At 42.4% G+C, this 110152-nt stretch overlaps 1 protein-coding gene across 2 annotated transcripts; it reads right to left on the bottom strand.

The window, feature by feature from the left end:
• Positions 1-814: 814 nt before the first annotated feature.
• On the bottom strand, positions 815-81164 carry tle5 (TLE family member 5, transcriptional modulator). Of its 2 annotated transcripts, none has more exons than XM_060941482.1 (7): positions 80741-81164; positions 37194-37282; positions 35668-35731; positions 32654-32698; positions 17616-17678; positions 14538-14612; positions 815-4759 (listed from the first exon to the last, which is right to left on the bottom strand). In XM_060941482.1, exons 1-7 carry the CDS (start codon positions 80765-80767, stop codon positions 4526-4528), a joined length of 597 nt encoding a protein of 198 aa, XP_060797465.1. In that variant the 5' UTR covers positions 80768-81164; the 3' UTR covers positions 815-4525. The 2 variants fall into 2 exon arrangements, with proteins under 2 accessions (XP_060797465.1, XP_060797466.1); XM_060941483.1 differs by having other exon boundaries at positions 815-4756; positions 80741-81161.
• Positions 81165-110152: the final 28988 nt, after the last annotated feature.

Here is a 110152-nt window from a genome sequence, read left to right as displayed (position 1 = left end):
CTTTGAAGATCTTTGTAGATCTTGGCAAGAAGTTAAAAGATCTTGCCAAGAATTTTGTAAATCCTTTGTAAATCCTTGAAGATCTTGCCAAGAATTTTAGAGATCCTTGAACATCTTTTGAGGATCTTTGTTGAGATCCTCAAAAGGGTCCTCAAAGACCCTCACAAAGAACTTTACGGATCCTTGAAGATGTTTGAAAGATTTTCACCAAGGTATACAAATTCCATAACTATATTAGAATGAATACGATAATAAAAACCTGTGAGTTGCCTTGCATCCTGATCTCGTGTTTGAGCCACGCTGCTTCCACGCTTTCTGAACCATCAGCACCGGAGTTCATCTGTCTTGTTAACTTATTATCCAGTATGGCTTTACATCATTATTCACTGATTCTCTCTGCATTTTGTGTCAGGACAGATTTTTTTTCTCATCTCTTCTTGGCCAGCTCTGTATATTCTACATCCACGGCATCTGACGACAGTATATAATTGTATTTGATGTGTGTAGTCAGTTTGAAGGAATCCTGATGCTGCTGCGAGTGTGTAGTTTTTTTGTTTTGTTTTTTTTCCTGGAGGTGTAGTTTTGCACATTGATGGTGTACACCCAAAACACTATTAGCACTTTATGTATTCATATGTACTGAGCTGCTGCAGTGTGTTGGATTTTTTTTTTAAGAAACACTTTCATCTCAACATACTATATATATATGGATCACATGATAATTAAAAATAAACATAACTCAAATGTTGAAATAGTACACTACTCTCGGGGAAAAAAACCCTTAATTCACTCAGACAAAACAGACACATCAGCATTTCCCATTTCCTCCACTGATCTGATTTTATTTGTAAGGCACCAGCAGCATTTCCTTACTGCAGAAATATCCATTTATATAAAGTAAAATGTTACCTTGTGTGTGTTTGTTAACATTTCATCCTCAGACTACTGTATAACACTGTTAATTTTGCACTTTAGATTGTACTATAATCAGAAAATAAAAGGTAAACATTTTTACAAAGCACAAAATGCTTACAGTGCATTATGGAAATAAATGCAAATGGTCAAGCCGAGAGCAATCAATGATAGAAGAAGAAAAGGGTGTGAGGTGAGAGGAGCTTACAGGGGCTCATAATGTCTTTTCTAAAACAGAGTCACTCAAGATCAGTAATACAGATGGATCAGTGGACACATAAAGCTCTAGTTCCATGTAGAACAGGACTACCGTCCCTGACTGCCTCTGTGAGACGAACACCAACATTTAATTAGTCAGGAGAAGAAATCAACATGTCTGACAACAGATCCACACAGGGGTGTGGCATTATAGAGAGGAAGAGAGAGAGAGAGAGAGAAACAGCTACAGAAATAAAGTATCTGATAAAGCAAGGCATCCTCAAGCATGTTGGTGGTTATACAATCTGGCACTTTTACACCAGCACAAGTAGATTCCATTAAAGAGACACTTCCTGTTTTGCTTCATATCAAACCACTTTTTGTCACAACAGTCAGTCCTGCTGCTGTTATATCCTCTTGAGACCTGAACTACGTTATGCATTTTCATTTCTTTTTATTATTTACTAGCTTGCGATGTACGTACAAACAGAAATTCATTTGAGACAAAGAAAGGGATGTCCTTGTACAACACAGTGGGGTCTCATGAGGATATAAACACAAAATGGTGCCGTGTCCCATTGCTAAAACATTTCAATACGTATAAAGTAACAATTAGTTTGAAGAGTAAAACAACATTCAATAGGTTGAGAATGGGGATTATTTCTACGTGTTGTTGGCAGTGGCAGATTAAAAGAACAATTTATATCGATATTTAAAGTGGATCTAAAGCACACATCTGCTTACAACAAATATATAAAATGGCAGAATTAATACCTAAAAAGTACCTAAAACATCTGCATCATTAAAAAAAGTATACATTTGTACTGCCATGTACACTGCAACACACATATACAAGCATATAAACAGTTGTGCACAGGACATGAAATGTGGATTGAGTTCCAATACTTAAAACTTAGGATTTTTTTTTTTCTGTCAGGAATGAAACAAGCTGCACTGAAAAGAAAAACTCACAGTGACGTCCTGTACACAGACTCCTCAGGAGAAAGGCGAGGCTTTCTACTTCAGGTTGCTTGTGTAAAGGAATCTAATAACAACAAAAAAAAGATCCTAATGCAGGTTATCAGTCAAATAAATTGAATTAATACACAAATTATTTCTGTTTGTTTAATAAGCAGCTCACTCACAGCTGACTGGATAAATATTCACTTCATTTAAATGCATCACTAATCTCATTCTGCAAAAAAGAAAGGGACTTTTGTGTAAAGGTTAAAAAGGTTTTAAAAAAACAATAATCTGAGATCGTGATCATGGCTAGAACAGAACATGCTGAAAGCTTACTGCCCCCTATTGATGGAAAGAAAGAATTTCATCCTGGACGAATGGCACAACAGAAGACTGTGCATTAGTTCTGAAAGAGAAAAAGAAAAAGGGGGGAAAAAGTAAAGCCTTACTCAGAAGACTTTATAAAAATGTTACTTGGTTTTCTTAAAGAAAACACAATGTGCTCTGTTTTAGTTCTACAATACGAGGATCCTTGGGCCTCATATTATTCATGTGCTTTAGCACCTGACCTTTTTTAAAATTTATTTTTAAATGTATTTTAATTTTTTTTTTAATCACTTGCATGCATCTAACGGGATATCTGCTGAGAGAAAGTGCTTCTCGTTTCTCATAATAAAAATTTCCATCATATTATTTCTCCACATATTTCTAGGAAAAACAACACAAAAACACAATTTTCTTTTACCAAATTGACAGTAACAGATAATAGCATTAAAAAAGATTAGAATTTTTTTTCCAAACAGTTTACCCCTTCACTTGGTGAGAGGGTTAGCTGTTCTGATTAATGATGCTAAATGCTCTCTGTCTACGACAGTGAGAAAAAAAACAAGCACACTTTCAGAATCCACACACATTAAACAGTAATATATATATATATATATATATATATATATATATATATATATATATATAAAAAATAAAAAACAGGGGCCAGACAAGTTGTAGATCATTTTAAATCTAGCGAATATCATCACTAATCCACAATCTCTCAGTGTTGCACTGCAGTGACCTCGAACAGTTTAAAGGAATATTTTGAGAATAAAGTAGATTAAATGTAAAAATAAAAAAAATGTTCCCTTCGTTTAAATGTTGTGTCTTTCACCCAAAATATATGCTGGAATTACATAACCATATATTTGCCTCAAAACCACATTTCGTAGATGTGATTTGATGTGGTTACAAATATTTGCACTGGAGACTCCTTCCATATATATTAAATAAACAAAGATTCAACATAATAATGATTATACATTTTCTGTTAAGTAACAATACAACACTTTTATTATTAGGCACTAATGTTAAGACAAAACTCGTATTGCCCTAATATCTAAAAACAAATCCGGCATGCACGCTGAAACACAGACACATACTATGAGGAACTGTATCAGAAACCTGGAAGTCAGTTTGTAAATATGGACTGTCCTTCCACTGTTAATTAACACTGTTAATTAACAAAGGACCACACTGCTTAGTGATATTGTTTAGGGCAAATATGTGAATATTTACCTCTGCCAACTTTGATGAAGGAGGTTATGTTTTCACCTCTGTTTCTTTGTCTTCCCACTGTAACTCAAAAAGTAGTGAACTGATTTTGATTAAATTTCGAGAAAAGGTGAACCACGGGCCAAGGATTTTGACGCAAATCCGAATATGTGATTTGGTAAAGGTATGCACGCTACCAAGTGCCCTTCTAGTTGAGAATGTGTTTAAGCAAAAGATTTTGGGTGAGAGAGACTTCCATTACTTTTTTTTTTAAAGTTATATTAACATATTAGCTAATGTCCAGTGCAAAACTAAGGAAATAAATGATAGGCTGAACCTTTCTCATGAATGAAAATTCTTTTGTTAAAATATTCCTTTAAAAAGTCAGCTTTATCATAACTCACTGTAAGCCATTTAGCTGCTATTTATAGAGTTAAACTACACCCATAGCAAAAAATCTGCAGAAAATACAGCATGCATTCTGCAATTCAGATACTACTGCTGACCTTCATTATATTCGTTTCTTTTTCTCTTCATTCTGTCAGAGTTAAAAGGTGACGTGTAAAAGCAAAGTTGGGGGAGATAAAACTGTGCTCAAAGAAACACTGGTGGTGCCTCAGTGGAGCTGGATGGCCATGCTGAGACGAAGCAGAATATGGAACACAGTACATAAAAGGTATATACATATACACTCAGAGAGATGCCAGAAAAATAACTAAATATATAGTAAAAATATAAAAAAAAGTGGACTGCTGAATATAAAGCTAGTGGAATAATCAAGAACAGATGATCAAGATCGCAATAGCAATTTACAGCAATGAGGACAAAGAAAGAGAGAGACAATGCGCTTGTGCTGTAAGCGAGCACTGCAGGATGAGGTTACAGCCAACAGCAGGCAGAGGAGCGGTGTTCAGTCGGATTTGTCAGCGTCCTCGTCACGGTGGCTGTCCGAGGCATCTCTGGCGCTCTTGTCCTCCTTGGCAAGCTGGGCCTGTGATGCCAGGATGCTGGAGAGGGAGAAGAGGGCGGAGCTGGAGGTCACGGTGGGCAGGCCGCTTGGCTGACTCAGGCCCAGAGGGAGAGGGGTCACAGGTAGAGCCAACCCCTGCAGCTGGGAGAGCTGGTGTGCTTGAAGCTGCTGCTGCTTGGAGAAAAGAAGACAAATAAGTCTTCACTTAAAGACTTGAAGGTCTCCGTTCTGTTTAGCAAGCTGACTCCTTCACTATTTGTTGTCTATAAACATCACCACACTGTGACTACCTCCACATCATTAAACCAAAAAAGAAAAAGAAAAAAAAAGGTCGTCACATTTTTACATCTACACCTGCATAAAACTGCTGCAGATAACAGGCTTTCAACAAATCACAGCAATTCTTCATTTTTCTTAGCATGTTTCATGCTTACCTTTTCTGTTTTCTTAAAAAAAAAACGGGGCTGCATTCACATTACAAGCTTCTTTGCACAATTCCGATGTTTTTGCTCAATTCAGGTTTGTCTCTCTTGATGGTTCACATTTATATCTGCAGAAGACCCATATACCTGTCTTTAATAAGAAACGTACTGATCCCAAAATGCCCTGCATGTATGCTTTGATTTCAAACACTATACAGTGTTGGTAGGTTCTTCCAGTTTTGCTTGAATCGATTCAAGTAAATCACCAATTTCTCTATCCTTCCACTGAACATGATCCCTGCTGTAGGTGTCCTTCATTGCTGTTTTGCCACGACGCAGACACCAGATGATAGCAATGGGAATTATATGTGGATGCATCTTAGGGAAAAGTTATACGAATTCCGATTTAATCCAGGACCACAAATGAAAGCATCTCAGGTCTACTTTGAAAAGATCTGATTTTTGTGTCCACACAGTCCTGAAAATAATCTGATCTGTGCCATATTAAGCAGAACAGCAGATTTGTATCACTTAATCCTGGTAATGTGAACCTAACCAATGTGCTCTTCGGGGTGTTTATTTCTTCTACCGAGACAATACAAGGAGTATCTCCACACATAATCTAAGGCATGAAGGATTCATCTAGCACAAACACGATTTAATTTGTTTGAATATAATATAATCAGTTTCAGTAGTGTGCAAAATTTTTATTTTAAACATTAAAGAACCAAACCTCCATTACTGTGACTGACAGGCATAGAAGCCATGCCTACTTATTGGGACTCATAGGCACAAATTCCATGGCTCCTTAATTGGGAGTGGCAGGCACAGAGGTAACGCCTCCTTAATAAGGACTGGCAAGCACATAAGCCACGCCTCTTTCATTGGGACTAGTAGGCACAGATGTCACTACTTCACAATTGGGACTGACAAGAAGAGATGCCAGGCCCCCTTAATTGGGACTGACATGGATAGAAGCCACGCCTCTTTGAGACTAATATGCATAGATGCCATGCCTTTTTAATTGGGACTGACAAGCATACATGCCACGCCTCCTTAATTGAGACTGATAGGCACATAAGCCACGCCTCTTTAATTGAGACTAGTAGGCACAGATGTAATGCCTCTTTAATTGGGCTTGACAGGCACAGAAACCATGCCTCCTTAATTGGGACTGACAGGCACACAAGACATGCCTCCTTAACTGGGATTAGTAGGCACAGATGCCATGGCTCATTAATTGGGACTCACAATGCACAGATTCCATGCCTCCTTAATTTGGACTTGTAGGCACAGAAGCCACGCCTCCTTAATTGGGACTGACAGGTACAGAAGCCACACCTCCTTAATTGGGACACATAGACACAGACGCCATGTCACTTAACCAGGCCTCAATAAACAGAGTCCTACACTACCACTAGTACTCAGACAGGAGGGGAGGGGAGACAAGAAATGCACAATAACAAAGAAAATTTCACAGATAGTTAATAAATAGTCTTTCTAAAGAATAGTACGAACCCCATTTCCAAAAAAGTTGGGATATTTTTTCCAAAATGCAATAAAAACTAGAAAAGCACTTGGAGAGCGCAGACCTCCGCCAAGAATCCTTTAAAAAAATCCGGGATCCAGAAGGTGATCTGGATCACCGCCAAAATTTAATGGATTGTTATTTGTGCCCAGTCACACCTCTGGAAAAAATTTCAGAGCAATCCGTTCATTACTTTTTCCGTAATGTTGCTGACAGACAAACCAACCAACCAACCAAACAAACAAACCATCGCTACCGAAAACATAACCTCCTTGGCAGAGGTAACAAAAATCTGTGATTTGTTCATTCACGTGAACCTTTACTTAACTGACAATGGTACAAAGAAAAAAATTTATAGTTTTCCTGACCAACATAATTGAATTTTCTAAATATAAATGAAGTTAGAATTTGTTGCCTGCAACACACTCAAAAAAAAAGTTAGGACAGGCAAAATAAGACTGAACAGTTTATAGGATATTCAAGTAACATCATTTTGGAAGATTCCACAATAAGCAGGTTAATTGGTAAGATGTGGTGGCATCATGATTGGGTATAAAAGGAGCATGCATCAAAGGCTCAGGCTTTGCAAGCAAGGATGGGTTGTGGTTTACCCCTTTGTGCCAAAATTTGTGAGAGAATTGTTCATCAATTCAAAAAGAACATTTCTCAATGCAAGATTGCAGAGAATTTAGGTTTTTCAAAATGTACAGTACATAATATTATGAAAAGATTCAGGGAATTCAGAGACATCTCAGCATCTAAAGGGTAAAGTCAGAAACCACTGTTGAATGTGCGTGACCCTCGAGCCCTTGGGTGGCACTGCTTAAGAAACCGTCATACTAATGTGACAAATATAGCCACATGGGCTCAGGAGTACTTTAGAAAATCAATATCACTTAACACAGTCCGCTGCTGCATCCAGAAATGCAACCTGAAACTGTATTATGCAAGGAGGAAGCCATTCATCAATTCTATGCAGAAACGCCGCTGATTTCTCCAGGTCCGGACTCATCTCAGATGGACCAAAAGACAGTGGAAACGTGCTGTGGTCAGATGAGTCCACATTTCAGCTTGTTTTCAGGAAAACCGGATGTTGAGTTCTCAGTACCAAAGGTGAACATGACCATCCAGTTTGCTATCAGAGAAAGATGCAAAAGTCAGCAGCTGTGATGGTATGGGGGTGTATCAGTGTCCACAACATGGGTGAGTTGAATGTGTGTGAAGGTACTAATGACGCAGAGGCGTATATTGGGATTTTAGAGAGACATATGTTGCCATCAAGACAACGTCTCTTCTCGGGAAGTCCATGCTTATTTGAGCAGGACAATGCCAGGCTTCATTCTGCAGGGCTACAACAGCGTGGTGTCGTGGACACAGAGTGTGTGTGTGTTTAACTGGCCTGCTGTCAGTCCAGATCTATCTCCTATTGAGTATGTATGGTGCATCATGAAGAGGAGAATCAGACAATAATGACCAAGGACTGTTGAGCAGCTGAAGTCTTGTATCAAGCAATAATGAACAAAAATTTCCATTGCAAAACCGCAACAATCTGTAAATGTTATTACAAGGAAATGTGATATAACACAATGGTAATAATGCAAGTGTCCCAACTTTTTTTGAGTGTGTTGCAGGCATCAAATTCTAACTTCATTATATTTACAAAATACAATTAAGTTGGTCAATAAAACTATTGAAAATTTTTTCTTTATACTTTTGCCAGTTAAATAAATGTTGATATGAATTAAGAAATTACAGATTTTTGTTTTAATTGCATTTTGGAAAATATCCCAACTTTTCTGGAAAAGGGGTTTGTACACTAGTAAGAAAACAAAAAGGACTGTACCTTTACCAATACAGATACATCTATAGCAATTCACTCCTCCTTGAATCGCCACCTTAACATGGTGGAGGGGTTTGGGTGCCTCAGTGATTCCTGGAGCTATGTTGTTGGGGGCATTTGCCCCTGGTAGGGTCTCTCAAGGCAAACAGGTCCTAGATGAGAGGTCAGACGAGCAGTTCTGAAGACCCTTATGAGAGAAAAAGTAAGGATCCAAGTGCCCTCGCCTGGAGGAGGGGCTCGTTGGTGAGCGCCTGGTGGCTGGGCCTATGTCCGTGGGGCTTATGTCCGTGGGGCCCGGCCGGGCCCAGCCCGAATAAGCAACACGGAACCACTCTCTTGTGGACCCACCACCCGCAGGAGGTGCCGAAAGGGTCCGGTGCATTATGGATTGGGTGGCAGCCTAAGGCAGAGGCCCTGGCATACTGATCCCCGACTGACAAAACTGGCTTTTGGGACATGGTCATCTCTCTGGTGGGGAAGGAGCCTGAGCTTGTGCTTAAGATTGAGAGGTACCGACTAGATATATTTGGACTCACCTCAATGCATAGCTTGGGCTCTGAAACCAATTTCCTGGAGAGGGGTTGGACTCTCTTCCATCCTGGAGTTGCCAAGGGTGAGCGGCGCTGGGCAAGGGTGGGGCTATTGGTAGTCCCCCAGTTTGGCACGCTAACATCGGAGTTTTCCCCAGTAAACAAGAGGGTTGTTTCCCTGCACCTTTGGGTCAGGGAACAGTCTCTGTCATTTGCGCTTATGCACTAAATGGTAGTTCAGAGTACCCAGCCTTCTTGGAGTCCTTGAGTGGGATACTAAACAGTGCACCACGAGGGGACTCCATTGTTTTACTGGGGGACTTCAACGTTCACATGGGCAATGATGGTAAGACCTGGAGGGGTGTGATTGGGAGGAATGGCCTGCCCGATCTGAACCCAAGCAGTGTTCTGCTGTTGGACTTCTGTGCCATGCACGGTTTGGCCATAACGAACACCATGTTCGAGCATAAGGGTGTCCATAAGTGCACATGGCATAAGGACATCCTAGGCCATAGATCGATGATTGACTTTGTAGTCGTTTCATCTGATCTGCGACCGTATGTCTTGGACACTTGGGTGAAGGGAGGAGCAGAGCTGTCAACTGATCACTACCTGGTGGTGAGCTGGATCAGATAGCAGGGGAGGAGGCCAGACAGACCTGGTAGGCCCAAATGTGTAGTGAGGGTATGCTGGGAACGTCTGGTGGAGGCTCCCGTCCATCGGATCTTCAACTGCCACCTCCGGTAGAGCTTCAACTACATACCGGGGGAGGATGGGGACATTGAGTCAGAGTGGACCATGTTCCATACTGCCATTGCTGAGGCGGCCGTGCAGAGCTGCGGCTGCAAGGTTATTGGTGCCTGTCATGGCGGTAATCCCCGAACCCGGTGGTGGACACCTGTGGTGAGGGGAGCTGTCAAGCTGAAGAAGGAGTCCTATTGGGCTTGTTTAGCCTGTGGGTCTCCAGAGGCAGCTGACAGATACCGATGAGCCAAGCGGAACGCAGTTCTGGTGGTCACTGAAGCAAAAACTCGGGTGTGGGAGGAGTTAAGTGAGGCCATGGAAAGTGACTTTCAGTCAGCCTCAAAAAGATTCTGGCAAACCATCCGGCGGCTCAGGAATGGGAAGCAGTGTTCTGTCCTGACTGTTTACAGTGGGGATGGAGTGCTGTTGACCTCAACTGGGGACACTGTCATTGAGGATCTCCTCAATCCCACCTTCATGTCGTCCAAGGAGAACGCAGAGTCTGAGGGTGCTTGAGAGGACTCGCCCATCACAGGGGCTGAGGTTGCCGAAGTGGTTAAAAAACTTCTCGGTGGCCGGGCTCCGGGGGTGAATGAGATTCATCCTGAGTTCCTGAAGGCGCTGGATGTTGTTGGGCTGTCTTGGCTGACACGCCTCTTCAACATTGCGTGGAGGTTGGGGACAGTGCATCTGGATTGGCAGACTGGGGTGATGATCCCCCTTTTTAAAAAGGGGGAGCGAAGAGTGTGTTTCAGCCACACTTCTCAGCCTCCCCAGGAAAGCCTATGCTGGGGTGCTGGAGAGGAGAGTCTGGTCGACAGTCGAACCTCGGATTCAGGAGGAACAATGCAGTTTTCGTCCTGGTCATGGAACACTAGACCAGTTCTTTACCCTTGTAAGGGTACTGGAGGGTGCATAGGAGCTTGCCCAAGCGGTCTACATGCGTTTTGTGGACCTGGAGAATGCTTACGACCGTGTCCCTCGGGGTGCCCTGTGGGGGGTGCTTCAGGAGTATGGGGTTCGGGGCCCACTGCTGTGGGCCATTCAGACCCTGTATGACTGGAGCAGGAGTTTGGTTTGCATTGCTGGCAGCAAGTCGGACTTGTTCCCAGTGCATGTGGGACTCCGCCAGGGCTGCCCTTTGTCACTGGTTCTGTTCATAATTTTTATGGACAGAATTTCTAGGTGCAGCCAAGGGGCGGAGGGTGTCCGGTTTGGTGGCATCAGGATGGTGTCTCTGTTTTTTTGCGGATGATGTGGTCCTGTTGGCTTCATCAATCTGTGACCTACAGCATGCGCTGGGATGGTTTGCAGCCAAGTGTAAAGTGGCTGGGATGAGGATCAGCACCTCCAAGTCCGTGGCCATGGCGATCAGTCGGAAACAGGTGGAGTGCCTACTTCAGGTCAGGAGGGAGTTGCTACCTCAAGTGGAGGAGTTTAAATATCTCAGGGCCTTGTTCACGAGTGAGGATAGGGGGGAGCGGGAGTTGGACAGACGGATCAGGGTGGTGTCAGCAGTGATGCGGATGCTAAACCGGTCTGTTGTGGTAAAGAGAGAGTTGAGCCAAAAGGCAAAGCTCTCAATTTACTGGTCCATCTACGTTCCCACTCTCACCTATGGTCATGAGCTGTGGGTAGTGACCGAAAGAATGAGATCGCGGATACAAGTGGTCGAAATGGGTTTTCTCCACAGGGTGGCTGGGCTCTCCCTTAGAGACAGGGTGAGAAGCTTGGTCATTCGGGAGAGACTCCGAGTAGAACTGCTGCTGCTCCACATCGAAAGAAGTCAGCTGAGGTGGTTTGGGCACCTTGTTAGGATGCCCCCTGGATGCCTCCCAGGGGAGGTTCTCTGGGTATGCCCCACCAGGAGAAGACCCTGGGGCAGACCCAGGACACGTTGGAGAGATTACATCTTTCAGCTGGCCTGGGAACGCCTCGGTATTCCCCCGGAAGAGCTGGTGGAGGTAGCCGGGAAGAGAAAAGTCTGGGCTGCTCTGCTTAGACTGCTACCCCCGCAACCTGGACCTGGATAAGTGGCAGAAGCTGGATGGAGGGGGTGTCGTGGCTCAGGTGGATAAGGCGCCATACCATAAACCCGGGGACCCGGGTTCAATTCCGACCCGAGGCCATTTCCCAATCCCTCCCCGTCTCTCTCTCCCGTTCATTTCCTGTCTCTACACTGTCCTATCCAATAAAGGTGTAAAAAGCCCAAAAAAAGAAGATGGATGGACTATAGCGATTCACTTGCAATCACCTCAAAAGTCAAAATGGTTTGGATTTAAGTGAATTTGCATCCATGATGAATGGTGAAATCTCATGGTGAAAATTTTGTGACTTGAAAAACAAGTTTCCCCTCACCACTTCTGCTAATCAGCAAAAGTAAAGTCATTACATCTACTAGAACCAGCACACCCTCATAAACACGTTTATAAACGTTAGGTTAGGTTAATATGGGATGACCTTGGGCTGAGGTGCCCTTGAGCGAGGCACCTAACTCCCAACTGCTCCCCGGGCGCTGTTAGCATGGCTGCCCACTGCTCTGGGTATGTGTGTGTGCTCATTGCTCACGTGTGTGTGCATGTGTGCGTTCACTGCTTCAGATGGGTTAAATGCAGAGAGGAATTTCACAAGTGTGTGATGAATAAAGTTGTGCTTTCTTTCTTTCTAAAATTCCCACATCTCTTGCTTTTTGCAAAACCTCTGACTCTCAGAAAGTCTCCAAGGACTTGACGTAGCTCTGAACTCTGCTTTCTGCTCCTTGTCTTAGCCTGGCCGAGAGAAAACTAATTAACTAGCTTTTGTAAATGTCTGTTTCAGCTCAAAAGGGCAATAAGAACCAGAAACCATTGTAGTGAAGCAGTTAGCTATATCTTCTTCAAAATAATAGACATGAGTGTCTCTTGCTTTATAAAAGTTATACAAAATTATTTCCTCACTGCTCACAGAAAGGGCATGAGCATACTCTCAAACAAGCTTACTAGCATACAATATACACATCATAGGATAACAGCATAGTATCTTGGATACGTTTACACTAACAATACTAACATACACTTACACTAGCATAATACCATACTACAACCCCGATTCCAAAAAAGTTGGGACAAAGTACAAATTGTAAATAAAAACGGAATGCAATGATGTGGAAGTTTCAAAATTCCATATTTTATTCAGAATAGAACATAGATGACATATCAAATGTTTAAACTAAGAAAATGTATCATTTAAAGAGAAAAATTAAGTGATTTTAAATTTTATGACAACACCACATCTCAAAAAAGTTGGGACAAGGCCATGTTTACCACTGTGAGACATCCCCTTTTCTCTTTACAACAGTCTGTAAACGTCTGGGGACTGAGGAGACAAGTTGCTCAAGTTTAGGGATAGGAATGTTAACCCATTCTTGTCTAATGTAGGATTCTAGTTGCTCAACTGTCTTAGGTCTTTTTTGTTGTATCTTCCGTTTTATGATGCGCCAAATGTTTTCTATGGATGAAAGATCTGGACTGCAGGCTGGCCAGTTCAGTACCCGGACCCTTCTTCTACGCAGCCATGATGCTGTAATTGATGCAGTATGTGGTTTGGCATTGTCATGTTGATAAATGCAAGGTCTTCCCTGAAAGAGACGTCGTCTGGATGGGAGCATATGTTGCTCTAGAACCTGGATATACCTTTCAGCATTGATGGTGTCTTTCCAGATGTGTAAGCTGCCCATGCCACACACACTAATGCCACCCCATACCATCAGAGATGCAGGCTTCTGAACTGAGCGCCAATAACAACTTGGGTCGTCCTTCTCCTCTTTAGTCCGAATGACACGGCGTCCCTGATTTCCATAAAGAACTTCAAATTTTGATTCGTCTGACCACAGAACAGTTTCCACTTTGCCACAGTCCATTTTAAATGAGCCTTGGCCCAGAGAAGACGTCTGCGCTTCTGGATCATGTTTAGATACGGCTTCTTCTTTGAACTATAGAGTTTTAGCTGGCAATGGCGGATGGCACGGTGAATTGTGTTCACAGATAATGTTCTCTGGAAATATTCCTGAGCCCATTTTGTGATTTCCAATACAGAAGCATGCCTGTATGTGATGCAGTGCCGTCTATGGGCCTGAAGATCACGGGCACCCAGTATGGTTTTCCGGCCTTGACCCTTACGCACAGAGATTCTTCCAGATTCTCTGAATCTTTTGATGATATTATGCACTGTAGATGATGATATGTTCAAACTCTTTGCAATTTTACACTGTCGAACTCCTTTCTGATATTGCTCCACTATTTGTCGGCGCAGAATTAGGGGGATTGGTGATCCTCTTCCCATCTTTACTTCTGAGAGCCGCTGCCACTCCAAGATGCTCTTTTTATACCCAGTCATGTTAATGACCTATTGCCAATTGACCTAATGAGTTGCAATTTGGTCCTCCAGCTGTTCATTTTTTGTACCTTGAACTTTTCCAGCCTCTTATTGCCCCTGTCCCAACTTTTTTGAGATGTGTTGCTGTCATGAAATTTCAAATGAGCCAATATTTGGCATGAAATTTCAAAATGTCTCAGTTTCGACATTTGATATGTTGTCTATGTTCTATTGTGAATACAATATCAGTTTTTGAGATTTGTAAATTATTGCATTCCGTTTTTATTTACAATTTGTACTTTGTCCCAACTTTTTTGGAATCGGGGTTGTATTTCAATTTTATACTAACATACTGCCTAGCATACTAGCACACTGGTGTGCTAGTCAGTGGCCTTTGCAGTTTTACTCACCAGTGATAAATATGTTTTAATCTCTACCAGTTTAAAAATAACTATCATTTATGCTGGTCCACCATCCGCTACTACAACGAACATAAATAAATAGACACAGACCCTCCACCCGCCTCCATCCTTACCCGGATAATGGAGTTCATCTCTGGTGGTGTGACCTGCTTGGCTCTCTCTATAGCTCCCAGGACCTGCTGCTGGTGCTGTAACACAGTAACACACCATGGACGTCATATCACAGACCACATGTGTTCTGTATATCTGCTGTGTCTATTCATCCATCCCACCACATATATAAATTCATCCATCCATTCACCACACACACACTTGTTGTTAGAGATTTACATGCACAGATATGAATATCATCATGGACACAAAAGTTATGGCAATATTGTGCTTTCAACAATTTCTTTGAACCGTTTATTTTTTCTGTGGCAGAATGTTTGTACAACATACATCTTTAATAGAAAAAAACAAGAATTTGGTGCACAAGCTTGAATTTATTTTGGGTTTTCTGAAATCAACACGGGGTCAAAATTATACATACAGGGTCAGAAAATGACATATGCCTACTTAGATTATTAATTAAGTGATGCTGAAAGTTTCAAAATGTCTTTTTTACTTGCCAAGGCCTCTTAATTTTGTTAGTAATCATGGTTGTAGCTTCTCTGTGCCAACCTAAAAAGGGTTTGTTTGACAGCACTCATTGGATTAACCAACAGAGTACAATGGCAAAATCCAAAGAGCTCAGTGCAGATCTGAAAAAGAGGATCATAGATTTACACAACTCAGGAATGTCTCTTGAAGCCATTTCTAAACAACTGCAGATTCCAAGATCATCAGTTCAAACAACTGTATATAAGTTATTGGGAGGTGGAGCCACTTTGGCAAGTCACTTTGCAAGAAGAAGACCCAGAGGAACACTACTAAATGTTAAGCATGGTGGTGGTAGTATTATGCTCTGGGGCTGTTTGGCTGCTAATGGAACTTGTGCATTGCACAAAGTGGATGGAATAACGAAGGAGGACTACCTCAGAATTCTTCAGCATAACCTTAAATCAGAAGACACAGACACAATTGGGTGATCCAGCAGGACAAGGACACCAAATCAAAGCTCATTGTGAAATGGATAAAGCAGGCTAACATTAAGTTTAAAACAAGTCTTGATCTCAACTTCATCCAAAATATGTGGACCGTGCTTAAAAAGTCGGGTCTGTGACAGGAAACACAGACATTTAATTGTCTCTACCAATTCTGCCAAGAAGAATGACCAAATATCCAACCAGAATTTTGCCAGAAACTTGTTGATGGCTACCAAAAGTGTCTGGCCAAGGTGAAATTTGCTAAGGGACATTTGATCAAATATTAGGCATGCTGTATGTGTGTATTTTTACCCTGTATGTATAATTTTAACCCTCTATTGATTTCAGAAACCCCAAAATAAAATTTGTTCCTCGAATTCTTTTTTTTTTGTTCTATTAAAAATGTACGCTGTACAATCATTGTCACAGAAAAAGAACAGTTCAAAGAAATCACAGTCTAATATTGCCATGACATTCATGTCCAAGTATGTAAACTTGTGACTGCAACTGTATCCATCCATCCATCCATCCATCCATCCATCCATCCCCCACACATATTCATCCTTCCCACCATACATATCCATTCATCTATCTATTTATCAAACACCTATTCATTTATCCCATCACATCCATCCATTCAACCAACCAACCACACAGCCATTCATCCAACCCCATACAATTTCCTTCCATTTATCCCTCCATACATACCACTACACCATTCATCCCTCCACACATATCTATCCATCCAACCCTCCATAATATCCATCCAGCATTTCTCAGGAAAATAGCATTAATTTTACAGCATGGATAGTGATAACGACAGTCTTCACAGTGAAAGCAAGTTTTACGCCCCTGAGGAAAAAGAAATAAAACATTTCAGGAGAAAGCTAAAAACTGTAATTTGCTAACACCGAGCAAAAACATGGCTGAATCCTGAATGACTCCTATTTGTATAAATAGGGGACTACATAGGCGGCAAAATTTAGTTTTTTTCCTGCCATGGAAGTGCACTTGTATACTGAGGGGAAAGCAATGTGTGTTACAGCCGTGAATGAGGATTCAAAATAGCGGCTCGGCTCGGTTTTCCCTTTTGGGCGCTCTTGTTTTCTGTTAGAATTTGGTAAAGAAAAAAATAAATATATTATTTACCAGCTTAAGGTCGGTCCATATGGTAAAATACCGTGACCTTGAATACTGATCTCGGCCCAGAGGGCCTCGCTCAGTACTTTCAAGACCTCGGTCACAGTATTTCACGATACGGACCTCCCAGCTGGTAAATAACATCCATGTATTCTATTCCCTTTTAGTGGGTTTCATTCGTTTGGTTTGATAGCATGCAATATTGTTAGCATATCGCTTATATATGCTAACAATATAACCACTGGGTAGAGAATGAGCGTTGAATATGGTTTGTGATATTGCATGGTTGTCAAGACAACATGACGTCACATGTCGGAGACGTAAATCTTCCGCACTAGTGAGCGACTGTGACAATTTGTAAACAAAGATGGCCGCGAGGTTTGCTTTGTTAAACATGGAAGATTTTGAGAGAATTCTGAAAGAGAAAGAGGTGTTGAATACCTGAAAGGAATGTATAATAATAATAATACTAATAAATATTGGCTGGCTTTTTTTGTGGTCTATCAGATATATTCCATTCAGCTAGCATGATACTGAACTCATCTTTGACTCATTCAATATCATGCTAGCTGAATGGAATATATCTGATACGCCACAAAAAAAGCCAGCCACTATTATTTAAATATGCCCATCCCACCACACACATCCACACGTACATATCTATCCACCCATCCATTCTACAACACATCCATCCATTCAACCACAAACATCCATCTAGACATCCATCCATATATCCACCCATCCACACATATCCATCCCATTACATACAGCCATCAATCCATACTCACCCATGCTCAGATCAACACAGCACTCAATATTTACAGGGTGGCAAGAAAAAAAAAATCAATGCATTCCTTGCTGTGAGTTTCACAGGAACTGAAGTGCTTATAAAACTTCAGTATAAGAAAAATAAAATTAAGAGTGCTAACAGATGATGCTGTGTGTGGTTAAATGGGTTGTGTATGTGCAGCCATCATTCCGTACCTCTTGAGACAGGTAAGGCAGGACTTGAGCACAGATTGCATTTAATCTCTTCACTATCTCTGCCTGCAGGGGGAACACACACACACACACACACACACACACACACACACACATGCTTAAGTGTGATGTGGAATAAGGCTCGTTTTATTTTTAGCATACAGCTAAGCTAAAACAGCTAAGCATAAATTTTCTTTCTGTCAGTCAAAGGCTTATAGTATATATTTGGATCAATAGTACATCAATAGTACACCTCAGATGAGTATTAGATGATATCCAAGGTTTCACTACTGGTACTGAAAAACTGGTATTGTCAAGTCAAGTTTATTTGTATAGCGCTTTTAACAATAGACATTGTCGCAAAGCAGCTTTACAGAATTTGAACGACTTTAAAATGAGCTAATTTTATCCCTAATCTATCCCCAATGAGCAAGCCTGCGGCGACGGTGGCAAGGAAAAGCTCCCTCAGACGACATGAGGAAGAAACCTTGAGAGGAACCAGACTCAAAAGGGAACCCATCCTCATTTGGGCAACAACAGACAACATGACTAGAACATTAACAGTTTTAACATGAAGTCAGTTTCGTTGATGTTATAAACTCTTCACTGATGGAAACTTGAGTGCAAAACTGTTCATGACAACTGCAGTCCTAAAGTTAGCAAGTCAACTGTAGTCCTCAGCCATAAAAGCATTACTGTACAGTGGCATGCAAAAGTTTGGGCACCCTTGCTGAAAATGTCTGTTACTGTGAATAGTTAAGTGAGCAGAAGATGAACTGATCACCAAAAAGCATAAAGGTAAAGACGGCACATTTCTTTTCAGCGTTTTCTGCAAGATTTGTGTATTATTTTTGTTTTGTACAATTGGAGAGTGAAAAAAAGAAAAGGAACACCATGCGAAAGTTTGGGCACCCCAATACATTTGAGTTCTCAGGTAACTTTTACCAAGGTTCCAGACCTTAATTAGCTTATTGAGCTGTGGCTTGTTCAAATTCTTCATTAGGAAAGGTCAGATGATGCAGATTTCAAAGCTGTATAAATTCTCTGACTCCTCAAACTTGTCCCTAAAATCAACAACCATGGGCTCCTCTAAGCAACTCCCTCACATTCTGAATAATAAAATAATTGATGCTCACAAAGCAGGAGAAGGTAACTAGAATGTAGCAAAGTGTTTTCAGGTAGCTGTTTCCTCAGATTGTAATGTTATTAAGAAATGGCAGTTAACAGAAACAGTGGAGATCAAGGTGAGGTCTGGAAGATGAAGAAAACTTTCTGAAAGAACTGCTCATTGGATTGCTAGAAAGGCAAATAAAAACCCCTGTTTGACTGCAAAAGACCTTCAGAAAGATTTAGCAGACCCTGGAGTGGTGGTGCACTGTTCTACTATGCAGCGACACCTGAACAAATATGACCTTCATGAGAGGGTCATCAGAAGAAAACCTTTCCTGTGTCCTAGCCACAAAATTCAGTATCTGAAGTTTGCAAATGAACATCTAAGCAAGCCTCATGCATTTTGGAAACAAGTCCTGTGGACTGATGAAATCAAAAATAGAACTTTTTGGCCACAATGTGCAAAGGTATGTTTGGAGAAAAAAGGGTGCCAAATTCCAGGAAAAGAACACCTCTCCAACTCTGAAGCATGGGTGTGGATCGATCATGCTTTGGGGTCGAGGGAAGCATGGATTCGAATAAATACCAGCAAATTATGGAAGCAAACATCACACCATCTTTAAAAAAGTTGAAGTTAAAAAGAGGATGGGTCCTACAATAAGACGATGATCCAAAACACACCTCAAAATCTACAATGGAATACCTCAAGAGGCACAAGCTGAAGGTTTTGCCCTGGCCCTCACAGTCCCCTGACCTAAACATCATTGAAAATCTGTGGATAGATCTCAAAAGAGCAGTGCATGCAAGACAGCCCAAGAAACTTGTAGAACTGGAAGCTTTTTGCAAGGACGTCTGTGTGAAAATCCCCCAGGTAAGAACTGAAAGATTATTAGCTGGCTACAAAAAGTGTTTACAAGCTGTGATACTTGCCAAAGGGGGTGTTACTAGGTACTAACCATGTCAGGTGCCCAAACTTTTGCTTCAGATCCTTTTCATTTTTTGGTATTTTACGCCTGTAAATGATGGAAATAAAATTGTAATCTTGCGGAAAATATTAAAGAAATGTCGTCTTTATCCTTATGCCTTTTGGTGATCAGTTCATCTTCTGCCCGCTTAACTATTCACAGTAACAGACATTTTCAGCAAGGGTGCCCAAACTTTTGCATGCCACTGAAAGTGTCCAGAGCGTCCTCCAGGTGTGACTTTCAACTGTCCACATGGGGCTGTCCTCCACAGGAGTGATGCGATGAGACTCCAACCAGACACAGGGCACCAGGATGGATCAGGCAGGTTCGAGGAGCAGAAGAGGTCAGCATCTCGATCTCGGGACCGACCGACATGCAACTCAGAGGGACAGATTTTTTTTTGGGGGGGGGGTGAGAGAGAGAGAGAGAGAGAGAGAGAGAGAGAGAGAAAGAGAGAGAAAACACAGGTTGTTAGGTATGCCCAATGTCACCTGAATAAGTAGGAACAGTATACATATTGCACTGAGTACAAGCAGGGACTCCAGCAACTAACTATGACAGCATAACTAAAAGGGGAGAGCCAGAAGGTAACACAGGCATGAGGGAGCCCCGGGACATAAAGCAGCAGCCACTACACCGTCAACAAACTCGAGTGAGCAAGCGAGTGGGGGACTGACAGCATCCATACATCCCAGTTTACCAAAACACTCTATATCTGAGGACCCTCCAGATCTACACCTTTACCTCATAAACACCATTAACACACGGCTTGACTAAACAGATATGTTTTCAGCCTAGACTTCAACACTGAGACTGTGTCTGATCCCCGAACATTACTTGGAAGGCTGTTCCATAACTGTGGGGCTTTGTAAGAAAAGGCTCTTCACTATACGAGGTACCAGCAGATAGCCTGCACCTTTTGATCTAAGTAGGCGTGGCGGGTCATAGAGGACCAGAAGTTCACTCAGGTACTGTGGTGCGAGACCATTCAGTGCTTTAAAGGTCAACAGTAGTATTTTATAATCAATACAAAATTTGATTGGGAGCCAATGCAGTGTGGATAAGACAGGCGTGATGTGGTCATATTTTCTAATTCTAGTAAGGACTCTTGCTGCTGCATTTTGAACTAACTGGAGCTTGTTTATGCACTTATTGGAACATCCAGACAGTAAGGCGTTACAATAATCCAACCTGGAGTTAACGAAAGCATGAACTAGTTTTTCCACGTCATGTAGTGACATTAAATTTCTTATCTTAGCAATATTTGTGAGATGAAAGAAAGCTATCCGGGTAATGTTATCAATGTGAGTTTCGAATGAAAGACTGGGGTCAATAATCATGCCGAGGTCTTTTACTGCTGCACGTGAAGAAACAGAAAGGCCATCCAGAGTTACTGTGTAATCAGAAAACTTACTTCTAGCTGCATGTGGTCCTAGTACAAGTACTTCAGTCTTGTCAGAGTTAAGCAGAAGGAAATTAATAAGCATCCAGTGTCTAATGTCCTTCACACATTCCTCAATTCTATTAAGCTGCTGTCTCTCATCAGGTTTTGCAGAAACATATAACTGTGTGTCATCAGCATAATAGTGGAAACTAATACAATGTTTACGAATAATATCACCCAGAGGTAACATATATAGAGAAAAAAGCAGTGGACCCAAGACAGAACCTTGTGGAACACCAAACTTTACTTCAGTACATCTAGAAATATCACCATTTATATCAACATATTGATAACGATCAGTTAAATAAGAGCTGAGCCAGGAGAGGGCTGTTCCCTTAACTCCCACAACATTTTCTAGTCTATCCAGAAGAATGGAATGATCAATGGTATCAAATGCTGCACTAAGGTCAAGCAACACAAGCAGCGAGACACAGCCCTGATCAGACGCCAACAGTAGGTCATTTACTACTTTAACCAGAGCCGTCTCTGTGCTATGATGAGGTCTAAATCCTGACTGATACATTTCATGGATGTTATTCCTATGTAAATATGAGCATAACTGCTGTGCCACAGCTTTTTCAAGGATCTTGGAGATAAAGGGGAGGTTTGATATTGGCTGATAATTGGACAGCTGACAGGGATCAAGGTCAGGTTTTTTAATCAGGGGTTTGATAACTGCTAGTTTAAAGGATTTGGGTACATAGCCAATCGTAAGAGAAGAATTTATTATTTTTAGAAGTGGTTCAATTACTTCAGGTATTATCTAGTACACAAGTTGAGGCTTTTGATGCCAAGATTAATGAAAGTAATTCAGTTTCTCTAAGGCGAGTAAAACATTCTAATTGCTGATCTGATACAGTTATATTGTTAACTACAAGGTCACTTACATTGTCTGACCTTGAATAATATTTTGAATTTTTTGTCGGATATTCTCAATTTTGTCATTAAAAAAAATTCATGAAGTCGTTGCTACTACATACTACAGGTGTGCATGTGTCTATAGTGGACTTATTCCTGGTTAATTTTGCTACAGTATTAAATAGGAATCTAGGATTATTTTTGTTATCTTCTATTAGGGAGGAGAGATATGTTGATCTAGCAGCACTAAGAGCTTTTCTATACTTCAGGAAGCTCTCCTTCCACGCTAATTTGAACGCTACCAATTTTGTTTGATGCCATTTACGTTCCAATTTTCGAGTGGTCTGTTTTAAAGTGCGAGTGTCATCATTATACCAGGGTGCTAATTTTTTGTCTCTGACCATTTTCTATTTAAGAGGAGCTACATTATCTAAAGTATGGCGGAACGCTGACTCTAAGCATTCAGTTGCCTGATCAAGTTCTGCAGGGGCTGACAGTGACCTGATCAAAGTTGATAACTCTGGGAGATCATTTATAAAGCTCTGTGCAGTAGTTGACATGAATGTACATTTAATACAGTAGCGTGGTGAGGTGCATATATTATTACTCAGACATATTTTGAATGAGATGAGATAATGATCTGAGATAACTTCAGACTGTGGAAGTATGACTATATTTTCTACGTTTAACCCAAATATTAGTATTAGATCGAGGGTGTGACCACCATTATGGGTCGGTCTTATGACATTCTGATTAATCCCTACTGAATCTAAAATGGACACAAACGCTGTTTTCAAAGGGTCTTCTAGGTTATCGAAGTGAATATTAAAATCTCCGACAACTAAAGCTTTGTCTAAGGAAATAACCAGATCTGAGATAAAATCTGCAAATTCAGAAAGAAACTCAGAATATGGCCCCGGGGACCTGTAAAAAATAAGTAACGGAATTAACTGGATAGACCTATTTTTCAAGGCTACATACATTATATGAGTATGAAGAATTTCAAATGTATTACATTTATAACCAGGTTTTTGTGTTACACCTAGATAATCATTATAAATAACCGCGACGCCTCCTCCTCTCCCAGTTTGATGAGGCTGGTGAATATAACTATCCAGTAGGACTAGCTTCATTTAATGCTATATATTCATTTGGCTTAATCCATGTTTCAGTTAAACAAAGTACATTAAACTCCTGATCAGTAATGAGTTCATTAACCATTAGCGCTTTAGATGTAAGAGATCTAATATTTAATAGCTCCACCTTTTGATCAAAGGTGCTGGCAGTGGCTGTATAGTCAGTATGATCTAATTTTATATTGATTAGGTTACTGGAACAAACTCTCTGAATATTTCTACTTTTTTGTTGAGCTCGGGGAACAAACACAGTCTAGATGGAGTGGACCCTGAGTGATGACTCTGTGCAGCTAGCAGACAGTCAGTTTAGCCTGTTTGTCTGCTCCCTGGCCTTGGCTCTGGACTGTCAGAAATTAACTAGGCCTGTCCTGAGACTATGACCTATGCTGCAGGAAATGAGAGCAGCACCTTCCCGAGTAGGATGGATACCGTCCCGCCCTAACAGGCCAGCAGTGCTCTCAAAATTAGCCCAATTATCTATAAAGCCCACACTGTTTTCAGAGCACCACCTGGACAACCAGCAGTTCAACGACCATAACCTGCTGTAAGCTACATCGCCACGCCGCATTGGGATGGGGCCAGAGCATACTACAGCATCAGACATCACCTTCACTAATTTAAACACCTCTACAAAGTTACTCTTAGTAACCTCAGACTGACAAAGGCATATATCATTAGCTCCTGCATGGATAACTATCTTTGAGAACCTGTGCTTGCCTAGGACCCTAAGATTATCTGCTATGTCCGCAGTGGAGTAGCCAGGATTTTTTACATGGGGTGGCCAAAGGGGGGGCCAAGGATATACGGTACAAGGGGTGGCCATGCTGTGACTAAATAAGGGGGGGGGGGGGGGGGGGGGGGGGGGTTCTGGGGGTCCTCCCCCGGGAAATTTTGAATTAGCTAGATTTGATTTCCTGTATTCTGATTTATCTGGTGGCATATCTGGTGCCTAACTCATGAACAAAATCCATGTGAGCCAAGAGGTCAGAAATTAATGTATTAATTTATTTATGTAACATAAAGCATCTGCAAAACAAAGAAACCATCCAACTTGTTTACTCCAGTTAAGCATCAGGATTTTAACGATCACTACTAAAATGCAAAAGTAAAAACTAAAAGATCAGCTGTCCCAGGCACCTGGGAAGTAGTAAGGATATTAGTCAGGCTTGAATAAAGAGTGCTTTGCTCAGGAAAAGGTAAATACTTGTATACTTAACTCATACATACAACATATGTAAACACTTACGACATGTGATATTGTCCATTGTAAGTACTGTACAAACTAAATGTGTTGAGTTACAAAATGTGTTTGTGTGTGTGTCCGCATGCGTGTGTGTGAGTGAAAGTGCTACACTGATGTAACACATGACATAGATGAGGTGTAGTGCATGAGTGGTGTGTGTGTGTGAGAGAGAGAAGGGGAAAGTATGTGCACTGCATGTAGATATAGACCCTTTTCACGTGACGTCACGACAAACGCGGCCGCCATTTTGGACATGAACTACCAGTAGTCTACCACAGCCAACAACGAGGAACGACGGCGAAGCATCGAAAGGAATATAGCCATCAAAGAAAGTTTTTACTTTCAGCAAGACTTCCATCATGCCATTATATTGTTGTGCACCTGGATGTAGTAACCATCAACACACAAGGCAAGGGTTATCATTTTATCGGATCCCGACAGATGCTGACCGACGGAGAAGATGGATGGTCTCTAAAATATTGGCAAAATGATGTTTATTGACATAGCAATCGTGTGTAACGGGAAGCATTTGCATATCCGAAGTGTTGTGTTTACATCAAAGATAAAATAAACCGATATGACAACGACTGCTGCTGCCAGGTTGGGGACACAAACTAGTAGAAAGGAAGTGTGCCAACAGACTTCCTTTGTGGTCGATTCTGCTTTAAGGTAAGATGCATTTAATTATTCGTCTGCTATGGGTTTGGAATCGGTAGCCTGACCGATTCGTTCATGTTTGTGGTGCCATTTGTTTGTTGACGCGTGTTGAAATGGAAGATTGGTTGTTGACATGATTTCCAGTGATGCTTTGGTGCTGCTGTGGATCAGATGTGTTGAGTAGCCTGACTGTTTTTTTTTTTTCTTGCGTGTGGTATCATTGTTGACGCGAGGTTGTTTTTTGAACATGCCAATGCGGACACGATTTCCCCTGATGAGTTATGACTTCAGATGCGATGCGTGTGTGGAGTCCACGTGATACAGTATGTGCGTAAGATAGGCTTCTCATGTGTTTGGAGAGCCACGCTCTGAGACAAGCGCAAGCACACACACACCCCAAGGGAAAAAAAGGGACCCCCCGAAAATATCGGCATAGTTTGAACACTGGGTTGGAGAAAGTAATGGCAAATAGTGAGTGCACAAACCATAGAAGGTAAACTGTACACAGCGCCAGGGCAGTGTGATGGTATGTCTACTTTTAGATTGTGTTAGCTTATCAATGAACACACTCGTCACTCGACGAGTTTCACGTCTTTACGACGGATACTTAAATGTGTGTTAGATATTATTGTTGCAGTCTAAGCAGTCATTGTAGCAGCTAGATGAGCGAGAACCGAAAGGGTCTGTGCCATAAACCGTTATTTCTTCATGTCCAAAATGGCGGTCGCGTTTACGAAGGTCAGGTGAGTGAAAAGGGTCTATAGATGAGTTGTAGTATACGAATTGTGTGTGAAGATATGTTACATGTAAATACAAAAATGAAGTGCATAAGTTGTGTGTGTGAGAGAGAGAGAGAGAGTGTATGTTCAGAGTGCATGAGTGTTGTGTGTGTTATATGTGAATATAGAAATGTAGTGCGTGGGTGAGTGTGTGTTCAGAGTGCATGAGTGTTGTGTGTGTTATATGTGAATATAGAAATGTAGTGCATGGGTGGTGTGTGGGTGAGTGTGTGTTCAGAGTGCATGAGTGGTATGTGTGTTGAGAGTGCACGAGTGTTGTGTATACCAGTGAGTGTGTTACATGTAAATATAGAAATGTAGTGCATCATGCATGAGTGGTGTGTGTGTGTGTAAGAGAGGGTGTGTGTTGAGAGTGCATGAGTTGTATTTTACAGTGAGTGAGAGAAAGACATAGTGTGTGTTAAGAGAGTGAAGTATGTGTTCATATATGAGTGTGAGAGAGAGAGTGTTAAGACAGTGCATGAGTGTTACATTTAAATATAAAAATTTAGTGCATGAGTTGTGTGTCTGTGTTGAGAGTGTATGAATGTTACATGTAAATATAGAAATGTAGAGCACAAATTGTGTGCGTGTGTGAGAGTGAGATAGTGTATTAAGAGAGTGCATAAGTGTTGTGTATGAGTGAGTGTGTTACATGTAAATATAGAAATGTGGTGCATGAGAGGGGTAGGGGGAGAGTGTGTGTGTTGAGAGAATGCATGAGTGTTGTGTATGTATGAGTGTGACAATTATTAATCAACGTGTACTCCCACCAGTAACACACAACATCTCTATATTTTCATGTAACAGACAAACATTAACTTTAAAAGATGTATTCTGCAGTTAGAGTGAGCAAAGTGATTCACAGACAGCTAACTCGCCAACGTAATTTCCTCTTTTGAGTCATACAATCGAAAACCACCAACGTTTTGCTTTCTATCTATCTAGTATCTATCTATGTGTGCACACAGCACAAATCCCACTGTAGCCGGATATCTATAAAGACGCATGTTTATCTATACGGTTGCATTTACATGTAAACGAAGGTTTCAGTCACTGAAAACGGATACTTTCGAAAACCCCAGGCAAAGTGGAGATTTCTGGAAACTCGGGAGATTTCTGGAAACTCTGAATTGTCTGAGGACAGAATTGTAACTGTATGTCTACAAAGTGAGAAAACTTGAAGAGAGTATAAGAGATGAATAACTTACATCCCAAATTAATCGCACGTTCACGTAGTTCGTAGGTTGTTGGGTTGTCGGACTAGAGCATGACTATCTGATACCACCTGCTGCTTGAACGCGCGAAATGTTTATGTACTACGGTAATATGCATCCCCGCAGAAACCAAATAGGCGGAACAAAAATCCAGCGGGCGTAACTAACATTTTGTGGGACATATCGGTTTTATAAATTTTATTGTCCGGCCCTGGGGTGGCCAGGGCGGGGCCAAGGCGTGCCCTAGGGTGGCCACGCCCCCCGGCCACCCCTTAGCTCCGCCCCTGTATGTCCGGCACCCTGGCTCCCGGTATACACCTGACTAAAGCTGCTGGTGCCCCTAAAGGCTGAGATAATTTCACGTGCCGTATGATAGAGTTCCCTATAACCAGAGCTCTTTCAGGTTTCTCAGTGGGTGCATCACTAAGGAGAGCAAACCTGTTCGACACGTGACACGGAGAGGAGTGGTGCTCCCGTGGGCGAGCCTCAGCAGTAGCTTTGGCTCTACACTTATGCCGCCGAGTCGTCACCCATTCACCCCGCTGTAAGGGCTCTAATGCCGAAGTTAGGGGATTACTAACTCCACCTAGGGCATCCAGACTTTCCCCTACAGAAACTACACTGTTCTCATTCTCACTGACCTTCTCTAAAGCCTGGATACGCGCTTCTAACACTATTATCTTCTCCGTCAAGGAGCTAACTAATCTGCATTTATCACAAACAAAGCTATCACTAGCGACGGAGGAAGAATGACTAAATATCCTGCACTCAGCACACCGAACAGGCTGAAGGTGTGCCATGATGAAAGGATTCACGTACCTTAATTGAAGATCTGTTGATATTAAAGCAGATCCGATGTGGATGGCCTCCGCTTATGGTCTTTACGCAGGAGGAGGAAAAAAGAAAGCTTCCGGTCTCGGCGTTCTTCCGAAAAGAGAGAAAAAAACGGAAAAAGGAAAGGAAAGTGGAAAGTACAAAAAGGAAAGCAAAAGTACAATAAAAAAATGAAGAGGATGTTGTGCTATCTCTACTTTCATGTACATCCAAAGCACATACAGACATCCTGTAAGAAAAGGGTGATATGGTTGCTGTGCATGCCAGGAGAATGTAATCTACAACTGCTAGAAGTGGCAAGAGGACAGGGTGTGGAGGAAGAAAAAGCAAAGAAACACCAAGAACCCTGTTTCAGTACAGTCCTGGCACAATGCCCTGTCACACTGACACACTACACAGCATGAAAGAGGAACAGCAGGAGAGAGAGAAAGAGAGCGCGAGGGACAGAAAAGGGAAGGAGTCAGAGAGGGTGATAAAGGAATTGGCTGAATACAAAACACCAGGCTCTTCTTTGCATTCATTTCTGGACTCATCTTCACCTTTCTCTCACTCCCTACTACAGCCATTCTACGCACACACACACTGCTGACTGCATGCCTTCCCTCCCATATTTTTCCCTGTCCCCCAGTGAGCCTGATGAATTGTGCTGGAGGCGGATGCAGTGTGGGACTGGATTCCTGACAGCATGTTCAGGAAGGATGAAGAGCCTGTCACTGTAAAGCATTGTAAATCTCTGTACGCTGTCCCACAAGGGCACAGTCAATGATAAAACAGCACAAGGTGCATTGGACATCATCTTCTAGGCTAAAGCTTACATGCATTCACTGAATAAAAATTATCATAGCTTCTCATCTACAGTACCAGTCAATAGTTTGGACACATCTTCTGATTCAGTGGTTTTTCCTTTATTTATATTAATTAAAAGACGCTTCATTTCTTAAAGTAATAATGGATGTCGTTTCTCTTTACTTAGGTGAGCGCTTCTTGACATAATATGGATTACTATAGTGGAACAGGGCTATTTACTGTCTTTTTATTGTTTACTGTTTGATCTCAAACGCATTAAGAAGGTAAGAAATTGCACTAATTAACTTTTGACGAGGCACACTTGTTAACTGAAAAGCATTCCAGGTGACTACCTCATGAAGCTGGTTAAGATAATGCCAATAGTGTGCAAAGCGTCAAGATAAATGCTGGCTACTTTGAAGAATCTAAAATACGAAACGTTTTTTTAAAACACTTGTTTGTTTACCACATAATTCCATACATGTTCCATCTCTTATTTCATACTTTTGATGTCTTCAGTATTGTTCTACAATGTAGAAAATAGTCACAATACAGAAAAACCTATGAATGGGTAGGTGTGTCCAAACTTTTGACTGGCGCCGTAAATCAAAATAAATGCTAACAATGTGTGTCTGCAGTGCGGCCCATCAATAATAATAATTTTTGTTTTTTTGCAGCTCTGCCCTACCACAATGGATTTGGCCCAAATTGTTTGTCCAATAAATTCCAATAAATATTACCTGGCATTTGGTAGAAATCAAACAATGAAGCATTGAACAATGAAGCATACTACAGGAAAACCACATAAATGAATGTCACTATTTTAAGCAACCAAACACACTGTAGAGACATGCTTTTGTGTGTGTGAAACTAGTGATCTTAAAGACTGAGTGTTCATGTTATTTACTTGTTTATACATATATATATATATATATATATATATATATATATATATATATATATATATATACAACAAAATGAAGAGAGAAAATACTTCAATTTGTACGCATGATGATATTGCGCACGACAAGCCTGTTTCGAGAGCGACTTGCTCTCTCATCAGGTGCAGCAAGAATATCAGTGCACGGCTACTTTTATAGGCTAGTTCATTATGCTTGTTTAGCATGCCTAGGTTTAGGCACGATAGTAGGTTTATTTTAGCAAACATCTTTTGAGTATAAAAGTAGCCGTGCACTGATATTCTTGCTGCACCTGATGAGAGAGCAAGTCGCTCTCGAAACAGGCTTGTCGTGCGCAATAAAATCATGCGTACAAATTCAAGTATTTTCTCTCTTTATTTTGTTGTATTATTGCTCCTAGTTTGAGCACTCTTGTGTCTAAGGATTACCCTATTCTTTATATATATATATATATATATATATATATATATATATATATATATATATATTAGGACTGTAACGATACACCCAACTCACGATTCGATTCGTATCACGATTTTTGACCCACGATTCGATACACCCACGATTTTTTTTAAATATGTTTTTTTAAAGTAGTAAATTTGACTTATTAACATTTACTTACTTACATTAACTATTTAATAACAAATAATTCAGACCACTGCAGAGAATGAGTAATATGTATGCAAAAATGAACAAATGTATATCCAAAGATTGTTTTATTTCTCAAAATAATACTGTTGAGCCGGAAGCTCTGTTTTTTTCGGTTCTGAAAAAGTCATTTTTCCAAATCGTGTAAATCCGTTAAGATTTTTTTGGGGGGGGGGGGGGGGGGGTATAGGGGTGGCTCTCTCACTGTCTCACTCTCATAGAGCCAATGATTTTCTGTGATCGCGGAAAACAGATGGAAATTACGGAATTTTTATAGTGAAACATTGTTCGCGTGTCAAAGTGTAACTGGCGCAGAAGGCTTCTGCGTAACTGCCACTAACGCCCAAGCAGACATGCCTTCAGTGTTGCCAGATACTGCTGACGTTTTCCACCCCAAAATATGTTCAAAACCCGCCAAAAAGCACCTAAAACCGCCCAATCTGGCAACACTGCATGCCTTTCGGGTCAAGGCAGCTTTGTCGGTGATTGTGATTGGCTTGTGGAACACCTAGCCAGCCAATGAGCTGCTTGTTTACAGATTCGCTCCCCGCGTCGCAACCAGAATGGCAACCGCTTAAAAGAAACGAATGCTCTGGTGGCCAAGGACGCCATATGGTTGCCAGTGGCGAGTGTGGACGTTGCGTGACTCGCAGAAGATTGTCGCAGGTCGGCGAAAAAACGACTTACTAATAGATATAAAAAATAAAAGTAATTTAAGTAAGTTTAAAATGTAATTTAAATAAAAAGTAAAGTATTCATAAATTGAAGTTTGGAAGCACCTCTGTTTTTGGGCTGAGGAGAAGTTTGAAAGGGTATACCGTGATTCTGCCTTCTTGTATCTCGATACGGATCGTGGCTCTGCATATCGCGATTTTGATACGCATATTGTTACAGCCCTAATATATATATATATATATATATATATATATATATATATATATATATATATATATATATAGGCAGTGCCTAAAAGTGGAGCTGCTGATGAGTGTATGAGCAAAATATTTGCAAGGGCACAAAATCAACCTGAATAAAGTGATTAATATTATAGCACATGAACCATCGAATTGTGTAGTGGAGTGCATTTCACATCAATAAACTGCTGCATTGTCTTCTGACAGTGATACCAATAATGAGATACGCATCACAGTTATGAGTACATGTTTATTCCTTTCTTTGACACCGCATGCCATGCACCAGAAACAACACCATGACATTTATTATGGTGTGACTCTGCTGGGTGCCTGGTGGACAGCAGTGAACCAGCACTTTCACTTTTCATCATTACTATATAGTTACAATTGAATACTAATGGGCACAAGATCTAATCGATATCTATACACGATACTTTCAGATGATCTAAAGCTAAAGAAAGATGTTCATAATTGCCACTGAACCATACAATAATTATGTTTACACGAGTATGCAGAGTAAGAATTCTTTCAGCTAAAAAATGCATACAATGCAAAGATATGTTGCTGCTATGAAAAAAACAGTAGGAGGTAAACCTTTGGGGAAAAAAAAACATACCGGAAAACATCCTCCTCAATCGAATGCAGTGTATGAGCTCCGAGGGTTAGAGCTGCAAACTTGATATATCAAACAGCCGTCTGATTACAACTGTCAATTGTCCAACAAGCTAGTGGACTAAAAAACTGTTTTAATAAGCTTTATATGAAACTGTCATGAATATTTTCCATAAAATGTTTCAGTAAATAATCCCACGTTTTTTTTTAGAAAGCAAATTAAAAATAAGCACTTTATAAAAACCCATCTATCTTATGTAAATAAAGATACAAATTTTATTGTCCAGTGGTCAAGTGTTTCTGAGATCTGTTGTCTTGCACTTACGATTGGGTGGTACATGTACCTTGTTCGTTCGTATGGACGTAGTATGGTTGAAAAAGCCATCAAAAATCAGGTCAATACATTACCATATTCTCTTAAGTATGGAGCTTCACTCCACTATAAAGAACTGCTGCTCACTGAATAGGGTTTTTTTTTTTTTGCACCATTCTGTATCAACTGCAGAGTCTGTTGTGCATGAAAATGTCACATGATCAGCAGCTTCTAAAATAACTTGCATGAATGAGCAGTTGTACAGGTGTTCTTAACAAGAGTGCTCTGAGAGCACAATATCTCCCGCTGGCAACTATGGCATAACTCTGGTAAAATGCAACTGAATTGAACAAAACTGCAATATGCGTACTACTGACATATAACAAAGAACCCTGTCCAGTTTCGTGAAATTCCTCCAAAAATTGTGAGAGGAGTTGATTTCAGAAGGTGAGTACCCTTCTTGGGACGGACAGACAGACATCGCCACGACATAATCCCCCTTCGGGCCTTTCGGCCAGCAGGGGATAATAAAGGAGCCGGACACTGCACACATTAAACATTTTATTACTCATAAAAATCCATTTATAGGAGGTGAAAGCACTTACTTGCTTGTGCATTTCAATGTTCAATCCGTACGACATCTCATAGTACTGTAAAGAGATGGAGAGGAATTAGAGAAATATGAACTACATTTTTACACATACAAAACATAATTGAAACTGGCTTGATTCTTTGACAGAAGGCATGTGTGAGAATATCCATGTTTCACATGAACAGTCCTTTAGTGTCCTTTACACACACACACACACACACACACACACACACACACACACACACACACACACACACACAAAATTCTGTCATAGCTTGGACCAGGGAAGGGCACAGGAACTCGATAGGCTATTAGAAGGAGGAGGGGAGAGCCGGATGATGGCATGAGAGCAATACTGAACAGATTAGATCAGATTAAACTGCTGGGTGGTTCAATTAGAGGAGCAATATCAGAGAGCAACATGGAGCTCAGGCCAGCAAAAATGAGATTAGAGAGCAGAGACAGAGGAAAGGAGCAGAGTGCAGAAAGAAATGGAAAGAGAGAGTGTGGAGAAAGAAAAAAATAGCAAGCAAAAGAGAGAAATGAGAAGAAGGGAAGAGAAGAGATAAAGGCAGAAAGGAAATGTAAGAGAGAAAGCGATAAGGTGAAACCAGGAGGCTAGGGAATAGGTCAGTGGGTAGAAGGCTGGAGCTGTTTGTATGTGAAAGGGCAACCAGCCTGGGGCTAAGTAACACCCCTGCCTCAGATCTTCTCCATGTTTTTGGCCTTGTCTCTGCTCCAGTTCTTGCTTTCCACTTTCTATTCCTACACCTGATCCAGTGCAAATCCATATACCTGCCCCACTTATTAGACCTCGCTCTGTCCCACTCCCGACACCTTCCCCAAAAACACTCCTTATATGCTCCCCAGCACCATACAAAACCCAGCAGGACTTCCTCTTCCTGCCAAAGAGCACCTCACTATACATGCCCCTGAACCACACTCAACACCTGAGGCCCCAGAACCGCTCCCTATAACTGCCCCAAATACACTTTATACCTGCCCCAGAACCACTCCCTATAACTGCCCCAAATACACTTCTTATACCTGCCCCAGCCCCACACATTATACTTGCCCCAGAACCACCCCCTATAAAAAAAACCAGCACCATTCCCTCTACCTGCTCCAGAACCATTCCCTATATCCGCTCCAGAAAAGCTCCCTACACCCACTTCAGTCATTCCCTATACCTGCTCCAGATAAACTCACTACCACCCTCCAGAATCATTCCCTGCTCCAGAAAACTCCCTATAGACCCTTTTCAGTCACGTGACCTTCGTAAACGCGACCGCCATTTTGGACATGTAGTGGACTTCGGCTCGAATCGGTTTGAATGCGAGGAAGGCGACAAACATAAAAGAAAAAGGAGCGAGATGCAGAAAACTGTATTTACTAGTTTACTGTAATTATGATCTGGCAGCTATTTACACCAGATCCAGTGTAAATAGCTGCCGGAGCCAACGTCCGAGCTTGCCGGGGCGCGCTCCGGAACCTCGGACGTTGGCTCCGGCAGCTATTTACACTGGATCCGGTGTAAATAGCTGCCAGATCATAATTACAGTAAACTAGAATGGAATGTTAACAGCAATGTAATGCCTTTTCTGGCTAATTTTATTCGTTTTACCTCCAACAAAGTGGTCACTACACAAGCGTTGGTATGCCGCTATCCATCTTCTCCGTCGGTCAGCATCTACCGGGATCCGATAAAATGATAACCCTTGCCTTGTTTGTTGATGGTTACTACATCCAGGTGCACAACAATATAGTGGCATGATGGAAGTCTTGCTGAAAATAAACACTTTCTTTGCTGCCGTTCCTCAGCGTTGGCTGTGGTAAACTACTGGTAGTACATGTCCAAAATGGCGGCCGCGTTTGTCGTGACGTCACGTGAAAAGGGTCCATACCCTCTCCAGAAGCACTGCCTATACCATCTCCAGAACCATTCCCTATACCTGTTCCAGAAGCACTGCCTATACCATCTCCAGAACCATTCCCTATACCTGTTCCAGAAGCACTGCCTATACCATCTCCAGAACCATTCCCTATACCTGTTCCAGAAGCACTCCCTATACCCGCTCCAGAAGCCTATACCCGCTCCAGAAGCACTCCCTATACCCCCTCCAAAACCATTCCCTATACCTGCTCCAGAAGCACTCCCTATACCCCCTCCAAAACCATTCCCTATACCTGCTCCAGAAGCACTCCCTATACCCCCTCCAAAACCATTCCCTATACCTGCTCCAGAAGCACTCCCTATACCCACTCCAGAACCACTTCCTATACCCACTCCAGAACCACTCCCTATACCTGCTCCAGAAGCACTCCCTATACCCGCTCCAGAAGCCTATACCCGCTCCAGAACCACTCCCTATACCCCCTCCAGAACCATTCCCTATACCTGCTCCAGAAGCACTCCCTATACCCCCTCCAAAACCATTCCCTATACCTGCTCCAGAAGCACTCCCTATACCCCCTCCAGAACCATTCCCTATACCTGCTCCAGAAGCACTCCCTATACCCCCTCCAGAACCATTCCCTATACCTGCTCCAGAAGCACTCCCTATACCCCCTCCAAAACCATTCCCTATACCTGCTCCAGAAGCACTCCCTATACCCCCTCCAAAACCATTCCCTATACCTGCTCCAGAAGCACTCCCTTATACCCCCTCCAGAACCATTCCCTATACCTGCTCCAGAAGCACTCCCTATACCTGCTCCAGAACCATTCCCTATACCCCCTCCAGAACCATTCCCTCTACCTTCTCCAGAAGCACTCCCAGTGCCTGTCCCAGAACCATTCCCACATCGTGCACAGCTCCACACCTTATATCTGCCCAGGAACTGCTCCCTATACATACTCCAGCACCACCACCTAAAAAAGGCTCCAGAAGCACTCCCTACAGCTGCCCTAAAACCACCCCTTGTACATGCCCATGGTCCTCATCCTAACCCAGCTTCAGCTCCTCTCTCTTCTTCAGGCTTGCTTCAGCTTTAGCTCTGGAAACAGACTGCAGCAGTTGCACTTACCATGATGTAATGACGCTGCATCTCTGACTTCTCACTGGCCAGTTTGTCACATTCTAGCTTTAGACTGTAGAGAACAAGAGTTTGATTATTTCAAAAAAGCACAAAGCATAGGGAGTTATGTTTTTCTCTTTCACGCTGGAAAGTGAAACATTCCCAGTCTGAATCACACACAAAACAAAGCTAAAAAAGAAACAAAATAAAAATCGATAAATCATGAACACATGATGATGTTTACAAGCTCAACATCCAGTTCAATATAATAAAATCACTTGAGCAGTCAACCACAGTCAACAATAACAGTATAACAATACTTTGCAAAAAGAAAGATTTTTATATTTGTCAGTCCTACTTCCCGATTTTTCCTTAAAAAAAATTCAAACACTGCAGGCATAACAATAGTGGTTTTTGGTATATAATAGACAAAGTGATCTCAGTTCACACTCAAAAATATCATTTAGGTGAGTAACAGACTAACATGGAGCACTAAAATTTGTACCTGCTTTTTTTTCCTAGCCCTGAAATGAAAGGTGGCCTCGCTCCCTACTCCCTCCTCACATAATGGTTATCTATCTACCTACTTATTTAAAAAAAAAAAACACCAAAAACAAACAAACAAAAAAAATCACCCCAACATGCACTGGTTGTCATAGTGACCATCCTCCATGCTGCCAGGCTACCTGTGATTGGCCATGGCAGCCCCTGATTGGCTGTGGCTGCTAGATGCTTTCGAGGACGCTGCTGGGGGTAAAAAGCCAGAAAAAAAAAACCTACACTGATGTAGTTTTATTGCCGTTTCTTTCTTCCTCCAAATCGCTTCTGCTGTCATCCTTATTTTGATTAATGTATTCCCTGATCTATTTATGCACATGCATGGGGGGAGCGATGGCCCATTTGGGCTCTGGAGACGACCCGCAGTACATTTTCTTTAAAAGGCTGTACACAACACACAGGTGAGAGAGAAAGGAAGGAAGAGAGAAGGGGGGAGAGAGAGAGAGAGAGAGAGAGACAGAGAGAGAGAGAGAGATATGCCTCGCATCTCGGGTCTCAGCTAAAGTCAATGGCAGGAGCATGAAAGTCTGAATAGGCACAGGAAGTGTGGGGCCCTGTTCTTCTAAACCGCTCACATGTAAAAGGGGGTTAAACACCAGAGTCCTTGTTGTCATGGGAATAAAGAACAGGAAGAACAGTTGCCTTTAAAAAGAAGATAGTGAAACACGTAAGTCATGCTTTTTATGATGCACTGAGTTTTCGGTCCTCTGTCTCTCAGAAGTCAAAGCATTTGACAAGATCCAGTTCATAATCTAACATACAGTGGTGCTTGAAAGTTTGTGAACCCTTTAGAATTTTCTATATTTCTGCATAAATATGACCTAAAACATCATCAGATTTTCACACAAGTCCTAAAAGTAGATAAAGAGAACCCAGTTAAACAAATGAGACAAAAATATTATACTTGGTCATTTATTTATTGAGGAAAACGATCCAATATTAGGATATGAGAAGAGAAATAGAGAGATGAGAAGCACCTGTGATATTGTGCTTGGAGGAACTGGAACTCATCTTTAATGCGGTCACAAGAGTCTGATGTCGTGAACTTCAGCTGCTGTGATGAAGCCTGCAATCAAAGCATTAACATTCAGTCAGTCAGACGCCTTCACCCCCACTGCTCCAGTGTATGCGCCCACGCACACACACAGGCCCTGTTTTCTAACACACATTAGCCTGGTTAATGGCACGCCATTCAAAATGGCATTAAGAACTTGCATCACTTCCACAATTTCCACGAGGCTTGTGAAGAATATTACATTCCAAAACATAGATCATGAAGGAATTCTCCTGCGGTAGGACTGCTGCCTCCACTTCACCATAAATCTGCCAATGCCTTTTCCAAGATATGAAAATTGAAAAATAAAAATAAAATTAATCCCTGTCAATCAACTGTCAGTCAAAATAGACAAATCGCTAAATTTCAGCTGTATTACATGTGAGGCACTTACAGCAGATATTATTTCCCTTGTTTCTGCAAAAAAATTCCAGCAGGAGAAAGAGGACAGATTATGATTGGAGAAAGCTGACTTCTTCTGTCATGGATGCTCAAGAACACCAGGTGCCATGCTGGCAGCACTCCCATAAAGTAAACAGGAGGCCCCTCGTATGTTTTTGACAGATTTTTATGAATACACACTGCTCCGATTTCAGGAGAAGACAACCTTGTGAAAATCAGAGTCACCTCTTCCATATAGTGCTTTAACACTGTGGGACATTAACCATCAAGTCAGTTTGAACCAAAAAGCTAATGAGGTAGAGTTTAAGCACACAGGCAATCAAATTCAAGTCAAGTGCCTCTGCTCTCATTAACAGTTGAGCATCCCGAGGGCCATGTTATCTACTGTACTGCCCAAGGGTAACAAATCACCTTATTTTTACATCTCATTTCCTTCTGTAATCATCCGTTTATCTCAACTTTGGACTTTAAAGGGCAAAAGAGAGTGAACGTAGGGGTGGGCAAAATTATTATAATTGGCATCACAATACTTTCAATATATTTTCAATAATGCTACATAATCACAGTATACACATTTCTACACACTAACTAAAAATCCCTTGATGTAAACTTAATGTTACTGGTTCACTTAAACTGCAAGTACATTGCATTGTATCTGCACATGTATGCATATACGTACAGTATATATTATCCTGCATTTTTTAATGTATGTGTATATTCAACACACACACACACACGTATACTTTGTGTAACTATATGTATGTATACATCTATCTATGTATCTATCTACCGATTACATATTCATATTACAGTAGGCCTGTTAACATTTACATGCATTGCACTTTTATGCTAATTGGCAATTCTGGTTAGATGACAACTGCATTTCATTGTTTAAGTACTTGTACTTGTTCAGTGACAATGAAGTTGAATCTCATTTAATTTATGAAAGGTGTCACACAATGTTTTTATTTATTTGAACAGTCTTGTAAACTGCAATAAAACAGAACAAATTTATTTAAAAAAAAAAATGCTGCCTGTTCTACACCGAAATCTGAATTTGGTAGATCCACCACCACTCTGTTTTACAACATTTTGAATGAATATGATTCCTGATTTATGACTGACTGATAAATGCTTGATTCTGATTGGTTAGAAGGTGCTGATTCATTTTCTATTGCATCATGGCTCTGACAATAAGCGAATTGCGAATCTCAGCCCGCGCAGTGCATTATGGGATCGCTAATTTTTTTGGCTACTAAACAGCACTTCAAAATGGCGGAAAGCAGTATTGACAACTACGATTTAGATCAGTTTAAACTTTGGAAAGTTGACGATTTGAAACGGTTTTGCAGTCATCGTGGACTGCCTGTGACAACCAAGACCACGACTGGCAATAGGGCAAAACGTAAAGAAGAACTGGTTGCCCTTGCCTATGCAGCATCAGTCCAGAACTTACCATGCGTTTTATCTTAGGCCTACATTGTCTAGACTATACACACATACATGTATACATATGAATACATCTACTGTTAATTATATAAAGTAATCTAAGCCTGCTTTAATCTGTAGGCCTCCTGACTATAATCTATATGGCCCTTATTATGGGACACGAAGGTGGGCGATATTACAGTAAGATGGAAAGATGTAGTAAACCTGTAGGCCTTTTCTGCATAATAACTATGTAATATTTTGTTAGAATTGCCAAAAATAAATGACAAACTAAATATCTGAACAAACTTACAACTTTTTGCCATCTTTTACATCCTTCTGGGTCTTTTTTTTCGGTTGGAAATGTAATCAAAACAAACAGAGGTTCACATTTACATGACCTGTCTTCAGATGTAGGCCCAGTACAATTGTGCGTTTCTTCCACCGCTTAAGTTTATAACTTCCGTTAGTACATTGGTAAAAAGCACAGTGTGCATCTGTCATAGTTTTACAATTCACTTAAGGCTTAAGGTCTTTAAGCCAACCGCTATAAAGCTTTAAAGGAACAGTCCACCGTATTTCCATAATGAAATATGCTCTTATCTGAATTGAAATGAGCTGCTCCGTACCTATCCGAGCTTTGCGCGACCTCCCAGTCAGTCAGACGCGCTGTCACTCCTGTTAGCAATGTAGCTAGGCTCAGTATGGCCAACGGTATTTTTTGGGGCTGTAGTTAGATGCGACCAAACTCTTCCACGTTTTTCCTGTTTACATAGGTTTATATGACCAGTGATATGAAACAAGTTCAGTTACACAAATTGAAACGTAGCGATTTTCTATGCTATGGAAAGTCCGCACTATAATGACAGGCGTACTAACACCTTCTGCGCGCTTCGGCAGCGCATTGATATCTGAGCTCCGTATTAATGCGCTGCCGAAGCGCGCAGAAGGTGTTAGTACACCTGTCATTCTAGTGCGAACTTTCCATAGCATAGAAAATCGCTACGTTTCAATTTGTGTAACTTGTTTCATATCACTGGTCATATAAACCTATGTAAACAGGAAAAACGCGGAAGAGTTTGGTCGCATCTAACTACAGCCCCAAAAAATACCGTTGGCCATGCTGAGCCTAGCTACATTGCTAACAGGAGTGACAGCGCGTCTGACTGTGTGTGACTGACTGGGAGGTCGCGCAAAGCTCGGATAGGTATGGAGCAGCTTGTCTCAATTCAGATAAGAGCATATTTCATTATGGAAATACGGTGGACTGTTCCTTTAAAGTTCACGGTCCGCTACCTGTCTTCCTATAGTAACTTCAGCGCCTCGGTACTTCGTTTGGTAGCCGAAATAGTTGATCTAGAAAAGCCGCGCATGCATACAAGCGTTGCACACTTCGCTTATTATTCTGTGTGCAATGCAAATCACAGGGTTATATTGGTCCTCTCATTCTAATGCGCAACAACTTCCACAGGGACTCTCCATATACATGGATTTAAAAACAAAAAAAACACAAACACGTGTACTGTTAGGTAAGGAAGTGCTGCTGGAAGGAGACACAGGTTAAGCTTTAATATAACTGTTCTCTGACCCAGGAAAGTCTTCAGGATGGAGGGTTTTTTTTTCCCCCACTTTGCGGTTTCATTTTTCATGAGAGGAAAAAAATAGTCAGGCGGGTGAGGGAATGACTGTTTACAGCTGTTATGCAAGTGATAATAACCTTGTTTCATGGAAATTACACAACAGTGAACACATCTGTAAATGGATAAGATGTACAGTGTTGTGTTCTTTAATAAATAAAAAATAATAATTTTTGGCAAAATTGATGCAATTGTTGGCAAAATTCTTTTCTTTCCTTAGAAAATTACTGTGGTGTAAGCGGAATAAAATACAAGAGGGTGTGGTGTTATGGGGAAAAAAAACAACTTTGGCGTGATAATGGTAGCTTTGCATTGCACCACGCCAGATCAGAACACCCTGTCTTTGATTATTTTCTTATAACAGCATGCCTTCTTATGTTTTCTTCCTTGCTTTGGTTGATGTTCATCAAACACTCAACACAAACAGTAAAAACCAGCCTTAAATAATTCAGAACACCCACTCTGGTTATATATATGAACAGTTTTGCAACAAGTAGGAACATTTCTACCAGTTGGCAAAGTTCTACCAATGTTTTGTTCGGCCACAGGGGAAAGTGTAATAATAACAGCTAGAGGCTAAAGACAGACCAAGGGTCATATAGCTTAACATGAGCTCCATATGCAGAGTAGAGCACAGCACTCATGTGCCTCTGAACTGAGAACATACTTCACTCTCAGCCAACCAGCAGCTCCATGACTGAGGCGGTCCAGGAAACTTAATTTCCTGAGGAACTGTGGGGTATGGAACCAGCGTGAATTCTCAGACATCTACTCGAGTGGAGTATTGAGTGGTGGAAAGCTGCAGGTTGTTCCACCCACACAATAGTGGCCTTCAATAGCTGCTCTCTGTCCTGGCAGTTTTGGTAAACGAAACTCTGGATCAGAGCAATTCAAGGCTAGGTGCTACATAGAAAACAAGTTAACGGAAACGCCAGAAATCAGGCCGTGAACTAGGGCTGCTCGATATTGGAAAAAATCAATATCACGATTTTTTCAGTAAATATCGATATCGCGATTTTTAAAACGATATTTATACACCTTTTTTTAAAGCCCTGATCATCAACACCTGAGGCACCGGGCCACATTTTTATAGTACAGGCCTCATAGGCTACCTGTCAACCCTTCCCGTTGTACCCTGAAACGCCTTTTACTTAAACTATTTACTGTGCAAGCGCGTACTTTGCATAGGTCCTATAGCCTGCACAAGGCTCACGTTCTCCTCACTCAACATTTCCGATCACAGAGGATGGAGCCAGCGCTGGTATTACCAGTGATTACTGCGTAACGTCCACACTGGCTCGTAGCCAGCCAAGGATAAAATCTCTCTCTCACACACACACACACTACAATGTAAGCTTGTGTGTTGTTAAGACACCAACATTAAACACGCACAATATAGAGACAAGTCCTTAAGAATTAACATACATGAAAATAGGCTTCTCTTCCTTCATCTTCCAAATGTGGACTCCGCTATCTTTTTGGCATGTCAGCATTGAAATACCATTTGCAGAGATATTTCACTCGCCATTAAGAAAAGTAAAAGCAACACATGATTAGGGCTACATGATTAGCAGGGGGACACCGTTTTAAGCGCACGGAATTTTAAAAACAATGTAATTACATCTGAGTCCGTCTACATCGCGCAATAAACCCGTCCTTAGCAGAACCTACTTCAAAGCATGATGCTAGCTGCAGATGCACAAGTCAAAATCAAATGAACCCAACATGCCGCGGCGGGCAACATTAATAACCAAATTGCCTTACCTTAAAACGCTGCCTTGACCACAGGACGACTCGCAATTATTCCACTTAAATCCACACGGTTTAACACATCTAACACAGCTAGCAAGCTGGATATGTGCTAATATTGTTGTGCTTGTTTTCTTCCGTAGATGCCATTTTTACATTACCCAGTCCCACATCCAAAAATATGACGTAAATATATGTTAATTGTATTATTATAACTATTAGCAAGCAAATCAAACAACATATTAAGAAATCAATATATCAAATCACCCGACACGTATGAAAACAGAAGAACTGATTTTTTACTGTTGCGGAGATATCGCGGGAGTAGAATGGATGACGTATGCAAGGCTACGGTGTGCCTTAGGGGACAGAAGGGTTCGTTTTACCTTACTGTCACGTCAATGTTATTGTTGTTTTATTGCCATTGTAGAAATATTGTGCACGTCCCTTTCGACAAATGACAAAAAATCGTTTCATATCGATATTATGAATTTTGATATCGTTTGACACCAATATCGATATCGTGATAAAAATACTATATATTGCACAGCTCTACCGTGAACGAAGGCAAAACTGTGGCCTAAATGACAACATTCCAGGCCTCTACAAGAAAACCATTTCATGTGAAGATGAAGAAACTAATACCTTGTCCACACTAGGGATTTTGTACCGATACGATACTACTTTCATACCGCAACACCTGTCCACACTAGCAACTATACCGGTACTGTATCGGTATAACTGTATCGGTACGAAACCCACAAATGTATGGGTTTCGTACCGGTACAGTATCAGTACTGTAGCGCTTCGCTGTAGTGTGGACAGATGAAGCGGTTCTGTATCGATACAAATATAATGCGCATGCGCAAAGTCACACACCTCAATCGATGTCTTCGCTGAATAAAATAGTGAAGAACGGAGATTGGTTTTCTTTGTTTCTTTCTCAACTGCCTCGCGCGTTTTATACGATTCGACTGAATAAATGGCCACCAGAAATACAGACTGTACATTGACAACAAAAAGCACACACACGTTGTTTCATCCGCCATATTCTTGGAAGGAAGTTACTCGGTAACCACGGAAACATTTCGTGCACGTGCATTTCAACTACCGTGAAAGAAAACCGCAAACATTTCTTGCTAGTGTGGACAGATGCACTAAACTGTACCGGTATACTTTGTATCGATACAGTTATACCACTTTCGTACCGGTATATATGTGAACACAGCTATAATCAAAGTGACTTCAACTTTTACTTCTTTCTCTCTCAAACACACCACAAAAATAAAAAAACAAAAAGGGACAACCCCCTAACTTGATTCTTGCTATTGTGCTCGGTTCCTCTGAGATGCAATTAAAGAATTTAAAGGTTTTATGTGCTGCTGGGGCAAACTGAGAATCTACAGCAGCAGCTAAATGAGATTCATCATTCCAGAAACTTACTGTCAGCCCCTGACCCTCATCACTTAACAGAAACAAGAGTACTCTGAGAGCACAATGTCCCCCGCTGGCAACTCTGCCATAACTCTGGTAAAATGTGACTGAATTGAACGAAATTGCAGTATGCGTATTACCGACATATAACAAAGAATCCTGTCAAGTTTTGTGAAATTCCTCCAAAAATTGTGAGAGGAGTTGATTTCAGAAGGTGAGCACCCTTCCTGGGCCGGCCGGCCGGACATCGGCATGACATAATCCCCTTTTGGGCCTTTCGGCCAGCGGGGGATAAAAATTGTGAGGGAAGTTGCTTTCAGAAAGCAAGCACACCTGGATGAAATTGCCAAAGTACAAGTTTGTTAATAATCAAGGGCATAACTCTGGTAAAATTTGCCCAAATTAAACGAAATTTCAATACGTGTATAACTGTCATATAGCAAAGCCTTCTGCCAAGTTTGGTGAAATTCCTCCACAGATTGTGAGAGGAGTTGATTTCAGAAGAACGTACACCCTCCTGAAATTGTCAAGGTACAAGTTATTTAATCAAGGGTCAAAACTGTGGTAAAATTTTTACAAACAAAATTAAATCGCAATATGCGTATTAGCGTCATATAACAAGGCCTTTTGCCAAGCTTCGAGAAATTCGTCCAAAAATTGTGAGAGGAGTTGATGTCAGAAGGCAAGCACACCTTCATGAAATTATGAAAGTACAAGGTTGTTAATCAAGGGCCACAACTCTGGTAAAATGCAACCGAATTGAACAAAATAACAAATGTGCATACTACCGACATATAACAATGCCTTTTGTCAAGTTTGGTGAAATTCCTCCACAAATTGTGAGAGGAGTTGATTTCAGAAGGAAAACACACTCTCATAAAATTGTCAAATTATAATTTTGTTAATCAACGGCTGTAACTCTGGTAAAATGTGACTGAATTTAACGAAATCACAATATACGTATTACCAACATAAAGAATCCTGCCAAGTTTCGTGAAATTCCTCCAAAAATTGTGAGAGGAGTTGATTTCGGAAGGTGAGCACCCTTCCCGGGACGGACGGATAGACGGACACCACCACGATATAATCCCCCTTCGGGCCTTTCAATCAGCGGGGGATAAAAAAAACCTAATAAATGATTTTAAAAAAATTCCTTTAAACCTTTGAACAAACCTGGATTGAAAAATAAAAATCTGTGTTTACAGCAGTGCTGTGTCCAAAGACACATGAGATTAATGTGACGGGAGATAGCAATTCCTTGGACGACTGAGAGCACAATTTGTCAGCGAAACCATTCATATTCTTGCGCTCCCCCAACGTATTTCACCCAAAGACAAAGCACAAGAGTACTACAGTTAATCTCACCTCTGTTCCTGTTCTGACACGTGCATTTCACCAGGTTTGTGCTGTGTTTAAGTGTGAACAGGAATGACCAGAGAAGTGGATCTGCTTCTGTGTTTTGAAGAGATCCCAGAACTTCTTACCTCAGTGGATATCATCACTGAATATATACTTGTGAACTGGCAAATACAACAGAAATAATATAAATCAGAACTGTCACTTTTTATATCAACTAACTGTCTTTTGTAGCACTTTAATACCTGTTCAAGCAAAAAAAGAAGACGTGATGTGCCTGTCAGTGTACTGTTTCCTATAAATCTACACTCCAAAGCAGATAACTGTTCATGCCCTGAAATCAAGATGTATGCCATTTATGACAACGTTCGCATATCTAGGTCAATTTTATCCCCCCTGTAAAAAAAATAAATCAATAAAAATATGGCACTTTGTTTACCAAAGCAAACACCTATGACAAATAAATAGCTTACAATATAAAATCAGAGCATAGACTCAGACTGGAGGCTTCCTGAGCTGCTGCACGGGACGGCTCTGTAATCCAGTTGAGGGGTGGAAAGCTAATCCTGTTGGGCATGAATCTGATTTGGATGATTATCTCCATGGTCATGGACCTGGCACACACAGTCTCACATGTGCTAAAAGATGGCATTATCCCACTTTACCACACTGAGCCATTCTGGTTTCTTTAAGATGCTTTAAATGCACACCTCAGGTTGCTAGCATCATGTCACCTCATTCACCTGTGTGTTTTTTAATTGTGCACCACCAGAGTTTAGTTTTTAACAATCTGCCAATACTGAAACAAAGCACATAAAAATGGCAAAAGAAGGTGTTTCAAAGTTCAATTAAATTCACATGTAGGACTTCTAGTGTCTTGCTATGATTTGCATGAAATAAATCAATTTTTTTAATCAACAGTAAATGAATTTATCATCATCACTGGGACTGTTGCCACCCCAGTCACTGAAAATGTTTTACTGAAAAAGACTGGAAATGTGCTAGCTTTTTGGCCCAGAAGCATTTTCTTTTCTTTTTCCTTCCATGGGATCCGAGAGCACACTTCTACTCTAACATATAGCCCAATGTATTTGGTATCTGATACTATTTAATGCCTGCTGAAATATCTACACTTACGTACTTTTTGAACTACAGTGCTACAGTATTTCTGTTGAAAAAGAATTGTTTTTTGATGAGGGATTTTTTTCTCTGAATAAATTTATTTTAATTAAAGGTTGGGTTTTTCTCTCTTTTTTTTCAGTGTGCGATGAAGCTACTTCACCAAAACGTGGATTTTTTGTAAACATTTTTACTAATATCTTTACAAGGGGTGCCAACAATCATGGAGGTTTTGTAATTTGTAACACAATCTGTGCTTATTATTTTGTTATTGCCAATAAATCGGTTTGAGGTTTACACAATAATAGTATATCAATTGTATATGGTATAAAATGGGGACGGCACGGTGGTGTAGTGGTTAGTGTTGTCGCCTCACAGCAAGAAGGTCCGGGTTCGAGCCCCGTGGCCGGCGAGGGCCTTTCTGTGCGGAGTTTGCATGTTCTCCCCGTGTCTGCGTGGGTTTCCTCCGGGTGCTCCGGTTTCCCCCACAGTCAAAAGACATGCAGGTTAGGTTAATTGATGGCTCTAAATTGACCGTAGGTGTGAATGGTTGTTTGTCTCTGTGTGTTGGCCCTGCGATGACCTGGCGACTTGTCTGTGGTGTGCCCATGGTCAGCTGGGGTGGGCTCCAGATTGCCTGCGACCCTGTACAGCAGGGGTCTTCAATCCTATCCGCAAAGGGCCGGTGTAGCTGCAGGCTTTCATTACAGCCAAATTGGAGGCTCACTTGATTGTTGACTGGAGACGAGGGTGAAATGATTAAACAAGTGAAATCAGGTGTAGCTCCTGCTTGGTTGGAATGAAAGCCTGCAGCCACACTGGCCCTTTGTGGATAGGATTGAAGACCCCTGCTGTACAGGATAAGCAGCTACAGATAATGGATGGATGGTATAAAATGGTGTCAGGACATTAGCAAGCTGGGATATTTAAAAACAGGTCAAAACACTATTTAAAAAAAACACTTGCATAAAAGTCTGTAACATTCAAATGACTCAAAAAAGACCATCACCATTACTATAAAGGCTTGGTTGTCTGTCATTCCCTCCAATAACAGACAACAAAAAAAATGCATATCATCTTTCATGAGGGTGGCACGGTGGTGTAGTGGTTAGCGCTGTCGCCTCACAGCAAGAAGGTCCGGGTTCGAGCCCCGTGGCCGGCGAGGGCCTTTCTGTGTGGAGTTTGCATGTTCTCCCCGTGTCCGCGTGGGTTTCCTCCGGGTGCTCCGGTTTCCCCCACAGTCCAAAGACATGCAGGTTAGGTTAACTGGTGACTCTAAATTGACCGTAGGTGTGAATGTGAGTGTGAATGGTTGTCTGTGTCTATGTGTCAGCCCTGTGATGACCTGGCAACTTGTCCAGGGTGTACCCCGCCTTTCGCCTGTAGTCAGCTGGGATAGGCTCCAGCTTGCCTGCGACCCTGTAGAGCAGGATAAAGCGGAGATAAGATGAGATCTTTCATGAGATTCTTACAGGATTTGTTATAAACGTCATATATTGTAGCTCAGTGCATATGGTTCTGCACTAGAGCAAGGAGTGGCGAGAGTTCAAATCCCAAGACTATTAGAAAAGCCCTTGTTGGACCTTTGAGCAAAACCCTTATCCCTTCAGCTCTATGCTTGGAGAGATAAAAGAGACAAATTAAGATATTAAAGAAAACTTGCAATGATAAAATCTGGTACAGTTTTTGCACCATATATTTCCAAATGCTGCCACTGCAAGTTAGCAAAACCCATAATAATAACCTGTCCAAAGCTTATTTAATAAAACATCAGGGGGACAACAGAACACACAATAACCTGAGAGTAATTGTTCAGCTCTATACTTCAATAGGCTTCCATCTAAACAGGCTGAAATAAAATTAGGCATGTCTGTTTAAACTTAACACACTTCACAGGATGTGATGAATAGTACATGCTTCAGAATCCTGCTGAACTTCACACAGCAGCTCAGATTACAACCCCACTGATGGTTAGCTTGTGTGTTATTGGGGTTTTTTCCTCTGCTTATAATTTACCATTTAAATTAATTGTGGTAAACAATTTAAATCAGCCAAAACTGCTAGTCAAAAAAGACAGGAAAATAAGCACTGCTACGGGCGGCACGGTGGTGTAGTGGTTAGCGCTGTTGCCTCACAGCAAGAAGGTCCGGGTTCGAGCCCCGGGGCTGGCGAGGGCCTTTCTGTGTGGAGTTTGCATGTTCTCCCCGTGTCCGCGTGGGTTTCCTCCGGGTGCTCCGGTTTCCCCCACAGTCCAAAGACATGCAGGTTAGGTTAACTGGTGACTCTAAATTGACCGTAGGTGTGAATGTGAGTGTGAATGGTTGTCTGTGTCTATGTGTCAGCCCTGTGATGACCTGGCGACTTGTCCAGGGTGTACCCCGCCTTTCGCCCGTAGTCAGCTGGGATAGGCTCCAGCTTGCCTGCGACCCTGTAGAACAGGATAAAGCGGCTAGAGATGATGAGATGAGATGAGATAAGCACTGCTACTATTTCAAGTTTATGGAGAGTTGGGGAAGGTGTAATATTATTACCGGCTGTGCGGTCAGGAACTGCTTGCTGGCAGAGGCAATTACAAAAACTCAGCTGGATGTTGGATTTTTAGGTGATCCTGAAGTAAAGTTTCACAAACATTTTCAAGAAATTTGTGTACCTGAAATAAATAAATAATTTCTACTTGATAACATAATCAGTATGTAAATTGATATTAACTAATGAATTATGATTTGGAACCAATCAATTGAGGTTTACATTAATGAGTCTTCTGATATGTACATTTACATGAACCCAGGCGCTCTCACATTATACTCGCATTGAAACTGATTTTTTTTTAATGAATCCAAACATTTTATAAATATCCTGTATAAATACACCAGCAACAGATTCCTGAATACATTCATTAGTTTCCAGTTTGATAATTGAGACCCAATATATTTTACATCTGATGACAGGATAGAACATCAGATCTCGGCCGAAATGTTCGTTGACTTGTCAAGGTCGCAAAAAAAAAATCCTTTGTTTTTTCATACTTGCTAACAGTTTTTTTATATAAGTATTTTTGTGAGGCATACGCCAGCCAGAATAACCAACAGGCTAAACTAATCTGGATGGTATTTACAAATAAGAAAGAAAAGTTATTATCGCAAGCAAAATTCTGGTAACAATGTGCTACATTGAAACTATGTTTCACAAAGAGAACAGAAATCATAAACTTGTTTGTTTCCCTTAAGCTGGGCATACACTGTGCGATTTTTGGCCCGATTTTAACACGATTTTCACTCGTGCGACTATTTTGGAGATCGGGCCGAGTTTTGGCTCAATCATGCGTCTCGGATTGTGTAGTATACACGGGGTAACGACAAGCGATTAACACCTCACGACCTCCTCCCGATCGATCGGATGAAAATCAAACCTGTTTGAAATCCTGGTCGCCCATCGTGAGGCTATCGCACTGCTGAAGCAGTGTCACGAGCCGATTTACCTCAACCTGTCACACTACACATACGCGAACACAGATACGGAAGAGAAAACAGAGACTTCCGGTTTCCTCCTCTTCTTCTTTTTCACGTTGCAGTTCCGGATACAAGAATCTGACGAGTCGTGTATGGAAGTACAGTGTGAGCAGTCAGATCGCATCCGAGCATCTGATTGTATAGTGTGAGAACAGGAATCGTAAGCTGCGTGCTGTTTACCCCTGCGATTCACTCGTACAGTGTGAGCAGCAGCTGAATACCGCGATTGAAAAAAATCGCACACTGTATGCCCAGCTTTAGTCTGTATAAATGAATTTACCTAACAAACTAGCTCGCCATATACACGTTATTTACCAGCTGGGAGGTCCGTATCGTGAAATACCGTGGCCGAGGTCAGTATTCAAGGCCGAGGTCACGGTATTTCACCATACGGACCGACCTTAAAGGAATAATCTGGAGTGAAATGCTTTCTAGGTCTATTTTCGCATTATTGGGAGTGCATACGTTGAGTTGCTACCACAATCACGTCAATCGGTTGTGTTTTGAGACAGTTCGTTTTTTGATTTCAACCAGAAAGCGCTAACACGGCAGTGCCCGGGGCATGTCTTTTTGCCGATACAAAACGCTAGTTTTAAAACCATTGCAAAGCTCAAAACAACATGACAGTTCTGTGGAAGTGAGTAGAGGGTTCCTACAAACAAAACAAAGTGTCCCTGGCTCTGCAAGTGCACGGACAGAGTGTGCAAAAGAGTAAATACAAAGCCAGTACCTTAAGCCTAGGTCACAACCGGCCGTACGTGCTCCTACGGCCGGTCTATGTGCAAAAAAACCGCAAGAAACGCACGGAGGGCGCGCGTGTGACATGCTGATTTTCAAGCCGTAGACTGGCCGCAGACCGGCTGCAGAGGTTCTTTGTCATGCCAAACAAACTCTACCGGCGCTTAAGTTTTTTCAGGTTGCAAGACAAACTTACGGCCAACGTGCGTCTTTCTCCATGAACAAAAAAAAACGCAGCGATTTGGGAAACGCCAAAAATCGCACAGCCAAAAAAATCGTACGTCCGGTTGTGACCTAGGCTTACCTGAAGTTGTTCTACTTTCCCCTGAAGATGGCGTCTGGAGAAGAACAACTTCAGGTAAGGTACTGGCTTTGTATTTACTCTTCTACACACTATCCGTGCACTTGCAGAGCCAGGGACACTTCGTTTTGTTTGTAGGAACCCTCTACTCGCTTCCACAGAACTGTCATGTTGTTTTGAGCTTTGCAATGGTTTTAAAACTAGCGTTTCGTATCGGCAAAAAGACATGCCCCGGGCACTGCCGTGTTAGCGCTTTCCGGTTGAAATCGCAAAAAACGAATTCTCAAAACACAACCGATTGACGTGATTGTGGTAGCAACTCAACGTATGCATTCCCAATAATGCGAAAATAGACCTAGAAAGCATTTCACTCCGGAGTATTCCTTTAAGCTGGTAAATAATATATTTATTTTTTTCTTTACCAAATTCTAACAGAAAACGAGAGCACCCGAAAGGGAAAACCGAGCCGAGCCGCCATTTTGAATCCTCATTCACGGCTGTAATGCAAATTGCTTTCTCCTCAGTATACAAGTGCACTTCCATGGCAGGAAAACAACTACATTTTGCTGCCTATGTAGTCCCCTATTTATACAAATAGGAGTCATTCAGGATTCAGCCATGTTTTTGCTCGGTGTTAGCAAGTTACAGGTTTTTAGCTTTCTTCTGAAATGTTTTATTTTATTTCTTCTTCCTCAGGGTAGTAAAACTCGCTTTCGCTGTGAACACTGTCGTCATCGCTATCCATGCTGTAAAATTAATGCTATTCTCCTGAGAAATGCTGGCAAAAATTTATAAGATTTTTTGATAATCTTATAAATAAATCTTATAAAAAAAAAGATAAATGTTGACAAAAAATTCTACTATGTTGTTTGTTGTTGTGAACGAGCGAGTCGCCAGAGATCCATAACCGGGGTCCGTATTGTAGGATACAGACCCACTCGCCAGCCAATCAGAGCGCAGGATTTGGACCGCGAAAAAAATAAATTACTGCAGGGGTTTTCAAAGTGTGGGAGAGTCAGCCCCCCCCTCAGAGAGCAAATAAACAACAGCGCCCCCCCTTTACAATTGTTGTTGTTGCTATACTTAATGTTCCATTCGTATTTAAAAAAATGGTTGTTGTACACATTTTTTTTCTTTTACACATTTTAAACATCTGTGCTTTTTCAAAACATCTTTTTTACACATTTAAAACATGAGTTTTATTAAAACATCTTTTTTTACACATTTTAAACATCTGTGCTTTTTTAAAACCTCTTTTTTTACACATTTTAAACATCTGCGCTTTTTTTTTTTTAAACATCTTGTTTTACACATTTTAAACATCTCATAGCATCGTTAGCTAGCACCTCTTGGCAGACAACACACTGTGGCAGTGGAGCATCTTCAGATCCAGTCCATGAAAATCTCATCTCATCTCATTATCTCTAGCCGCTTTATCCTGTTCTACAGGGTCGCAGGCAAGCTGGAGCCTATCCCAGCTGACTACGGGCGAAAGGCGGGGTACACCCTGGACAAGTCGCCAGGTCATCACAGGGCTGACACATAGACACAGACAACCATTCACACCCACATTCACACCTACGGTCAATTTAGAGTCACCAGTTAACCTAACCTGCATGTCTTTGGACTGTGGGGGAAACCGGAGCACCCGGAGGAAACCCACGCGGACACGGGGAGAACATGCAAACTCCACACAGAAAGGCCCTCGCCGGCCACGGGGCTCGAACCCGGACCTTCTTGCTGTGAGGCGACAGCGCTAACCACTACACCACCGTGCCGCCCCCCATGAAAATCCAAACTTTAAGTAATCGTGGTCAGACTTCCTTCTTTTTTTGCTTGGCCCAGACTCTGTCTCCTCACTCACTGTAACTTTAGGTACTAAAAATTGATCCATTTTGTCTCTGGCAAAGACTAGCTGAAGTTCGCTAAATGTCCGCAATAGTAACTTATTCTGGGTGGCATGGTGGTGTAGTGGTTAGCGCTGTCGCCTCACAGCAAGAAGGTCCGGGTTCAAGCCCCGTGGCCGGTGAGGGCCTTTCTGTGCGGAGTTTGCATGTTCTCCCCGTGTCTGCGTGGGTTTCCTCCGGGTGCTCCGGTTTCCCCCACAGTCCAAAGACATGCAGGTTAGGTTAACTGGTGACTCTAAATTGACCGTAGGTGTGAATGTGAGTGTGAATGGTTGTCTGTGTCTATGTGTCAGCCCTGTGATGACCTGGCGACTTGTCCAGGGTGTACCCCGCCTTTCGCCCGTAGTCAGCTGGGATAGGCTCCAGCTTGCCTGCGACCCTGTAGAAGGATAAAGCGGCTAGAGATAATGAGATGAGATGAGTAACTTATTCTGGTTTATTTTTCCTGACGTTGCACCCCCCCCTGAAAAACTCTGGCGCCCCCTAGGGGAGGCGCGCCCCACACTTTGAAAAGCCCTGAATTACTGTATTATGTTAGCAACCATTTTTAACCTGTGAGTTTCCAGGCAACCAAAACATGAGATTGGGCAACACAGAATTTTTTCTTGAATGTGCAATTTGTTCACTGCTGATAGTATATAAGTTGCTTTGTGAAAAAACTTCCATATAAATAAATGTAAATGTAATTAATCTGTTTACATACTGAAAATTTTCACTGCTCTTGCATTTTTGCTATATTTTTATTAATACTGTTACAATTCACCTCATAAGTGCTTTGAAAATAATGCAAATAAACCTGCTGTGTCACCAAAGCACATTATACTGAACCTGAGCTTCACAGGAATACAAGGCAAGACTATGTTATGTGCTATGTGTCATCAACTCACAGGTTTCGAGGGTAGACACTGAGAGCAGACGCCTGACTTGGTGTGATTTATTAGATTACTGACCGAGAGCCTTTGATTGTGACTGATGTTGTTTTGGTTTAAAAAAAAAAAAAAAAAGAAATCCTCAGGTCACAACCTCAAGATTACGAAACAAATAAATCAGCAGTGAGACTCAGAGCTTGAAGCTGAAATAATGTGTACAATCACACCTCTGAAAGCCACTGCCAGGCAGAATGCAGATAAAGTCAAACAAAGAACAGATATTCATAGCTAAACACTGCATTAGCATCCTACACGGCAACCTCCTCCTCTGGGATTTGCCTGTACGCAGCAGCAGGCTGTTGATCAGCTCCAGGTGGTGCTCAAGTAAGTGCCTATGTTTCCTTACCTAAACAAGGATTACAAAGCAGCATGATCGTTTAGAACTTAGGAAGAACAAGGCCTGGAAGTGGGTTTAACACTAGGGACGTGCATCTCCATCAGTAAGGCTGATGCACTACACACCTTGATGCATTGCCAACGATCCAATAGGTTAAAGATGCCTACGAGGCAACTGATTCACCCCTATTGCGATGCAGTGTGATTAGACACGATTTGATTCAACACAATGCGATTCAACACGATATGACGTAATGCAATAGAATATGATGCAATTCACTATGGTGGCTTTTCTCCTCCATGATAATCCTTCATGTGACTCAAGGAAGGTCTGGCGCGTGAAGGGACTTTTATTGTGAAATCCTGTTGGAGCCACAACTGAGTCTCCCATTCTCATGCCATATACTCTTGTGACTTACATGGACATGCCTCCAACTCGCGCAAGACCTGGCCAAGAGACTTGACAAGAATTGGCCACTGACAGCAGTGGAGATAAGAGAGCATGCTTGAGAAACAGATTAGAGAGGAGGAATCAATCTGAATGTAAAATTATTGCTCACGTTTCTAAATAAAAAAGCCATAGGGCCTCTACGAATAATTACATAATTTTTCCCCAAAGCGTTTTAGCGTATCGGGCCCGATACGCTTGCGCTGCCTGCCGATACACTTAGTCGCTTTAGTTAAGCCGGTATCTCACTGGGCTGTGACAGCTTGCGACAAATTGCGAACGTCATTCGCGAGAGTTTCAAAAGTGTCTTGAAACATTCGCGGGGCTTCTCAATTCCCTCGCACGAGTCGCAAAGAGTCGCTCCTTCGTCGCTGAAATTTTGAACATGTTCAAAAAATTAGTGCGACAAAATTTCTCTCAAAACAGCCGCAAATGCGTCGCTGGTGTCGCAAAGCCGCCGCGAACCCTTCTCAAGTCGGTTTCCGTGAGACAGGAAGTGCAAGTGTATCTCACTGGGCTGCGACAGCCTGCGACTAGTTGGAGACACAACAATTGCGATAAAACATGTGAATATCCAAGTGGTTCCAAGTGAAAATTGTTGCTAATTTGCATATTTTATCACAATTGTTGTGTCTCTAACTAGTCGCAGGCTGTCGCAGCCCAGTGAGATACTACCCTTAAAATCCGATACGCTTAGATTTATACCGATACGTTAAATTTCCAACCCACAAGCAGTGATGGGAATAACGGCGTTAGAAATAAACGGCGTTACTAACGGTGTTATTTTTTTTAGTAACGAGTAATCTAACGAATCACTTTTTACATCGTTATAACGCCGTTCCCGTTACTTACAATAAAATGCTATGCGTTACTTTATTAAAGCTGTTTTCATCTGGCACGCTGCTCGTTCAGCCTTTCTTTACTCTGCTAGATGGCCCTTTTCCACTACCCTTTTTCAGCTCACTTCAGCTCGCTTCAGCTCACTTCAGCTCGCTTCAGCTCACTTCAGCCCGACACGGCTCGCGTTTCGACTACCAAAAAACAGCACGACTCAGCTCGCTTCAGCCCTGCTTAGCACCCAAAACTTGCACGGTTTTGGAGTGGGGCTGAAGCGAGCCAAACCGAGCCGAGTGAGGCTGGGGGCGTGATCAGACACTCCCCTGTGCACTGATTGGTGAGGAGGAGTGTCCTCACATGCCCACACACGCCCCGCGAGCACGCTGGGATCTGTAAACACCGCAAACCCGGAAGAAGAAGAATTACGAATTACGAGAATTTCTGAAGCCTTATGCGCCTCGCCTCATCTATACGCTCTTGCCAGTATCTGTCCGCGTTGTCGGTGACAACAAGCCACAGCACCAAGACCAGCAACACTAACGACTCCATGTCCTCCATGTTTATTGTTTACTATTCGGGTCGTGAGACTACCGCTTAAAAGATCACTGATGTCACTGTTTGCGCTGCTTAACGACATCACGTGACGTCCACCCACTTTCGCTAACTCCACCCAATGTGTCCACCCACTTCCAGCCAGCACGGTTCAGCGCGGTTGTAGTCGAAATGCAACTCCAACAGCCCCGCTCAGCTCGACTCAGCACGGCACGGCTCAGCCCGACTCAGCCGCGTTTGTAGTGGAAAAGCGGCATTAGTGTGGGGCAGGGAGATGCGAGACAACGGCATAGTAAGCCAATCAGAGTAGATTTGGACAACATACGTAGGTAGGCTACGTCTACTGCACTACTGCGCACACTTTGAATCAGAAGACACAGCGATGGCGAGCGGTCAGCCCAGCACTGCGTTTTCAAATTGGAAATACAGCCATTACTTTTCATTACTTGAAATAAAAGGCAAAAATGTCTACGTGCAATGCACATTATGACGAGGAACAAACCGTTTGTCCTCGTCAGTGGCCATCTCACATTGTCCCACAAAAATATTAATATAGTGTAGATAACGTTACTGATTAGTTCTGTTAAGTGCCCATTTCAGTCATTAAACAAATTTAACATTCACTTTTATTATGATTAATTGAATTTGATTTTTTTTTTTGGGGGGGGGACACAAAATGTAACGGAATAATTACTTTCCCTGGTAATTAGTTACTTTTTGGGAAAAGTAACTAGTAACTATAACTAATTACTTTTTGAAAGTAACGTGCCCAACACTGCCCACAAGTAACCAGACACACAGGAGAGCAAATAACAGATCCATTTACATATTGATTGATATTTGTGTTAAACAAGCGGTCTTTTTTTTCCAATGTTTGTGTTGATTCTGTCAAAGTAATATGTTCGCATGGTATGACGTAAACAAACTGTAATCTGTTGGCTATGTCAAGATCACGTGTTCAAACCGTCCAATAAAAAACATCGAAAGAAAACGTCAGACATCCCGGAATTTTCCAATTCATTATAAGCGATCTCGTTGACTGCTGATGACGTCCCCCACCAGATGGACAAAGCCGACTGATTTTAATCACAAAAGTTTGACCTAGTCTATTATCATTATGGTTTCGATCAAAGATTGGTTGACTAAACGTCAACAAACCCACGTGAGTGATGGCGCACAAAACCAGACAACGGTCACAACAACGAAAACGGCGTCAATTTTGATCACAGCGACTGGTTCAAAAAGCACTCACTGGATAATGTGATCCACATCAGCATGGATGACAGCGAGATGGACTATGAGAGGGCTGCCCAACATTGGGCCAAGCAAAAGCCAAGGAGAATTAATCTGCTTTAAAGGAGTAGAAAACTTTAATTCATTAGTTTGGGTTTGCAGAAAGATTATGTACTTATAAACACTCTCACGAAGTGAAGCTGTCCAAATGTGTCAAGTATAGCAGAATGCCAAATAATAATCATAAGCATTTTTGGCAGTGTGATGTCACTGGGATCCATCCACTGGGCGGCACGGTGGTGTAGTGGTTAGCACGGTCGCCTCACAGCAAGAAGGTTCCGGGTACGAACCCAGCGGCCTTTCTGTGTGGAGTTTGCATGTTCTCCTCGTGTCTGCGTGGGTTTCCTCCGGGTGCTCCAGTTTCCCCCACAGTCCAAAGACATGCAGTTAGGCTGACGTGGGGCGGCCTTGGGCTGAAGTGCCCTTGAGCAAGGTACTTAACCCCCAACTGCTCCCCAGGCGCTGTTAGCATGGCTGCCCACTGCTCTGGGTGTGTGTGTGTGTGTGTTCACTGCTTCAGATGGGTTAAATGCAGAGGATGAATTTCACTGTGCTTGAAGTGTGTATGTGACAAATAAAGGTTTCTTCTTCTTCATTTAACAAAAGAAGGCTCCGGATTATTCTTTTGTTAAAGGGTCACAGTCAGGGCAGGAATTTCACAAGGGCCACAGCCCTCGTGCCCTCTCAATTTGGCCTTGTGCCCTTGGAAAATAATATCTGCTCTAAGGCCACAGTGGCCTTGATGCCCTGCGGTTTTGTAGTCTGCCTCGTGACTGCCAATAGGCTTTAACATCACCTGCGTCTATTGAGAAAAAAATACGTCTTTTGATGACATTCTGGATTCTTATTGGGCAACTCATCAGTGGTGGATCGGACTCGAGCCTGGCATGAACCGCTCTGACGTGCTATAATGACACCAATCTATCACCAGCCAACCAGGAGACTTAATCAAACGCATCCCCCGCCCACTTGTGTCCGCGTCTGAGACGTTGAATTTTCACAGAAGGAGGGAAGAAGTTGACTGAGGTAAGACTGTGTGATAAATTAACAAACGAATAAGAGAGGAATTTCAACATATAGGGCTTAAGTTTGTTACCGTTAAATAAGCATTGCTTGTACAGTAACGTTATGTCGTTACAACGTTGACCCACTTTTAATGTGCCGAGTACCGACTGTAGCCGGTAACAAATGCTAATTAGCTTGCTGTCAAGTTTTTCCTTTGTCGAGCTTTAAGCGTAAGGTCATGGATGTTACTACTGCTTGTTCCTGCCGTAATATGATACGTGATATGTGCTGTTGTCTGTTCATAGCCACTTTTTTAATCTATGCAGTTAGCATTGTTTTGTTTAGGGATGGCGAAAACTAAAAAAAATCTTGACCGACCACCGAGCCTCATTAGCCGGTTAAAGTCGGTTAACCTATGAGTTTAAAATTCTAGAATTGGAATTATTAGAATCTATTCTAAATCTAACCGCGAGCATCCGCACATTCAGTCCCAGTCGCTGCCCTCCACTCACATTACCTTTTCTACAGCGCGAAACATTTAGTCAAATGCGGCACTGATGTCGAGGGGTTTGTATTGGAGCGGAGGACAAATGGCTCCAGCTTATGCCGCTTTTCCACTACAAACGCGGCTGAGCCGTGCAGTGCTGAGTTGGGCTGAGTCGAGCTGAGCAGGGCTGTTGGAGTTGCATTTCGACTATAACCGCGCTGAACCGTGCTGGCTGGAAGTGGGTGGACACATTGGGTGGAGTTAGCGAAAGTGGGTGGACGTCAGGTGATGTCGTTAAGCGGCGCAAACAGTGACATCAGTGATCTTTTAAGCGGTAGTCTCACAACCCAAATAGTAAACAATAAACATGGAGGAGATGGAGTCGTTAGTGTTGCTGGTCTTGGTGCTGTGGCTTGTTGTCACCGACAACGCGAACAGATACTGGCAAGAGCGTATAGATGAGGCGAGGCGCATAAGGCTTCAGAAATTCTCGTAATTCGTAATTATTCTTCTTCCGGGTTTACGGTGTTTACAGATCCCAGCGTGCTCGCGGGGCGTGTGTGGGCATGTGAGGACACTCCTCCTCACCAATCAGTGCACAGGGGAGTGTCTGCTCACGCCCCCAGCCTCACTCGGCTCGCTTTGGCTCGCTTCAGCCCCACTCCAAAACGGTGCGAGTTTTAGGGGCTAAGCAGGGCTGAAGCGAGCCGAGTCGTGCTGTTTTTTGGTAGTCGAAACGCGAGCCGTGTCGGGCTGAAGTGAGCTGAAAAAGGGTAGTGGAAAAGGGCCATTAGAGACAGTTTCAGTTGGCCATGAAAATAAAGTCAAGTGCTAGAAGAAGTACATAACATTCAGTGATGGGAATAACGGCGTTAAAATAAAGGCTGTTATAATGCCGGGTAATCTAATTAATTAGCTACAATCGTTATAACGCCGTAACCAATATCAACACGCCATTACTGCATGGTATTGAAGTTGCTCTGAAGCCGTCACCGACTTGGCTCACAGACATAAAAGCTGCGTTTGTCACTCCCCCTCCAGACACCGCTGTCACTTCATTCTCTCCCCTTCCCTCCAAAAGTCGGCATCTGTGCCTTTAGTTTGTGTGGAGAGAGATGATCTGCAACATGCATTGTTGGCTACAGACCGAAACATACTTTCAGAATGCACTGGCCAAGGCAGGACTAAACTCGAGGTGCCTTCTAATAATAATTTAAAAAAAAACAGAACGGCGCGCCTTTTGGAGGATGCTGCCTTTTTCACGGCTGAATCGCGCAGATCCGATTTTTTTTTTAGGGGGGACGTTGGAGTGTCTGATTATAATTTCATCAAAGTAAATTCTGTATATAAGCAAATGCCGTTACAGTCCATGAAACATAGGAAGTATAAGTATGAGAAGAAAACAGTAAATCAGAAAGCTGCGCACGTTTGTGCAGCTTTCGCGCAAACATGCACAGCTTTCTGATTTACTGTTTTCTTCTCATACTTATACTTCCTATGTTTCATGGACTGTAACGGCATTTGCTAATTTAGTAATTTTAATACAGAATTTACTTTGAAATTATAATCAGACACTCCAACGCCCCCCCTAAAAAAAAATCGGATCTGCGCGATTCAGCCGTGAAAAAGGCGGCATCCGCCAAAAGGCGCGCCGTTTGCATCCCTGAAATAGTAATTTGTAAGCTAAAAAGCCTGTGTCTACACTTTTCTTTCGCCGAGTGGCAGCTGTCTTCAACTGGGGCGGGAGGGTGGGACATGACTGAATGGGTGTTTCTGATTTGTCAGCTGTCATCCTTACACCGCATGGCATGCCCCAAGCGTTTACAACACAGAATTCCAGGTTCTCCGCTTCAAAATCGGCAGCTTCAAAACGATTGATGTTTTTTTAACCGACAACCAAAAAAAAATTAACCGGTTGACGTTGATTCGGTCAACCATCGGTCAAACGGTCATCGGTTAACATCCCTAGTTTTGTTACTAGTATTGTATGTTTCTTTTGAACTTTCGGGTTTACAGTGTAATAGTGTTGCAGTGTTCTGCAAATTTGCAATTTAATATTTCAGATCTTGAGACATGAAAGTGCTATTTTAAAAAAATAAAAGGTCAGAAATGTTTTCTTTGTCGTCTATTTAGTTCATTTTATTTCCTCAATAATTTTCCTTGATTGAGAAATCGGTCTGGGCTCTTATGGGTTAATCAGTAGCCTGCATGCTAGTATATGTTCCATTTACAGTCAAACATTTTGATGTACTCCAGGATAAATTTTGAATAATCAAAAATCTGCGTAGTAGTCTGAAGATGCTCTTGCACATTCGGTGTCAATTGAACAAAAATTATGGGAGGATATAGGTTTAATAAATTTTACAATTTTTGAAGTGAGTGATGGATTGATAAGTTTAGATGTGTTCAATATTTTCTTATCTTCAGACATAATAGTGTAGGAGATGTTTCTTTACCTGCTTGATAGTTTCGACTGAGACTCCAATCTTCCTCAGAAGAGTCATTAGTCCTTAAATTAAATTCATTATAGACGTGAACCTAAAATCATTGTTTTATTTTATGGCCTTGGTGCCCTCAAAAAAATTGACAGCACAAAAGGCCAAGTGGCCTTGCCCCTAAAATGATGAAATTCCAGGCCTGGTCACAGTGATATCACACTGCCAAATATGCTTATCATCTCATCTCATTATCTCTAGCCGCTTTATCCTGTTCTACAGGGTCGCAGGCAAGCTGGAGCCTATCCCAGCTGACTACGGGCGAAAGGCGGGGTACACCCTGGACAAGTCGCCAGGTCATCACAGGGCTGACACATAGACACAGACAACCATTCACACTCACATTCACACCTACGGTCAATTTAGAGTCACCAGTTAACCTAACCTGCATGTCTTTGGACTGTGGGGGAAACCGGAGCACCCGGAGGAAACCCACGCGGACACGGGGAGAACATGCAAACTCCGCACAGAAAGGCCCTCGCCGGCCACGGGGCTCGAACCCAGGACCTTCTTGCTGTGAGGCGACAGCGCTAACCACTACACCACCGTGCCGCCCATGCTTATCATTATTATTTGAAATTATGCTACATTTGACACTTATTAACAAATTCTCTTCATGAATGTGTTTATAAGTACATAATCTTTCTGCAAACTTAAATGTATGAATTAAGTTTTCTTTTCCTTTAAATATGTTTTAATCTTAATCTAGTCCATTTAATAAAGAGCCAAAATTTAAACTTTATATAATATGCAGTTGCCTTACTTTTCTTTTCAGTGTATCTTAGTTATACATATATTATAGTAATTGCATCAGAAACATTCTAAATCATTACAGTTATAGTAATACAGCAACTTATTTTAAGGTGGCAGGTCTTAGGTTCAGATCCCTTTGTGATCAACAGGAGGTCATGATGATTGATTCTCTTCATTGGATTGCATAAGACGGAGCAAACCGCTGTTCGTAGTTTCATGCACATTTTTGTTACAACACTACTTGATCATAGATAATTAAGGAATCCTCGTAGATTTTCAATCGATCGTATACCTCAGTAACCTATAACAAAACAGTTTAACTTGCATGTTGAACTTTAAGGTGAAATTTCAAACGTGTATACTGTATATTAATACTATTTAGGTCAGAAATCATTGAAACACTGGTAAAATCTATCCTATAATCATGTATCTAAAACCTCTCAGAGACCCTGAAAATGCACCTGAGAGCATCTATTTTCAAAAAATTTTCCAAGGGGCATGCCCCTGGACCCCCCTAGTTTCGCTTCGCTCCTTCAGCACTTGCTTTCGCGCCATTGGCACTCAATCGTCTGTGTATTATCATGCCAGAATTTAGGGCTTTAATTTTTTTTCTGGGGAAAACAGTGGATTAGATATTCATAAATCGTATTTTACCAATGCAAAGATGTTAGAAATGATGCATCCTAATTTCATCCCAAAATGTATCTAGTGCACACTTTTTTTAATCTTGGTAATCACATCGTTAACTTTTAACTCCATGCACCGATGCAAATCGGTAAATCTTATCATCTCTATTAAGCACACTAAAACTGCTGAATAGCATTCCCAATTATGGACGTGACCTAAAAAACTCAGTGTGTCCTTCAAACTGAAGAGAAAATCAACTGTCCATGTCCTTAAAACACATTATATAAGAATGTTCACCTTCATCTAATGAGCCAAAGGAGGACACTCATGTTTTATATACGTTGTCAATGAAAGAGTAGTACAGAGACTAGGGTGGATAAATCCGTAGCCTGACTGCTCGGGACAAAAGGAATACAAGTCAGGGAAATTAATTGTTCATAGTTGTCCACAGCAGGACAAGCAGGCTCAGTAGGCTAGCAGTCACCAGTCTTCAACAACCGGAGAAAGGAAAAGCCTTATTCGCTCTTCGCATTCACAAAACCAAAGTTTTATTCGGTATGCATATGTGGCAGTGGGGGCGTGGTCAAGCACCACCTGTGTGCAGAGAGGAGGCAGGTAGAACCAGCAGGTAACACATGAGGACTTTCACCTGTGTCAGATTTCCCACAGTTTATTTATGTGTGTCCCTTTGTGTGTATTGGCAGAGAGAAGCCGGCAACCAGTAAGAAAGAGAGAGAGAGCTGAACGGCCCTACCCCACATCACTCTTGGCCAACCAGCAGGAGCAGTTTGCTTATTGCTGCTCCTGCCAGGGGAAGCCCAGCTCACAGCCACCAGCCTGCTAGAATATCCGGACCTGAAGCGGGCTATTATGCAAAGGATCGGCTGCACCCCGGAACAGCATTGCCAGCATGTACACGCTTGGCTGCTCGTTTGGCAGCTCTGAATCACCTGTCAACCATGGCTGCTAGCAGAAGAGTGTGACACCAATGACATCATCGACTGAGTGGTACTGGAGAAGTTTGTCATTCGGCTGCCAGAAGGAGTGGTGGCGTGGGTCCAGTGCCACCATCCGGCATCGCTGGAAGAGCTGGTCCGGCTGGCAGAAGATCATCTGGCGGCATTTCCAGGAGCAGGCACAACCATCCCTTCTCCCCCTCCCTCCCTCCCTCCCTCCCTATGTATTCCCGCCCTCCCCTTATCCCTACTTCCCCACACCCTCTTGTGCCTCCAATGCCAAGGCTGCAACTAACTCCATCTCTTTCTCTGTCCACAGATGGGACAGTCTGTGCCTACCAGGAGTCTGCAAGCATGGTGGGAAGGCCAACCAAGCATTTCCAGAATCAGCATCCTCTTAAGGAAGCGGGGATTCTGATCTGTGCTCCTGATGCATCTCAGGCCTCCCCCAATTGAGCAAGAACGTACCAAGTAGCAGTGAGTATTCAAGGAAGAACATATTAGGCCTTGGTGAACTCAAGGTGTAATCAGACCACAGTTAATCAAAGCCTGATTCAATGTGGGGTATTGGGAAATGCACAATCAGTGAAGGTGAGGTGTGTACACAGGGATGTTCATGAGTGATAGTACAGTGGTTCGTCCTTGTTTCACCCATCAACTAATTTTTGGAACAAATTGGCCAAGGTTTCAGGCATTGGTAAAGCACCTATTTGTGGATGGGTCCCACCGTAGTGAGACTTGGGGTGATTCCAGTGCTGCATTAGCTGGCAAGGCAGCCCCAGGGCCATCTGCGTCAGCTCTGCATCAAAGGGACACGGAATGTAGGGAGGGCTCCTCCACCAGGATTTCCCTTGGGATTTGCCACTGGAGCAACTGCGCGACCCTGAGACACGTTTTTGATCAAGTAAGAGTAACTGATGGTCAAAACCTCCAGCGTAAACCTCCAACCTTCAACTGGAGCCAGCTGTGTCCCCAAATTAATAAGACCTCAGCAACTGTGACCTGCTCGAAACCCAAGACCATAAAGGGGGCAAGACAGTTCCTGGGGCTGACTAGCTATTACAGAAGGTTTGTACCTAATTTTTCAGATGTCACAAGCCCACTGACCCCTGAAAAAGCGGGCACCAGATCTGGTCCAGTGGACAGAACCATGTGAACGGGCTTTTGCCCATGTAAAACCGGTTTTGTGTGGGGGGCCTTCTGTTGCACTCACCTGACTTTTCTCTCCCTTTTGTTCTGCAGACTGATACATCAGAGGGTTGGGGACTGTTTTGTCCCAGGTGGTGGAAGGGGGAACGCCCTGTACTGTACATCAGCCACAAGGTCTCGGTATGAGAGATTAAATACAGTATGATGGAGGAGTAGCTGGCCATCAAGTGGGCAGTCCTCACTCTCTGATACTACCTGCTGGGATGCCCTTTCACTCTGTGTTCTGATCATGCCCCGCTCCAATGGCACCATCGTATGAAGGATGCTAAAATACGGATCACTTGTTGGTATCTGGTGCTTCAGCCATTTAAGTTTGAGGTGGTCCACAGACCGGGGGCACAGATGGTGGTGGCGGATTACCTCTTCCACAGGGGGGAGTGTCGACTGCAAACTGGATGGCTCCCTGGCCTGAGTCAGGTGGTGGGGGTATGTGGCACCGGGGACGTGGTCAAGCAACAGCTGTGGATGGAGGAGCCAGGTAGAACCAGCCAGTAATATGAGCCTCATCTATCAGATTGCCAACAGTTTATTTACGTATCCTTTTGTGTGTGTTGGCAGAGATAACCTGGCAACCAGAGAGAGAGCTGAACAGCCCAGTCCTGTGTGTGTTTGCCCACGTGTGTGTGCTTAAGAGTGCAGAGAGTGGAATAAAGTCACTAAACAGCAAACCTAAGCGAAATAAAATGCACCTTGAGTTGTCATAAGCCTGTCTCCCATTTTCTCATTTTCCTGAACTACAAAATTGTTACAGTATATTAAACAAAATGTGCATCATGCTCCTTGATGCTGTAATAATATCACGTTTCACATTCTGAATACCACTACACACTGTGCACGACACACATCGGCTTTAAAGGGGAACTGAAGGCAAATTTTTTATCATCAAAATTCTATTTATCTCATTTTATAAAATGTAGGAACGCATTTCTGACAGCTATTTTGTCATTGCTATAGCAAGTTATGAGTGTTTGAAATATGCTCTGTAATATATCAGTCTATATGTCAAAGCGATGGCCGTAAACGAGATTTGCTGAGACCTGTGTGAGACATCGTAGGACGAAAGTAAAACGTACAGTGGAAATCAAAGTGACCAACATCTGCCAACGTCGTCAAAAGACGCACGCACCCTCCTTCGAATGCTAACATAATCAAGCCGGAAGTTTTCCCTGTGTCCAAAATCGCTCCCTACTCACTATATAGGGCACTATATAGTGTGGACGCCATTTTGTGGTGCTGTCCGAAACCTTAGTGAGGATTATGTGGGAAATACGCTCAGTATAATACGGATTTATCACAAAAATACAAGCATGTATTTATTATTTTGAAAATCCACCAGCCGCCTGATCTGGCACCTTTTAATTGTGTGACAGTAATGATGTAAATACCAGCGCGACGGACTCGTCCTTATCCTGTTGTCTTTCCAACTCTTCTCTACTCCACGTTGGTTCGAAGTCGTATGGAATAATCTCCATGTCATGTATGCGAGGGAGGCGGATGTATGTGCAGAAGTATACAGTTTAATAAAGTGCAGAATATACATACAGCGAGACTATATATATATATATATATATATATATATATATATACACACACACACACAGGCAAACAATCCAAAATGGCAGGCTAGATCAAAAACGAGAATACAAGCAAAAGGGTCGGTCGAGGCGCAAACAGTACATCAAAGGCTAAGCGAGGACAAGAACGAGAAACAGGCACAAGGATCGTGAAACAGGAAATCAAGACAGCAGGTAGAAAGGCTCAGTAATGCATACATGCGTATCGTAATACTTCGTGATGCAAATGCATCAGCACAGTCCTTAAATAGGCAAACACATCGTTCCTTAATTGAGCTCAGGTGCGTCTTGGTCATGGCACGTGCAGCCTGAGGCGCACCTTCAGGTGCCCACGCCACAGCGCGCAGGACTGATAATCCATCACTGATGAAGCTGGCAAATCTCAAAATTAATCTAAATTAGAATGATATGGTGATCTGGCCGCTGTGTAAACAGTTTTCAAAATGGCGGCGCTGACACTTCACGTTTGAAGTCTCGCACAAGTCTCGTGAAGATCACGCAGATAACCGACGCCTGCCGTGCACCATATGAACTACATTCAACATGGCTAAAAACCGAAAAAGCTGATAAGTGTAATATAATATGCCAATATGAGTCACGATATAAGGTTAATAAAACCGAAAACGTAATTGAATAACACGTTAATTAAGAAATAAAGCAAGTTTAGAAATGACTTCAGTTCCCCTTTGACTGATTCATTACCATGCTGAAATGAATGAGTCTTTTGAGAATCAGGAAAATACAGGTTCATAGAAACTGATGAAAAAGAGGAAAATAAAACATAATGCAAAAGTTGCCATATTACTGTCCTGCTAGCACAACATGCAGTCACCTCACAGCTAAAACACTACACAGCAACTTGCTGACTTTTGGTCAAGGGCATAAACATGATGTGCTACCTCAGATACATTCTTAGAGAAGGATAATGATGAATCCCAAAAATTCAGCAAGTCAGGAACAAAAACTAGTCATGCTAGAGAATAGGAACTTCTTGAACAACGAATTGCCCACTATTATAACCTCAAATCAGAAAAAGTTAGTACGGTATGCTGAAAATGAAATTAAAGCTGAAAACAATGATTTGTAAATAATCTTTGACCTGCACTGTACTCAAAACAATACAACAGCACATTATTTGATGTTCTACCTCATGAATTTTACTTTTTTTTTTTAATAAACACTTATTACAATTTTGATTCTTACAACACGTTTCAAAAAAAGGTGGGAGGGTAAAGCATTTACCAGTTTGTAATATTGCCATTCCTTCTCACAACACTTAAAGATGTTTAGGGACTGAAGACACCAAGTGATGAAACATTTCAGGTGTTATTTTGTCCCATTCTTCCTGCAAACAGGTCTTACGTTGTACAACAGTACGGGGTCAATGATTTTTCATTTCAAAATTCACCACACATTCTCTATTGAGGTTTTTCACCTGATGTCACAGGGTCACGTGACGCCCCGGTGTCCGCCATTTTGAAGGTCAAGCTACAGTACATACTAACGCTGCAGACAGAGAGGGAGAACCAGCTTGAAAAAAAAAACGTGTTCCAGACACCGGATCCAGTGTAAATAGCTGCCGGAGCGCGCTCCAGCTTGCTCCCCCTCAAATTAAGCAGCGCGCTCCGGCTTGCTCCCGGAGTGCTCCGGCCAAGGTTCCGGAGCGCGCTCCGGCTTGCTCCCCCTCAAATTAAGCAGCACGCTCCGGCTTGCTCCCAGAGTGCTCCGGCCGAGGTTCCGGAGCGCGCTCCGGCAGCTATTTACACTGGATCCGGTGTAAATAGCTGCCGGATCATAATTACAGTAAACTAGTAAATACAGTAAAGGAAAAACTTGAGACTGAAAGGTTTTAACAGTCATCCAAATGACTGAACGTAAATACTAGCTACTATGTTGTTGACATTAGCTAGTGCTAACAGCTAGCTGCTAGTACACTGCTATAACACAGACACCGACCCTAATAATACAGTTCTTGGTCATTGCCTGGTAACAGCAAATTTATAACGGGCCATGTCTCAACAGACTAAGAAGTTATTTCAATGACATTTAATAACATTTTGTTTATCCTGAGGACCGAAAGTAAATGAAAATGTGAACAAACCTTAGCTGTAATAAGATGGCGACCACCGGCTCCAGGGACGACCCGCTGATGTAGGCATGTTACCCAGCCTGACACAAAATATTTGTAGGCATCCAAACTCTTATACGCTTTCAGATCAATACCTGTGTATGGCGATGGGTTTTTAACGACATAGGTATACAGATCATGTGGGCCGAAGTCAGGTAAAGACGAGGGCTTCGTGTACTTCCGTACGTCGGTGAACAATCCTGGTGGAAGCAGGTAAACGTCATTCTCTAAGCCTGCTAACCTCAATTTTTGCAAATCCCTCTCCCTCTGCTCGCCCTGTAAATGCCCTACGTCGCTGGATAGTGAAGGTGTTTTCTGCATCTCGCTCCTTTTTCTTTTATGTTTTTCGTTTGTCGCCTTCCTCGCATTCAAACTGATTCGAGCCGTGCCGTCCAAAATGGCAGCCTAATGATGCATCACATGACTTGGTCACGTGGGTGAAAAACCTCAATTGGGGTCAGATGGGACCGACACCCTCTTCTGCAGCCATGCCTTTGTAATGTGTGCAGAATGTGGATTTGCACCGTCTTGTTGAAATATCCCTAGAAAAGATGTCGTCTTAAAGGCAGAATATGTTGCTCCAAAATCTCAATGTACTATTCTGCATTAATGCTGCCATCACAGAAGTGTAAGTTACCTTTGCCAAGGACACTGACACAACCCCATACCATGACAGACCCTGGCTTTTGGACTTGTTGCTGGTAACAGTCTGGATGGTCCTTTCGTCTTTGGCCCGGAACACAAGGTGTCCATTTCTTCCAAAAAAAAAACTAGAATACTGATTTGTCTGACCACAAAACACATTTCCAATGGTGATCGTTCATCCCAGATGCCTCCAAGCCCAGAGAAGTTGACGATGCTTTTGGACACAGTTAACTTAAGGCTTCCTTTTTTCACAGTAAAGTTTTAACTGGTATTTGTGGATGTAACTCCATATTGTAGTGCTTGACAAAGATTTGCCAATGTAATGCCAAGCCCATGTAGTTATATAAGTGATAGATTAATGACAGTTCTTGATGCAGTGCCGTCTGAGGGATCAGAGATCACGGACGGGTGTTCAGCTTGGACTTGTGCCCTTTCCCTTTAAACACCAAAATTCCTCCAGATTCCTTGAATCATTTAACGATATTATGCACCGTAGAGAGTGAAATATCCAAATCCCTTCATGTCTTTCTGTGAGGAACATTGTACTTAAACATTTCAATAATTTTTTTCATGCATTTAGTAACAAACTGGAGATCCTTGGCCCATCTTTGCTCCTTAAAAACTAGGCCTTTCCTGGATACTGTTTTTATACCAAATCATGATTACAATCACTTGTTGACGTCACCTGTTTCAAATCACATAATTTTTTTAATTGTTTACCTTATCACTAGCCCTAAATTGCCCCGTCCCAAATTTTTTGAAATGTATTGAAGGCCTGAAACTCAGGAATGGATGAATATTAACAAATGAAATGATGCTGACCAGACAAAACATGAAATATTTCGGGTTCATACTGTCTGCAGTGTAAATTTACTAAAAATAAACTTAGAAAATCACTGCTTTCTTTTTTTATTTGCATTTTCCATACCATCACAACTTTTTCTGATTTGCAATTGTAAAATCAAATGGTAAGATTGTGGGTGGTTTGAAATTATTATTGAAATTATTGCACCAGAATAAGTTTTTAAAAATGGGAACAAATTGTGGGTTTGCGATCATGATATGCTATTTTTGTCCATATTGTAGGTGTTGTTACTCGTGAAAAGGTCATCTTAGAAACTAACTTATTTACGGAAGCTGAGAGAGGCCCTTCATATAATCCTTTTTTTTTATTCACCTTGTTATCCCGAGATAACGACATAATTAATTCAGGATCTCGAGAAAACACCACAACTAATTTGAGATTTCGAGAAAACAAAACCGTTATTCCGAGATAACGACATAATTAATTCAGGATCTCGAGAAAACAACACAACTAATTCGAGATCTCGAGAAAACAAAACCGTTATTCTGAGATAACGACATAATTAATTCAGGATCTCGAGAAAACAACACAACTAATTCGAGATCTCGAGAAAACAAAACCGTTATTTCGAGATCTCGAGAAAACAAAACAATTATTCCGTGATCTCGAGAAAACAAAACAATTATTTCATGATCTCGAGTAAACAGCTGAGAAATGGTTCATTCAGGTGCGCCTAGAGACTTGTGATATGCTGACTTTGGGGCTATTTCTCATTCTCTATAGACGCAACTTTGGTCATTAGAATGTCTGGAATAATGGATCACCTAATAAGGCAATATTTTGATCAGGGGTTGACACAGGGAGAGATTGCATTAAGTCTTTTAATAAGGGATAATTTCAAAATTAGTCCGCGGCACCTCCGCAGAAGACTGGCCCAGGGAGAGAATATCTCAGCTGTTTTCTCGAGATCATGAAATAATTGTTTTGTTTTTTCGAGATCACGGAATAATTGTTTTGTTTTCTCGAGATCTCAAATTAGTTGTGTTGTTTTCTCGACATCCTGAATTAATTATGTCGTTATCTCGGAATAACGGTTTTGTTTTCTCGAGATCTCGAATTAGTTGTGTTGTTTTCTCAAGATCCTGAATTAATTATGTCGTTATCTCGGGATAACAAGGTGAATAAAAAAAGATTATATGAAGGGCCTCTCTCGGCTTCCGTACTTATTAGCTCAACGTGATGGACCAAATATGAGACCACTCATGGTTACTTTACCAAAAAGATCTGTAAGAGGCAGAGATGTGAGGTTTCAGCATCATTGCTAGCCTGTGGGGAAAAATCAAATAGGACCTACAGAGGCTTAGTGTAAAGTCACTGCCTTTTTAGCTGAAGGTCTCACATACAGCACATCTCTGCACACAGTTACAGCTAAGAGCCATTCAGGGCAGTCTAACTAAACATCATTTTTGTCAAGAACGGTAAAAAGTCGTTGCTATGGAGCCGCACTGCTGCACAATAACACCCTTCTCTTCTTCATCATCTCCTCTGGCCAGGGTTCAGGCAGGCCAGACTCGATATTTTGATTTATGAGATCCTCTTCTGCCCTTAGAGCCGCAACTAAGGTGCCTGAGCCATTTATTACTCTCAGCATTTTTCACAAATACAGAAATCATAGTATGTCTGGGCTGCAAGCAAACATTTCCGTTTATCAATAAGTCATCAAATTACTACTACAGATCTACTGAAGTGATAAGAGCAGACATTATAGCTCTATGTCCTGTGATCATTATGAAAAATCAGCTGTGTTCACGCGGCCTGGCAAACCGGAGGCATTTTCAACATTCGACCACGTATTGAAATGCAAAACTCTTTCTTAACCACGATTCATAAGCATAGCTGCATGATTCAATGTGCATTAATCAAAAGTATGATTCTGCCCTGTGCAATTAGTCGATTGTGGAAGTGTCCAATTAATTTATAGCTGAATACCTGCTGCACAGGAACCGAACATTTCTTGTTACCAAACGGCACTAGGCGACAAATTAATGCAGCAACAGGACACAAGAGAGTTCGTTGGGAATGCTTTGAAAGCATATAACATCTTACTGTTGCTGGCATGCTGAAGAAGGCTTTTAATTAAACTTTTAATTTAAATAGTCCCTGAACATGTAACTTTAAATCATGAGCAATATTCTACATGGGGTTTATCTATGTTAAAACCAAAGAAATGTTTCAAATGGCTTAGGACCATCTCTACACCTCTATTCTCTTTAAAAATGCCAGGATCTAGAGTTATGAACCTCGTAGTCGTCTTCTTCTATTGGCTGCTCCCGGTTAGGGGTCGCCACAGCGGATCTTTCGTCTCCATTGCTCCCTGTCTTCTACATCCTTCTCTACCACAACTGCCACTTTCATGTCCTCTCTCACCACATCCGTGTATCTCCTCTTCGGCCTTCCTCGTTTTCCAACATGCTCTGCACCTCTTCTCAGGATGTGTCCATACCATCTCAGTCTCATCTCTCTTAGCTTAATTCCCAAGCTCTCCACACATGCTGTCCTTCTGATGTGCTCGTTCCTTATCCTGTCCAACCTTGTCACTCCCATCGTAAACTTTAACATCCTCGATTCCGCCACCTCCAACTTTGCGTCCTGTCTCTTCGTTAAGGGTACGGTCTCCAATCCAGACATCACAGCTGGTCGGTCTCACTACTCTCTTATACATCTTACCTTTCACTTTTGCTGGGACTTTCCTATCACAAATGACTCCCGAAATCCTTCTCCAACTGCTCCACCCTGCCTGCACTCTCTTTCTCACCTCACTATCGCAGCCCCCATTTTCCTGCACAGTTGACCCCCGGTACTTGAATTCACCAACTTTCTTTACGTCTACTCCTTGCATCTTCACTACACTCTCATCCCCATTCTCATCTGTTTTGCTACTGCTCACCTTCATTCCTCTTCGTTCCAATGCATACCTCCATCTCGCCAAACCCAGCTCAACCTCCTTTTAGTTATGAATTATTACTGGCTTTAATCATATAGTGTACATACAGTACTATGAGTTATGAATCTCGTAGTATGTACACTATATGATTAAAGCCAGTTTTAGATCATGAAATTTCAGCTGTTGTTACAGTTGTATGCCTCTCTATAGTTTGGGCTCCTCTGGGCAAATCAAATTTTTTGTTCATGTTAAAAGAAGTAAAAACTACCTCTGCAGCAAAATATTTTTTAAAAATAAAATTTTCTGCAAATAGTAATGCACTTTATATTTGACTGACTTAAAAGCAGAAAAATATAGTAATGATTGCATGTGCAAAAATCTGGACACCCTTCCAGCAGAGAACGTAATTAACTTGTTTGGCTTTATCTGACTCATTACTCGTGACTCAGGGCCAGAAAGTCATTAGGATTTATCAGCTGATGACAATTCCCGAGTGTAATAAAATTCTCTGACTCTTCAAACCTTGTACTAATATTCAACAACCATGAGCACCTCTAAGCAGCTGACTGAGGAAATGAAGCGAATTGAAGCTGATCTGAAAAGCTATGGCTATGAAAAGATATCAAAATGCCATTAAGAAAAGGCAATTAAGAGGAACTGCAGAAGTAAAGGCAAGATTTGGAACACCAAGAAATCTCTCGGAAAGGCAAAGATAAGTTAGAACTGCCTGTATGCTGGCCATACAACACTAAGGACATGCAGGAAGGTTTTGCTGACACAGGAGAGGTGGTGCACTGTTCCACTCCGCAGTGTTGCTTACACATGCGTGAGCTGCATGGAAGAGTCATCAGAAGAAAAACTGACCCATGACCTCATCACAAATGGCAACGTCTGAATTATGCAAAACAACATACAGGTAAGCCAGAGGCATTTTGGAAACAACTGTATGTTTGGAGAAAAAAAGAAGTAGGTTAGAAATCACATATTTTGGGGACTGGATTTACCCCATTCGTAATGACCAGACTCATCGTTCACAATCTGCATCTACAAAAAGCTTATAATCATTACGATACAGTGGGGCAAAAAAAGTATTTAGTCAGTCACCAATTGTGCAAGTTCTCCCACTTAAAAAGATGAGAGAGGCCTGCAATTTTCATCATAGGTATACCTCAACTATGAGAGACAAAATGAGAAAAAAAAAATCCAGAAAATCACATTGCCTGATTTTTAAAGAATTTATTTGCAAATTATGGTGGAAAATAAGTATTTGGTCAATAACAAAAGTTCATCTCAATACTTTGTTATATACCCTTTGTTGGCAATGACAGAGGTCAAACGTTTTCTGTAAGTCTTCACAAGGTTTTCACACACTGTTGCTGGTATTTTGGCCCATTCCTCCATGCAGATCTCCTCTAGAGCAGTGATGTTTTGGGGCTGTCGCTGGGCAACACGGACTTTCAACTCCCTCCAAAGATTTTCTATGGGGTTGAGATCTGGAGACTGGCTAGGCCACTCCAGGACCTTGAAATGCTTCTTACGAAGCCGCTCCTTCGTTGCCCGGGCGGTGTGTTTGGGATCATTGTCATGCTGAAAGACGCAGCCACGTTTCATCTTCAATGCCCTTGCTGATGGAAGGAGGTTTTCACTCAAAATCTCACGATACATGGCCCCATTCATTCTTTCCTTTACACGGATCAGTCGTCCTGGTCCCTTTGCAGAAAAACAGCCCCAAAGCATGATGTTTCCACCCCCATGCTTCACAGTAGGTATGGTGTTCTTTGGATGCAACTCAGCATTCTTTCTCCTCCAAACACGACAAGTTGAGTTTTTAACAAAAAGTTCTATTTTGGTTTCATCTGACCATATGACATTCTCCCAATCCTCTTCTGGATCATCCAAATGCTCTCTAGCAAACTTCAGACGGGCCTGGACATGTACTGGCTTAAGCAGGGGGACACGTCTGGCACTGCAGGATTTGAGTCCCTGGCGGCGTAGTGTGCTACTGATGGTAGCCTTTGTTACTTTGGTCCCAGCTCTCTGCAGGTCATTCACTAGGTCCCCCCGTGTGGTTCTGGGATTTCTGCTCACCGTTCTTGTGATCATTTTGACCCCACGGGGTGAGATCTTGCGTGGAGCCCCAGATCGAGGGAGATTATCAGTGGTCTTGTATGTCTTCCATTTTCTAATAATTGCTCCCACAGTTGATTTCTTCACACCAAGCTGCTTACCTATTGCAGATTCAGTCTTCCCAGCCTGGTGCAGGTCTACAATTTTGTTTCTGGTGTCCTTTGACAGCTCTTTGGTCTTGGCCATAGTGGAGTTTGGAGTGTGACTGTTTGAGGTTGTGGACAGGTGTCTTTTATACTGATAACGAGTTCAAACAGGTGCCATTAATACAGGTAACGAGTGGAGGACAGAGGAGCCTCTTAAAGAAGAAGTTACAGGTCTGTGAGAGCCAGAAATCTTGCTTGTTTGTAGGTGACCAAATACTTATTTTACTGAGGAATTTACCAATTAATTCATTAAAAATCCTACAATGTGATTTCCTGGATTCTTTCCCCCCATTTTGTCTCTCATAGTTGAAGTGTACCTATGATGAAAATTACAGGCCTCTCTCATCTTTTTAAGTGGGAGAACTTGCACAATTGGTGGCTGACTAAATACTTTTTTGCCCCACTGTATATTCCGAACGTACCGTTACCATGAAAGTGAGCTGACAGATATGCGTGTTTATATGTCGCAAGCGTATAACTGGAATAGAATTTCGGATATGTGCGCAATCCCACATAGCTGGCTTACTCTGCTCCATAAAGATGGATATCCATAATCCAGCACAACATCACTGCGCGAAAGCGTACTGACCGTGTGTAGAAAGGTACAGGTGCAGAACGTAATCCGATCAAACGCTTATATGGCTAATATTTTCCTATCAAACACATTATCAGAAGTCTGCATCACCTCTTTCAATCTGATTAAATTATGAACCAGTAATCGGGCATTTCATTCTGATCAAGCTGTTTACATGAAGAACTTTCATTCTGATCAAGCCTGAATCTGATCATTAACAGATTATTAGGGTCTGTGTAAACACAGCTAATGCAATTTAATGTCTGCAAAAATGCAATAACCCTTAAAAAGAGGTGGGGTTTTTTTTTTACAGCTTTAAAGTTTCAAAACTAAAAATCTTTAACATCAAATCAGCTTCCAGAGTGAGCAATTTTATTAAAATAAAGCCATAAATATATGATACCCATGTGTTAGAAATGTGTACTTTAACATTTATTTACTTATTGTTAACAGTATCATTACTATATGGTCATTTTGCTCAGTTGTAAGGTACATGGCTGTATCTTTTACAATATTATCACAGTACTGTACTGTTTTATATTACATAGACACGAGTGTTTTACTGGGAAATACGCCACTCGTATTTTTCATAAGAACTACATCCGGGACATAGAGAACCAAAACCTTGACATTTTTCAATATCTTTGCTTGTGAGGATATTGATGAATTGTTTTGATAAATCTGGGTACTTTTGGTTTGTGAACGTGTCTATATAATAAAAAGAAAATCACACATTGGCTTGAAGGTATGAAGTGTTGAAAAACTCACACTTTTCATATGAACTACATCGCGGATCTGAGTGACATATTTAAATAATATTGGCTGGCTTTTTTTTCCATGGTATATCTGATATATTCCATTCAGCTAGTATGATACTGAACGAGTCGAAGACGAGTCAACAATTTAAATAATTTTTTTTACAACAGATATTATTTTCATTTGATATTTAGCTATGTAAGTGAAATAAACACTCACATATAAACAAATAAACAGGATGAGATGACCATGAGTGTATGAAAAATATCAGACTACCAATTAGATATCTGCAAAATATTTACATCAAGCAAAACCTAAGCATTTACCTAACACTCAATGTTTCTTTTGTCATGTTTAATAAGAATAAAGATAGCATCTTGCTTTATCTGGCCTCCACTGTGGAAATTTTTTTATTACAATTCAAATGCTTTTGTAAAATTGATTTACATATAAAATAACTACATCATGAAGGATTAAAGCCCCTCCTTCACAGATGAGTGAAAACGTTGAATAAGGGGGCATCGTGGCTCAGGTGGCTAAGGCGCCATACCATAAATCCGGGGACCCGGGTTCGATTACAGCCCGAGGTCATTTCCTGATCCCTCCCCGTCTCTCTCTCCCGCTCATCTCCTGTCTCTACACTGTCCTATCCAATAAAAAGGTGAAAAAAGCCCAAAAAATATCTTAAAAAAGAAAATGTTGAATAAATTTCCTCTTTTTGATTGCTTGGGTTAAAAATGCCAAGTTATGATGACTGAATTGATTATTCACTTAAATATGAATAATATGATACATTTTGGGTATTTGATACGGCGAAATAGGACACAATGGAAAAATCAAGAACACACTGGAAAGATGAGAATAACGGCGGTGGTAAAAGAACAGCGACTGTACCAGCTGTAGGTCGCGCGGGTCTCTGCTGCGGCGCACGAGCAACGGGACATCACTACCGCACCGGACGGAGCGCGAGGCGGGGGCGGGGCAAAATGACTGGCCGTAGATTCTATCAAAAGGTCGATCTAAATTGACCATGGTTGCAAAATATTAGCCAAAAATACGCAAACATTACGAAATATGAAAGTAAGATGAAAAACATTCTATTGCCTTATACTGCAAGACTAAAACAAAACTGTCAAAACTCACCTTTTCAGTGATAACACCCGAACAGATCACTCGCGTAACAGAAAGACCGCAAATGGAAGCACGATCAACTTCTAACTGTTGGAGTGGAAAATTCCATTCTACACATGCAAATTGTTAATGTGTGTCCTTCCCCGCACACAAATAACACGCTACGGTAAAAAATAGACCACAACTCATTTTATAGCTCAGAAATTCACACAAGACCAGCTACCGTCGTAACACATTCTGTAAGAAACATATTCTATACCTAACTTTCAGCTTTCGTTTTAAAAAACAAAATCACAGATTTATAACTAAACTTTTATATGGCGTAGTGATTTTAAGTTACTACTTTTGGTGAGGTCGTGACCTTGACCCTGAGGCTTTCCGTTTAGATCAAAACACACGATCGTATTGGGTTTGGGTCTGTGGAAAACAGAGTTACAACGGTGATCAAATATTTTGCATGATGTTTTATTACGGTTATGATTATTCTGTGAACGCACCAATCCTTAGGTGTATAAAGTTACAACTTAAAATACAATTAGTGATAACTGTAGACTTTTCAGTGGACTACAGCCTTTTTAAGGGAATGCGATGTAGTCAACCATTTATCATGTCCCAGATCAAGTCGCCATTTTTCCACAAATTTGCAGAATTTTTGCCAAATTCTGAATATTCACATCAAAGATTTAGTTTTATCTGTATTATTTCTTTCATCATTTTATTTCAAATTAAAACCAACATCACCATTCAAAACCGTATAGTTTATTGACTGTGAGTATATTTAGTGGGGTACCCCCACACTACCCAGTTTCTGAGACAGACCCAGATATATATATATATATATATATATTAGGGCTGTAACGATACACCCAACTCACGATTCGATTCATATCGCGATTTTTGACCCACGATTCGATACGCCCATGATTTTTTTTTAAATGTTTTTTTAAAGTAATAAATTTGACTTATTAACATTTACTTACTTACATTAACTATTTAATAACAAATAATTCAGACCACTGCAGAGAATGAGTAATATGTATGCAAAAATGAACAAATGTATATCCAAAGATTGCTTTATTTCTCAAAATAATACTGTTGAGCCGGAAGCTCTGTTTTTTTCGGTTCTGAAAAAGTCATTTTTCCAAACCGTGTAAATCCGTTAAGATTTTTTTTTGGGGGGGGGGTATAGGGGTGGCTCTCTCACTGTCTCACTCTCATAGGGCCAATGATTTTCTGTGATCGCGGAAAACAGATGGAAATTACGGAATTTTTATGGTGAAACATTGTTCGCGTGTCAAAATGTAACTGCCGCAGAAGGCTTCCGCCCAAGCAGACATGCCTTCAGTGTTGCCAGATATTGCTAACGTTTTCCACCCCAAAATATGTTCAAAACCAGCCAAAAAGCACCTAAACCTGCCCAATCTGGCAACACTGCATGCCTTTCCGGTCAAGTGATTGTGATTGGCTTGTGGCACACCTAGCCAGCCAATGAGCTGCTTGTTTACAGATTCGCTCCCCGTCGCAACCAGAATGGCGACCGCTTAAAAGAAATGAATGCTCTGCCAGTGGCGAGTGTGGACGTTGCGTGACTCGCAGAAGATTGTCGCAGGTCGGCGAAAAAACGACTTACTAATAGATATAAAAAATAAAGTAATTTAAGTAAGTTTAAAATGTAATTTAAATAAAAAGTAAAGTATTCATAAATTGAAGTTTGGAAGCACCTCTGTTTTTGGGCTGAGGAGAAGTTTGAAAGGGTGTACCGCGATTCTGCCTTCTTGTATCGCGATACGGATCGTGGCTCTGCGTATCGCGATTTCGATACGCATATTGTTACAGCCCTTATATATATATATATATATATATATATATATATATATATCCATCCATTATCTCTAGCCGCTTTATCCTGTTCTACAGGGTCGCAGGCAAGCTGGAGCCTATCCCAGCTGACTACGGGCGAAAGGCGGGGTACACCCTGGACAAGTCGCCAGGTCATCACAGGGCTGACACATAGACACAGACAACCATTCACACTCACATTCACACCTACGGTCACACTGTAAAACCCGATAAGGTCACTGAGCTCAAAAATTTTATTGAAACCGATTACATAAAAATTTTTGAGGTAAGTAACTTAAATTTTTTAAGGTAAGATTTCTTAAAATTACACTATAGTTACACTTAATTGTAATTTTTAAGAAATCTTACCTTAAAAAATTTAAGTTACTTACCTCAAAAATGTTTACGTAATCGGTTTCAATAAAATTTTTGAGCTCAGTGACCTTATCGGGTTTTACAGTGCAATTCAGAACCACTAATTAACCTAACCTGCATGTCTTTGGACTGTGGGGGAAACCGGAGCACCCGGAGGAAACCCACGCGGACACGGGGAGAACATGCAAACTCCACACAGACCCAGGACCTTCCTGCTGTGAGGCATATAACAATAATGACTGTTTTTAGTTGTTAATGATTTGAAACTGAAGTGGCACTGTGGTGCAGTGGTTTGCCCGGTCACCACACAGAAAAAGGAGGTTCTGGGTTCAAACCTCGCCAGCTGACCGTGGGCCTTTCTATGTGGGGTTTGGATGTTCTCATCGTGCATGTGCGTTTCCTCCAGGTTCCCTGGTTTCCTCCCACAACCCGAAGACATGTGAATTACGGTAGATCACTCTAAACTGTGCCTGGGTGTGAGAGTCTGCCTCTGTGCCCAGGTGTGCCCAGGTGTGCCCCGTCCTCTCACCTGGAGTCAGGTTTCAGTGTAGAAGGATTTGAAAATCTGAAACGTTTCTATGATAAATGTGTAATAACATGATTATATTAGTTCCACCTGTACTCTGAAGTCTAATAAGAAATGCCTTTGTTTCCTGCCACCTTCTGCAGCTTTAAATTATTATTTTTTTGGATTTATAATTTTTTTTCTCCATTTAAAGTTGTCGTAGGCAGCAGTTAAAAGCTAAACTGGGTTCAGCTATACTGGTTAATTTCACACACATTAACATTTAGTAAGTTCACCTGGAAGCTGATGCTAAGCTAACTAGTTTAGCTTACCAGGATTAGAGCAGGTTAGTTAGCTGATTAGCTTCGCGTGCTAATGACATTTACTACAACTGTGCGGGGGGAAAACACTCACCGAGTGCCTGGATTGTGGAAACATCATGACAGTTTTCTGTTCAAATATTGACGCAGACCTTTTAGCCCAGCAAAGCGTGTGAAATGTGTTTTTCTCCTTCTTTGTTCGTCGGTGCGGTGTGTATCGGATGGAGCAGGCTAAGCTAGCCCGCTAACACGGCACCCAAACAGCGCAGCAGCAGTTTCACTCTGATCGCGAGGCTTCAGTCTCGTCTCTGGAACTGATTTCTCTTGAAGGATCATTCGACATGGAAAAAATAACGAAATAAAACGTGGCGAAGACGCCTGAATAACGTTGTTTTGACTGCTGAACGGCTGGCAGCTCGGTTTTTAAGCACACTCCCAGCAGCGCTGCTCCTCAGACGCGCTCCACTGCTGCTTCCCTGCGCGGGTGGGTTTGTGAAATGAAGGCGCCTGGATGTGCGCGCGCACACACACACACACACACTTGCCGACATGCCTGTACACACCCATCCTGTGCTTCGACATGATGTCCGGTCAGAACGGGCTTCCCACACACAATGTGCTGCTTTTTACTGACCACTGAAAATAAAGTTAAAAGTTATTTTAAGCATTGCTTTACCACATTTCCAGATAAGTGCGTCAGCCACTACCAGGTCTCACCACAAGGAGGCGACAAAACCCAATTAAGGCAGGCCATGAAACAATTATTCCACTCAATCGAGTCGTACATGAGGTGGTGTAGTGGCTTAAGGCAGCTGGGCCATAGAAGGTTCACGCTGCACGCTGCATGCTGCACGCTACACGCGTGTAAAGAAAAGTGGACAAACGTAGCATGACTTGCTCTGGGCCATAGAACGGCGTTCACGTTGCACGCTGCACGCTGCACACTTCACGCGTGAAGCGAGAAATGAACATGCACACTTTTTTCTAGGCGTGAAGATGGAAATTCCAGTCAATGCATGCGGTCACCGCCGCGCCAGCCAATCAGAACGGGTCTAGGGAGATAACTCTATGCTTTCAGGGGAAAACTTCAGAAAAAATATAATTAAATGGTATAATTGAAAAATAGTTCTTCATCGGGATTGTCAAGCAGATTATAGAATGTTCGGTGAAATTCACCACGGGTTTCTCTCAGAAGGAAGTGTTCTCGGCTCCAAATTCTGTTCCTTTTTCTCTTCCTCTGTCTCAGTAAAAGCAGAATGAGGCAATCGTCGTCATCCGAAGAGTCCATATTGTTGGTTACTCGGTCAAAGTAGAACAGACACAACACGTGAACATCCAAGCATGAAGTTTAATGGCCCAGGGTCCGGTTCTTCACGTGAACATGTAGCGTGCAGCATGCAGCGTGCAGCGTGAACCTTCTATGGCCCAGCAGCCTAAGGCAGCTGGGCCATAGAAGGTTCACGCTGCACGCTGCATGCTGCACGCTACACGCGTGTAAAGAAAAGTGGACAAACGTAGCATGACTTGCTCTGGGCCATAGAACGGCGTTCACGTTGCACGCTGCACGCTGCACACTTCACGCGTGAAGCGAGAAATGAACATGCACACTTTTTTCTAGGCGTGAAGATGGAAATTCCAGTCAATGCATGCGGTCACCGCCGCGCCAGCCAATCAGAACGGGTCTAGGGAGATAACTCTATGCTTTCAGGGGAAAACTTCAGAAAAAATATAATTGAATGGTATAATTGAAAAATAGTTCTTCATCGGGATTGTCAAGCAGATTATAGAATGTTCGGTGAAATTCACCACGGGTTTCTCTCAGAAGGAAGTGTTCTCGGCTCCAAATTCTCTTCCTTTTTCTCTTCCTCTGTCTCAGTAAAAGCAGAATGAGGCAATCGTCGTCATCCGAAGAGTCCATATTGTTGGTTACTCGGTCAAAGTAGAACAGACGCAACACGTGAACATCCAAGCATGAAGTTTAATGGCCCAGGGTCTGGTTCTTCACGTGAACGTGTAGCGTGTAGCGTGCAGCATGCAGCGTGAACCTTCTATGGCCCAGCTGCCTAAGGCCTCTGCATGCTCTTGCGACAAGGCTTTCGCAGATAGCTTTTCGCAGACAGTTGTAATTTATCATTGAGCGGGGAGTATAGGCGTGCGCGATGTTATTCACCGGCACAATGCAAGGGGGCGCGAAGTCGCTAGGAGTAGTTGGTGGGTGTGGTTAGTGGAGTGTTTATCCTCCGGTTACTTATAATGACTAGAACTTTTTTTTTTTTATAATGACTAGAACTGGAGTCGTATAGATGTCCTCGTCCTCAATCAACCGCTCTTCATGCTGCTCCATCTTCGCTCGTGTTTTTAAAAATGCCGGTCGTGAAAACAAAAACCGGGAAAGTAGGGAAGCGGAAGTGCGTGTACAGCGGATGTAGAGTGGACCAATCAGAGCCCTCTTGTCTGCGAGGCTTCTGCGGTGGTCACAATTTTTGGGAGGTGCGCGCAGAGCGTCTGCGAAGGTGGGGGGGCTACGCAGACACTGTCTGCGACACCGTCTGCGAGGACTGGGTTGTCAGCATAAATTGGCCTTTAGGTGTAGACCCCGAAGCCGTTTGTTTTCAGGATAATGGCTGGCTGATGAAATTATTGGCTGGCTAGCTGACTCAGCCAAAACCTTAATGGCTGCTGCAGCCACCAAAATGTTTATGGCTACAAATGGCTGATACTGGACGTCACTGTGTGGCATATATCCGGGCGAACAGATCAAACAAATGGGGGGAATAAATAGCAAATTACCACAAGTCCCCTGGTCTCTTACTTCATTGTAAATATAAATCTAGCAAGATTGTAGTTCAATGCTAATAATAAGCTAATCTGGATTGTTTGAGGAAGGCATCTAGCTATCTACTCTCACTAGCAATGACCAGTGAAGGACTGGCAGCTATCTTACTATGATGAAAGTAGAGTGGTGGAGTACTTTTTTTTTTTATCAATCTCGAAGTATGTGAAACAAACAAACAAACAAAAAAAAATACCTTTACACTTTCCCTCAGCAGCGGCAAAGAATGCAGCCATCTCGTCGATATCGGAGTCGATTGATGCTCTGGGTGGGTTCCCGGGTTCCCCAGTGTATCGTGGTAACGGTGTGAGGGGCGGGAAGCCAGACAGGTAGTCACAACGGCAAGCTTGTGGTGGCTCTCTGTGCTGTGATATCAGTTCTAAATCTCTACAGTGTATGCCTATACGTCTCTATTGTGTTACTACTAGTGTGTACAGTTGATCATGTTTGTGTCACTTTTCTTGTAGCTCATGATGTGGATAAACCCATTATTTGATGTACACAATTCTTAGTGGCTCAGCCAAATTTTATTAGATAGCGGCTCAAATTGGCTTACAAAATTATTGGCTGGCGGCGGCTCAAATTCTAAATGGCGGTTTTAGCGGTGCCTGGCGGCAGCTTCGGGGTCTACTTAGGTGGTGTTTACATTAGACCAGACCTGGGCATTTTACGGCCCGCAGGCCGCATCCGGCCCTTTGGTTCATTCTGACCGGCCCGCGTAAGGTTAATTAGAAATTACAAAATAAACGTATTTTCTAATTTTACCTCATGCATGGACTGAATGTGCATTGCTTTTATTTTGAAGTTGTGTTAAACAAAAACGCAATGCGCGCGACATGAACATGACATGAAATCCCACGAAACCTAATCCCGCGATAACTACTTCCGTAATTTGTCCAGACCAACCACAAACTTGCATGTCATCCTTCAAACGGTCCAGCCAATCACATAGTGTAACGTCATCAGCAGGCGCCGGAGCCCGAGCCGATCTGTAGATCTGATACCTACACCGAATCGACTGATGATCATCTGTCAGCTGTGCTTTGCATCTCCACCTCAGACATTCAACCTGACTCTGATGCACTCGTTAAAGACCAACAGAGACTAGATTTCTCTCACTCAACAAATAAAAAACACCAAATGAGGTGATTAGACTACAAATGTGGGCATCATTATTATAATATGATGTATCTTGCTTGATATGTGGAGCAGAAAGACAATATCGTGATGTCTTTATTGTGTTTTGGGGTGAATGTGACTAAAAAAAAAATGGTACAAACGTTCACATTTTGTTAACCATTGTTTTGGGAAATTTGATTGAATAAATGACATTTTTTGTAAGGCAACCTCGTTTTTTCCATACTCTTACCAGTCTTAGCAGCTTGTAAAAACAATGCTATTTACTGCTTTATATAAAGAAATACAATTAATATTATGCAGAATTTAGTTCAGCCTTTTGGTCCGGCCCTCCACAAAATTTTCTGCTTCTCATGTGGCCCCATGGAAAAAATAATTGCCCACCCCTGCATTAGACCGTATCAGCGGATCATCAGATTAACGTTTTTAAAACGATTCGCGTGCACACAGCAACGCCAATACACGATTCACGTGCACACAGCAACGGCAATACACGGATATGCTAATCACATGACTAATTAGACGGCACGTCACATGATCCCAGTGCATATCGGGCATGCGCAAGTCACTCACCACTTGCAAGTGGAAGGATGGCAAGCGAACACCTTCTCCAGCAGATAAACACACCTGGCTGTGATGTTCATGTTCTCACTGAGTTTAAGCGCCTGAAGGAGGTAAATAAGTTGAAATGTGTAAATAAACCTCAGTGCGGCTCAGCGCTTCCTCCTGCGCTCCAAATCACTCCGCCCTGAACAGCGGGTGCCCTCTGGAGGGTGCGCACTCCGGCCCTGCGCAGCTCACAGAGCGCGCGAGTGAAGCGCACGAGCAGTGATTCGGGACTGAGCCGCTGTGTGTGTGATCCCAACACCAGCGAATCAGGAAGGTGGATGTCACAGTGACGTTGTCCAATGACGACGTCAGCTAGAGCTCAACACAGCGTTTCCTCGTTCCTCAATGTTTACACAGCACCGGATCAGATACGAACTGGGTTGAATATGTGGGCCCTGGCGGATTCAAGTTGTTCCGCCTGTGGAGTCGTTTCCCGGCGTTTTAATGTGCACGGACAGTGCATCTGCGATGAAAATGAGACGGATACGGTCTAATGTAAACACCACCTTAGCCTGGGCCCGCCCATCCTAAGTGTGACGCAACATGAGGGCCTGTTGTGAGCTTAGTCTGGCAAGGCAAGCTATCTCCAGCTCTTCCAAGCTCCCGAAAAATCGGGAGCCAATCAACTTTGAGCATCTCCAACGGCCCTGGGTAGAGGCGTGTTCAAGGCAGTGACGTAGTAGAACTGCGAACGGAAGCCATAGATTGTTTACAGAATCTATGCCGGAAGCGCTTCATTCACTAGAAACATTACGAACATGGAGCAAGTCCTCATTGAAAACGGAGCAACTTGCAGCCCTGGAGGTATTTATTGAAGGGAAGGCCGTTTTTGCCTTGCTCCCGACCGGCTTCAGTAAGAGTTTAATCTACCAGTTAGCCCTGTCGCATCATATACGTCAGAGGAAAGAGTGATGTGATTGGTTTAAGCTTCGTCACAGCCTTTTCTGGCTTCGACCAGGAGCAAACTGAGGCATTTCAGGGAGGCGGGTCAACCACGCACTTTGGGAAATGGTTGGGCTTAATATCTTTGCCAGACCAAATGCTCGCAGAGCTTTGAAGTCGCGTTAGCCAGACTAGTAGTGGCTAGCAGTGTCGCCTCACAGCAAGAAGGTCCTGGGTTCGAGTTCGAGCCTTTCTGTGTGGAGTTTGCATGCTCTCCCTGTGTCCGTGTGGGTTTCCTCTGGGTGCTCAGGTAATACCTCGGTCACAACCGGCCGTACATGCTCCTACGGCCGGTCTACGTGCAAAAAACGCAAGAAACGCACGGAGGGCGCGTGTGTGACGTGCTGATTTTCGAGCCGTAAACTGGCCGCAGACCGGCCGCAGAGGTTCTTTGTCATGTCAAACAAACTCTACGGGCGCTTACATTTTTTTCAGGTTGCAAGACAAACTTACGACCAATGTGCGTCTTTCTCCATGAACAAAAAAAAGCAGCGATTTGGGAAACGCCAAAAATCGCACGGCCAAAAAATCGTACGTCCGGTTGTGACCTAGGCTTAAGGCATGCAAGTTAGGCTTAAATTGATTGTACGTGTGAATGTGAGCATGAATGGTTGTTTGTCTCTATGTGTCAGCCCTGCGATAACCTGGTGACTTGTCCAGGGTGTACCCCGCCTCTCGCCCATAGTCAGCTGGGATAGGTTCCAGCTTGCCTGCGACCCTGTAGGACAGGATAAGCAGCTACATATAATGGATGGATGGATGCGTCAGCCACTACCAGGTCTCACCACAAGGAGGCGACAAAACCCAATTAAGGCAGGCCATGAAACAATTATTCCACTCAGTCGAGTCATACATGAGGTGGTGTAGTTGTTAGCAGTGTCACCTCACAGCAAGAAGGTCCTGGGTTCGAGTTCGAGCCTTTCTGTGTGGAGTTTGCATGCTCTCCCCGTGTCCATGTGGGTTTCCTCTGGGTGCTCCAGTAAGGCATGCAGGTTAGGCTAAATTGACTGTATGTGTGAATGTGAGCGTGAATGGTTGTTTGTCTCTATAGCTGTGTTCACATATATACCGGTACGATAGTGGTATAACTGTATCGATACAAAGTATACCGGTACAGTTTAGTGCATCTGTCCACACTAGCGAGAAATGTTTGCAGTTTTCTTTCACGGTAGTTGAAATGCACGTGCGCGAAATGTTTCCGTGGTTACCAAGTAACTTCCTTCCGAGAATATGGCGGATGAAACAACGTGTGTGTGCTTTTTGTTGTCAATGTACAGTCTGTATTTCTGGTGGTCATTTATTCAGTCGAATCGTATAAAACGTGTGAGGCAGTTGAGAAAGAAACAAAGAAAACGAATCTCCCTTTCTCCCCCCTCATTTTCTCCCTCTTCCCTTCTCTTCCCCTCCCTTTCTCCCTCTTTCCTTCTCTTCCCCTCCCTTTCTCTCCCTTTTCCCCTCTTCCTCCTTTCTTCCTCTCTCTTTCCCCCTCCCTCCCTTTCTCCCCCCTTTTTTGCTCCATGTAGCTCCACAGTCGTTTTGAGCCATTTTGACATTTTATTTACAGCTGGAAAGCATGTGTGTATTGTATTGTATGAATAACCCGGAAGAAGTAGGAATGGTTCATTGCGCATGCGCATTATATTTGTATCGATACAGAACTGCTTCATCTGTCCACACTACAGCAAAGCGCTACAGTACCGATACTGTACCGGTACGAAACCCATACATTTGTAGGTTTCGTACCGATACAGTTATACTGCTACAGTACCGGTATAGTTGCTAGTGTGGACAGGTGTTGTGGTACGAAAGTAGTATTGTATCGGTACAAAATCCCTAGTGTGGACAGGATATATGTGTCAGCCCTGTGATAACTTGGCGACTTGTCCAGGGTGTACCCCGCCTCTCGCCCATAGTCAGCTGGGATAGGTTCCAGCTTGCCTGCGACCCTGTAGGACAGGATAAGCGGCTACACATAATGGATGGATGGATGCGTCAGCCACTACCAGGTCTCACCACAAGGAGGCGACAAAACCCAATTAAGGCAGGCCATGAAACAATTATTCCACTCAATCGAGTCGTACATGAGGTGGTGTAGTGGCTAGCAGTGTCACCTCACAGCAAGAAGGTTCGAGTTCGAGCCTTTCTGTTACCCCTTTTCCACCAAATCAGTTCCAGGGCTGGTTCGGGGCCGGTGCTGGTTCACAACTCGTTCAACTTGCGAGCCAGCTGAGAACCAGTTTGCTTTTCCATAGCTCGTGGTGCTAAGGGGAGCGATGTCATTACGTCGCTGTATACGTCAGTTACGTCACTGTATACATCAGTTACGTCGCTGCGTTTGCATAAACCTTGGCACGAATATCGAAGCAACAACAACATGGAGAAGAAGAAGCAGCAACAACAACAACAATAATGGATGACTTCGCGTTTGTACAGCTGCTGCTTCTCGGCGCTTAAAAATGGCAACCTTTCGCGGTCTTGCGATTGTTGTTGGTCTTAACAACTCTACCCCCCCACCCCACCGCTGATGTAAGCGGTTCTTTCCTCTGGCCCAGCAAAGAGCTGGTGCTAGCCTGGAACCGTTTTTTCTGGCCCCAGAACCAGTTCTTTGTCAGTGGAAACAGAAAACCCGGTTCCAAACTAAGCACTGGCCCCGAACCAGCCCTGGAACTGCTTTGGTGGAAAAGGGGCATGTGTGGAGTTTGCATGTTCTCCCCGTGTCCATGTGGGTTTCCTCCGGGTGCTCCAGTTTCCCCCACTGTCCAAAGGCATGCAAGTTAGGCTAAATTGACCATACGTGTGAATGTGAGCGTGAATGGTTGTTTGTCTCTATGTGTCAGCCCTGCGATAACCTGGAGACTTGTCCAGGGTGTACCCTGCCTCTCACCCATAGTCAGCTGGGATAGGCTCCAGCTTGCCTGCAACCCTGTAGGACAGGATAAGCAGCTACAGATAATGGATGGATGGATGCATTAGCCATGACCAGGTCTCACCACAAGGAGGCGACAAAACCCTGTATATCAATTAAGGCAGGCCATGAAACAATTATTCCACTCAATCGAGTCGTACATGAGGTGGTGTAGTGGTTAGCAGTGTCACCTCACAGCAAGAAGGTCCTGGGTTCGAGTTTGAGCCTTTCTGTGTGGAGTTTGCATGTTGTCCGCGTGGGTTTCCTCTGGGTGCTCCGGTTTCCCCCACTGTCCAAAGGCATGCAAGTTAGGCTAATTGGTGGCTCTAAATTGACCGTAGGTGTGAATGTGAGCGTGAATGGTTGTTTGTCTCTATGTGTCAGCCCTGCGATAACCTGGCGACTTGTCCAGAGTGTACCCCGCCTTTCACCCATAGTCAGCTGGGATAGGCTCCAGCTTGCCTGCGACCCTGTAGGACAGGATAAGCGGCTACAGATAACGGATGGATGGATGCGTCAGCCACTACCAGGTCTCACCACAAGGCGGTGACAAAACCCTGTATATCAATTAAGGCAGGCCATGAAACAATTATTCCACTCAACTGAGTCGTACATGAGGCGGCACAGTGGTATAGTGGTTAGCACTGTCGCCTCACAGCAAGAAGGTTCTGGGTTCTGACGGGGGCCTTTCTGTGTGGAGTTTGCATGTTCTCCCCGTGTCTGCATGGGTTTCCTCCGGGTGCTCCAGTTTCCCCCAAAGTCCAAAGGCATGCAGGTTAGCAGGGTTTTCATTAATAACCAATCGAAATCATCGGTTGTAATAACGTCTGAATCGGTTGTTTTTTGGCCAAATGCAATTTTCCCATAATGGTTTACAACTTTCTCGTTGGACTTATTTGATAAGGAATGCTGTTATTTGCTCACCGTTTGGTTGCTGAGGCTGTGTACATGTGACTTGATAAAAGGTGGGAACTGATTGGCTAATACTTCTTATATCGTTCAATCATTTAGCACATATTAAATTATAGCATATCACGTGGTTCCCACATGGTAAGATGGCAACCCTATCCTCTATGGTATAGTGTGATGGCGACCGTGAAAAATCACAAGCAAACGCTGTTCGATTTCAGCTTTGCAGAAAAAAATGGTAAGTCTTGCGGAAAATGCCCAGTTTACATTTTAAAAGTTATTGCTGTTTTGCGTGTTTGTCGTTATACATTCGATTTCTTCGTTCTGCAAGCATTTGTGTTATGTTCTGATTTCCCAAATTTTGATCGGGCTTTGTGGCATACGAACTCAGTGTTCTCCACGGGCGCTTTTAAAGTGGCGCACCGCCATGTTATAATTCTGGCCTGCCACCCTTCCCGTGGCCAAAAAAAACCCCAAATGTAAGGAAAAAAAACAAACCTCTGGAAACAAGCTTATTTAATGAAAGCAGCTCATTTTACACGATGATTACTTTAAAAAGATTATGAAATGGGCGACACGGTGGTGTAGTGGTTAGCACTGTCACCTCACAGCAAGAAGGTCCTGGGTTCGAGCCCAGCTTTTCTGAGACAGGGGCCTTTCTGTGTGGAGTTTGCATGTTCTCCCCGTGTCTGTGTGGGTTTCCTCTGGGTGCTCTGGTTTCCTCCACAGTCCAAAGACATGTAGGTTAGGTTAATTGATGGCTCTAAATTGACCGTAGGTGTGAATGTGAGTGTGAATGGTTGTGTGTCAGCCCTGCGATGACCTGGCGACTTGTCCAGGGTGTACCCCACCTCTTGCCCATTATCAGCTGGGATAGGCTCCAGCTTGCCTGCGACCCTATAGAACAGGATAAAGCGGCTACAGATAATGGATGGATGGATGGAGTCATACATGAGCTAATGCTATAAACCATGTATGACAAGATTGAGTGGAATAACTGTTTTATTATATCCACATTCAATGTATTTTGAGAAATTTTAATTTTAATTTTTTGCAAGTTCAAAAAATAAAATCTTTAGACAAAACATCCAACAAAAGGTGTCTCCCATAACCCGGTAGGGAAAGTATGAACCAGAACGGGACGGTACATTACAATAACATTACGTTTTCTAAATATTCAGAGGTTTCATACTTAGCATCTTTTTTTTTTTTTTTGCAGTCTGGTTTCCATCAAATCGTGGGCTCTGGTTGGCTCTCCGAAATCCTACGATCCAAACCCCGGTTACGGACCTTTGATGACTCGCTCGTTCACAACAACAACAAACATAATAGCAATTTTTTGTCAACATTTATTTTCGCATTTCTCAGTATATTAGCATTAATTTTACAGCATAGATAGCAATAACAACAGTGTTCACAGCGAAAGCGAGTTTTACTACCCTGATGAAGACGAAATAAAAGAAAACATTTCAGGAGAAAGCTGAAAACAAGCTTGTAGCAGGTTTGTTCTAAATATGGTTTCCCTTTCAGGCGCTCTCATTGTCTGTTAGAATTTGGTAAAGAAAAAAAAAATATATTATTTACCAGCTTAAGGTCGGTCCGTATCGTGAAATACCATGACCTCGGCCTTGAAAATACTGACCTCGGCCCAGAGGCCTCGGTCAGTATTTTCAAGACCTCGGTCACGGTCTTTCATGATACGGACCTCCCAGCTGGTAAATAATATATATGTACTCACACATATCACTGTCATGTATTCTTTGATTATCCAGTATTATTATATCCCATCACATTGTATTAACGTTATATTCACAATATTTTCAATCGAAATTGATGTAAAAGCCTGGAACTCTAAAAGCCCAGAACTCCAATTACAGAATATACCTCGGCGTGACATCACAAAGAAATCTCGTGTGGCGGAACGAGCGCCATCTTGAGTAAAATGTGGTTTCACACTGATTGTGAAAACATGGGTCATAAAACAGAAGCACAGATCAAAAAAGATAAGAACTTGAAATGTATACAATGTCAGCTGAAGAAACGAAAAGGTAGAGGTAGAGGTAGGGGAAGAGGTAAGAAATTGTAAAATGGATGAATAAATAGTAGTTAAGTTATATGTTTTGACAATAAAACAACTAAACAATATATTTTGTTTTTCTTCTAACTTTATCATACGTGATGGGACGGGTTCATCTATGAAGGCAGGATGACTAATGTAAGTACCGATCAATAAAATAGTGGACGTGATGGATGTCTCTCTGAAACTGGAATAAAAAAGGTAAGATTATACATTATGTAAATAAATGTCACAAAAATGCTATTGCGGGATGGAACACTTGTTATACATGGGATGGAACAGCATATAAAAACCCGAAAGGCAAATATAAGAAAATACGTGAAACCACATTAAAATACATGATGGTACTGTTCCATCCCGTTCTGTTCCATACCAGGTTGTGGGAGATGCATGACAAAATAATTTCTGCTTTAGCGGACATGTGTAGTAAATTGCATACATGCGTAGTAAAATATTTTCATGTCATTGCTTTCTTGTCAAGTCAAGTTTATTTGTATAGCGCTTTTAACAACAGACATTGTCGCAAAGCAGCTTTACAGAAAATTTAAGACTTTAAACATGAGCTAATTTTATCCCTAATTTATCCCCAATGAGCAAGCCTCAGGGTTGAAACTTGGCGGTCGCACAGTCGCTAGTGACAACTAAAAACTAACCAGGACCACTGAAAGTTGAGGTTTGGTCACCCGAAGGGCGACTACAATTTGAGAAGTATGAAAAATTACAATTAAGATGAACCCTCTGGGGTCGAGAACTTCGCCGGTAAAGCTCGACAGGTTTAGAATGAGTATGTCATGTATTTAGATAAATATCATTGCAAGTTTTTATCATACAAGCATGATAAACATATTGACAGAAACTATATACTTTACACTTTCCTATGTGCCCACTGCCAAATAATATTATATTTTTTAAATTACCTAAATGGGGGGGCGGCACGGTGGTGTACTGGTTAGCGCTGTCGCCTCACAGCAAGAAGGTCCTGGGTTCGAGCCCCGGGGCCAGCGAGGGCCTTTCTGTGTGGAGTTTGCATGTTCTCCCCGTGTCCGCGTGGGTTTCCTCTGGGTGCTCCGGTTTCCCCCACAGTCCAAAGACATGCAGGTTAGGTTAACTGGTGACTCTAAATTGACCGTAGGTGTGAGTGTGAATGGTTGTCTGTGTCTATGTGTCAGCCCTGTGATGACCTGGCGACTTGTCCAGGGTGTACCCCGCCTTTCGCCCGTAGTCAGCTGGGATAGGCTCCAGCTTGCCTGCGACCCTGTAGAAGGATAAAGCGGCTAGAGATAATGAGATGAGATGAGACCTAAATGGGGCGGCACGGTGGTGTAGTGGTTAGCGCTGTCGCCTCACAGCAAGAAGGTCCTGGGTTCGAGCCCCGTGGCCGGCGAGGACCTTTCTGTGCGGAGTTTGCATGTTCTCCCCGTGTCTGCGTGGGTTTCCTCCGGGTGCTCCGGTTTCCCCCACAGTCCAAAGACATGCAGGTTAGGTTAACTGGTGACTCTAAATTGACCGTAGGTGTGAATGGTTGTCTGTGTCTATGTGTCAGCCCTCTGATGACCTGGCGACTTGTCCAGGGTGTACCCCGCCTTTCGCCCATAGTCAGCTGGGATAGGCTCCAGCTTGCCTGCGACCCTGTAGAAGGATAAAGCGGCTAGAGATAATGAGATGAGATGAAATTACCTAAATTAGATGAAACATAAAACTTCTCACCTTACTCAGTCACACCGGAGTCGGAACATTGAGCTCCCACTTACGCATTCATAAAAGACTATTCACATGGTAACAGCATGATAATCACTTTCACTCTTTCGATTTCGATTGGTTTCTCTTTTATGGTGGGAACGCCCACAGGATAAAATCTGTCAGACATAGTTTAGGCTATTTGGAGGTAAAACTTGTTGCGAGATGGCACGCAGATTTTATGCACTTTGGATGATTCAGGACAGCGATTCAATTTCAGGACAGCGAATCAATTCACGATTCAATTAATGATTCAGGACAGCAATCCAGTTCAGTCTTGAGAACTGCTACACTGATGATGAGTGATGCTTTTTTTTTTTTAACTTCGACTCGATCCAGCCAAATATCAACTCGAGTAAGTGTAAATATTTCTTCTATTTATAATGAGCAAATCGGTTGATATGTGTGCGCTGTAGATCATGCACAGGAAAAATGACTGAGCAATTTTTCCAGAGTTAAAAATATTTTCCTCAAAAATAGTTAATTTTTCTCTATTTTGAGTTCAGAGAGTAAAGGTTGGCGTGGGAGTAAAATTATAGAATAATTGTGTCACAGAGTAACAGAGATGGTTGTGGCTCTGAACAGAGTAAAATAGTACAAGAGTTAATTTCAAGACACTGAATAGAGTCAAAAACCAAAATAAAGTCAAATACCAGATAAATGAAGCTGTTGTAAAAAGCAGTTTTAGAACTGTGTTGGAATGTATAAAAACATGACCTTACCCATTGTGACTTGACCTGATGGGATTAAGAGTTCATCTGATGAGATTTAGAGTTGGCAGTGGGAGGGGTTTTCATTCTTCTCATTGACTGGAATAGAATTTTTTACTTTTTCATTGAATACCCCTCCCACTGCCAACCCTTTATCCCAAAACAATAGGACACATTTTTGATGGCCAGTTAATTGTCCAAATCAATGGAGCACATTTAAGTTTTTGTGCTTGATACATTCCTAAGACTGAACAGAATCACCTCAAGTGACCAAAACGGTTCGACAGAATGTTTTTTTTTTCCACACATTCTAACACAGGGGTGGCACGGTGGTGTAGTGGTTAGCGCTGTCGCCTCACAGCAAGAAGGTCCAGGTTCGAGCCCCATGGCCGGCGAGGGCCTTTCTGTGCAGAGTTTGCATGTTCTCTGTGTGTCCGCGTGGGTTTCCTCCGGGTGCTCTGGTTTCCCCCACAGTCCAAAGACATACAGTTAACTGGTGACTCTAAATTGACCGTAGGTGTGAATGGTTGTCTGTGTCTATGTGTCAGCCCTGTGATGACCTGGCGACTTGTCCAGGGTGTACCCCGCCTCTCGCCCGTAGTCAGCTGGGATAGGCTCCAGCTTGCCTACGACCCTGTAGAACAGGATAAAGCGGCTAGAGATAATGAGATGAGATGAGACCGTTGATGGCGAGGAGCTAAGGAACTACAAAAGCATGGAGGCGTACAATTATCTACACAGTAATAAAATTGGCAAAGTTATGTGTAAAAGAGAGGGTGAGTTTGATTGCTTAAAGGCTGAGGTTGAGCCAAGTGGTGACCAAGCACTGAGGTTAATTTTTAGCCCTAAAGCCTGTGTACAACTCCTGCAATTTTTCCTGTTTTTTTTTTCAAGTCCTTTACAAAGGCATCAAGGACATCATTTGCTTCTGAAAATGCTGAGTCAGCAACTATTGTAAAGGCTTTGTTATTCGGAGGACTTCTTAAAAACCTATCACTACCCGCACAAATTGGCTTTAGTGTTTGTTTTTTTGTAGAAAGTGCCGTCTTTGTAACGTGGCTATGACAAACCAGACACTGGCGGATTAAGAATAAACTCAAGGTTTTAATAGACACAGTGAGAGAAGACAATGTACAATAAGCAGGCCAGGTCAATACCAGGAAATCCAACAAAGTAGTGAGGGCTAGACAAATCGAGGTCATGAAACAGGCAATAGTCCAAGAACCGGAAATCAGGAAAACAGGCAAAATAAACACAAGGGCTAGGCAAATCAGAGTTGAGAAACAGGCGAAGATCGAGAAACTGGGAAGCGAGAGAAACGAGCAGATAAACACAAGGGCTAGGCAAAACGGGAAGAAACCGGAAGGCAAAAAGGGTCATGCACGGAAATGCAATCAGAAATATAAACGCTCAGTAGGCTCACGGAAATGTGGAGGTAATACTGTGCAATGAACAAAACAAACAGAGGGGTATAAATACAGATATAAACAAAAAGGTACAGGCGATGACAATTAGAACTCAGGGGAGCCACTCCAAGGAAGTGGCTCCGGGTTGGCTGATGGAGTGCACGTGGTAGTGTCAGGTGTGTGAGTGGGATTGTGGGAAGTGGAGTCCAGAGTGTTAGGTGAGCCTGGGAGCATGACAGTACCCCCCCCCAGGGAGTCCAAGGAGGACGAGGGACGAGGGCGACCACAATGACCACCACCCACACTGCCGGGAACACTCCTTAGCAAGCCATCAGAACTGCCACGGTGCTGGACAGAGGGTCATCGCCATGGACGACCTCTGGGACTACTGCTGCGCAGACTGCCAGGAGGGCTGGACCCATGGCGCCTGGGACGGCCCCTAGGCCAAGGTGCAGGCTTCTCTGGATGATGCTGATGTAACTCCTCCACCAACCCCAGATCCAGGATATCTCGTGCGGGAACCCAGCTACGCTCTTCAGGCCCATAGCCCTCCCAGTCCACAAGGTACTACAGAGTCCCTCCTCTCCTTCTGGAACCCAGCAACCAGTGGACAGCATACACCGGGGTACCTTCTACATCCACCGGAGGTGGGGGTGTGACATCGGGTGTGGCCTTGTCCAACAGACCTGGGACAACAGGTTTCAAGAGAGATGAATGAAAAGAGTTAGAAACACGGTAATGCACAGGCAGATCCAATTTGTATGTAACTTAATTGATTCGCTGGAGAATTTTGAACGGTCCTATGTATTTGGGTAATAACTTGCTACCTTCCTCAGGAAACCTGAAGTCCCAGGTCAACAGCCACACTTAGTCCCCAGGGAGGGAGGGAGGGGTGTCCCCTCTATGGTGAGCCGCCATCCTCTTGTGTCAGCGGAGGGTGTTCTCGATCTGCTGATGGGTCTGTTCCCAGACCTGCTTGCTCTGTTGCATCCAATTGTCCATGGCCAGGTTGTCAGAGGGCATGGCCAACCATGGCATTAAGGGGAGTTGGTAACCCAGCATGCACTGAAAGGGTGTGAGGCCTGTAGCAGAGCTGATTAATGAGTTTTGGGCTATTTCAGCCCAGGGCAAATAGTCCGACCAATCGGCTGGGTTTTCATGACAGTATAGTCTCAAAAGCTTTCCCAGTTCCTGATTAACCCTCTCACACTGACCATTAGACTGGGGGTGGTAACCGGAAGTGAGGCTGACATTAACCCCCAGTCTCTCAAAGAAAGCAGACCAGACATGTGAGGTGAATTGGGGCCCTCAATCGGACATGATATCTTCTAGGATACCAAATAGACAAAACACATGATTAAAAAGGGTTTCAGCTGTCTGAAAGGCAGTGGGTAGGCTAATGAAGGGAACAAATCTAACTCCACATGAGAACCTATCTACAATGGTCAGAATGACCATGTAATTCCGTGAGGGGGGCAGGTCAGTGACAAAGTCTACCACTACATGTGACCATGGACAAGAAGGGACAAGCAAGGGCATGAGTTTACCAGCAGGGAGGGTTTTGGGTGTTTTACATTTAGAACAGGTGGTGCATGAGGAGACAAACCTATGGATATCAGATAACATATTCTCCCACCAATATCTGCCAGATAATAACTGGTGCGTACGTGTCTCACCAGGATGGCCAGATGACAGAGAGGAATGGGCCCAGGTAATTAACTTATCCCTGCATTGAGTGGGTATGTCACCGCTAATGGGTGTGTCTTTGACCTACTATATCAACACAACAACCAGGGAGCAAACCAAACCAATCAAAGACCAGAGACAAGAAAAGGTTAAGTTATACAAAAAAAGTACACTTTATTAATAATTACAAAACTTAGTTAAAATTGTCCACAAGTCCAATGTCCCAATATTCAGTCCAGTCCAGAGGTTACCCCACCCTCCCTCCAAAGATGGTCTACACAGTTCCTAAAAACCAGAGAGAGACAGATGTTAAGGCACACTTTGGATAACCCTCCACACTCAACCAGTATAAACAAAACACCCTCCAAACATGCAAACCCCAGGTCACTACACAGCACACAGTCAATTCAATAAATAATCACTGCAATGATCCTTATCACACGAGTATGGATGGCTCTCACAATACACGTGGGTTGAGGTCACACAGTGTGTCCACAGCACACAAAAGCACTAAATGCTAGTGCAGTACCACACAATATCCAAAAAGACCAAGAGGAGGGGCTTCCAAAGGTGACTAATTACAGTCTATGAAAGTCTTTACTCCACAGCCAGCCAGTGGAGTTGTAAGATGGAGGGGAAGGAATTTCTGGATGGGACTGACACAGGAAAAACACAATGGAGGAGTACTTAACTTGTACAAGGGAGGGCACATCTACTCCTTCTCAGTCTCCACAGCAAGAACACAGTTTGGCCCAAAGATAGTAGCTGGCCCAGGTGGGGGGAGAATGGGGGGTCTTCACCACGTGGGGTTCTCCCAAGATCCAGTAGAGCAGATGCCCTTAAGAAGGGTGAACGATTCCACCCCTCGAACTTCCCAGCACCTTATCCCACCTCAATGTTACTGTCCCATCTGCAAAGCTGTGTTGCCCCCACATGCGCTGGTTACTAGTGAAAGAGAGGGAAGCGTAGAGGACGACACAGGTTGAGACTTACACTGCAGCTCAATCTCCCAAAGGAAGTAACACAGATAGTGTTTTAATACTCCAACAATTCAAACCAAATGGCCACTTATCTGCTGGAGGGGTAGACGATTCTACCCCTCAATTGTTCCACAGCATCTTCACAAAGACACCACAGCAGCTCCCATAGGGTCTCGGTTGAGTCTCCCACCGCTCCGTTCCAGCTCCCTCTCTGTGGTAGTCTTCGCCAAGACACCACAGCGACTCCCATAGGGTCTCGGTTGAGTCTCACCGCTCTATTCCAGCTCTCTCTCTGTGGTAGTCTTCCCCCCCCCCAGCAACTGCTCCACCACCAAGTGAACTGCCTTTATGTAGCCCAACCAATCATCAGTCCCCAATCCGGCTACACCACTAATTAACTGAGACAGCCAAAGTGAAATCGTTAACACTAATCTGTTGAGGAATGCCCCAATCATCATACACCATTGTGATTGACACAGCTGAAGACAATTGTTAACCCAACATCCACTAAGTGGCAGCCATCTTGGTACACCTAAAAAAAATGGTTACCACTAAGAATCGTGACACTCCCCACTAAAATTCCAATACAGTTTTAACCACCCTGTGACAGGTACATTTACTACCATTCAAAAGTTTGGGGTCACTTTGAAATTTCCTTATTTTTGAAAGAAAAGCACTGTTCTTTTCAATGAAGATCACTTTAAACTAATCAGAAATACACTCTATACATTGCTAATGTGGTAAATGACTATTCTAGCTGCAAATGTCTGGTTTTTGGTGCAATCTCTCCATAGGTGTATAGAGGCCCATTTCCAGCAACTCTCACTCCAGTGTTCTAATGGTACAATGTGTTTGCTCATTGCCTCAGAAGGCTAATGGATGATTAGCAAACCCTTGTACAATCATGTTAGCACAGCTGAAAACAGTTTAGCTCTTTAGAGAAGCTATAAAACTGACCTTCCTTTGAGCAGATTGAGTTTCTGGAGCATCACATTTGTGGGGTCGATTAAATGCTCAAAATGGCCAGAAAAATGTCTTGACTATATTTTCTATTCATTTTACAACTTATGGTGGTAAATAAAAGTGTGACTTTTCATGGAAAACACAAAATTGTCTGGGTGACCCTAAACTTTTGAACGATAGTGTATTTACTTCCTATGGGACAGGACTCTGGTACAGGAGTGACGGATAGTTCTCGGTTGATCTCTTCATCTATTTCCCATCTAATGGGGGCGACTAAAATGGATGGGGGTAGCACATTGACTGCCTCTGAGGAGGCTTCGGGACTGGGCATCTGCGCACATGCGCAGACAAGGCATCTGCTTTAGTATTATGGGAACCGGGGCGATAAGAGATGGAAAAATTGAATCGGGAAAAGAAGAGGGACCACTGGGTCTGACGAGGGTTGAGCCATTTAGCTGACCATAAATATTCAAGGTTTTTATGATCTGTTAACACAAGGAAGGGATGTGTCACTCCCTCTAGCCAATGGCACCACTCTTCGAATGCTAATTTCATAGCCAGCAATTCTCTATCCCTGATACCGTAATTACATTCGGCAGGGGTCAGTGTGTGGGAGTAGAAGGCGATGGGATATAGTTTACAGGGGTCACCTATGCACTGGGACAGAACCGCCCCAGTGCCTACCTCAGAGGTGTCCACCTCCACCACGAAAGGCAAAGTGGGATCAGGATGCTTCAGGATGGGGACAGAAGTGAAAGCTACCTTGAGGGCTTCGAACGCCTCCTGTGCCCGGGGGTTCCACAAGAGTCTCTTGGTCTTTCCCTTCAGTAAGGTGGTAAGGGGAGCTGTGAGACTGCTGAAGTTATGAATGAATCGACGGTAGAAATGAGCAAACCCAAGAAATCATTGGAGATCTTTTATGGACATAGGGATGGGCCAAGTTGTTACGGCTCTCACTTTCTCATCATCCATAACGACACCTTCCGGACTGATGACATAACCTAAGAAGGAGGTAGAAGGGAGATGAAACTCCTTTAACGAACAACTGATTCTCAAGCAGATGCATGAGGATGGAACAGACATGACAAATATGGGTTTCAAGATTCGGGGAGTAGATCAAAATATCATCGATGTATGCAATGACATATTTGCCAAGCATGTCCCAGAGTACGTCATTAACGAAAGCCTGAAAGACGGACGGGGCATTGCGCAACCCAAAGGGCATTACCAAATACTTGTACTGCCCGCTAGTGGTGAGAAATACTGTTTTCCATTCATCACCTTCCTTTATACGGACTAGGTTATAAGGGCTTCTTAAATCAAGTTTCGTAAAGATATGTGCTCCACAAAGTTGTTCTAGCGTCACGGGAACTAAGGGCAACGGGTAGGAATATGGTTTCGTGACTTGGTTTAACCCATGATAGTCAATGCAGGGCCTAAGTCCCCTGTCTTTCTTGCTGACAAAAAAGAACCCTGCAGCGGCGAGGGAAGTAGAAGGATGGATGAAACCCTGTTGTAAGGCCTCCTGAATATACTCCTCCATAGCTGTCTCCTCTGCCTGAGTAAGTGGGTAAACCCTAGGTCAGTACCAGGAAATCTAACAAAGTAGTGAGGGCTAGACAAATCGAGGTCATGAAACGGGCAATAGTCCAAGAACCGGAAATCAGGAAAACACAGGCAAGATAAACACAAGGCAAATCAGAGTCGAGAAACAGGCGAAGATCGAGAAATCGGGAAGCGAGAGAAATGAGCAGATAAACACAAGGGCTAGGCGAAACGGGAAGAAACCAGAAGGCAAAAAGGGTCATGCATGGAAACGCAATCAGAAATATAAATGCTCAGTAGGCTCACGGAAATGTGGAGGCAATACTGTGCAATGAACAAAACAAATAGAGGGGTATAAATACAGACTTAAACAAAAAGGTACAGGTGATGACAATTAGAACTCAGGGGAGCCACGCCAAGGAAGTGGCTCTGGGTTGGCTGATGGAGTGCACGTGGTAGTGTCAGGTGTGTAAGTGGGATTGTGGGAAGTGGAGTCCAGAGTGTTAGGTGAGCCCGGGAGCGTGGCAGTCTTGCTGTCGTGCTGAGGTATAGAATAGCTTTAGACATATAGAGACATTTAGAGCACGGGCGATTGCTCTAAGACAACGAGGGAGGCTCAGCCTCCTCTAAAAATGGCGAACATCGTGTAGGATGAACTGCGCTAGGCTTATGTTATAGCCGACCTTATAACATTGCTATTTCAGATCCAGAATCATAGAAATATATGTGCTCAACCCATTACAGTGCGAAATCATTCCATTCTTTCCCCAGTTCGCCTAATGTGCACGTGAGTTTTTCCCCCTCGTGACAGCGCGATGCAGCCCAGCCTCAGTGGAATGGGAGCTATGTGCTTGTCAATCTCAAAATGCAAGACAATTATTGGACAAATACTGCGAAACCGCCCGCCCACGGAGTCTCATGGACTCCCAGCCTCAATGGACTTTAACGGCATTTGGGAGCTATGCGCTTTTCAATCTCAAAATGCAAGATGGTTATTGGACCAATACTGCGAAAATGCCTGCCCACGGACTCCGAGCCTCACATGGGAGGGACATGGCAAAGCTTTCTGCAAGGAGACTGGTGATTGGTGAAAGCGGCCGGATATTTTCTTTGACTGACAGCTCGTTTCAACTATAGACAGGCAGCGGTACAGTGTTGCCAGATGGGTAGGTTTACCGCCCAATAGGGCGGTTTTAAGTGCATTTTGGCGGGTTTTGAACATATTTTGGGCTGGATAACATCAGCAGTATCTGGCAACATCAGTTCAGTCCCATGCGGATTCGCAAGTGCTGTGGTGTATTGTAAGAGATCGGCTTACATTTCGATTTCATTCATTACATACGGTTTCTACCAGCTTTTTTAGTTTGTATATATTTTCATTGTAAATAAAGTGTAAATATAGTGTTGTCAAATTTGCTATCTTAGTTCCAGAAATGTCGTTTATTTGAGTGACTGAACTTGAACTTGAGGAGGCTAGTCAGCTATCAAGAAAGTTGCGCACGGATGCCAAGCATTGCTGATTTAATTTTGGCGAAGCCATTTGCCAGTCTTCCTTTCGAGGAAAAAATTAAAATTAAAGAGCAGGGTAGACCAACGCCTCAAATTGACTTGGTGAAAAAGGTAGGGAATAATACTCGTTCCTTTCAGCTCTCCTGGTACGAGAAAGTGAATTGGCTAACAGCAAGTGACCCACATCAACAACAGTAAATAGGCTACTTTAGTAATATGTCATGGATGGACCAAAAATATAGAATCTATTTAAAATGTTTATGCTGAGTATATTATATTGGAATATATGTTTTTCTGGATATGAATTAAACACCGCTACAATTTGGAAAAAATTTTTAAACAAAAACACAGCCGAGGTCAATTTTTAAACAACATGCCACAATTTTAAAATATAAAATGTTAAAATATACCCCCCCCCAACACCACCATCATGTATATTGGACAGTAGGCTAATGGGCCAAAAGAACCTGTTATTTCACAGTTTGTGACCCTGCCAACAATCAGCCAGATCAGAGGCAAGAGTATGGGCAAAACTGATGTGTTTTTTCTTTTAAAATCTGGAAATATCGTAACCGACCAGCCTCCCCTGTTTGAAAGACTACCAGCCGCCACTGATTTAAAGGTATAGATAGCTTTATTTAATTCTTCCTTGGACATTTCAGTTATGTAATTTTCAAACTTCTTTGAGCTTTTGAACCAGTCTAAAAAATTCAACAAATTTTAATGTTTAAAGATGAAGAATGTAAACAAACTGGCAAAATGACAGGAGCAATTTGTGAAAAATGCTATAATAAAAATAATTCTTGAAAAATAAAAAAAGACACGTTCATGCCATCAAACACTTTTATTCCATATTTTGTTGCTTTTTTTGTATTTTGGGGGGTTTTGTTTTCGAGTGGAGTTTTTATTTCATCTTAGGTTAGTTCGGCAATACGCTTCGCCATTTTGTTTTTCTCTACTCATGGTGTATGAGCTGATAGCCTAGTAGTAGAGTAGCCAATCAGCGCGCACGATTGCTTATATCCAGTGAATGTGGATAGAATAACACAGGATAGACCCTTTGTACTGAGGTCACACTTATGTTAGTAACTGTTGCTATCCTTGTCTTGGGGGACAAGCAAACTTTGTTCATATACTGAAAACAAGTGATATTGAAGATGTCAGATGTCTGTACTTTGAAGAAAACTATAGCTAAAAAAGCTTTACTACCATATTACTTGGATAATCTTTGTCAGAAAGAAGCAAAGGATAGATATATGTGGAAATTAGAGTTTATTAATGGTTATGATCCATACAAAATGCCTCGAAACAATTGGAGTGACAATGTAGATTTATGGCCTAGCGTTACCTACATAGATGTTGGAATGTAGCTTCTCACTCCATCTTTTATCTATTTAATTTTTTTTTTAAACTTACCGTTTGCTGGAAGAGAAGAGCAGGGAGGATTGAGAATCAAGTGGCTGTGGTTTGTTTACACCCGATACTAAAACTTGTAGCATCCTAGCAATCACCACAAAGATATGTACAAAAAGCCCAAAAATGCCTACTTACCCAGGCAAAAATGATACAGGATTTATCTTGTAGTGTCCTGATCCCCAGATCTTTAACCCAGCTGCATATAAAAAGTTGTACTCCTTCATGCTCTTCCAGGTTTTCATCTGTGTGACTGTGTAGAACGATATCTGTAGCACCAGGTAGTTTGAGATGTCGGGGAACTCAATGGATGGATGATTTTTCAAATCATCTGAAAAATCCTTCTTTACTGGTGTGTAGGGATCTATCCCATTGTAAAGAGCAATTTTCTGAAGGTATCTTGACTGTGCATTGGCCTCTAAACTGTGAAAATAATCGGAAACAGTTTCACTAACTCTCTACATAACGGTAGCCAAATTGGTTTGTCTGACCACCACTTCATTGACTGGACGTAAACTCACAAGCATAAGTCACGTGACTGAATACAATCTATATTCTATTCCAGGTTAACCACTTGCAAAGAATGACTGAAAAACCTTTAACTCTGTGGATTGTCAGCGAAAAACGCAATTTGCACCTTTAAAGTGGTAGGCATGATGTGTAAATCAAATGGTGCTAACTCCCCCAGAAATCCATTTTAATTCCAGTTTGTAATGCCACAAAACAGGACAAACACCAAGGGGGATGAATACTTTTGCAAGACACTGTATAGCATCAAATAATCATAGTAAGTGAAGTCAAGAGCCAATGGAACAGAGTGATAATGACTGTATACTGTATTGCCCTATCCCGCCATTGCATTGGTTCTTGTTATGGTTCTAGTCAATCGCCAATGAGCTCACATATTACAATAAATTACACCAGTATCTGTAAAAACCAAACACGCTCTGGTGATCATGAACAATGAAAACTCTGAAAAAAAAAAGATTTATTATGACAAGTTCAAAGCTGCTTGGTCATCAGATTATCCAGCATCAAAGCATCAAGGCAAAGTGAGAAGCATGCATTTTGTGAAGTATGTCAATCCGATTTCCTGATCAATTTTCTTCAAATATGGCACTCAGAATGCAGGAGAACGCACCATTTTACACTTTTTTTTCTTTCAAAAAAAACTTTTTTTGGGGGGCATATAAGGGTGCGACTGCATCACCAATCTTATCTACCACTTTTCATTTTCAGGGGGTTGGTAAGTATGTGTCTTAGGGAATTGGATCACAAGTAGACAACGCTAAATACAAGTGTAAACTAGACAGGGACACTCTAACGAGTGCAAACCCCGCCTTTTCCCTATTAAAATACATTGGGCGAAAATTTCGAAGTTCTGCTATGACCTTGACCTTTGACCTCCAAAATTTAATGGTTTCCTTCCTGGGTGATTGGCAACACATGTACAAAATTTGGTCCAAATCGATCCATTGGTTCTTGAGATATCTTGCAGACACACAGACAGACAGACAGACAGATACACACACAGACTGACGCAGGTGAAAATAATAACCCCTCCGACTACTGTCGGCGGGGTTAATGACCACCAAGATGCACACATTCACTCAAACCACTTGCCGAAGTGATCTGGGACGCATTTGACCACACATTTTTTTCATCCCCCAACAAAGATGTAACAGGAAAAGTCACATAGGCAGTAATGAAATCTGAACACAAGCGGTCAGCTGGACACTTTGGAGACGCATGTTAGACACAGGTCAAAACGGTGGTGTCTCGGCTGTCCACTTGTGATCTGATTGCCAAAGACGCATTTTAAATCAGGCCCTTGGTCTTTTATAGCAGTAAAGTAACGGGTGTTGCATATTCCCACCTGACTGTATTTAACAGGATGCTATGGAATGTCCACAAGACGTGTAAAAAATGTGAGACCAGATATGATGTATAATTCATTCCAATTTCCAGCCATAGCTGATGTTTTCTTTCCGTATTGTTCTGAATTTGCAGTGTGTTACATTACAGTGAGGCAGTATGAGTATTTAGATTATGTAGATGTCAGTAACTCCATCACAATATCACTGTATCATCATTTATGTTACCCTCAGCAACATCATGACCAGTCACAAAACATTAACCCAAAACATTAACTCCAATTCCCACTGGAGCCAAGGCAAAAGATTATCGTTTATGTTACTAGGTCACTGGGAACAGATTAGCATTTCAACTTTATGATATTGGTCCCATTCACACATGAGACCATTATAGCAAAATAGTGATAAGGCTACGGTCACAGTACAGCTTGTGATGCTTTGCGATGGGTTATAGATGAAAATGGGCCATTTGGTGGCAATGTTTCCCCAGCTTCAGGAAATATTCCCAAACCCATCTGGGTCCGTCTCAGAAACTGGTCTCTCATTTGGGACATTATGGTCAAAAAATAAATTTTCTAATTTTCTAATTTTTTTTTGCATTTACCTAACACTCAATGTTTCTTTTGTCATGTTTAATAAGAATAAAGATAGTATCTTGCTTTATCTGTTCCTCCACTATGGAAAATGTTTTTGATTGCAATTCATATGTTTTTGTAAAATTGATTTACATATAAAATAACTACATCATGAAGAATTAAAGCCCCTCCTTCACAGATGAGTGAAAATGTTGAATAAATTTCCTCTTTTTGATTGCTTGGGTTAAAAATGCCAAGTTATGATGACTGAATTGATTATTCACTTAAATATGAATAATATGATACATTTCGGGTATTTGATATGGCGAAATAGGACACAATGGAAAAATCAAGAACACACCGGAAAGATGAGAATAACGGCGGTGGTAAAAGAACAGCGACTGTACCGGCTGTAGGTCGCGTGGGTCTCTGGTGCGACGCGTGAGCAACGGGACATCACTACCGCACTGGACAGAGCGCGAGGTGGGGGCGGGGCAAAATGACTGGCCGTAGATTCTATCAAAAGTTCAATCTAAATTGACCATGGTTGCAAAATATTAGCCAAAAATATGCAAACACTATGAAATATGAAAGTAAGATGAAAAACATTCTATTGCCGTATACTGCAAGACTAAAACAAAACTGTCAGAACTCACCTTTTCAGTGATAACGTCCAAACAGATCACTCGCGTAACAGAAAGCCCGCAAATGGAAGCACGATCAACTTCTAACTGTTGGAGTGGAAAATTCGTTTCTACACATGCAAATTGTTAATGTGTGTCCTTCCCCGCACACAAATAACACGCTACAGTAAAAAATAGACCACAACTCATTTTATAGCTCAGAAATTCACACAAGACCAGCTACCATCGTAACATATTCTGTACGAAACATATTCTATACCTAACTTTCAGCTTTCGTTTTAAAAAACAAAATCACAGATTTATAACTAAATTTTTATATGATGTAGTGATTTTAAGTTACTACTTTTGGTGAGGTGGCGGCACGGTGGTGTAGTGGTTAGCGCTGTCGCCTCACAGCAAGAAGGTCCGGGTTCGAGCCCCGTGGCCGGCGAGGGCCTTTCTGTGTGGAGTTTGCATGTTCTCCCCGTGTCTGCGTGGGTTTCCTCCAGGTGCTCCGGTTTCCCCCACAGTCCAAAGACATGCAGGTTAGGTTAACTGGTGACTCTAAATTGACCGTAGGTGTGAATGTGAGTGTGAATGGTTGTCTGTGTCTATGTGTCAGCCCTGTGATGACCTGGCGACTTGTCCAGGGTGTACCCCACCTTTCGCCCATAGTCGGCTGGGATAGGCTCCAGCTTGCCTGTGACCCTGTAGAAGGATAAAGCGGCTAGAGATAATATAATAATAATAATGAGATGAGATGATTATTCTGTGAACGCACCAATCCTTAGGTGTATAAAGTTACAACTTAAAATACAATTAGTGATAACTGTAGACTTTTCAGTGGACTACAGCCTTTTTAAGGGAATGCGATGTAGTCAACCATTTATCATGTCCCAGATCAAGCCGCCATTTTTCCACAAATTTGCAGAATTTTTGCCAAATTCTGAATATTCACATCAAAGATTTAGTTTTATCTGTATTATTTCTTTCATCATTTTATTTCAAATTAAACCCAACATCACCATTCAAAACCATATAGTTTATTGACTGTGAGTATATTTAGTGGGGTACCCCCACAGTACCCAGTTTCTGAGACAGACCCATCTGCGAGTATTCGCCGCTTAGTTTACCGATGAAAACATCGCCACCAAATTTCAATGCACACACTGAAATTTGTTGTAATGTTTTTGGCCACTCACAAAGCAGAGACACACCAAAAACAACTCGCGAAGCTTGGAGAACATTTGCCATACATTGCATGATTGGTGGTGATGTTACCAATTTTTCATCGCCAAGTATTCACAAACCCATTGTGAGCTGTCGTGTGACCAGGGCCTGAGTAAACAGTTTTGAATGTGAATGGGGGTAAATGAAGCAAGTTTGGTCGATAATTTTTTTTTATAGGTTTTTGGATAAATTGTATCTATAATTTGTTTCCTTTAAAGGTGTTGTAATAAAATCAAAGTATCAAAACACAGGAACTTTGATGAAGTTGTTAAGCTCTGCCCATTTAGCACAATCACCTCATATCACATATCCCTGAAAAGATAATATATACATATGTTAGTTTATGAGTAATTGTGATAAACCTTATAAACCAGAGCAGAGGTGTATTCCTGAAAACCATTGTCTCAAAAACATTTTTTTCAATATTGAGAACCAAATATCTTATTTTCTAGATGACCTGCATTCATTAAATCTGACATGTTCAATCCTGGGCGGCACGGGGGTGTAGTGGTTAGCGCTGTTGCCTCACAGCAACAAGGTCTGGGTTCGAGCCCTGTGGCCGCTGAGGGCCTTTCTGTGTGGAGTTTGCATGTTCTCCCCGTGTCCGCGTGGGTTTCCTCCGGGTGCTCCGGTTTCCCCCACAGTCCAAAGACATGCAGGTTAGGTTAACTGGTGACTCTAAATTGACCGTAGGTGTGAATGTGAGTGTGAATGGTTGTCTGTGTCTATGTGTCAGCCCTGTGACGACCTGGCGACTTGTCCAGGGTGTACCCCGCCTTTCGCCCGTAGTCAGCTGGGATAGGCTCCAGCTTGCCTGCAACCCTGAATAAGCGGCTACAGATGATTGATGGATGGATGGATATTCAGTCCTATCCCTAATTGGAAGGATGGTACAAAAGAACTTCTCAAAATGGTGATAATTGTTGGATTTCGGTGAGGTTTCATACTGAAAAATTATGAAAATATTTCATCACCGCCCATGGTGTTTCATTGGGTAAACTACAAAGAAATATTATTCCAACAAACATTTTGTGAAAGTTTCTCTTGAGAGCTTCTTCACAAACATTTTGAGTCTAACCTCATCTAAAGATTGGACTTTTTGGTTTTAATAAGTATGCAAATTCATGCACATTTAATTAGACAGTACATATTTATCTGTTACATAAATAAATGTACATTATCGAAAAAGTTGCAATACAAAAACTCTGGTAAGAATATCAGCAATCAACAAGGAAAGATTAAATGTGATAGCTACTGTTTGAAGAAATTATCCCATCATATGTAGTCTTGCTTTAAAGGTACAATTTATCATTTTAATTGTTCTTTCCATTTTGAAATGTAACATTGACATGCAAAGGTGTCACTAATGTCTTTGTCTCATTTTCCAGCCCTGAAAGTAACTAAACCCCTCCTTTAACTCCCTAAAAGTTTCTTTTCCACTGCACAAAGTACTGAACTTTTGATCACACCCATTTCAGACTGGTACCCACAGAAACTAAAGGTACTTAAAGATAGGGCTAGTACTATTGATGCAAACTGGCACTATACACTGGCAATTAGTTATGCATACCTTGTCAGACAATGTGCAAAATACAGGGCTTTGATTTTTAAAAGAACATTTTAGAAAACTGCAAATGTTTTGCAATTCTTGGTATTTCAGACACAACTAATCTAGCTAACATTATTCATTCACCTTCAGTAACCTCTTTATACTGGTCAGGGTTGGGGTAGGTCCAGAGTCTATCCCAGGAACACTGGGGAAATGTAGAAACACCTCAGATCGGATGCCAATCCATTGCAGGGCACCATGCACATATACGCTCACACCAATCCACCTACCACC

This window comes from Neoarius graeffei, chromosome 15 (genome assembly GCF_027579695.1).
Source record: "Neoarius graeffei isolate fNeoGra1 chromosome 15, fNeoGra1.pri, whole genome shotgun sequence".
Lineage (NCBI taxonomy): Eukaryota > Metazoa > Chordata > Actinopteri > Siluriformes > Ariidae > Neoarius > Neoarius graeffei.
The sequence above is the reverse complement of the archived record's forward strand: the minus strand, read 5'-3'. Positions and strand labels throughout refer to the sequence as shown.

Coding starts and splice junctions, on each gene's coding strand:
- tle5 (XM_060941482.1), bottom strand. CDS start 80,767: ATGATGTTTCCACAATCCAGGCACTCG. Junction 37,283..80,740: donor TTCCACAATCCAGGCACTCG/GTGAGTGTTTTC, acceptor CTTTGATTGCAG/GCTTCATCACAGCAGCTGAA. Junction 17,679..32,653: donor ACATTGAAATGCACAAGCAA/GTAAGTGCTTTC, acceptor TTCCCCCTGCAG/GCAGAGATAGTGAAGAGATT.